This window comes from Polypterus senegalus, chromosome 7 (genome assembly GCF_016835505.1).
Source record: "Polypterus senegalus isolate Bchr_013 chromosome 7, ASM1683550v1, whole genome shotgun sequence".
Taxonomy (NCBI): domain Eukaryota; kingdom Metazoa; phylum Chordata; class Cladistia; order Polypteriformes; family Polypteridae; genus Polypterus; species Polypterus senegalus.
Window position 1 is genome coordinate 6,117,702 of NC_053160.1, and position 133,968 is coordinate 6,251,669.

Genomic DNA, 133,968 nt, shown 5'->3' on the forward strand with positions numbered 1-133,968 from the left:
GTCCATTGCGACTTGACAGGTCCTCCCAGCTGAGCCGAGCATATCGAGTGATCGCTTTGGAGGTCTGAAGGTCAGCATCTCCTGATGAGCTCTTCGGCAGAAAGCGGACTTCGATCAGACGGCCAATGCAGTTAGCAAATGGAGCTGATTGAATTATTAAAAAGGAGCTGAGCGAGCGCCTCCGGACCACCGCTCGTTTATCCTTAATGAGCTTTTATCTTTTCATCTTCCCCCTCCTTGATAGGCAGCTTTTTGGTTTTATTGATTTTCAAATTGCTTTATCCACTGTGACTCCCCTTATTGTATGTATTTATTTATTTATTTATTCCAAATTCCATTAAGAATTCCTGGAAATGTTGTGACTGGATGCAGGGAAACTGAGACCACTAAGATACACAATCCACTATTCATGTCACTACTGTGTCAGTCGGGGCTTCAAAGTCAGTCAGGTAGGCAAGACCTTATATAGCGCCTGATGGGGCAAAAGGACATCCCGATGTGCAGACCACCATGCGAGGGGGGCTTATAGAGGACTCTGAGTCTCTCGTGTTACTTCTTTAATGGGCACATCCCCCATGAGGCCTCAAACAAAGAGCATGTGCCATAGGAGCCGGCATTAATATTGGAGAAGAAGACCGCCCTGGCATGAGTGTTGTCTCAGTGCCCTTCCTATCTATCTATCTATCTATCTATCTATCTATCTATCTATCTATCTATCTATCTATCTATCTATCTATCTATCTATCTATTATATAGTGCCTTTCACTCTATCTATCTAATATTTAGTAGTCTTCACTCCTATCTATCTATCTATTAGGAAGTGAAGTATAGAATAGACAGATAGGAAATAATATAATATACCCGGTATCATATATTAGATTTATATGAATGGCAATATAGAATAGCTAAATAGTAAAGGCATAATAGAATAAATAGGAATGAATGATATAGATTGTAAATTGGAAAGGCACTATATAATACACAGATGTTAGGGAAAACACTATATAATAGAAAGAAAGGGAAGACACTATGATACAGTAAGTGGATAGAAAAGGCGCTATAATAGGCCTATGTTAAGAAGGGCATTATAGAATAGGTAAGAAAGACTATAAAATAGATACAGTATCTATCTATCTATTATGTAGTGTCTTTCAGATCCATTGATATAACTATCACACAGTGACTTTTACACCAATTATTTATGTGGTGCTTTTTATATCCTCCTCTCTGTTATAGTGCCTTTCATAACTATCTATCATATATTGCCTTTCCTACCCATTTGTCATATAATGCCTTTTACATCCACTTGTCTATTATATCTTTCATATCTATCTCTCTGTTCTACAGTGTCTTTAATATATTACTCTTCCTTGCCTAACAGTCTCTAAGTTTTATATTGCCTATCTATCTGTCAATCTTTCACCTTTCACACTTTTTTGTGCATCTCTATTCTATAGTGGCTTCATGTCTATTCGACTATACAGACACGCAGAATGTAATTTTTTAGCTTTTCTATTCGTTATTTACAATGTGTATGCCGTTCTTTCTTTCTTTTTCATTTTGAGTCGCGGAGATTCCATCTGCACTGACGGGCTGCGGCACTCGGGCGCTCGCTCACACGGCAGACGCCTTCCCGCACTGCACGTGGGAGGTGACATGGCCGTCTGTTATCCTCGACCAATGAGCGCGTCTCGCCTGTCGACCCTTCTGGACGGCGAATGTGTTCGTCATTTGCCGGATGTGAATCCTTTGAAGTCCTGAAAGTACAAGGGGGTCACTCGGGGTGAGCCATTTAGTGAACGCAGGCAGTCTATCGGAGCGGTGTGGCCCCCTAATGGCCATCCTGTGCAATTGTAAAACATCTGCATGCGTGTTTAGTCTGTAATCAAATCCAGCAGTTTCTCAGTTTCTTTGCGCTTCTGAACCAGTCGCTTCACGTATGTGTTTACAAACAAAAGGTCCCCGCAGTGAAAGGAGCTATAAGCAGTTTGCTGTGTCTTGTACTAGTCAAAGTTTAGAAAAGTATTTCTCTTTTTCTTTTGTTAGAAAGGATAAAGATATGAAAGATACATGATGGAAAGGTAGGAAAGGCACTTATAAATATAGTAGCGGATATAAAAGTCATTGTAGAACCAATTTGTATGAAAGGCACTACATGATAGTTTGATCGACATATACGAGAGGTACTGTATGATAGACTGACATGAAATATAAAGAGAAAGTTTGATATAAAAGGCGTTATATGACTAATAGAAATGTAAGGAACTATATGATAGTTAGAATTATAAATATATAAGGCACTGTATGATAGCAGGATATGAAACACTAGCCATGGTACATGTCAAAGACTCGAAATACAGTAGAATAATTGAAACATATTTGCTATCTCATGTCCCTTCAGCACCTTTTCTCAGTATTCGCATGTATATGAACGTCTTCTTCACTGGAGCCCCGTCTATCAAGTGCGTCCACACAAGGCGTGCTTCTCAGCCTGTGCCATTATTTTTGAGGTGCCCTGCTTGCCTCCTGTCCGCTTTTATACTTCCTGTCCATGAAGGCGACTCTGTCAGCGCACCCTGTTGCTGCTCCTCCCATAGACATACAGTATATAGGTAGACGCCGCATTCACTGTGTTGCCCAGTCGACACGATATGTCAGCGCGTCCACCCTTTTGCGAGTGGCAAAAGTGCCATTTAAACCAATACAAGTAGACGTGGAAACCGGGTTTTCTGATGAAAAACCAATAACGTTTAAAACAGTATCGCTTATATACAACAGATTTTGGTGAATCGTTTAAATGCAATTATTTATATCCTTTAATGCACTAAATAATGGCAATTATTAAATAATAATAATTATTATTAAATAATGTATCCATCCATCCATTATCCATCCATCCATCCATTTTCTAACCCGCTGAATCCGAATACAGGGTCACGGGGGTCTGCTGGAGCCAATCCCAGCCAACACAGGACACACAAGGCAGCAAACAAACCCCAGGCAGGGCGCCAGCCCACTGCAGTTATTAAATAATTCCTCCTGTATAAGTAACATTTCTCGAACTGCCATCTTCCATCTCTGAAACATTTCTAGACTTCGTCCTGTTCTTACGCAACACAGTACTGAAGTATCGGTTAATGCCCGAGTCACCTCACGTATAGATTACTGTAATGCTATTCTATCTGGCATCCCACAGAAACGTATCCATCGCTTACAACTTCTTCAAAATTCTACTGCCAGGGTAATAACCTGGGGCCTCATGTATAACGCCGTGCGTAGAACTCGCACTATAACATGGCGTAAGCACAAAAGCCGAAATGTGCTTACGCACAGAAAAATCAGATGCGGAATCTGTGCGTACTCCAACTTCCACGTTCTTCCGCTACATAAATCCCGATCAGCGTGAAAACTAACGCTCGTGCACGCGCTTAATGTAACGCCCCCAACTCCTCCAAAGAATTACGCCTATTTGAATATGCAAATGAATATAAATCGCCCAATGGGAAAAGCACGGGGGAAAATGTAAGAATTTCAGCGAATACCAAGTGGAGGCAAAGGAAAAACATACAATTTGTTCAAATAAACCGCGGTATAATCAACAAAAGGAAGTTGATCGAGTGACATAGCGTGTTGGAGAAACTTGAAAGCTCAAGTTCACAAAATCACACAGTGCCGGTGTTCTGACGATTTATCCTACTTTGTCGACGTATCCTACCGTAGTTTATTTAATTCCCGAAAGAGAGCCTGATGCAAAGATTTCACAAGACGGCCATTACTCGTGCATGGATAAAATGGCCTGTACAAGATTAAAAGTCACACATTCAAAATATACAAGTTATAAAATGTTGACAGTAAATACCTATGCAGTAAACTGTAATAAATGCATTAATGTAGTAAGGCTAAGAAAATCATACGTATTACTGAAATACAGTAACACAAGCTTCGAGGAAAGTTGCGTAATTTTGGTCTGCGCATGCGTAGTATCAGTAAGTGGATCATTTCGATGGGTAGGATGTTTCGTTAGAACACCGGAAATAAAAAAGAAGTCGCATATCAAAGTCGCCGTGAAAAGGCAATTTGTAGCCCACTGTCTGAGTGTCAAATGAGAGCTTATTAGGGTACAGAGAAAAAAAGGCACAAAGTGGGGAAAAAGCATGAAATGTCAACTTCAATCTCGACATTTCCACTTTAATCACGTAGTTTATTTTGTCATTAAAGTACAACATTATAAACTTCATCTTAAAATCGTTTAATTAACCAGTTTCTCAAATCACATCGTAATTAAAGTAGCACGTTAAATGCTTTGTTTTGTATTTGATCTTCTATGTGCTCTGTGTGTGTGAATCACTACGTGCTTCTTAAACCGGCTCTCTTCCTCCAACTGGACACAGAGTCCATGACATTTGTGATATTACAGCTCTCTGAATAACTAAAATACTGAGATGTATACGTGATATCATTTTCATGATGATAGGAGTTAAAGCACGTTATTAAACATGAATTTCATGAAGTCAGTAGATGGATTTTCTTTTTTTTTTTCTTTTTGATTTTTTTTTCTCCAGCCGTCTGGAGTTTTTTTGTTTTTTCTGTCCCCCCTGGCCATTGAACCTTACTCTTATTCGATGTTAATGTTGATTTATTTTTTATAATTATGTCTTTCATTTTTCTATTCTTTAATATGTAAAGCACTTTGAGCTACTGTTTGTATGAAAATGTGCTATATAAATAAATGTTGTTGTTGTTGTTGGATTGTGAAAGCATGGGGGGTCATGAGGTGATAAAGGGGTGTGTGGCGCTCCTGATATCTGCAAAAGGACGAAGGTCCAAGTCTTTACAGTCCTGGTGGTCCCTGTTTGTGAGTCATGGACGCTGCCCAGTGACCTGAGATGAAGACTGAACTCCTTCATGTGTGTCTCTTCAGAGGGTCCTTGGTGTCGCTGGTTTGACTTTGTGGTGCTCATGGAGTCCTGAATGAGGCATTTGACCTGCATGGTGAGGAAGCGTCAGTTACGGCACTACAGCCATGTGGCCTGATTACCCAAGGGTGATCCAGCTTATTGTTTGGAACCTGATTGGCTGGACCAGGCCAAGGGGATGCCAATATAACACCTGGCTGTGGTAGATAGGTGGTCATTTCCAGGATGTGGGACTGGACCGTGTGTCTGCCTAGGGGTTGGCCAACCAGTATCCTGAGCTATTTCATCGTGTGGTGGGTGCAGTGACATGCTGTACTGGTGCCTGCTCCTCGACCTGACCTGACCTGACCTTATTAGCAGTACAATGTATGGGGGGTCATGAGGTCCCTGGAAATGGGTGTGTGGAGCTCCTGATATCTGCAAAAGGACGAAGGTCCAAGTCTTTACAGTCCTGGGGCCTCATGTATAAACGGTGCGTATGCACAGAAATGTTGCGTAAGAACTTTTCCACGTTCAAATCGCGATGTATAAAATCTACACTTGGTGTAAAGCCACGCACTTTTCCACGGTACCTCATGCCTTGTCATACGCAAGTTCTCCGCTCGGTTTTGCAAACTGGCGGCACCCAGCGTCAAAGCAATGGTACTGTTCCTGTGTGATTACTCATTATTTTCATGACGGCTTTATAAATACACGAAACTAACCGCATATTGTTTATTAGTGTAATGCATCTGATTGTAATTAACTTGTAACAATATAATGGTCCAGGGAACAGCCATAGTATTCCAAATACCATAACTGCTTTAGCGTTGTTACTCTCACTTCTTCTTCTTCTTCTTCTTCTTTCAGCTCCTCCCGTTAGGAGTTGCCACAGCGGATCATCTTTTTCCATATTACTCTCACTGCACCACGCGGAGTATTTATATCACTGTATCTGAGTGTGAATCACAGCAGCAGCTGATCGGAAAGAGAATTATTGGTATACAGCATCAGGCGCACGCTGTCTCAGCCACAGCAAAACGTTTAAAGCCTTTCCTGTACGGACCTCGCGGTTCACAAACAGTTTCATCCCAAGAACTTTAAATGTAGCCAATCAATTGCACCTTGTGGAACTGTTAGGACTTATAAGTACAATCACCTCACTGTAAACTTACACTACAGTTATAATATCGCACAACCTGAGCCACTTTATAAAGCGCGTATTTACATATGATGACGATATCATTTTTAAGGTGAAATGCAGCAAAATATGTTTGTTAAATTATACACATAAAACTTTAACTTCATTTAAATAATCTATATTCTTCACTGGGAGTGTCATTAAGGATAGAATAATTAAACATGTACTACGAAGATATTTCAATGTTCCTTAAACGTTTTGGAGAATCGGCGCTAAGCTTACAGATGGCTTAACGTCTATTACAGAGCTGATTGTGTGGCGATCGGTTACTTGGGGAAAGAAAAGCACTGACTGCAGTGACGGCTACGCGAATATATATTTAATATAAAACAGAAAGAGAAAATAACAACACAGCTAAAAACGCAGCGACAAATTTCGACAATAAATTATTTCATCGAAGTGAAACCCATGTTTAATAACGTGCTTTAACTCCTATCATCATGAAAATGACATCACGTATACATCTCAGTATTTTAGTTATTCAGAGAGCTGTAATATCACGAATGTAATGGACTCTGTGTCCAGTTGGAGGAAGAGAGCCGGTTTAAGAAGCAAGTAGTGATTCACACACACAGAGCACATAGAAGATCACATACAAAACAAAGCATTTAACGTGCTACTTTAATTACGATGTGATTTGAGAAACTGGTGAATTAAATGATTTTAAGATGAAGTTTATGATGTTCTACTTTAATGACAAAATAAACTACGTGACTAAAGTGGAAATGTCGAGATTGAAGTTGACATTTCGTGCTTTTCCCCCACTGTGTGCCTTTTTTCTCTGTACCCTAATAAACTTTCATATGACACTCAGACGGTGGGCTACAACTCGGCTTTTCATGGCGACTTTGATATGTGACTTCTTTTTTATTTCCGGCACTGTGCGATTTTGTGAATGTGAGCTTTCAAGTTTCTCCAACACGCTATGTCACTCGATCAACTTCCTTTTGTTGATTATACCACGGTTTATTTGAACAAATAGTATGTTTTTCCTTTGCCTCCACTTGGTATTCGCTGAAATTCTTATGTTTTCCCCCGTGCTTTTCCTATTGTCTGTTCACAGAAGGCTGCGCTTAAGCGCGATTTATATTATTTTGCATATTCAAATAGGCGTAAATCTGGGAGGATTTGGGGCGTTACATAATGCGCGTGCACGAGCGTTAGTTTTCACGCTGATCGGGATTTATGTAGCAGAAGAACGTGGAATTTGGAGTACGCACAGATTCCTGCATCTGGATTTTTCTGTGCGTAAGCACATTTCGGCTTTTGTGCTTACGCCATGTTATAGTGCGAGTTCTACGCACGCCGTTATACATGAGGCCCCTGGTGCTCCCTGTTTCTGAGACATGGACGCTGCCCAGTGACCAGAGATGAAGACTGAACTCCTTCATGTGTGTCTCTTCAGAGGGTCCTTGGGTGCTGCTGGTTTCACTTTGTGCTGCTCATGGAGCCCTAAATGAGGCACATGACCTGCATGGTGAGGGAGCATCAGTTACGCCACTACTGCCCTGAAGGGGTGATGCGGCTCACAGGACCCTCATTGTTGAGGACCCGAGTGGCTGGACCAGGCCAAGGGGTCGCACACGTAACTCCTGGCTGCGGCAGATAGAAGGTCATTTCCGGAGGGTGGGACTGGACCGCGTGTCTACCTGGGGGGTTGCCAACAGGGATCCCGAGTTGTTTCGCCGCGTGGTGGGTGTGGCAACTCACTGTCCCAGTGCATGCCCCCCAACCTGACTTGACTTGACTTATAATAGGCAGGTGGATATAAAAGATATTAAATGACTAACAGGCTTTGATGGCACTACTGTATATGATAGTTAGAAGAACAAATATGAAGGGCACTGTATGACAGACAGATGCATACAAAAGACACGTGTGAAGTTCACTAAATGTCAGATAGACAAATATGAAAGACAGTATGTGATCGGTTAGCTAGATAGATGGGAGAGGCGCATTAACAGACACCAGCATGGCTACATTTTGGAGATTCTCTAGTGAACTTTAAAGAAGGATTTGAGACACAGCACTAGATGTCTATATGACAACTTCACATCTGCCCATCTAATTGCGTTATACTGTGCACATACTATCCATCCATTTTCTAAATCCACTTTATCCTGGGCAGGGTCACAGAGAAGCTGGCACCCATGTCCCCTTCTAATTGTATGACAGTATATAGCGCCTGTCATTTCTGTCATTCAGGTGGAGTGCTGGCACCCTGTTAGTTCACTGAGTAAATCTGCAGAATGTCAGTCAGTCCGTCCGTCTGTTAGGCTGTCCACCGATTGATTAATCAGCAGTCAGTCTGCCGCCGTGCTTCTTCATTTGCATATCAAATGAACTGAGCAGTTCGTCAACCAATCAATTAAGGAGGTTTGTTAATTAATGAGAGCACAGGTGGTTTACCAGACCTTCTTACTGTATATGGCAGCAGATGAAGGTGTGCTTGAAATTTACTCTTCCTTGCACATATTGTTATGTTTTTTAAACTGGTTTTAGGCCTGGCAGTGTGCTGGTGGCAGGTTTTGCCCCAGTTGCTGCTGCTGCTCCTTCACAGTTTTTTTTATTTAATCCTGGGTTGGTCACATTCTCTGTTGAGTCTGCGTGTTCTCCTCATGTCCTTGTGGTGTTCTCCCTTTGCACGTGTGAGACTGCTTAGCCCGGTGTCTGTATTAGTTTATGTGACATGACCTCCTGTCCACCTCTGGTGACCTTACATTGGCCGAGTAAATGGTAGGATGGATGGGTTTCACGCTTTTTGTGTCCCAGGACAGTCACGGACGCCACTGTGATCCAGACAGCTTTTTAACGTGAGGTCACAGCTCATATTAGAACTTTCTTGGAACAGCGAAAGTTCCTCTCCATGTCATCCAGTCATTTCTACCTCCTTCAGTTCTGGAGTGGCCATTCAAACAGAGTGACTGCTTTTAACTCACAACAGGGACACTTTGCCATGCTAATTGGTGACAATGACAGCATACAATGGGGACTCCCACACCGTGTAAACAGACCTGCTGGCTCTCAGATGTCACAACTGCAGCATCAGGCAAGCAGTCCTGGAGAAGCCTCACTCACTCCACGTGCCCATTGATTTATGGTGTTGTTTTCGAGGAGGTGGTTTGAAACTTGAAAGAAGGTTAATTCAGACGCACAGAGTTGATCGCTTCCCAGCCGCCATTAAAGATGGGGAGGCAGAGAGCTGCCTGCCAAGCGATACGATCCAATGATGGCGCAATGGAGGGCAGAGTCTGTGAGTCACTGACAGAAACAAGAGAGGACTTGCAGGCTGCGAGTGTGGAGGGTCAGGACCTTGAAAGTCCAGGGTCACCTGTTCAAGCCCCGCTGTCACCTCAGGGTAAGACATAAAGCAGGTCAGGTCACCCACCTGGAGCTCAGGGTCAATCTGGCAGCACATCGGTGAGCTGTCAAGGAGCCCGGGGTCCCATGGGTGCCCAGACATGCACAGGCCATCACCACAAGTTTTCTGGTGCCTATCTATCTATCTATCTATCTATCTATCTATCTATCTATCTATCTATCTATCTATCTATCTATCTATCTATCTATCTATCTATCTAAATATAGTGCCTTTCAATCTATCTATCTATCTATCTATCTATCTATCTATCTATCTATCTATCTATCTAAATATAGTGCCTTTCAATCTATCTATCTATCTATCTATCTATATATCTATCTATCTATCTATCTATCTATATTGTGCCTTTCACATCTATCTATCTATCTATCTATCTATCTATCTATCTATCTATCTATCTATCTAAATATAGTGCCTTTCAATCTATCTATCTATCTATCTATCTATATATCTATCTATCTATCTATCTAAATATAGTGCCTTTCTATCTATCTATCTATCTATCTATCTATCTATCTATCTATCTATCTATCTATCTATCTAAATATAGTGCCTTTCAATCTATCTATCTATCTATCTATCTATATATCTATCTATCTATCTATCTAAATATAGTGCCTTTCTATCTATCTATCTATCTATCTATCTATCTATCTATCTATCTATCTATCTATCTATCTATCTATCTAAATATAGTGCCTTTCTATCTATCTATCTATCTATCTATCTATCTATCTATCTATCTATCTATCTATCTATCTATCTATCTATCTATCATATAGCACCTTTCATATCTATCTATCTATCTATCTATCTATCTATCTATCTATCTATCTATCTATCTATCTACCTTGTTTGTTTTGTGGTAGTTGAATGTGTCTGAGTTTGAGTGGCGTCTACTTCAAGAGTGAGCTCCATGGAGGGATCAACTTCCTCTCCAGTTCTCGCCCTTTATCAACAAGTCACATAATGTGACATTGGCTTTGGAGACCGCCTTCCTCCCTTTACTCCTCCTGCCTTGGTGGTCTGATTTCATCACGTAAAACTTCATTCCCCAATTCAGAATTACCTACAAATTCAATTCCTCATTTGCTCATGGGCAAACGTCCGCCTGGGTCAGATTACCAGGTTTCCCTGATGGTCCGGTGACGGTGCCAATTGGCGTCTTATGTTTCTGCTTCAGATTCATTGCCGCCATGTGCCGTCTGTGACCAGGTGACAATGTTCTGCATCGCTGGGCAATGGAGCCTGTGAGGCGGCATATGGCATACGGGTGACGACGGGCGTCCTCAATTGCTCAGACCGTCCCACTGCAGTGATGTGGGCATCAAGCTTAGATTGTGAGTGTTGTCAGGTTAACACGCCGTGAATGCTGAGGACGTTTCCGTTATTTCCATAGTGAAAGGTTTCTGGCACTCATGGAAGGTGAAAAAATGAGATAAATAATAGAAACAGACCCCCCCCAAACCCCCCACCCCACCAGAATTCCTTGTACAGTATTAGTATATAGCGCCATTCCACTGTCAGCACAATTCTCAGGTCTTTCACTTGTCGTTTTGATGTTTGTGTGCCAGGAGCCCTGGAAGGGTTTGTTTTACATAAAGAATCAGTGGTGGAAATTAAAACTGGCATCTGTGGAATTTTATATAGTGCCTTTCCATGGTGACCATTAATTTAATAATAACATTTCCATTGTGTCCATGTTTCTTTAATTGAGTCACGGAGAAAGAGAGTATCAGTGGTAGGGATTGAGCACACGTCCTTGTGTTTTTATATAGCGCCTTTCCAAAGCCAGCACCAGTCAAATGTCTCTAACAAATATTTTTTTTATATATTTCTGTCATAGCTTTAGTGTCCCAATAACAATCATGCATGATAATCCATATTAGGTTTTGAACTCATTTGATATCATGTTTTATATAGCGCCTTTCTATAAGGAGAGCAGGTGTAAGGCCATTGACTGGTAGGTGTCACTTGTGTCCGTGTCTCTATAAGTGGAGCCCAAGCAGGTTCATGGACTTAATTACGAGTCTCTAAATAAAGAGTCAATGGTAGGGTCTGAACCCAAGGGGTTGTATTATTATATAGCGCCTTTGGATAACGAACACAATTCCAAAGACTGTTATGCCAGTGGAGTCCTGGCAGGTTTAGTGACTCACTGAGGATAATGTAAAGACGCACAAAGACACAGTGACAGACTGTAGTGTGGACTTAAAACACTGAGCTTGTGGGTTCTGATCCCACTACTGACACCACTGTGTGACCCTGAGCGAGTCACTTCACCTGCCTGAGCTCCATTTGGAAAAACAGAAGACATGGAACCAGTTGTGTCAAAAAACTAAATGTAGTGAAGACCATTACAAAGATACTGACTGGCACACGTCACTTGTTTCCATATCTCTCTAATGTATATGTGGTGCCCTGGCACATTTAGTGTCTCAGTAAGGATCATGCAAAGACGCCATGGTAGGATATGGCAGTGCGGTGTAGCAGTTAAGGCCCTGGACTTCAAACTCTGACACTGTGGGTTCTGATCCCACTACTGGCACCACTGTGTGACCCTGAGAGAGACACTTCACCTGCCTGTGTGCCAATTGAAAAAACAAAAGACATGGAACCAACTATATCTCAAATGGTGTAAGTCATCTTTACTAAAGACGTCAGCTGAACAAATAAATGTAATGAGCTCAATTCCAAAGTTATCGACTGTGATGCCAGCTGTGTCCATATCTCTCTATAAGTGGAGTCCTGGCATGTGTAGTGTCAAAAAAGGATCACGCAAAATGCCATGGTAGAGTTTGCCAGTGTGGTGAACTTTTTAAAGCATTGAACCTCAAACACTGAGGTTGTGGGTTCTGATCACATAAGTAAATGTAATGAGCACAACTGCAAAGTCATTGACTGGCACATGTCACTTGTTTCCATATCTCTATATGTGGTACCCTGGCACATTTAGTCTCTCAATAAGGATCTAAAAAAGACTGAAAGATTTTTCAGTGTGGTTTAGTGGTTGAGGTTTTGGACTCCTGGTCTCACTACTGGCACCACTGCGTGACCCTGAGCAAGTCACCTCACCTGCCTGAGCTCCAATTGGAAAAACAAAAGACATGGAGCCAGCTGTATCTCAAATGATGTTAATTTAAGACGTCAAACAAATAGGTAAATGTAATGAGCCCAGTTCCAAAGTCACTGACTGGCACATGTCACTTGTTTCCATATCTCTCTATGCGGTGCCCTGGCATGTTTAGTGTCTCAGTAAGGGCCATGCAAATATGCAATTGTAAGATATGGCAGTGCAGTGTAGTGGGTAAGGCTCTGGACTTCAAACTTTGACACTGTGGGTTCTGATCCCACTTCTGACACCACTTTGTGACCCCGAGCGAGACACTTCACTTGCCTGAGCTTCAATTGGAAAAACAGAAGACATTGAACCAACTGTGTCTCAGATGGTATAAGTCGCCTTGAATAAAGAAGTCGGCCAAATAAGTAAATGTTTAGGAACACAATTCCAAAGTTACTGACTGGCACATGTTAGCTGTGTCCATTTCTCTGTCAAAAAGTGGAGTCCTGGCATGTTTAGTGTGTCAATAAAGGATCATGAAAGTCGCAATGGTAGAGTTTGGCCGTGTGGTTTAGTGGTAAAGCCTTTGGACTTCAAACTCTGAGGTTGTGAGTTCTGATCCCACTTCTGACACCACTCTGTGACCACAAAAGTAAATGTCATTGACTGGCACATGTCACTTGTTTCCACATCACTATATGTGGGGCCCTGGCATGTTTAGCGTCGCAATAAGGACAATGGACAGACTCAATGGTAAAAGTTGAACCCATGTGCTTGTATTTTTATATTGCGCCTTTTTTATCCATCCATCCGCCCATTATGCAACCCTCTATATCCTAACTACAGAGTCATGGGGGTCTGCTGGAGCCAATCCCAGCCAATACAGGGCGCAAGGCAGGAAACAAACTCTGGGCAGCCCACCGCAGGCCTTTTTGTATCATGAGCACAATTTCTAGGTCACTTACTGGTATATTCTGATAGTTTCCATATTTCTGTATCTGGGGCCCCTTTATTGTCTCTATAAGAATCACACAAGGACTGAATGGTAGGATTTAAACCTGCTCTCTTCTATTTAATATAGCACTTTTATACATTAATTAATATAATTTTTTCCATTTTACTTCAGTATAAGTGCTGGCAGGTGCAGTGAGACCACACATACTAGGGGACCACACCACCAGCAGCCAGGCCAGTCACCATGTGGTCACTTTTGCTAAGTGCATTTTGTGTGGTTTGCTCCACGACTGTAAGTGAATTCAGGTGACCACCCCAGATGTGCTGGCTGACCTTACTATCAATAAATTGGACAAGAGGGGATTTTGTGAAGGACATTGAAATAAAGACGTGGAGGTGTCATGATAAACTCATCATTAACTTTTGAATGTTTGATTTTGTTTTCAGTAAAATTTACGTTTCACATATTTTTTTTTATTTTTATTTGGTGTTTAAGGTGCTGATCTGGATTTTTGATTAACCCTTTTCAGTTCTTCAAACCCTTTCATTTTGAGAATGGAAAGGCGCTATATAAATACAGATTCTTCTTCTTCTTATTGTTATTATAAATAAAATGATTGAATTTCTTCCACCAGCCAGGTTTATTCAAAATGCTCTTTAATTCTGAGCATCTGGCTGGTATTTACATTTGAACTGTACGGATAATAAAAGAACAAACAGCAGTTGTGTGCTCAGGACAGCTGTCTGCACGGCCCATTGTTTCATTACAAGTCATGTCGGGGTCACGCAGAAGCCGTCCGGCTAGCCGGGGTGGATTTACTTTACACTGCTAATCCTGAAGCTGGCCTGATGTGTGCCTGCATTCCAAGTTCAGGTCCATGCCATGATGTGGAAGCCCATGTGGCTTCATGAGGCTCGGGCGCACTCAACGTAAGGTCAACTTTTCAAAGACGCTTGGTCCCCGTTGGGTCATGGAGTGCGGAGCCTATCATGGAAGCATTGGGTGCCACGCAGGAAACAACACACACACACACACACACACACACACACACAAAGGGGCCAGTTTAGAGTGCTTAGACTAACTTGAACATCTTTGAGGACCTGGAATAAAAACCCACCAAGAAACAGCAAGAACATGCAGATTCTACACAGGCATTGATCAAAAGTTGGATTTCAAATCCATGAGGGAGCAGCACTAAAAGAACCAACTACTGCGTCACCAAGCCACCCATCAATTAATCAATAATCAGTTTATATAGCACCTTCATTATATAAAGTGGAATCAGAAGGTTCTCACAGCCCATAGCATGTTGCACATTTCATTGGGATACATTTAATACATTTGCCATTTTTGCCCATCCGTCGACACTTGATAGCCCATAACGATAAAGTGACATCAACAAGTCTTCAGAAAAGTAATAAAAATCCCAACACTGCAATCTTTCCTTCCTAGAAGCACGCAGACCCTTTGCTGCAGCCCACATTGTGTTCAGGTGCCTCCTGTCTGCTTTAATTCCCTTTGAGATGTTTCTAGAACTTAATTAGGGTCCACCTGAATTGATCGGACCTCATTTAGAAAGTAACCAGTCCCTTAATTTCGAAGTCTCTTTGGCAGCAATTCCTGCCTTGGTAGGTCTCTACAAGTTTGGCACACCTGGATTTGGGATTCCACCTGGCAGATCCTTTCAGCTCCATCAGACTGGCTGAAAAAAAGGCATCTGGTGATCTGCCAGGTCTTTCCACGCATGTAAGTCAACTCTGGGCTTTTGTTGGACCACCCCAGGACACTCGTAGACTTGTCCAGAAGCCCCTCCCGCGTCGTCATGTCTGTAGGCCTCAGGCCATTGAACTCGTCACCCCAGTCTGAGGTCACATGTCCTCCAGAGCAAGTTTTCTTCAGGGTCCTCTCTGTATTTGGCAGCATTCGTCCTTTACTCATTTCTGACTTGTCTCTATCTCCACCTACACTTCCATAGCACGATTGGTTCCACCGCCAGGCTTTACCGTAGGGCTGGATGAGCGAGTGGCTGCTCTGTTCCAGACATGATCTATCTATCTATCTATCTATCTATCTATCTATCTATCTATCTATCTATCTATCTATCTATCTATCTATCTATCTATTATGCATGAAATTCTGTCCAAAGACTTCAACTTTGCTTCATCAGGTCACAGTTTCCTAGATGGAGCTCAGGAAGATGACTTGCTCATGGTCATCCAGTGGTGTCAGCAGTGGGATTTGAACGCACATTCTCAGTTCATTTGCCCTTTCATTCATTACTGCACATTCCATAGAGAAGCATCAGGTTTGCATATGGAGCTTATTGATTTGGAAAAGGCTTATGATAGAGTGACACGTCAAGAGAGAGAGAGAAGTTTGTGAGGATTGTTCACCATATGAGGGAGTGAGGACCCTGGGTGTTCAGGGTAACAGACAAGAGGTGGTCTGTACCTGGGGATCTTCACGACTTGTCATGACTATCCGTTGCTCCAGCGATGACACTGCCCCTCCTTTGTGTACCCTGGTGGCAGAGCGGCCCGATTTCGTAAAAGCAGACCCAGGGGCACGAAAGGCGGGGGGAATTGCTCTCCACCAGTGCAGTAGGTTGGCATGAATTGAGAAGTCTTGACGCTTTCCTCTCTCCTTCTCTCTTGTTGATGGGTTTGTTGTCGTTCCTTCTCCAAAGCGCACCACAGTCACCAACAAGGGTCTCAAGCTGTACATATGGAGTGCAGTAGGACTCGACAGAATGCTTCAAGTGGTCCTTTCAGTGTTTCCTCGGGCCACCCTGAGCTTGAGATCCTTCGGCGAGTTCACTGTAGAGGACTATCTGGGTGGGGAGGGGGGAACCTAGACTCATCCTTGCGGATAATGTGCAAGACACAGCTGAGCAACAGGGACTCAATGGTGGTCCAGAATTTGAGTGTGGGAGTGGGATCCTGTCCTCCTAAGTGATGCCCAGGGTCTTCTGGAGGCAGAGGATGTGGAATGCTTCTAGGATGAAGACTCGCTTACATCTTTGATCTGGTTACAGGTGTGTGTGTGTGTGTTGACTTGTGGGATGAAAGACCAAACCCCCTAAGTTCATGCATTTTGCTGATGACATTGCGTTGGGCAGCACCAGAAAGGTGGGAAGTCAGAAGAATGGAGAACACTTTAGGGGCGGTGGTACGGAAGCGTATTAGGGCCACGGTAAAGGAAAAAAAAACTATATGTCAAGAATAAAGTGGACATGTTGACTTTATTCTCGACATTTCCATTTTAATCTTCACTCAAATTTATTCTCAACATTTCCACTTTAATCTCGACTTGACTCTACTCTCAACATTTCTACTTCAATCTCGACTCAACTTTATTCTCGACATTTCCACTTTAATCTCGACTCAACTTTATTCTCAACATTTCCATTTTAATCTCGACTCAACTTTATTCTCGACATTTCCACTTTAATCTCAAGGTTTATGACGAGATTATTATTCTTAACATTTCCACTTTAATTTTGACATTTCCACTTTAATCTCGACTCAACTTTATTCTCGACATTTCCACTTTAATCTCAACGTTTATGATGAGATTATTATTCTCAACATTTCCACTTTAATCTTGACTCGACCTTATTCTAGACATTTCCACTTTAATCTCAACATATATGACGATATTATTATTCTCGACATTTCCACTTTATTTTCGATTTGACTTTATTCTCGACATTTCTACTTTAATTTCAACGTTTATGACGAGATTATTATTCTCGATATTTCCACTTTATTCTCGACATTTATGACGAGACTATTATTATCGATATTTCCACTTTATTCTCAACATTTCCACTTTAAACTCGACTCAACTTTATTCTCGACATTTCTACTTTAATCTCAACATATATGACGATATTATTATTCTCGACATTTCCACTTTATTTTCGACTCAACTTTATTCTTGACATTTCCACTTTAATCTCGACGTTTATGACGAGATTATTATTCTCGACATTTCCACTTTAATTTCGATACATATGACAAGATTATTATTCTCAACATTTCCACTTTAATCTTGACTCGACTTTAATTTCAACACATATGACAAGATTATTATTCTCAACATTTCCACTTTAATCTTGACTCGACTTTATTCTCGACATTTCTACTTTAATCTCGACTCGACTTTATTCTCGACATTTCCACTTTAATCTCGACTTGACTTTATTCTCGACATTTCCACTTTAATCTCAACATATATGACGAGATTATTAGTCTCAACATTTCCACTTTAATTTCGAAGTTGATGTCGAGATTGAGGACCTGAGCAGCTGGACCAGTCCAAGGGGACCCCCATGTAACAACTGACAGGACCAGATAGAGGATCATTTCTAGAGGGTGAGACTGGACTGCATTTCTGCCTGGATGGGGGGCTGCCAACCGGGACCACGAGGTGTTTTGTTGTGTGTTGGGTGTGACAATGCCCTGTACTAGTGTGTGCTCCCCAACCTGACCTGACCTGAATGATTCATGAAGTTGAGATGAGGGCAGTAAATGGAGTGCAGGATGTGGCAGGTGGAGACGGACGTGTGGAGTTATAGAGAAGGCCAGGACAAGACATGAGACCATCAGAGGAGGTACCACAACAGTTGGAAAGACAGGAAAGTGGGCTGAAGTGGAATGGACATGTGGTGAGGAGAGACCATGAAGATGTGGGCAGAAGAGTGACGGACGTGAGGAGGAGAAAGCGAGGAAGGCCAAAGCAGAGGCGGATGGATAAAGTCAAAGAAGATCTGAAGTTAAAGTGGATAAGGTGCCGGACCGGGCTGTCGGGAACACACATAGAAGTGGGAAAAGATGAAGAGGAAGAAGAAGAGTATATTGCACTTTTCATAGTTTTGTGGTTGTGATTTTGACAAAGAAGATAGAGGGATTTGCTCCTGCACAGTATGTGAGTGTAAGCCCCCCATAGATGTTTTTGACGATTGTCTACTGTGAGCACCATCAGGTGAACGAATCGATTCCCTCAGGGACTAATTTATCTAACAAATCTCACCACTGAGGGGACACACAATGAAAAGTCACAAGCCAAGAAATGTGAAAACACACTGCCAGCCCCCTTTTGTTTTTTTGTTTTTTTGATGCCCAGATCTATACCAGCATTTCCCCCGTTGCCCTCAGGCTCTGTACGTTTTGGAATGCGGCCATGTCCTAAGTTAACGACTCCTTCCGGGATGTCTGTGAACGCGGATGCTTTATGCAAAGTTCATCTTATCTGCCGGGACATAAAATGTAAAAGCCATCTTGGAGCACCCAGCTGATATCTGGTAAGAAGCACCTGCAGCTCTGAACGGAGAGGGATTTGAAATCTTCAGAAAGGCTGAAAAGACGCACAGTGACATAAAAGCCAAGGCGGGAGCAGCCCAAGTGATCCTAATAGTCCTCATGAGCCCCAGGGACAGTTGTGGCCCTCTTTAGATTTGCTACTCGTCAGTGCCAATGGGTAACCTTGTGCCAGCTGTCCACTCGGAGGAGAAGACTGAAGCTCTGGATCAGGTAAATAAGCCAATCTGCGTTGATTTGAATGGCCTTATGGGCTACTTGAGCATTAATTAGAGAGTTTAGGAAGAGCTGGGTGACTGAAGGGATGGGAGCTCCAGGATCACCAACTAAGAACTTCACATGGATGTGCCAGGCTCAGTGCTCATCATTGGCGTGCGCCAATGTCACATTACGTGACTTTTAGTTTGAGGGTATGTTGGATTTGCCAGCTGAGGTCGCTGAACTCACAGCTGGACTGCTGAAAATCACTGGGTGTGTCCCAGTTGTGCCCGCCTCTTATTTTAACAGCCAGTGGCATGCTGTCTGACGAAGCTGCTCCTGTACAAAGGGTTGTCGGGTTAACAGGAAAGGCGAGTGCAGCTGCAATCTCGGCCCCATTCTGTCCAGGCACGTAAAACAGGAGACATCAGACAGACGAGTTCCTCTTCTGCAAAGATATACAGAAGTTTCATATTCCTCATTGCTGCATTGTAGGCACCGTCCTTCTGGATGAGCATTCATTGGCTGTCATCTCTCATACAAACAGAGCCCACCGGTACGGCCTTAAACAAAATCAGACCTGCTTGACTTTAGAGGACTTGCTAGTCTCAACCGCTGGGTGTGTCACATTAGGTGACCATATTCACGAGATGGGGCAACCAACTGTCTAAAACTTGCTAAAATCATTGGAAAAGACACACAATGTGTCCCGCAACGTCATTATTCTTAAATGTTTAATCCGTGGGTGTGTGTCCATCCATCCATATTCTTATACCCACTTGCCTAGAATGAGGGCTATCAGAGCTTATCCTGGCACAACTCGGGAGGCCCCTCTGCACACAATCGGGTACAGTGAGGTGTAGAGAGGAAAGATGAGATGACGGAGCTGCTGTTACGACGGGCTTTCTGTAATCCTGTGATATGTGAATAGAAACAATGAAAAGGAACGATACACTGAAAGGGCCTCCTGTGGTACTAAAACTACAACAAATAGGGCAAAGTGTCCCTGCGTAGAAACCTCTGAAGAAGTGCAGAAGCTTAATGGAAATAAAGCAGCATTACTAGTGCTGCTCCACTAGGGGGCGCTAAACCAATGAATCTGAAGTAAATCCATCCATCCATTTACAAACCTGCTGATAGGGATGAGGGTCGTGGGAGGACTGGAGACCATCGCAGCAGACAGTTGGTGCTGCTTTTTTGGGTGGAGGGGGATATGGGGTGGGGGCTTTGATTCCTTAGCACCATCCATTGTGTGCCCACTGACAGCCTTAGAGATATTGATACTGGTCAACGAATCAGCTGTAGATAGATAGATAGATAGATAAGAGTGAAAGGCATTATATAACAGATAGATGGAGTGAAAGGCACTATATAACAGTGAGATAGATAGATAAATAGAGTGAAAGACACTATATAATAGATAGATAATGTGAAAGACAGTATATAATAGACAGGCAGGCACCAGAATGACTAAAAAGAAAGAAAATCAAAAAGACTGACTTGTCAGTCCCAGTGAGGTGCTATATTGGTGTAGTGCTGTTGGTATAAAGGACCCCCAGGCACTTTTCCTGACACATGTCCTCATGACTCTGTCACTGTTCTGTAGTCTTTAGGTGAAGGGGCGCCTGCCTTCTTTGGTGTAGGTGTGTGTCGGATGCTCTCCACAGTAAGCTCACTGCCCTCACGTGCGTCACACTCTTGTTTATATTCATTTTCTGAGCCCTCAGGGTTGTGATTGTTTGGTGGTGCAGTGGTTAGCGCTGCGGTCTCATGGATTATGCTGTGACAGGTTCCAATATGCACTATGGAGCTGTTCTGGTGCCTCATGGTGTCCCTGTGCTCTTTTTCAAAACACACTGAAGTGTTTTCTTGATGTTATTACTTCTGAGGCTCCATCTGGTGAGGAGCACAGCTGTTTACAAACAGCGACATTAATGGATTCCTGTGGGTGACACATTTCTCTTGGTGTCTGATGACAGCTTTTGATAAAGTACGACGCTCTTTACTTGGCTGATGCTACTTTAGGCTAAAACTGAAGTATCTGGAAATTCTTGTTCTTTGCTTTTTATTCTTGTGTCAGTCAGAGGCCACCTACTCTCATAAACTGAAATGAATCCCCGATGGTTAGGATTACACTTTACATCGTAATTTGAGTAACATCTGATAGGCGATTACCGTGACTGCAAAAATGGATTTCATCCTCACTTCCTCTAAGCAGAATAGGCTGCCATTTACATTGTACAGTGAAACTCTGATTATCCAAGGTAAGCTGGAACGATGCTACCTCGAATAACTTGAATCAAACAGATGACGGAGGTCAATTCAGATTAAAAATTACTGATGTAAAACATGTGGCCAATTTATGTGGTGCAGTAACACTTTTCAGCCTCTTCTCATACCCCACCTTACTTCTTTGCTGAAATGTTCTACAGTCATCTCCACATCAAAACGTCGATGGCATTCAGAGAGTCTGCATGAGAAATGATGTGGGGACGTCCTGTGCAGACCTCATTGTCATATAAACACGAAAATCATAAGTAAGCAGAACTATTATATAGTGCTTTTCACTCTATCTATCTATCTATCTATCTATCTATCTATCTATCTATCTATCTATCTATCTATCTATCTGCTATATAGTATCTTTCACATCAATCTATCTATCTGTCTATCTATTTATTATTAGAAAGGCGCTATATTGCGCCCAACCCGACACAGATTCACACGGAGGCATATGTAAAATAAATAAACTATTTATTTTTCTTCTTCCGTGAACCCACAGGCAATACACAGTCCTAAACAACACAAAAGGTAACACAAAACATTTCTGTTTCTGGCACCACCACTCCTCCTAGGCGACCTTGTCATCGTCCACTCGACTCTGACCCCTGAGTGGTGGTCGCTGGCTCCTTTTATTGGGTACCGGGTGTGGCGAAACCAGTGCCCAAAAGGGCCCAGCAGCTCCTGCTGCAGCATCCCCTGGCAGCGCCTGCAGAACCCAACAGGGCTGCACAGAACTCCAACCCCCATGAAGCCCTGGGGGAGTTTGAGGCACCACTGCAACCCAGGGAGGCTGCCATCTAGTGTCCTGGGGGAGATAGTGGGCCCCAGCCATCTGTCACACTATATCTATCTAATAGTGCCTTTCACTCTATCTGTCTTTCTATTATAAAGTGCCTTTTCTATCTAGCTATCTATCATAATATATAGTGCCTTTCACTCTATCTATCTATCTATCTATCTATCTATCTATCTATCTATCTATCTATCTATCTATCTATCTATCTATCACTATTACTTGTCTGTGACAGGTAGTGTGGCTAGTGTTATACAGCATAATACCGTTGTCTATCTATTGTTGGTGACTGGTAGGAAGGACAGGAATTCAGACAAAATGGTGGGGTGCCAACCAGGCCACTTTCTAGCTTCTGGACCAGAAGGGGTGGAGTCAGTTGCTCTCATTTTGATTTTGATTTTTAGTGTTTGTATCTAGCAGGGGGCACATGGGAAGAGGCTCATAAGAGATTGCAGCCGTTACTAAACCCATATATATATATATATATATATATATATATATATATATATATATATATATATATATATATATATATATATATATATATATATACAGTATATCATTAAACATATCATATATATATATGGGGATAGGGGATACATATCATCCCCTAGTTGTATCGCGGTGATCGAAAGAATCAATGGCACTAATGGAAGGTTATATTTGCTTCTATTTAATATTGTTTTAACAGACACAATAATATAATAATAGTCAAAGGAGAGCTGTACTTGATGCAGTCGGGGTTTCCTGTCACTGGCACTTGCCCAGTCTTTGATAGAGTGTTGTGTCCTCGGCACAGGCAGGAGTGATGTCTTCCACATTGGATAGCAGACAGGCTTGGGCAGATTTGTGGACAATAAAATTTAATGTCAGTAAATGTAAAGTATTATATGTAGGAAGTAAAATTTTGAGGTTAGAATACAAAATGGGAGGTCTGAACATTGATAGTCCACTTATGAGAATAGTTAGGAGTCGTAGTGGACTCAGTGCTCTCAACTTCCCATCAGTGTTCAGAAGCCATTAAGAAGGCTAATAGAATGTCAGGTTATATAGCGCCTTGACGTGTGGAGTATAAGTCACAGGAGGTTCTGCTCATCTTTATAACACACTGGTGAGGCCTCATCTGGAGTCCTTGGTGCAGTTTTGGTCTCCAGGCTATGAAAAGGACATAACAGCACAAGAAAAGGTCCAGAGAAGAGCGACGAGGCTGATTCAGGGCCTACAAGGGTTGAGTTATGAGGAAAGATTAAAAGAGCTGAGTCTTTACAGTTTAAGCAAAAGAAGAATAAGAGGTGACATGACTGAAGTGTTTAAAATGATGAAGTGAATTAGTCCAGTGGGTAGAGACGCTGACTTTAAAATGAGTTCATCAAGAACACGGGGACACAGTTGGAAACTTGTTAAAGGTAAGTTTCACACAAACATTAGGAAGTGTTTCTTTACACAAAGAACGATAGACACTTGGAATAAGCGACCAAGTAGTGTGGTAGACAGTAGGACTTTAGGGACTTTCAGAACTCGACTTGATGTTAGAGGAATGAAGTGGACAGGACTGGCTGGCTTTGTTGGGCTGAATGGCCTGATCTCGTCCAGGTTGTTCTAATATTCCATCGGTTCGTAGTTAAGCTCTGGAGTTTTTTACCTTCTCTTTAAACATGTAACCTCCAAACCACAGGTACAAATGGTTGGCTGACTGCAGAGGCTGCTTGCTTGGGCTGTCGGCCCTGACGCCCCTGGCCTAGTAGGGCACATCAGCACTGTGTCACACTCGCCTCCTTTTATCTCCCTGTCAGGTTCACCCCGTCATTTTGATTCTCATGGTAAATAACATTACATGTATGAATAACCCTCACAGACCACAGCGGCACACTAAGGGCTGTGGGCGGATAAGGAGACAAGGCAGTTAGAGATTGTGCCCCAAAGTGTCCCGGGGTGGCAGTGTTTACCTTTGACGAGCCCAGAATTGACCTGTGAACCCTCCGATGTGTGACATTATCCATCTCTAATGAATCAGGAACATCACAGGAGACCGTTTACTTGTTCTTTCTCAACAGCAGGTGCTGTCTCCTTCAGAACAAAGCCAGTATTTGTCATGGATTTATGACGTCTGGTAAAAGATGGCACAGTACCGGCTCGACGCCGTAAGTGAAGGCTGCATAATGAATGTCAGCCCTGATGAAAGGAGGCGCAGGGCGCACCACAACCTTAAAAGCAAACAGTCAGTCAGCGAAAAGGGCGGCTACAGACTTACCTGGCATGTCCTCACGTCAGCGATAAGAGACCAGTGTGTCAGCATGGACAGGCCGAAGCAGAGGATTCCCATTTTACATTACTGTTTATTGGCTTAGCAGATGCTTTTAACCAAAGCGATTTATGAAAGATGTCAACGTCATCAAGTAGAATGTTTGGGAGAAAGTGTGACAGGACTGGACCCTTTGATGCAAAGCTTACATGGCTGCCCCACAGGACTACAACTCCCAGTATGCCCTGCAAGTTGCAGATCTGGGTACACTGGCCCAGGAAAATGCTGCCACCCAGTGTACCAGAGGTGTATGCAGTCCTGGTATTGCTATTGTGCATCCCCAAGATCCATCCACGACTCTGGGATCTTCGGTTGAATCCCACCGGGATGCCATTGTGTCTATGAAAGGCATTATATAAATAAAATGTTTCATTATTGTTATATTGGCATGGCTTGTCCAGCTCCACGTCCTGCCCCTAAATATTCACAGAGTCCATGCAAGCCTATCCTTTATGCTCTATTTATATTTTTTGTTTCCGATGCCATGCGCTTCCTCTCTAATGCAGACTGGCAGAGTCCAATGTGCCACCATGCGCACTTTGAAGCTCCGCTTTGTTTACTCTGGATAATCATTAAAGCACTACTGGTATAATTCCCAGAAATCATTACCAGGGGGCTCATAAGCTTTCCATCCTGATAATCCCTGGCAACTGGAATTCTGCAGGATTTCAATAATGGCAGTCAGAGACATGTTCATAGAGAAACAAAAAGAGCCTCTCGTTAATAATAATCAACCAGCTAGCCATTGAAAGTACTTCAGAGGCACAGAGGGTCTGTACTGGCAGTGCCCGTCCCGTGGGAATGGTATCCCTGGACAGGTGGTGGAGGTGGGTAAGATCCAGCCCTGGATGGCACATTAGTTTTAGGTCTGGTAGAGCAAAGGCCTGCACAGACCATCACTCCTGGGTTGGCAGGTAGGCACTGGAAGCCTGAACAGTAGAAATGTGACAAACGAGAGGAGACCACTCAGGGCATTGGGCTCGTTTCTTCAGTTAATAAACTAAGATGTCCCCATATCTCCTCCAGAGCCTGCCTAAAGTTTTTCAAATGTTTTTTCTTCAACGCCATGTCTTGGCATTTTGCTCCCAATTCCCACAATTCTATGAGTAAAGATGAGCTTCCTGGTTTCAGTCCTAAACGCCTTTCCTCTTAAGTTCCACTGGTGTCCTCCAGAATGGGATTCACCATTACGATGGAGGTGATCTGCCCATCATGGCAGGATGGAAGAGAGACATTACTTTAAGCTTTGGGTGGTTGGTGTGCTTAGGATGTTGCCCTCACACTTGGGCAACACCTTGACAGGACATCAGTACAGGGCGGTGGTAAGCGAATCCCGCTGAATTAGCTTCACCTCAAATTCGGTGAACTCCGTGGTCTTCATTGACATCAATAGGGATGGAAGAGCTGAACAAGTTTTGAGGGGCTTATGCAGTACTGGTGCAGCGGTCTGTTAGGTGTCTCTGAGGGCTAGGAAAATGTTTGACGACTATACTGGACCAATCCCTGTGGCCATATATGTGATTTGAGGTGTGCATCAGCAGTGCTAACCACTGCGCCACCATACCTCAAACATCAAAAGGAACGAATACCACAAATAAAATTCAAGAAACCGCCCCAAACTAGCAGTGAGTAGATAAAATAAAGATCCAATCTCGGGGCACAAATTAGCCATGCCATGAAGTGGCAGCAGGGGATTGGCTCATTCCATTGTAACTTGAGCATGGGAAAGGCGCTATATAAATAAAAATGTAAATACAAATAATATCCATCCATTATCCAACCCTCTGTATCCCAACTACAGGATCACAGGGGTCTGCTGGAGCCAATCCCAGCCAACACAGGGCGCAAGGCAGGGAACAAATCCCGGGCAGGGTGCCAGCCTATTGCAGGACACACACACTAATCACACACTAGGGACAATTTAGAACCGTCAATGCACCTAACCTGCATGTCTTTAGACTGTGGGAGGAAACCCACGCAGACATGGGGAGAACATGCAAACTCCACACAGTGAGGACCGGGGAAGCGAACTCAGGTCTACTTACTGCGAGGCAGCAGCGCTACCCACTGCGCCACCGTGCCGCCCTACAAATAACATGTAAATATAATAAATATGCAAATATGTATATTTAAATAAATGTAAATATAAATAAATTCAGGTATAAATAAATGTAAATATAATAAATAAAATGTATTATTATTATTATTATTATTATTATTATTATTTGTAGTTGGCTCATCTTATCATTTCCACAGCAATTAGCTTAAAGTAGGCATGAATGAAAGTTCTACACATGGCAGCTACGGCTCTGAAATGTCACTTTGCCCTGACAAAGCATCATGGGACGCTTGGTAATAAATGTTTACCTAATCCAGCTGCACTCAGGTCCCGGTCCGGGTGGTTCGACGTGTGGTGGGTGCAGCAGCGTGCTTTAATAAGCCCATGTTTCCAACCTTCTCCTGTTCCTAATCTGGCTGCACAGCAAATTTCCAGGAAAATATTTAGCAAACAATTTCATTGGCGAATACTGCATATTCGATGCGAGAAACGCTTGGGCGAACATACACTGGCGCAGGGTTATTGTTGGAATTGAAGACTTGGGAGCCACCATCAGTCCAGGGTGAGGAGGTGGTGGTTGGGAGCCCACCCTGGAATGGATGAGCAGTCCATTGTAGGGCCCGTGCCTCCCGACTCAAACAGACCAGTTTAGACACGAAAGTTAAAAGTGAGAAGAATATGGAAACTTCACAAAGAAGGCACCCAGGAAACAAAGTGGGAATCAAGTGCCACCCATTGCTCTACCATTCCACTAACTATGAAAGATACTTTTTAAAATAAAAATTGTATGATGCACAGTACCAACGAGTTAATGTCTGATGGGAGTGAAAAGAAAGTTAAAACTACCTGTTGGAGGTAAATGCAGTTATGGCACCTGTGCCAGTCATCAGTGCCCACTGTTTGGCTGCTTGCTTTGGGCAGGGCACTTCAGTCTCGGACATTGAGGGGGGCTGCACAGTCTCTACTTTAGAAGGCACTGCCTGCTGTTAATGAGAGCGGAGCTCAACAATTAATCAATGGATGGACAGTGCTGTGGGTGGCACAGTGATGGCGATGCTGCCTCACAGTAAAGAGACCAGGGTTCATGTTCCATGTTCTTCTTTGCATGGAGCTTGTATGTTCTCCCAGTGTCCACAGTCCAAAGACATGCAGGTGAGGTGGATTGGTGATGCTAAATTGCCCCCTGATAAATGAGTGTGTGTGTGTGTGTGTGTGTTCCCCCTGCGATGGAGAGGGCTGCTCTCCAGGGCTTGGTCTTGCTGTGTGCCCTATGCTTGCTGGGATGGGTAGAGAAGGTTAGAGAATGAATGGATGGACAGGTAGCACTGGGCTTCATTTGAGTTAATCAGTTGCAGATTGCTTTGTTTTCCTGTCTATTTAAAGTACTTTTAAGTACCGGGATTTGTACTGAGTTGCCTCGAAAGCTTGCATATTGTAATCTTTTTAGTTAGCCAATAAAAGGTGTCATTTTGCTTGGCTTTTCTCTACTGTCTATTTAAACAAATATGTGTCTTCATGTGTGCTCATGATGTAATAAAATGAAAAGTGAAGCAGAAGGGCACCTTGTATTGGCTAACTGAGTAGATTATAATATGCAAACTTTCGAGGAAACTCAGGCCCCTTCGTCAGATAAGGTGCAATCAAAAAAAAAGGTGTCATTGTGCTTCATTTCTTACCAACCTTAATAAAAGGACAATTGTCTGTGTGTCTGTCTGTGTGTGCATCTGGTTGCCATGTCTATGTCATTTCAACAGATGGCACATCTCAAACGTTTTTAGTGATAAAATGCATTGAATTTGTCATTCCAGCAGATGGCACATCACAACCATATGTAGTAAGGCATTTTAATACTACAAAAATGTGTGATGTGCCATCCGTTAGAATGACAAATGAAATGTATCCACTTTAATTAAAGAATAAGTGTCTGTGTGTCTGTTTAGTTGCTGTGTCTCACATTTCAACAGAGCACAACATTTTCAGAAATAAAATATATTGCATTTGTTATTCCAGGAGATGGCACAGCACAGACATTAACACTGCTTTTACAAGTCCCATACCAAATGGATAATAACAGCAGTATATGCATTGCATTTGCCATTCCAACAGATGGCACATCACAAAGATTGGTAGTAATGCATTTTATAAGTATAGATGTTTGCAATTTGCCATCTATTGGAATGACAAATGCAAAGGAGCACTCTTAATAAAATGGTAAGTGTGTGTGAGATATGCATTGAATTTTTCATTCCAACAGATGGTAGATCACAAACATTTTAGAAATAAAATATATTGCATTTGCCATTCCAACAGATGGTGCATCACAAACATTTTTAGTAATAAAGTATATAGCATTTTCCATTCCAACAGATGGCAATGCGCAAACATTTACACTGCTTTCATAAGTCTCATACCAAATGGACAATAACAGCAGTATATGCATTGCATTTGCCATTTCAACAGATGGCACATCACAAAGATTGGTAGTAATGCATTTTATAAGTTGTCAAAGTTGGGGGCGCTAATGCTCCCTTGAACCCTCAGGTACCACGCCAAACACCAGGTAAAAGTCCAATAATCATTATTTATTATAATAATTAAATGCACAAAGCACCACCACTCCACTATTCTCAATAAACAATAACCAATCCAATAAATCACACTCCTCCACTCCCAGACGCGTTGCCGTCCTACCACCCAGCTCAGCTCGCCATCTGAGAGCTCCCTCAGTCCTTTTATATTCCCCGACCCGGAAGTGTTCCCAATCCAACAGTCCACAAGTCCTTATTCCTTCCGGGTCAGGGTAAACAATGCTTTTCCTCACCCCGGAAGCCCGTCGCTCTTCCTGTGACGAACTTCCGGGTCATAGTGCGCAAAAGAGTCCACTGGCCTCCCGACAGCGACTCCCAGTGGCCCCCAAGGTATCCAGCAGGGCTGTGCATAAAAACTACTTAGTCCATGAGGCCCTGCTAGAATTCGGGGCCTGTATATGCTCTCGGGAGAGCTCCTCCTGGCTGCCTGGGGGTGAGGGCCGGAATATGACACCGGCCATCCATTACAAAGTATAGATGTTTGCAATTTGCCATCTATTGGAATGACAAATGCAAAGGAGCACTCTTAATAAAAGGGTAAGTGTGTGTGAGGTATGCATTGAATTTGTCATTCCAACAGATGGTGCATCAGAAACATTTGAAGTTGCATTTTATTATACAAATGTTTGTGATGTGTCACCTGTTGGAATGACAAATGCAATGTATCCACTTTAATAAAAGGATAAGTGTGTGTGTGCGTCTGTCCAGGTGCTATATCTCTCTGTTTCCAACAGATGACACATCACAGACATTAACACTGCTTTTACCAATCCCATACCAAATGGCATATGAGTTGCATTTTTCATTCCAACAGATGGCACATCACAAACATTAACACTGCTTTTACAAATCCCATACCAAAAGGCATATAACAGAGACATATGCATTGCATTTGTCACTCCAACAGATGGTGCACACCAAACATGAATACTGCTTTTACGAATCTTGTGCCAAATGGTGTATAACAGAAACAAATACATTGCATTTATCATTCTAACAGGCGATGCATCACAAATATTAACTATGCTTTTACCATTCCCATACCAAATGATTTGCATTTGTCATTCCAACAGACGGCACATCACAAGCATTAACACTTTCTTTATGAATCCCATAGCAAATGGCATATAACAGAAACATTTATCATTCCAACAGATGGTGCATTATAAGCATTCACAACGCTTTTACAAATCTGGTACCAAATGGTATATAACAGAGACAAATGCATTGTATATATCAATCCAACAGATGGCGCACATCTTTTATGAATCCCATATAACAAAGACCTATGCCTTGCATGGTGCACTGCAAACATTAACACTGAGGGCTACATTGATTATTTAGATTTCAACCCATCTGAGACAGGTAGCACAGCTAGTTAAATGCATAAATGGCTAACACGGCACATCCCTCTACTAATACATTATGTAATTTGTAAAGTTTTTATTAGTATCTGTCTGAGAACTCGTCACAGTGTTTTGCGTCTTCACCCAGTGAAGGTCACTGTACAAAAATACACTGAGTTGAATCAAATGAAATTAGTTTGTTACATCATCTTCGTGTCTTCTACTTGTGGGTATTCAATTGTGGGAGAGTGGGGGTATTGGTGCACCCAGAACACCATGATGGCAGATCAAGCCCCAGCTATGGCAGTGCCACACAGAATGTGCGGTTTGTGACGTCCCTGGAGTGACCGTGTAAAGTTCTGACCCGTGCATTTCCAGCTCCTCCGAGGTTAGGGATGACTTTTTGTGTTGGTGTGTGTGTAGTGAGTGTGAAAATTCCAGATTTAGCTTTTTGTTTTTTGGGAACTTTGCTTTTTGGTGATGTAGAGAAAGTCACATGAGACAAGTATCCTGGCTCGCTAATTTGTACCAAAGGTGACTCGTTGCCCCACATGCATGTGAGAATGAGTGCCGCGTCGATTAAGTGGCACCAGGTTCGAACACTTTCTCGATTTCCCTGTAACTTTTTCATATTTTTGTTGAGTTATCCTCTAATTAATGCCCTGCTTATTCCAAATGCCTTTTTATTGTTGACCCTTTAAGCGGTGAATGATTACTACAGTGATGGTCAGCAGTACTTGGGTTCGAGTCCACCGTCTGGTCTTTGAATGTAGATGAAGTATAAGGGAACACAAGAGTCCTGGGAGAGGCAGCCCTTGTGTTAAGGGGTCTGTGGGGAAGGGGCTTTTGGGGGGGGGTATGTAAGACCTCCAGCTTCCAGCTTTATTCTTGCTTCTCATGAGAATGAGACTTTTATTTATTTGGCTGGCGCGTTTATCCAAGGCGGCGTATGACATTTGGGGTCCAATTAGTTCCATTTCTTTTGTTATTCCAATTGGAGCACAGACTTGCTTGTGGTCACACAATTGTTAGGACCAAAACCAGGATTTGAGCCCATAATCTCGGGAGCCTCCTGGTGACGTCAGTTGATCCCTCTCTGCCCAGCGTCACCGTTATGTATGGTTAGAGGAGGTCATTTTGGAGGTCCCCTCCTAAGCTCCACTGACATCTCCACAGGTTGGAGGGTGTGTGTAGCCATGTTTTAGCCAGCTGCACGACCTCCCATCTGTATGCAGACTCGTCACCGTTCCTGATGAGTACCTCGATGGTTGTCTCTACTGCATACTTTTGTGAAGCTGTCCTGATTTGTTACTCATTCACACTTTAACTCAACCTAACCAGGCCACGTCATTTTATTCAGAATGCAATCCCAAGCGCCGGGTGCGGCCTGAGGGACTGAGTGAGTGAGTGAGATTTAAGATAAGCGTCAGAGACAGGTATCCTGTGAGTAAGTCAGAAGTCATCCAGCTGCAGGTGACCTGCCGGGTCAGGGGAGAGGATTGGAGAGTTAAGCTCAGAGATTTTCTGAGCTGCATGGCAGGAAAACATCTAAAGCCTCTGTGTAAACAAGCCTGGAGGGGGCGGGGTGGGGAGGGGAGGGGAGTGGCCAGGGCTGAATAAGAAGCCTCTGATTACCTGCCTGATAATGCGCCTGCTGGATTGGCCCCGCCCACTCAACATCTGCCCGGGCGTAAGCACACACACACGCACACACACATTCAGTCAGTCAGTGCCTCAGGAGTGCACAGCCCTCCTTCCTGCACCATGCTCTGCGGTCCAAGCCGGCGGACGGGAACACTCACGCTCTGGAATACGAATCAAACGAGGGTGGGCTGGTGAAGGAAACCCTGCTGTGGAGCAACCCTCGCCGCCTGCTGCACCAGGTTTTGCTGCACCTCCATTCCTGGCGTTTCTTTCTCACTGTGGGAAGGGTAAGTGTTGTCATTCTTGTGGGCCCGTCTTTGTTTGGGGAAAAAAGGCACGTAGCATCATGTACTGTACTGGCAAACATCTGAGATGACTTCAGAGCCAAAAGAGCAACAATTGGGCTCTTTTCAGATACAGAAAAGATTCACGTGGTTAGCTTTTCAAAGTCCACGGCTATCCAACTCTATTTCATATATACAAGCATATATATAGACAGTAAACTGTATATTACAAATTACATGTATAATCATACATTCATGATTATACATATAAAATGTAATATACTGTATCATCCATTCACACACATACTGTAGATCTGTATATATACAGGTATATACATAAATATCTACTATCCACTATATATCTCTGTAGTATATATCTATATCTATATATATATATATGTATATCTATATACAGTATATATATATATATATATATAAATATATACATATATATACCATCTATTAGAATGTACTCTGTAATACATGTTAGAATAAAGTGTGTAGGATTTGTCATTCCAACAGATGGTACATCTGAAATATTTGTAGTAATAAAATGCATTACTACACATTGTTTGTGATGCGCCATCCGTTGGAATGACAAATGCAATGCATATGTCTCTGTTACATGCTATTTGGTATGGGCTTCATAGAATCAAAGTTAGTGTTTGTGATGTATCATCTGTTGGATTTGCTACCCATCGCAGACTGTTTGAAATCCATATATATGTGCCAGGCAGAATTATCTGGCTTCCCATCTGGTATGGGTATGAGATCCTTACCTGGACAGGAGGACAAAACAAAAGAGCAGTGGCGGAGGGCTCCTCTTTTGGAACATGTTTATCCCCCATCCACTAGATGGCAGCATCCCAGGACCTCGGTAACCATATGGACCTCAGCAGGGCATGTTAGGAGTTGTAGTGCCACAAATCAGCCCTGCTAGGCGCTGCAGGGATGTACAATCTCTGGTTTTTGGGACTTCCGCTTGAACTGAAAGTGCATCCATCAGGCTATGATCAGAAGTTTGATTGAAAAACCTGAAGATATGTGTAGCCGTGGTTAAGGAGGAAAAGGGCTCGGTAAGGGTGGCGCAAAGCGTCATCGTAAAGTGCTGCGAGGCACCGGAAGTACTTCTGGGTCTGACATAAAAATGGAGTCAGAGTCGGGAGGAAGGAAGGCAGACGACATTCACTGGAGGGAGGTGGAGAAAGAAAGAAAGAAAAAAAGAAAGAAAGAAAGAAAGAGAAAGAAAGAAAATTTTTTGTATTCATGGTTGTGCCACCTTGGAGAAACCTTTGTGAGGCACTTTAATATACAAAAAACTCTTTTTCTAAAACAGTATTTGTGTTGGTTGTGTCCAGCATTTGGGGCTCGGTGGCACCCCATCTGTCACTATATTTATATACACACATATATATATATATATATACAGTATATAAATATAATACATTTATATATATATATAAAAACTAACACATAATATGACATGCAAGCAAATGGTTCTATCTTTCTGTATATCTCTCTACTGATCTATTGTGTCCTGTAGAGGGCGTAGCAGAGTCCCAGACTTAAGTAAACCACAAAGTCACAAGTTCAAATGCAGATTATTTTCAGTTTTCAAAATACCTGTTACAGGTTCTTCTGTTCACCGGACCGACCAGAGACCCAGTCACAATTCCTTTTTCTTTTCTCGTGTCTTCTCCTCCTTCACTCTCCACTAGCGAGCGTCACCTGCCACCTCTTGTCTCAGATTCTACCCTAGAAATAGAGAGTTATGATAAATGCAGCGTCTTTCATACTCAATGAAATCCTCTAAGCTCTTTAGCACACCTAAAGGATGGAAAAGAGTTGCCCACAGCCTGTGCATTGGTGTCAGTAGTGGGATTTGAGCTGAGTGTCCAGTAACTTTCAATTCTTTGTCAGTCCATGTTTTAGTCATCTACTTAAAGATGATAAAAAAGATTCTTTTTGAGCTGAAATGTCTGGACTAGGTGGCTGTTAAAAGTTTTTATACTGGCCTTGTTTCCACAAGCGCCCCCATGATAGTCTCCGACTACTTGGACTGAGTGGTCACACTGATTCACTTTTTAATTATGAGATTGAACTGCTTGTTATTTTCTCATGCTGTTTAAAATTTTGGAGTAGTTACCATAAGCAAGTGGCGAGGTTACTTGGAGTCGTTTACTAGATTCTTGACCTGAAGCCCCTTACCTTCCAGAGACATGCATAGCAGCATATGTGCTGTACAGAAATAAAGGATGATGGTTAATATTGTAATAATTAAAATTCATTTATATATATGTGCCATCTGTTGGAATGACAAATACAATGCACTTTATTCTAACATACATTACAAAGTATACAAAGATGGTGCACCGCAAACATTAACACTGAGGTCTCTGTTGATTCCTAAGATTTCAACCAGTCTGTGATGGGTAGCGAATCCAACAGATTATATGCAATGGATGCATCACAAACACTAACACTGATTCTATGAAGTCTATACCAAATATCATGTAACAGATACATATGCACTGCATTTGTCATTCCAACAGATGCCGCATCACTCATAATGTATAGTAATGCATTTTATTACTGCAAATATTTCAGATGTGCCATCTGTTGGAATGACAAATCCAACACACTTTATTCTAACATGCATTACAGAGTACATTCCAATAGATGGTGCACTGCAAACGTGAACACCAAGGTCTCTGTTGATTACTTGGATTTCAACCAGTCTGTGATGGGTAGCGAATCCAACAGATGACGCATCGCAAACACTAACACTGATCCTATGAAGCCCATACCAAATGGCATGTAACAGAGACATATGCATTGCATTTGACATTCCAGCTGATGGAAGTCCTGGATGGATCATTCCATACTGATTTTTTGCTTTTTTGTTTTTTTGCATATGCACTGCCCAAGAGGGCACAGCCATCAGCAGTGTGTCTGTCTGCAGAGAGAGTATCAACCTCGTCGGGAGGTTTATTTACCTCGGCAGTGATATTCGGGTCTCTGGTGACTCTTCCTATGAAGTCAGTAGACGGATTGGGAGAGCATGGGGGTCATGAGGTCATAAAAGGGTGTGTGGCGCTTCTGATATCTCTGCAAAAAGATGAAGGTCTTAGTCTTTAGAGTCCTGGTGCTCCTATATGATTGTGAGACCTGAGGTGACGACTGGACTCCTTCACTACTGTGTCTCTCCAGAGAATCATTGGGTACCGCTGATTTGACTTTGTGTTGCTCATGGAGTCTCGAATGAGTTAGTTACGGCACTATGGCCATATGGCGTGATTACCTGAGGGTGGTCCGGCTTGCAGGACCCAAGTGGGTGGTCCAGGCCAAGGGGATGCCCACGTAACACCTGGCTGTGGCAGATAGATGGGTGGGACTGGACCACATGTCTGCCTGTGAGGTTGCCAACCGGGATCCCGAGCTGTTTCATCATGAGGTGGATGTGGCAACATACTGTATATGAACCGGCCCCCCGACCTGACCTGACCTGACCTGATGCACTGCATTTGTGCTCAATTTTGTGTTTTTTTTTTTTTCCTGTTAATTTCCTCCCTGATTTTTTCATCATAGTCTCTTGTCAGCGTTTCTGTATTTTTGTCTCTAAAAGCTCATTGGAGTATCTCAAAGCCAGCCGGCAGTGAATGTAAGGTGATCCAGGAGATGTCTTTACGCAAATCACAGGATTTTTCTTCTTGTGGCTTTGAGAGGTCACAGTGCCAGAAGGTGGCAAAGTGGCGCGCCGTCCTCTGCTTGTACGGTCTGTGACTCAGCCCCGAGTTGGCATCTCTCTCTCTGTTCTCGTTCTCGACCAGCAGGTGCGAGGCTGGTCAGCTGGCTTTCTCCTCCCTTTGAGGTAAAGTCACTGTTGCCGTTCACACAGTTGTACCACTGCCAGCGTCCCCTGCTGACTTCTAGTCTTCGTAGATCTTGGCACACCTTCAGTGGGGCGAGGCTCGTGCTCTCCCGTTCAATGAGGGCACTTTGTGTTTCTGGAATTCAGTGAGAGTTAGGCGAGGTTCAGGAGGCCTCTGAATGGTGACGTATGGAGCCACACCCTCGGAATTTTAGGTAGATTTGGATCCAGGTTTCTCTGTGTTCCTTAAAATAAAAACAGTGACATGGGATAAGGTAGTTTCTTCCTTTGCTGTCCATCAGAGGCCTAGTTTAGTTTTTTTTTTTATTCTAATCTTTTTTTATTTCATCCATCTTAATAAAAAGATAAATATCTGTCTATCTGTCTGTGTGTCTGCCTGGTTGCTATGTCTGTCATTCTAAAGATGGCACGGCACATACGTTTTTAGTAATAAAATGAATTACATTTGTTATTTCAACAGATGGCAAATCACAAACATTAACACTGGTTCTAAAAATCCTATACCAAATAGTATATAACAGAGACATATGCACTGCATTTATCATTCCAACAGATGACGCATCACAAACATTAACTCTGCTTTTATAAATCCCATACCAATTGGCATATAACAGAGACATATGCGCTGCATTTATCATTCCAACAGATGACACATCACAAACATTAACTCTGCTTTTATAAATCTCATACCAATTGGCATATAACAGAGACATATGTGCTGCATTTATCATTCTAACAGATGGTGCATCACAAACATTTGCAACAATGCATTTTATTACTGCAAGCCATCTGTTGGAATGACAAATGCAATGCATCCACCTTAATAAAAGAATAAGTGTTTTTGTGTATGTCTATGTGTCCTCCCGGTTGCTGTGTCTCTGTCATTCCAAATTATGGCGCAAACATTGTTAGTAATAAAATGCATTACTACAAATGTGTGTGATGCACCATCTGTTGAAATGACAAATACAATGCATCCACTTTAATTAAAGGATACGTGTCTGTGTGTTGTTCTGGTTGCTATGTGTTTCTCATTCCAACATATGGTGCATCACAAACATTTTTAGTAATAAAGTGCATTGAATTGATCAGTCCATTAGATGGATACATTGCATTTGTCATTCCAACAGATAGCACATCACAAACATTAACACTACTTTTATTAATCCCATATCAAATGGCATATAACAGAGACAAGTGCACTGCATTTGTCATTCCAACAGTTGGCACATCGTGAACATTAACTCTGCTTTTACTAATCTCCTAGCAAATGGCAAATAACAGAGACATACTGTATTAATGCATTTCATCATCTTAAAAGTTTGTGTTGCGCCACATGTTGGAACGACAAATGTGATGCATGTTATTACTACATGCATTAAAAAATACATTTCAATACATGCTGCACATGTTGAAATTTACGCTATGGTCTATATTGATTGCTTTAATTTCAATCCATCTTAGATGGGCAGCACAGCTAGTCTATATAATAGTTATGGTCTGGGTCACACAGTTTATTCACTTACAAGCTATACTTTATCTAAAATAAATCACATGACTTAAATATTCAGATTCTGACTTAATAAACTAAAAACCTCCAATTTCTGTTCCCCATTACAGGGGGGACTGTACATCTGTATGTGAGTGAATACGGGACGGTCACTTTGATAAATCTGACCCTGGCTTTTAAATGAAAAGGCGAAGCAACTTGAATAAACAGCAGGCCCAGTAAAACAGGATTAAAGGAAACACAATCCCCTTTATGGGAAAATCTCAGACAAAGTTAATGGGATTTACACAATGGAACCATAACATATTTCAGTCGGGACAACGCCCATCAGATAATCTTCAAAGGTGCCTCCCTTTTGTCGTTCAAGGTACACAGAAGCACAGCCCACGTAAGTGATACCCAGGCACTTGTCCTGCAGATTTGTCGATGGCTATGATTTAATGACAATACTGTGCTGAATGTCCAAGAGGGCCTTCTTGGATATTAAAATTTGTAATGAAGATGGAATTTATCGCAAAACTTTTGTGACCTGTAAACTGGAATTTTTGCACCTGTATGCAGCATTCAAACCCGTACAAAACACAATTTAAATGCATACTGGTAAGCAACGGAACATGTGCCATGGAGTGCAACTCTTTTAATAAAATGCATTACTGGAAATGCACCATCTGTTGAAATGATAAATGCAATGCATCCACTTTAATAAAAGGATAAGTGGCTGTGTGCCTGTCTAGTTGCTGTGTGTCTGTCATTCTAACATATAACACATCACAAACATTTTTATTGATAAAATGCATTGCATTGATCAATCCAAAAGATTGCATATCTCAAACATTAGCACTGCTTTTATGCATCCACTACCAAACGGCAAATAAATGAGACATATGCATTGCCTTTGTCGTTCCTACATATGGTGCATGACATACATTTGTAGTAATAAAATGCACTTCTACAAATGTGTGATGCACCAGCTTTTGCAATGCATCCACTTTAATGCAAGGATAAATGTCTGTGTGTGATGTGTGTCTATCATTCCAACATATGGTGCATCATAAACATTTTTAGCAATAAAATGCATTGCATTGATCAATCCAAAACACTGCTTAACAGTACTTTTATAAATACCATACCAAATGGCATATAACAGAGACATATAGATCGCATTTGTCATTCCAACAGATGGCGCGTCACAAAAACAAGAACTGCTTATATGAATCCCATACCAAATGGCATATAACAGAGACAAAGGCTTTACATGGTGCACTGAGAACATTAATATAGGGGTCTACTTTGATTTCTTAGATTTCTGACCATCTGACAAGTAGACATTGGCTCAGATTAGCTCATTAAAGTTGCCTAGTGACCAGTCACCATGGCAACTGAATTTAGTTTAGCAATTGGATAGACAGGTTCAGTAATTTCACTTAGAATGACTTTTATTCTCTTATTTCTTTGACAATGGGTGACTTTTATTGCATAGTGGAATGAGGGCAGAGGCAAAAGAGCTGACATCATAAAGATGCCCGACTGCTTGAGCTTTGCCAGTCAGTGTTAGGGACTCGCGTGTGCCAGTTATGGGATCTCTGTTCAAAGGCAAACCAGTTGTTGCTGCTGTGCGAGTTGACCACGTGGAGGCCGTGCTGCGTTGTTATCGTCTCTGGAATTTCCCTTTGATGGTTTTTTAATATTTTTTGTTTAAAAAGAGGAACCGACAAATTCCTGCATTCCAAGCCACCGTTTGTACTTAAGTTAAGTTGTGATTTTAAATTGGAGCTCCATTGTGTTTGTTCCACTGGCTCTATGGAAAAAAAAGTGCCAATGGAAAAGAAGAGTGAAAGGAGAACAGACTCGTCAAAGAACTTTAGGGACTGGGCATATGAACAGGCACGATTATTGCAGGCCCAAATCTACAATCTGAGACTCCTTGTTAATAGATGGATTCACCCCATCAGGCATCCCAAGGAAAGCATGCTGGAGATGGTGGTGCTCGGTCGGGTTGCCCGCATGCTCCCATTGGTGGGCCCAGATAGGCTACTGAAAATTTCCCAGAGGAGTTCTGCAAAATGCCACCAGGTAAAGACTTCGCCGTCTGTATTGGAAGTGCTCAGAGATGGGTTCATGGTGACTGCAACACACATGGGACAGGGGGCTGCTTGAAAGGACGGGAACGCAGAGAGAGCCTGAGGGCAGATGGGGAACATTGCTTAGAGGCATTTCAAGAATAGATTAGAGTCACTTTGTCACTTTGGTGGCTTGGGAGGTACTGAAGGTGCAGAATTTGGTCATTTACTACATGCAGATAAGGAGTTGGGACCAAACCTGGGCAAAAGTGAACCCCTAGTAGTAAACGGCTGCCGACAATGAAATAAAGGAGCAGCTGAGAATGAACAGGTACAGCGGATTGAGAAAGACCCCGTCACTTTCTCATTTTAAGAAGATACATTAACCATTTATGCCAAAATTCCCATAGGGGACAAATAAACTTCTAGCTACAGTACATCTAGCCACACTCAATAATCCCTAATGGCATCATGCTTCAAAGTTTGTAAGTTTTTTGAAAATCTCTCATTCCTATTAGTACTGCAAACCTTTGCCGTGGTCAGGTCACGGAGTCCCGTTTGCTTGAATTCTCCTTGAGATGTTTCTAGAACCCGAGCAGTGTCCACATGTGACACACCGAAATGATGGGACGTCGTTTAGAAAGTCACACGCTGGACCTGTGGATAGAAGGTGACACAATTCACTCTCCATGTGGGGACAAAAAAACAAACCAAGGAGCTCCCTGTAGACCACAAAGAGCTCAGGGTAAGGTTGAATCAAACCATTCCCAAATCTTTGAGCGTTCCCTCAGGAATTGTGAAATAGCAGATGTTTGGAAGCACCAGGGGGAAAGACTTCCTAGTGTGGGATGAGTAACAGGACAAGAAGTGACTTTTGATCAGGGAGGTGACCAAAAACCCAGTGGTCACTCAAAATGCACAGCTGAGATGGGAGAACCTGCTGGAAGGACCACCATCTCAGCAGCACTCCATCAATCAGATATGCACGGTGGACTGGGTAGACATACAGTGTGACAGTTTACAGGACTGTGAGTGCACGAGGGGAAAGGTCCTCTGGTCTGATGAGAGAAAACTTAAAACTCCAAGCATTATGTCCAGAGCAGGCCTGGCACTGCTCATCAGCTGCCTATGGTGAAGCGTGGTGGTGGCAGTGTCAGCACTGAGGGGGGTGTGCAGGGACAAGGAGGTGACCAAGAACCCAGTGGTCATTCTTTCTAAGTGCCAATGCATGGCAGGGGAGATACCTTGATCTCATAGGTGGTCCTGCCAGGTTCGAGGCTCATCCATTCTAACAGAGCTCCACAATGCACTGTTGAGATGGGAGGACCTCTTGGAAGCAGCTGAGCAGCACTCCATCAATCAGCCATTTAGGGGTTGACTGGGTAAGTCAGGAGGGAGACGTGAGACATATGACAGTTTACGGGACTCTGAGAGCACAAGGGGAAAGGTCTGATGAGAGAGAAATTAAAAGTCTTTGGGTAGAACTTCAAGCACTATGTCCAGAGAAGACCTGGCACTGCTCCTCAGCTGCCTAATATCATCTCTATGGTGACACATGGTGGTAGCAGAGTCACACTGAGGTGGGGTGCATGGACAGGAAGATGACCAAGAACCCAATGGTCACTCTAACAGAGCTTCTGAATGCAGAATGGAGAACCTGTTGGAAGGACCACCATCTCACCAGAACTCCATCAATCAGATATGCACGGTGGACTGGGTAGACATACAGTGTGACAGTTTACAGGACTCTGAGCGCACGATCTGATGAGAGAAAACTTAAAACTCTTTGGGCAGAACTCCGAGCCCCATGTCCAGAGAAGACCTGGCACTGCTCATCAGGTGCCTGATTTCATCCCTATGGGTGAAGCGTGGTGGTCACACTGAGGGGGTGTAGGGACAGGCAGACTGATCAGAACTGAGGGAAGGATGAATACAGAGAGAGATCTGTGAAGAACACCTGCTCCAGTGTCCACGCCATCTCAGACTGGGCCAATGGTTCACCTTCTAGCACGACAATGACCCGAAACATACAAGCAAATCAACACTGGACTGGCATTGGACTACAACAGTACTCCAGCCAAAGCAAGAATAAATTCCACAGAACACGTGTGGTGAGACCTGAAGATGAATTTATCCAAAAGCTTCCCATCCAATCTAATAACGCTTGAGGGGACATTTCATTCCTAGATGTATTCAGACACTCAATTTAGAAGCCCCCTTTGGAGGCAAATCCAACTTTGAGTCTCTACAGGCAGTGTGGTGAGTGGTGAGGGTTAGAGGAGGTGGTTTAAGTTGATGGACTTCAAACTCTGCTATGAACACTTTGTGACCATGAGCAAGTCACTTCACCTGCCTGTGCTCCAACCAAAGGGATCAGTCAAGTAGTAAGAAATAATCATACAAGCTTCACATACCTGGATTTGGGCAGTTGATTCCATTCTTCCTGGCAGATCCTGTCAAGCTCCATTAGATTGGATGGGAATGCTCAGTGAACTACCATCTTCGGGTTACTTGCCACAGATGTTCTGTGGAGTTTAAGTCTGGTGGCTTTGTCTGGGCCACTCAATCACACACAGAGACGTGTCACAATGTTACCCCAGTGTTGTCTTGGCTGTATGCTTCAGGTCATTTTTTCAGTCTGAGGTGGTGTGCACTCCAGAGCAGGTCTTCTTCAGGGTCCTCTCAGGTTTTTGGCTGTGTTCATCTTTCCCTTAATTCTGTCCAGTCTCCCTGTCCCCATAACATGACACTGCCAGCACTGTGCTTCACTGCAGTGGTCACATTAGGCAGACATTGTGTTTACAATCCCAAACGTTTTGAGAATGACACAAGTGTTGGTTTTCACAAAGTTTGCTGCTTCAGTGTTTTTAGATCTTTTTGTCAGATGTTTCTATGGTGTACTGAAGTAGAATTACAAGCAGTTCAGAAGTTTCAAAGGCTGTTATTGACAATGACATGAAGTTTATGCAAAGAGTCAAGATTTGCAGTGCTGGCCCTTCTTTCTTTTTCAAGACCCCTGTAATTCACCCTGGCAGGCTGTCTGTCCACCTCTGGATCAAATCCTGACTGATGGCCGCTGCCCATTCTTGCATCATCAATGCTTGTAGTCTGTCAGAATTTGGGTTTTTTTTTTTGTTTGTCCACCCGCCTTCTCAATGGGATTAAAGGTCTGGAGAGTTTCCTGGCCTGTCAAGAGTCTTCTAAACTGTTGGCGTCTGTCTGGCCACTCTGCCATTGACACCTGATTGATGAAGCACTGCTGAGATGGTTGTACTTCCTACAGCACCTCAGATGTGGACTTCAGAAGCTCTGTTCGAGTGACCATTTGGTACTTGGTCACCTCCATAACCGAGGTCCTTCTTGCCTGGTTACTCAGTTTGGTCAGACAGCCAACTCTAGGAGGTGTCCTAGTGGTTGCAAACGTCTTCCATTTCACAATGATTGAGGCCGCTGTGGCCCCTGGGAACACTCAGCACTTTAGAATTGGCCTGTTCTGACCTCTGCTTCATTTGAGTTCTTAATATAGTATACTATAGTACAGTATAGTACAGTACAGTATAGTATAGTACAGTATAGTACAGTATAGTACAGTATAGTACAGTACAGTATAGTATAGTATAGTACAGTATAGTATCAAGTATAGGGTGGTGTACAAAAAAAATGGATTGCAATATTGACCTTAATTGAAATATTTAGTTGTTTTTAAAAGGTTTTAATTCTGATGCTTTAATCAATTTTAATACAGACTGTTCAACAAAAGGACAACAAGAAAAACAAACGAATATCTTATTTAAGTTCAGAATTTAGTTTTTAAATATTGATAGTTTTTTAGTCTGATCCCATTTTTTATAAAATCGTAAACCATTTATGGTCTTACCTTTATTTGTAAACTAGCAAAATACCCGCACTTCACAGTGGAGAAGTAGTGTGTTAAAGAACATATGAAAAAGAAAAGGAAACATTTTAAAAATAACGTCACATGATTGTCAGTGTAATTGTTTTGTGACTGTTATGCGTGTTGCTGTCATCAAGGATTTGATTCTCATTATTTCTTTCAATCAGGTTCGTATTTGGAGGATGTGTTGTGTTCAAGTTACATTCCGTGTTTGTCTAGTCTATCCCTGACCATCTCATCTTCGTTGTCAACCGTTGTACAGATAACAGGTTTCATTCATCGAAGTGTTCACTACCCAAATCGGTACTCGTGAATCTAAGATGTTTAACTGGCATTCGCAGTATTAAGTTGTGGATTTGCCTGTGAATATTTAGCGGCAGCGTGTCTATGAACTTAATTTAAACTTAAGCTTTACACCTTGCTTTCCTATTGATGTGTCTACAAAGGCTTGTTCAGATTCAGAGGGTTCTTCCTTTCTTACTGCATCAATAAGCAGCTCGTCTTCCTCTTTATCTGAGACATCACACACCGCATGCATGAGTTTACCTTTCCCAGTCCTGCAAACTTTAGCAAAGTGCTTCAATTTACCACATTTTTTACACTGTCTTCCTTTAGCTGGACATTGACTTTTTCCACCGTGTGCTTTGTTTCCGCAGTAGGTGAACTTATGAATATGCTTGTATGCGTCACTCGCTTCATATTCTTTTGCTGCCTTCTCAATTGTGTAATGTGTTTCTTGTTCAGCGCTCTCTTTCTTGTTGTCTGCGTACTGCGTTCACAGTCCGTTCACGTGAGCCGCTCGGAGTACATACATCGAAGGTTCTCAGCTGTGCTTGTGTTATCTCGTGCGATCTTGCGATGTCCACGGCTTTATTTAATGTTAGCTCAGACCCGGCACCTAAAAGTTTCTCTCGCACTTTCGCTGAGTTTGTGCCAAACACTAGTCTATCCCTGACCGTCTCATCTTCATTTGCATAAGTACAGTCCTTCACCAGCAATTTGAACTCCGTTACAAAGTGATCGAAAGTCTCGTTTATATCCTGCGTCTTCTCATTAAACTTGTATCTCGCGAATATCGTATTCGTCGTAGGCATGACAAACGCCTCGTAGCGGCAGCGTGTCTATTGGTTTGCTGCTGACGAACAGCCTTATATGGGCAGGCACTCAATTACGTGGGAGGCGTGGTGATGGGGGACGCAATATAGGCAGGCAGCCAACTACGTTGGAGGTGTGGGGATGGGGGACGCAACTCCGCCTCACACGGCGACCCAGCTGCAGGCTATGGCCGTATATATGTACGTAAGTAGTATTCAGTTATGACCGTTACGCGTAGAATTTTGAATGAAACCTGCTTAACTTTTGTAAGTAAGCTGTAAAGAATGAGCCTGCTAAATTTCAGCCTTCTACCTACACGGGAAGTTGGAGAATTAGTGGTGAGTGAGTGAGTGAGTCAGTCAGTGAGGGCTTTGCCTTTTATTAGCATAGATGAAGTCCACGCGCCTATCCTACTCCACGAAAATCTCCGTCACTTCTTGTAAAAGTTCCTCCTTATTTTCCTTTAGTTTTAAAAAACTTAATCTTCCATTTTGGACAAGAAATAAAAATAAACGGACTGCCGCAATGCACTTGACTTTCTGATGTCGCTAACTTATTGTCACCTCTGCCTAGAAGAACAGCAGCCACGAGCACCTGTTGGGCTCACAGGCGCCCCCTTCAGGGCGCCATGGTACAGTCTGCCTCACTTTGTGCCTTTTCACTGCGGTTTTGTGTCCGATCAGCGAGACTAAATATGTCACACACATTCATTAAAGATATTAGCCGGACTGTGGAAAGTCAGGTTGTGTAATAAACGTGTCTGCAAACATTATATTGGCGACAAGGCAGCAACAGGCACGAACCAATTGCAAGCATCAACCAGGGACGTGCGGTCAGGGGTGGCATCATGAAAAGTTAAAAAAAAAACAAAAAGCTAACGATAATATAAAATAAATTTGTCCATTGGTCTGTGCTATAAATCTATTTTCTGTTTTTCTGTTCAAACACAGGGGAGAAACGTGAGGCGCAGCAGTGACGAGCCTCACCTCTCCTCAGACTGCGCTCTCCCTCACCTCACACACTGACGGGGTTGATGCCTGCGATTGGCGTGTGCCTGCTGCTGTCTCTCTGTATGTCGCCAATATAAGGTTTGCAGACACGTTTGTTATACACCCTGACTTTCCACAGTCTGGCTAATATCTTTAATGAATGTGTGTGACATATTTAGTCTTGCTGACCTGACACAAAACCACAGCGGAAAGGCACAAAGTGAGGCAGGCAGTACCGTGGTGCCCTGAAGGGGGCACATGTGAGCTCAACAGGTGCTCATTGCTGCTGTTCTTCTACGCAGAGGCACCAATAAGTTAGCGACATCAGAAAGTCAAGTGCACTGCAGTGGTCCGTTTATTTTTATTTCTTGTTCAAAATGGAAAAAAAAAAAGATTAATGGATCTGACTTTGCTAACGATTCTGTGATCTTCGCGGAGTCAATGGAGGCTCTGATCGGGGCACTCGAGAGACTGAGTAAGGAGTCTGAGTGTCTGGGCTTGCGAGTGTCCTGGATAAAAATCAACATCCAGGCCTTTAATGACCCCTTGGGCACGGCCATCAACAGTGTGACTGTTTGCGGAGGGAGTGTTGACCTTGTTGAGAGGTTTACTTACCTTGGCAGTAGACACCTTTTATTGGCTAACTAACAGGAATACAATATGCTAGCTTTCGAGGCAACTCAGACCCCTTCTTCAGGCAAAGATGTAATACCTTGGCAGTGACATTCATGTCTCTGGTGACTCTGCCTGTGAAGTCAGTAGATGGATTGGGAGAGAATGGAGGGTGATGAGGTCGCACGAAAGGGGTGTGTGGTGCTCCTGATATCATCAAAAGGACGACGGTTCAAGTCTTTAGAGTCCTGGTGCTCCCTGCTTGTGAGACATGGACGTTGTCCAGTGACCTGAGACGAAGACTGGACTCCTTTGGTACTGCATCTCTCTGGAAAATCCTTGGGTACCGCTGGTTTGACTTTGTGTTGCTCATGGAGTCCCGAATGAGGCACATTACTTGCATTGTCAGAGGGAGCGTCAGTTACGGCACTACGGCCATGTGGCGCGTTTCCCCAGGGGGTGATCCGGCTCGAAAGATCCTCATTGTTGAGGACCTGAGTGGCTGGACCAGGCCAAGGGGTCGCCCACGTAACACCTGGCTACGGCAGATAGAGGGTCATTTCCGGAGGGTGGGACTGGACCGCGTGTCTGCCTGGGGGGTTGCCAACTGGGATCCCGAGTTGTTTCGTCGTGTGGTGGGTGCGGCAACTCTCTGTACCAGTGCATGCTCCCCAACTTGGATTGTTCAAAATGGAAGATTAAGATTTTTAAAAGTAAAGGAACATAAAGAGGGACTTTTACAAGAAAGTGACAGAGATATTCATCGAGAAGGATAGGCGCTTGGACTTCAGTTACAAATTAAGGTAAGACTGCAAACGGTTTTCAATTTTAAAAAAAATGGGATCAGACAAAAAAAAAACAAAAGGAGCAAATGCGCTCTCTCTGCCGCTATAAATGTAACGTTCTTTCTTAGCCAAATATGCGCTTTACCTGTGTGTGTGTCAAGAATGCTGATGAGATATGAAACATAACCAGTAGCCAGTGTGCGGGCTGCCAATTGAATAGTCAATAAGCGACTCTTTGGGGTTCATATATTTGTAAATCGGACTCTGAAGGAGTCACCAGCCATGAACCTCACCGCATGTCACTGCATCAACCTCATATGTGAGGTGAGGGAGAGCGCAGTCCGAGGAGAGGAGAGGTGAGGCTCGTCGCTGCCGCGCCTCACATTTCTCCCCTGTATTTGAAGAGGAAATGCGCAGATTCAGCGATTTTCACTATAAAAATGATCACAATTATTGGAACCATACGGACAACACATTTATAGCACAGACCAGTGGACAGCTGTATTTGATGTTATCATTATTAGAGCCTCACCTGCCTCCTCTTTGGTGAGTTCCTTGCGCTTCGTGGTTTGGTTTTTGGTCCTGACATGCAGTGTGAATCGTAGGACCTTCTATACACACAGGGACACGGGTGACTTTCTAAATGACGTCCAGTCGATTCAGTTTGCCACCCGAGGACTTCAATCAAGTTCATTACACGCTTTTGCTTTGTCATGATGGATGTTGACTGTAGATTGAGGGGCTAAAATGGCAAATTTATTCTTTTAAAATTAAATTTACAACAGTACTTGTAAGCAAAGTGAATACTTTGTGAATCCACTGTAACTGATATCAATGTACATGGAAAATAAGACATCAGTAAGAGAAAGACACTGGCAGAGGCGCGCTTGTTCCAAACTTCTCTACCATTTAAGAATGATGGGGTCCCACTGTGCTCTTGGGATCCTGCACGGACATGTTTTTTTGTTGTTAGCCTTCCCCAGATCTCGAAAGCGATCCGCGTCTCTAGGACTTTGCACGCCATGCCTTTGATCTCATGGCTTAGTTTCTTCCTCACTTTTGGACCTTCTCTAGCCAGGAGTGTGGCTTTCCTAATCGGGTCCTGTCAATTGAACTGATCACAGGTGGACACCAAAGAAGGTGTAGAAACATCTCGATGTGGTGATCAATAGCCTTGGAAACATCGAATCCAAAGCAAGTCTTACTCATTTAAGTGATATTTCAGTTTATTTTTTAACACATTTTTTAAAATTCCTAAAAAAAAAAATCCAGTTGAGGGAAAGAATTGATAGAAATTATTTTAGCACAAGGTGGCAACAGAACAAAATGTGTAAACAGCGAAGGAGTCTGAATATGCGGTATAAAAGAAAGATAAGTGAACAATAAAGAGCTGGAGGCCCAGCATGGCCACCCTGTATAACTGAACTCTGCAAAAAAAAAAAAAATAATGCGGAGTGATCCTGGTACGACCATAGACATACAGTATATAGGTAGACGGCGCATTCACTGTGTTGCCCAGTCGACACGATACGTCAGCGCGTCCACCATATTGCGAGTGGCAAAAGTGCCATTTAAACCAATACAAGTAGACGTGGAAACCGGATTTTCTGATGAAAAATCAATAACGTTTAAAATAGCATCGTTTACAAACCACAGATTTTGGCGAATCATTTACATGCAATTATTTATATTCCTTTTTAAACTAATAATGGCAATTATTAAATAATAATAATTATTATTTATTATTAAAGAATTCCTCTCATATAAGTAACATTTCTCGGACTGCCTTCTTCCATCTCCGAAACATTTCTAGACGTCGTCTAGTACTGAAGTATCGGTTAATGCAGAGTCATGTGACGTATAGATTACTGTAACGCTATTCTATCTGGCATCCCACAAAAACGTATCCATCGCTTACAACTTCTTCAAAATTCTGATGCCAGGATAATAACCTGCTGCTCTAAATCCACTGAACACATCACACCGATTCTCTCTCGACTTCACTGGCTCGCTGTTCACTACTGAATACGATACACAATCCCGCTCTGAACATTTAAAGCTCTCCACACCTCACTGATCTCCTCCAGACTGGCACTCCTCTCGCTCACTCAGATCCTCATCTGCAGCTCGACTTTCTGTACCGCACGTCAGACTCAGTGCTATGGCAGCTCGAGCGTCTCTCCTGGTGCTCCTCAACTCGGGAATTCTCTTCCCTCTCATATCCGTCAGCTCGATTCAATAACACATTTTAAAACTGCCCTCAAAACGTATCTTTTCAAACTGGCATACCAATTATGAATTTTGCACTGTCATCTTTGTTTGTTTGCTAATTATTGCTTTTTGGTTTATCATTCTCTTGTTTTAATTTTACTAATGTTGTTTAATTTTATTGTAAGGTGACCTTGAGTGCTAAGATTATAAAATGGGATTTTCTAATGGCCAAATATAACCAAAACAATTGTTCAGCTTTACCTATGAAATGTGATCCCCTGGGATCTGCTTTGGAGCGTGCAGCGGTTTGTCTAATCCCAAGCAGCACATTATCCATTACTTCACTCCATAGCAGTGCCACTCGCAGTATGGCAGCAACGTTGACATACGATGCTGCTGGTCATGCGGCGTCTAGTAATTCTATGTCTGTGGGTGCCCCAAGATGGTGGAGCCTCCTGACAGGAAGAGGCGGGTCCAGGCGGCCGAACACCGGCAGTGATGTCAGAGGTATTCTAGCTGTCAATCAACCGGCCTGTAGAGGGTGGAAGGAGAGAAAGGCATTAGGACACAGCGCCTATCCCTGGAGCGGCGGTAGAATTGCAGTCACTAGGGTCCTTCAGTTGTCCCCTATGTGCATGCGGGTGACAACGCTTAAGGCACAGTAGCTTTATGAGCTCCAGCTATGTAATCTACAACAGTCAAGAGGAAAATCTGTGTAGACATTCAGGAAAAAAAACAAAACTGCATTTTGCTTTCGGTTCAACTGAAAGTCTCGAGTTCTATTGTGTAATCCATTTCTAAAAGTCCTGTCGGTGTTCGGCGGTCTGCTTATTTTTCAAATCCTGCTGGGCTTGTAGCTGGAATTGCCAGAGTTTTGTTCAGATTTTTTTTTTTTTCAGCTCCTAGGTTAACTTTCATTTTTAGTACTAGAGTCAGATTTCTGTTATTCCCCAATTTCTCCCGAACAATAAGTTGTACTGTTTAAGGTGTGGTGTCTGCAAACCCTCCCAGGTGTGTGTGTATGTGTGTGTGTGTGCAGGTGTGTAAATGTGGCCATTGTCTAATGATGAAATCAAAGGTCACAACATGGCTGGGCTGACAAAGGATTTTTTTTTTCTCCAACCATATCCGATTTCCATGAGCAAAGCTGTCCATGTGCATCTATGAAGTGATGCAGCTGTAACCCGACTCCGCAGACAGCCAACTAAATGGCCACAGTGCTCTTTAAAAGGTGAACTGCTCGTACAGCTGAGACCACCTCCACTTTCTGCTCACTAATTTGAAATGGATACATTCGCGATCTTCCCTCATTCATTTTTCACTCAATAACCCATAAAGAAAAAGTGAAACATGTTTTCATAAAGGTATGGAAATTTATTAAAAACCAAAATTGAAATCTCTCTTAGAAGTATTCAGACCCCTTAATTCAATACTTTGTAGAAGCAGCTGAAAGTCTTCTTGGGAAGTCTCTACAAGCTTCGCACACCTGGATTTGAGCAGTGCTTCTCATTCTTCTTGGCAGATTCTGTCAAGCTCCATTAGATTGGTTGAGAAGTTTCTGGAAAGTAACTGGTATCTTCAGGTCTCTCCACACACATTATATGGGATTTCAGTCTGGGCTTTGGCTGGGCCACTCAAGGACACTCAGACTTATCTTGGCTGTATGCCTCAGGTCATCGAAAGCAATTACCAGTAGGCTGTCATGCTGTATGTGCTTGACACTGAATGGATGCCGGAGCCGTCAATCCTCTTCTTCCTATCACCTATTTTGCTTCAGCAATTTGCTTCAAGCTCAGCAGAGGTCGCTGCTTTTTTTTTTCCCCCTATTCCATTTTCATCTTCTCAGTCTGCCATAAGAAACACATGAACCAAACTCAATTTGCAGTGGTTGGTGCTACCTCATATTTTTTAAATCACCAGAACCCTTCTGATAAAGTCAGAGATTGAGGCTCTAGCCCCTGTAATTTAACAGAAATTGTGTGAAAGATGAACAGACCTTAGCATTCTATATCTATTTACTAGATATGCCTCTCATCTAAGATGGGCTGAAATCTGAGTAATAAATTCAGACTTCAGCATTATGCAATGCATGCATCTCTGTTATTTGCTATTTGGAATGGGACTTGTAAAAGCAATATTGATGTTCATTATGTACCATCTGTTGGAATGACAAATGCAATGCATATGCCTCTGTTATATACCATTCGGTATGGAATTCATAAAAGAAATGGTAGTGTTTGTGGTGTACCATCTGTTGGAATGACAAATACAACACACATGTCTCTGTTATAAACCATTCTGTATGGATTTTGTGAAAGAAATGGTAGTGTTTGTGGTGTACCATCTGTTGGAATGACAAATGCAACGCATATGTCTCTGTTATATACCATTCTGTATGGATTTTGTGAAAGAAATGGTAGTGTTTGTGGAGTACCATCTGTTGGAATGACAAATGCAACACACATGTCTCTATTATACAGTGATCCCTTGCTATATCGCGCTTCGACTTTTGCGGCTTCACTCCATCGCGGATTTTAAATGTAAGCATATCTAAATATATATCACGGATTTTTCGCTGGTTCGCGGATTTCTCCGGACACTGTGTCTTTTAATTTAAAGTACATGCTTCCTCAGTTTGTTTGCCCAGTTGATTTCATACAAGGGACGCTATTGGCGGATGGCTTAGAAGCTACCCAATCAGAGCATGTATTACATATTAACTAAAACTCCTCAATGATATGCGATGTGCTTCCCCGAGCGGATTGTTTGCTTTTCTCGGTCTTTCTCTGACATTCTCTGCGCCTGACGGAGGGGGTGTGAGCAGAGGGGCTGTTTGCCTAGAAGATATGGACGCTCCTCTAAGAAATGCCGCTTTATCGCGGTGGGCCAAAAGCACGTATTGATTTTTTGATTGTTTGCTTTAATCTCGTGCGCTCTCTCTCTGACGTTCTCTGCTCCTGACGGAGGGTGTGAGCAGAGGGGCTGTTTGCACAGAGGCTGTTTGTTTAGAAGATACGGAGGCTACTCTAAAAAATGCTGAAAGACTACCTTCACATTGCTCCCTTCTTTGCGGCTGCTTTATCGCGGTGCTCATACTTAAAAGCCCAACAGCACGTATTGATTTTTTGATTGTTTGTTTTTCTGTCACGCTCTCTCTCTCTCTGACATTATCTGCTCCTGACGGCGCTCGTTTGAAGAGAAGATACGTTTGCAGTCTTTTAATTGTGAGAAAGAACTGTCATCTCTGTCTTGTAATGTAGCACAGTTTAAACTTTTGACTAAAGGGTGTTAAATATAAAATAAAATATAAATATATAAAAATAACCATACAAACATATGGTTTCTACTTCGCGGATTTTCATCTATCGTGGGGGGTTCTGGAACGCAACCCCCGCAATCGAGGAGGGATTACTGTATACCATTTGGTATAGAATTCTTGAAAGAAATGGTAGTGTTTGTGGTGTACCATCTGTTGGAATGACAAATGCAACACACGTCTCTGTAATATACCATTTGGTATGGAATTCGTAAATGCTGTGCTACCATAGGGTCTCTCTGACCCCCTACTCCTCTTTGAATCATTTTTTTTTTTAACTGTCATGATTAGAGACCTCGCCTTTCACGTATTTTTTTTTTCTGAAAGCCTTCCTTACAATGTGACACACATTCGCTAGTTTTCATGTCTTTCTCTTTATTTTATACTTATGTTTATTTGCATTTGGGGTCAAATGGACCCCATAGTACCTTCCATGTAATATAGAGATTTTTCTGTTATTTCAAGGTTCTGTGACAAGCACAGTGCAACACAATGCCAGCAGTAAATGTTAGGCCTACGCTGATGTAAAATAATCAGAAACTCACACATAAAGTGTCATGCAATATTATTTGGATGTTGTAATACATTTTCTGTATCTGCCTCTACATAGGCTATTTGAAAGTTCCTAAGACAAATACGCCTCTGTTTGTCGATACTTGAGTACAAACGTTTGTTGTATAATATTATTTTGAGAAAAACAAAATATTGTAATAAACAGTGTTTTTATTCTGGTAATATAATACATTTGTAACTTTTTTCATGGTACCAGAGCCGGGTTAAAGTTTGTAGTGTGCCATCTGTTGGAATGACAAATGCAACATATTTTCTTACCGAAAATGTTTGTGATGCGCCATCTTTTGGAATGGCAGAGACATTGCAACTGGACGGACACAAAGACAGACACACACACTCATCCTTTTATTAAGGTGGACTTCAGTTTTCATGCGGATGGGTCACTAGGCAACTTTAATGTGCTAACGTGAGCCAAGGTCTGCTTGTACATATGAGTTTATTCTGTAAGCTTAAATTATCATTAGCCACGCAGCGCTACCCATCTAAGATGAGCTCAAACCTAAGTAATCAACGCAGATTATGTTTGCAGCGTGCCATGTGATTAAAATGCCTTTTGGAATGGTATTTGTAAATGCAATGTTAATATTTGTGATGCACCATCTGTTGGAATGAGTGCAAGACATTTTATTACAACAAATGTCTCCACCTTAATATGTGCCTGTCTGTGAATCTGTCTTGTTGCAATGTCTCTGTCATTCCAAAAGATGGCGCATCAAAGACAGCTGTAGTAATATATCCATCCATCCATAATACAATGTATTGCATTTGTCATTCCAACAGAGGGTGCACCACAAACATTAATACCGCTTTTATGAGTCCAATAGGAAATGGCATATAACAGAGACATAGGCATTGCCTTTGTTATTCCAACCGATGGCGCATCACAAACATATTTAGTAATGTATTTTAATGAATTGAAGTTACACTTGATCCGTTGCTATCAACTTGGGCTTCACACTCCTAAGTATAAATTATGTCAATGATAAATAGATGCATACATTATATATAAATGATTAAAATATAAATGGCATCAATGAATTCTTCTGCAGGCACAAGTTGAGAATCAGAAGGGGGGAGTTTGCTGGGCTGGCAGTGGTGGGAGTGTTGAACGGGCACTCATTTTCATGTTGGGTAAATCATGCCATGCAAAACACGATGACAGATAGCATCAGTGCCAGTGGTGTCATGGCAGTCAAATGAGGTGCACTTCCCTTTTTTTATTAGGAAACATTAAGAAATGAAACACATTGAGAGCATTGTCTGGACTACAGGTACTTACAGAGGGTCCAGAAAGCACTAAGACCCCATCACGTTCTGCACACTTCACTGTGTTGTCATCCCGAATGGATCATTTTATCATTTCTGCCCATCAATCTACACTTAATACCCCATAATGTCAAAGTAAAAACCATGTCTTTGGAAAGGTTTGCAAATGTATTAGAAATCCTTCATTCGTAGAAGTAATCAGACCCTCTGTTGTGGCCCCTCCAGATTGTTCTCCGGTCTAACTGGCTTGCTTTCATTCTCCTCAAGATGTTTCTAGAACCTTAATTCAGCACTTTGTAGAAGTCCCTTGGGCAACAAATCCAACATCAGGTCTTGTTGGTAATTCTGTACAAGCAGTGTGGCGTAGTTGTTAGGGTTATGGTTGGGTGGACTGATGCTTTAATCAATTTTAATAAAGTCTGTTCAACAAAAAGATAACAAGAAAAACAAAAAAATATTTTATTAAAGGTCAAAATTTAGTTTTTAAATATTACATTTTTTTAGTCTGATCCCATTTTTTATAAAATTGAAAAGCGTTTATCGTCTTACCTTTATTTTCCTTTAGTTTTAAAAATGTTAATCTTCCATTTTGATCAAAAATAAAAATAAACGGATCGCTGCAGTGCACTTGACTTTCTGATATCGCTAACTTCTCGGCGCCTCTGAGGAGAACAGCAGCAACGAGCACCTGTTGGGCTCACATGCGCCCCCTTGAGGGCAGCCCGGTACTGTCTGCCTCGTCTTGTGCCCTTTCACTGCGGTTTTGTGTCCGATCAGCAAGACTAAATATGTCACACATTCATTCATTAAAGATTTTAGCCAGACTGTGGAAAATCAGAGTGTATATTGGCGACATACAGAGAGACAGCAGCAGGCACGTGCCAATCGCAGGCATCAACCCCGTGCGTGAGGTGAGGGAGAGCCCAGTCCGAGGTGATGTGAGGCTCGTCACCTCCGCACCTCGCGTTTCTCCTCCGTATTTGAACAGGGAATGCGCCAATTCAGCGATTTTGACTATAAAAAATGATGAAAATTATTGAAATCATTCTGAAAACAAATGTATAGCACAGACCAGTGCACCAATTTATTTTACGTTGTTATTATTAGTTTTACTTTTCACGATGCCTAGGCTGCCTCCCCTGACTGCACGTCCCTGTCCCCGTCTGAGGTGGTGTGCACTCCGCAAAGTATCATTCATTCATTCTCTCAATTCTGCCCGTCTGCCTGTCCCTTCCTGAACCTCACAGTTCACATTTCACAAGCAGGTTTCCTTCCTCCTCTCTTATCGGAGAGTAAAATGTTTTTGTTTTTGCAAAGTTTGTGGTTTACAACTTGCTCTGTTCTATAAATTCCTCTCTTCATACTCTAGGAAGGTGGGCAAACAGTGAGTCAAGTGACGGTGTCTTTATTTTATGAGCTAGCTGGAGCTTTTACACGGGTCACGTCATGTGCCCGCTCAAGTTCCGATCTTCGATGTGACAGCAGCTTTGACGACGATCTGCTCTTAAACCCCCCTCCTCTTTTTTCCTCTTCTCTTTCAGATGTCATGGCACCCTCAGTATCGCAGTTCCAAGTTTCGCCACGTCTATGGCAAACCTGCCAACAAGGAGAACTGCTACGACGGGGTGCCCATCACCAAGAGCGTCCACGACAATCACTTCTGTGCCGTAAACCCCTGCTTCATCGCCGTCATTACCGAGTGCGCGGGAGGCGGGGCCTTCCTCGTCATTTCCCGTTAGCCAGGTAAGAGAGAAGACGCTTTTACTTTTGTACTGGCTGTGTCTGTGATTCTCTGTGTGAAGAAAAAAACATCCTAATGTTTGTGCAAATTTTACTCCTTAACAAGTTTCCAACTGTGTCCCTGTGTTTTTGAGGAACTCATTTTAAAGTCAGTGTCTGGATACACTGGACTAATCCATCCATCCATTTCCTAACCCGCTGAATCCGAATACAGGATCACGGGGGTCCGCTGGAGCCAATCCCAGCCAACACAGGGCACAAGGCAGGAACCAATCCTGGGCAGGGTTCCAACCCACCGCAGGACACACACAAACACACCCACACACCAAGCACACACTAGGGCCAATTTAGAATCGCCAATCCATGTCTTTGGATTGCGGGAGGAAACCCACGCAGACACGGGGAAAACATGCAAACTCCACGCAGGGAGAACCCGGGAAGCGAACCCGGGTCTCCTAACTGCGAGGCATCAGCGCTACCACTGCGCCTCCGTGCCGCCCCACTGGACTAATTCCCTTCATAATTTTAAACACTTCACTCGTGTCTCTGGGGTGGCACGGTGGCGCAGTGGGTAGCGCTGCTGCCTCGCAGTTAGGAGACCCGGGTTCGCTTCCCGGGTCCTCCCTGCGTGGAGTTTGCATGTTCTCCCGTGTTCGCGTGGGTTTCCTCCCATATTCCAAAGACATGCAGGTTAGGTGGATTGGCGATTCTAAATTGGCCCAAGTGTGTGTCCTGTGGTGGGTTGGCACCCTGCCCAGGATTGGTTCCTGCCCTGTGTTGCCTGGGATTGGCTCCAGCAGACCCCCGTGACCCTATATTCGGATTCAGCGGGTTAGACAATGGATGGATGGAAAATGTACTAAGCAGTATGTATTTTTTTTTTTTAACAGTATTTTCATCTTGATTGTCATTCTACTTTTCTAGGCGTTCTAATTGTTTAATCAATTTGTTATTTACTACTTTGTGGGGCTGACACTATAGTAGTTGCAGCCTTTCACGACTGAGTGTTGTTTGCTTGGGTTTCTGCTCTGCTTGTTTTTAATTGTCATTATTAAGATTCAATGAAGGGAGCAAACTGCACAGAGAAAGGGTAAAATATAATAAAAAGAGAGTTAAGCATTTAAATTCATAGCAAAAATAGAAATATTTATAAGAAATGTCTCTTATAAATGTAAAAGTCATGCTGTTGTGCTTTTCTGAATGTAGAATAAAAGATAAATAAAACCAGCTAATTAAATGAGATCAGTGCTATCAGGTGTTGTCACTGATTAGAATCTGTTGAACAAAACCTGCAGCAGTGGGCCCCCAGGACTGAGTTTGAGAACCCCTGCTATAGGCTAACTGGGCTTCAGCCTAGGGCAGTGGTTCCCAAACTCAGTCCTGGGGACCCACTGTGGCTGCAGGTTTTGTTCCAACCAACATCCGCTTTTCATTGGACTCTTAGCCTATTTAAGTGAGTCGTTATTTCCCAGTTTCTGTGTTTTGGAATCAATGTAGAAATTACAAAACTAAAGCTTGGTAGATTTTTTTTATTAAAATGGACTAAGCAGTTATATGGGGAATATGTAATTTTTTAAAGTTGTTAGTATTTTCAACCTAATTTTCATTCCGCTTTTCCATGTGCTCTGGTTATTTAATTGATTATTTACTAATTAGTAGGTCATTGCAGCTTTCATCATCCCAGGTGTCTGCTATGCTGGTTGTTAAAAGAAGGGAACAAACTACACAGGAAAAGGGGAAAAAATAGGAAAACAACAATAGAGAGTTAAGCATTTATAGCTTTAGAAAAAAATAGGAATATTTCTAAGTGTCTTATAAATGTAAAAACCATACTGTTGTGTTTTTCTGAATTCAGAATAAGAGAAGAATAAAAAAGACCAGCTAATTAAATGAGATCAGTTGTAATCGATAATTATCACTGATTATGAATCTGGTGGGAACAAAACCTGCAGCCACAGGGGGTCCCCAGGACCGAGTTTAGGAACCACTGATCTAGATCAGTGTTTCTCAAACTCGGTCCTGAGGACCCCCTGTGGCTGCAGGTTTTTGTGACAACATCTGATAACACTGAGCTTATTTAATTAGCTGGTATTTTTTTTCTTTTATTTGACATTCAGAAAAGCATAGCAGCATGATTTTTACATTTATAAGACATTTATAAATATTTCTGCTTTTGCTAGAGATTTCTTTTGGTGATTTCATTATACTTTGCCCTTTCTCTGTACAGTTTTTCCCCCTTCGTTGTATCTTAATAACGACAACTTAAAACGAGCAGAGCAGACACGCAGGCAAACATCACTAAATAATCAAAAGCTGCAACTACTTTAGCGTCAGACCCAGTGATTAGTAAATAATGGATTAATTAAACAATTAGAACACCTTGAAAAGTAGAATGAAAATGAAGATGAAAATACTGTTAAAAAGGAAAAAAATACATTATTCCTATATAACTGCTTGTTACATTTTAATATATATTTTTCTTTTTAGCAAACTTGGTTTTCTAATTTCTATATTGTTCCCTAAACAAACTTGGCAAATATCAGCTCGCTTAATTAGCCCAGGAGTTCAATTAAAAACAGAAGCTGGTTGAAACAAAAACCTGCAGTGATGGGGGTCCCCAGGACCGACGTTGAGAACCCCTGGCCTAGGGCCTCAAGATCAAGAGGGGCCTACATTCTAATTGTTAGCAATTTGAACAAAACTTAAAAATGGGAGGTGAAAGGGCCTCCTAAGTGGAATAGCCTCGGGCCTCTTTTCATCTAAATCCGGCCCTGCCCATGACCCTGTCGCCTGTTCACTGGTTCTCCTTCCTTAGACCATTTGGGTAGCTATACTAACCCCCTGCACAAGCAGTGGCATAGCCTTGGCAACATCTGTCCCCGGACGCAGCATCCAGGGGGTGCCAAATTAATGTTCCGAAATTTTAGAATGAAATGTTTTCCATTCTTAAATGCACTAAAAAGTAAATAAAAAACATTTGCATACTCAGTCCGTCACTCCATCAGTATGAGGAGATCTTTTTCTTATGTTTTTTGTCTCTTTCTGATTTCGAAGCACGTGTTAGTTCTATATACCCAACAGACAGTAATTCATCCCCTCCACTACTCTAACATGCTTGACTCCCACCCAGAAACATTTTTGACGTTATTAAACAGGTCGCGCGACTGACATGAGGCATTAGGGTATCCTTGTCTGTCTAAGTTGTTGCAAACGCCATTTCTGTGTGCCAAGTGATTTGTGTTTATGTGTTTGATTTGAAAATTGATTGGGCTGTGGTGAGGTATTCTAGTAGATGGCTGCAAAAGTCTAGACATTTCCCCATCATATTTTTGTACGAATAAATTGTAAGTAATGCAGTTTTTATAAATATATAATTATTTTGCTATATAATTTGCTATGTACTTTCTTTAAAATCATTTTTAAACGCGGAAAACAAATTTTTTCTTACAAAAACTAATGACGGATTTAGATTTTAAAGAACACGAGACGGCGTTATCATTTTCGGAGACTTATATGAAATTTTTTTCTTAAAATACTATTATTTTAAATACATTTTAAAAATTTTCTTTCCCTTCCCCATTGCATTTTGGCAAACAGGAGGGGGCGCGAAATCTTCAGTTGTCCCCGGGCACTGAAAACCCTGGCTACACCTCTGTGCACAAGACCTGCCATTTTGGAGATGCTCTGACCCAGATCACCCAGCCATCACAGTCTGGCCCTCGTCATCGTCACTCAAATCCTTACGCTTGCCCATTTTCCTGCCTCCTAACACCTCACCTTCAAAGGACTGGTCCCGTGCTGCCCAATATAACCCACCCCTTTGTCAGGAGCCATTGGCATGAGATAATCAGAGTCATTCACTTTACCTCTCAGTGCTTTCTAACGTCGTGGCTGACGCGTGTATTTATTGTTGGGGTGGGACGGGTGTCAGCAATGCAAGCCCAAGCTTTTGCTGGACTCGCCTCTCCCTGCTTGGCTTACTGCGCACTGATTATGCAACGGACAAGGAATTCGCTTTATTTCAACATCAGCTGTGATTGCAGTTAGTGAACGCCCAAGGAGCAGAAGATAAACTGAGTGTGCCGGCCAAGTTGTGTCACGGCTGTGGCAGCGATTTCATTTACCTGAACCCAGAGAAGGAGTTCATAGCGCCGCGGTGCTAGTTTAAATTGTATACCTTAGTTCATTTGACTCTAAACTGAGCAGTACAAAACTCCAAATGGGCCACGTTAGGTCAGGTCAAGATGGGGGGCCTGCACTGGTTCAATGCTTTTCTGCACCCAGCACACCACAAAACATTTTGGGATCCTGGTTGGGGGTCCCACCTCCAGAAATGACCCACTATCTGCCGTACTCAGGTGTTATGTGGGTGACCCCTTTGCCTGGTCCAGCTGCTCGGGTCCTCAACAATGAGGGTCTTGTGAACTGGATCACCCTCGGGTAATCGCGCCACATGGCCATAGTGCCGTAACTGACACTCCCTCACAGTGCAGGTCATGTGCCTCATTTGGGTCTCCATGAGCAACACAAAGTCAAACCAGCGGGACCCAAGGACCCTCTGAAGAGACACACATGAAGGAGTCCAGTCTTCGCCTCAGGTCACTGATAGTGTCCATGTCTCACACACAGGAAGCATCAGGACTCTAAAGACTTGGACCTTCGTCCTTTTGCATAGATATCAGGAGCGCCTCACACCCCTTTATTGACCTCATGAACACCCCCCCCCCCAATGCTCTCCCAATCCGTCTACTGACTTCATAGGAGGAGTCACCAGAGTCACATGAATGTCACTGCCGAGGTAAGTAAACCTCTCGATGAGGTCGACTCTCTCTCCGCAGACGGACACGCTGCTGATGGCCTTGCCCAAGAGGTCATTAACAGCCTGGATGTTGCTTTTTTATCAGAACCCTCGCTAGCCCAGACACTCGGACCCCTCACTCAGTCTCTCAAGACCCCCGATCAGAGCCTCCATTGACTCTACAAAGATCATAGCATCATCAAGAAAGTGAAGATCAGTGAGTCAAAGCCACCCAACACTCAGTCTATGCAAGCATTGGACAGAGTGGGAGCAGAACACACCGCTGACGGATCCCAGAATCAACTGGGAACAATGCAGAAGTTCTGCCTCCATTCATAGTACCAGTTTACAGGCCGGCCATGTCGTCCAGCAACTTCGGGGGGATCCCGCAAATAATAATAATTTGTACATTTATATAGCACTTTTTTCACTACTCAAAGTGCTCCCCACACAGAGAGGAAGCGAATCCACACTACTGCAAAGCAGCAGTGCTACCACTGTGCCACCCGCGTGGAGTCTCAGGATGTCCCACAGGCCCGACTCGATCAACCCGAGTCGAACGCTTTACGAAAATCGACAAAGGCTGCAGGGAAGCTCACATTTGCACTCCATGAGAACCCTCAGTGCCAGGATGTAGTCAACGGTAGACCGCCTCTTACCTTAATTTCATTGTCAACCATCATGTCTCGCCAGGGTTAAGAGTCAAGTTTTATGTCTTTTTTGTTCGTTTTTGATTCTTTGAGTTATGTTCATTATGTGCATGTTTATTTGTTTTTAATTTTGCTTATGTATGTAAGCTGCCTATGTTATGTTCCATGTGTTTTGTGGGTGGTCCCCCAAGAGTTGGGCCTACCCCCCAGTCCCCCTCAGAACTGTCCTCCCCCCTTCCTGGTGGTTCATTTCTAATGATCTGTGGTGAGGTATTGTAGTTTTTTGGTGTGCTTATGTGACACTAGGAGGTGCCGTCACTCCTCTAACCAGATAGACAAACGTCCAGGACACCAGCTAAAAGCACAAAAAGGTGTTTTACTTTGTTCCTTTTCTGTAATGCCTCTAAGAACCACAATCGCCATATGCAGGCAAGTATTAATAATTACAATAACAAGCCCAATCACCAAACACAATTCTCTCCTCCACACCTCCCAGCAAGCTCTATCATCTACCTCCCGACTCCGACTCGCTTGCTGGGCAGTCCTTGACCCAGAAATGCTTCTGTACTTCCTCCCACGTGACTTGCAAGCACTACCAGGTCATATGGAGGGCTTGAGTTTTCTTCAGCCCTTCCGTCCCTGTGACTTGCGAGTATTTCCCCCTGTTGCCCTGCAGTGTCTCCTGGCGGCACCCACGGTACCCAGCAGGGCACTGAAGCCAAACTCCATATCCCATGGTGCCCTATGGGAATCCGGGCCACCAATATGCTGCAGGGAAGTTGCCATCTAGCGTCCTGGGGGAGGCAGTGGCCCAAAGTAGTTGCCTTTCCCCATCCTTCTACTCTTTGGGCATCCCAGCCACCCATTACAGTGTCTACTGGATTTTTGAACCCGTGCTCTATTTTTTTGACTTTGTTTTGGATAATTATATTGAGACATTGTTTGTCTTGGATCGCCTTGCCTTTAATGCTCTTTGGCGCTTCATTTTTTTGTGAAAATAAACTCTTTGTTTGATAAAGATTTGGTACTTTCCCTTATAACTAGCAAGAGTCTGATGGTGCACCCCCCCCTCTAGTGGGCATTTTTGTAAGTGTTTTTGGAGGTTATCGAGAATTACGTGCTTTGGGATTTCTACTTCATGACAGTCAAATAAAGCAAGCAGCTGAAACCTTCAAGGAGGAACTCACCCACTGGAACGACTTATTGCTTGCCCACCCTGTTTCCAGGCCCACACACATTGCAATTTCTGGCTTCACCACTGGTTATCAGAGGCAGATTTAATGTTACGTGGCCATGTAAACCCTTAACTGGGTTACATTTAAGGAGTTTGCAGTCTGCGCATGTCTGTTGCATTCTTTTATTCTTCACACACAAATATAGCAGCCATGGGTGAAAAATAGTGGAGGTGTTCATGAAGATAAATTTCCTGAGGTAAATGCTTGGGCGATCACTTGATTCGTTCTTTTGGCTGCTCCCGTTAGGGGCTGCCACAGCGGATCATCTTTTTCCATCTCTTCCTGTCCTCGTCATCTTGCTCTGTCACCCCTATCACCTGCGTGTCCTCTTTCACCACCTTCTCTTAGGCCTTCCTCTTCTCGTCTTCCCTGGCATCTCTACCCTTAGCATCCTTCTCCCAATATACTCCTCATCTCTCCTCTTCACATGTCCAAACCAACGCCATCTCGCCTCTCTGACTTTGTCTCCCAACCATCCCACCTGAGCTGACCCTCTAATGTCCTCATTTCTAATCCTGTCCATCCTCGTCACACCCAATGCATATCTTAGCATCTTTCACTCTGCCACCTCCAGCTCTGTCTCCTGCTTTTTGGTCAGTGCCAACCCAAGTAACATAGCTGGTCTCACCACCGTCCTGTAGACCTTCCCTTTCACTCTTGCTGGTACCCGTCTGTCACAAATCACTCCTGACACTCTTCTCTACCCACTCCACCGTGCCTGCACTCTCTTCTTCACTTCTCTTCCACAGTCCCCATTACTCTGTACTGTTGATCCCAAGTATTTAAACTCATCCACCTTCACCAACTCTACTCCTTGCATCCTCATTCTTCCACTGACCCACATGTATTCTGTCTTGGTGGTCTTACTGACCTTCATTCCTCTCCTCTCCAGAGCATATCTCCCCCTCTTTCTCTGTATTTTTAGAAATTGATCAAATTCATGTTGATGAGCTGAATGTGCAGTGCTAAACTTGGCGACACAATCCAGAGAGGCACAAGCGTGTTTTTGGTGTCTCCTGAGATGTTCAGAAAAGGCAGTCATGATGCAGCTAAATGAGCACCTGAAGAAACCTGCTGTTCTTGGCAAGTTTCAGTTTGGTTTCAGAACAAATCACAGTACAGAAACTGCGCTAGTTAAAGTAGTCAATGACTTGCAGGTCAATGCAGACAGAGGCCGCCTGTCTTGTTCTCATCCTCTTAGATCTGACTGCCGCATTTGCTACCTTTGATCACAATATTCTTAGAAATCAGGTGGGTGGGCCTCTCTGGCAGGGTCTTAAATTGGTTTGAGTCTTGCTTAACAGGTAGAAAATTCTTTGTTAGTTGTGGTGAGAAGTCAAGCTAAATGATGCCTTTTATTGGCTAACTAAAAAAGATTATAATATGCCAGCTTTTGAGGGAACTCAGGCCCCTTCTTCAGGCAAAGATGTAATACAGAAACTGGAATTCCCTGTGTTTATATACACACTAGGACAAATAACCACATTGGGAAACTTTTAAGTGAGACATCTTAAATGTAAAAAATTAATAGACCTCTTCAGGCTAAGATTCGTTTAGCAAGAGAGGAGAACAATGTATGGGCAAGATCTTCTAATAAGATAACTGCCCAATGAAGTCTTTGGTTTCTGATGGTGAAGTTTCTGCTGGGGCGGCGCGGTGGCGCTGCTGCCTCGCAGTTAGGAGACCCGGGTTCGCTTCCCGGGTCCTCCCTGCGTGGTTTGCATGTTCTCCCCGTGTCTGCGTGGGTTTCTTCCGGGCGCTCTGGTTTCCTCGCACAGTCCAAAGACATGCTGGTTAGGTGGATTGGCGATTCTAAAATTGGCCGTAGTGTGTGTCCTGCGGTGGGTTGGCACCCTGCCCAGGATTGGTTCCTGCCTTGTGCCCTGTGTTGGCTGGGATTGGCCCCAGCAGACCCCTGTGACCCTGTGTTCGGATTCAGCAGGTTGGAAAATGGATGGATGAAGTTTCTGATGAGTTTTTCAATACAATGTGGGTTTGTGTCAGTCCGCCAGAGATGGAAACAATCCTCATATCTGGCTGTAAGACCCATGTCTCTATTTAAACCATCTTGTAATGTGTTCAGTTTTATCATGAGTTTAACTTCCAATCTTTTTTCTCTTGCTGTGTTGCCCATAAGCACCGTGACTTTAAAGTCCATCTCACAGTGTCCATGGCTGCTGAAGTGGGCTGCTACAGGAACATCTGTATTGCCAGGCTTGATGTGAAACCTGTGGAAATTCATTCTTTGGTGGAGTGTTTGTCCAATTTCTTCCTCATAGAGTGCAGCGTCAGGACATTTCAGGCAAAGAATTAGGTAGACCACATTTGATGATTTGCAGGAAAATGATCCCTTTACCTGATGTTCTACTCGGCAGTGTGGTATAATTACACGGCCTGTATTATAAATGTCAGCACACGCTTTACATCTTTTCTGTAGGCGGGGAGTTGTGCCATTTTCTGTTGGTTCATTTTAGGGAGTTGCTGCAGGTTTGGCAGGTTGTCTGTATGCCAGGAGGCGAGGTTCTGTAAATCCATTTTTCAGCGTTTTCATCAATTGTATAGCATTGGCTATACTTTTATAATTACTTTTAGAATTTTTCAAAGTGTTTCAAGATGTTGGTTATGCTAATTCTATTTTAGAGACCCCTGATATTCTATATGGTGGCCCTTAAGGGTCTCTCCTGAGTCCACTGCTCTTTTCGATCTCCATGCTCCTCCATGAGGTCAGATTATCTCAAGGCATAACGTGAGCCACCACAGCTATGCTGACGACACACAACTGTATTCATCAATAGCGCCTGATGACCCCGATTCTCTTGTCTCACTGACCCTCCAATGTCTTACATGTGTTTCTGAATGGATGGAGTAGTCATTTTCTCAAACTAAATAAGGAGAAAACAGAAATGTTTTATCCAAAATGGATATAATGAGGTTATTAGAAATAAACTTAATCCATTAGGCTTAAAAGTCAAGAAGGAGGTAAGGAATTTAGAGGTAATTATTGACTCTGACCTGAATTTTAAATCCCATATTAATCAGATTAAATTTTTTCACTTAAGAAATATAGCAAAAGTGAGATATATTATCATTTTGCAAGATGCTGAGAAATGAGTTTACACTTTTATTTTGAGTCGACTAGATTACTGTAATGCACTCCTCTCAGGACCACCCAAAAAAGACATCAATCGATTGCAATGAGTGCCAGAATCTTAACTAGGAAAAGAAAATCCGAGCACATCACGCCAGTCCTAGCGTCACTACACTGGTTACCGGTGTCATTGAGAATTGACTTTAAAATACTGCTTATGGTTTAAAAAGCCTTCAATAATCTGCTCCATCCTATATCTCAGAATGTCTAACACCTTAGACTCCAAATCGTAACCTCAGATCTTCAAATGAGGGTCTGCTTAGAATTCCAAGAGCGAAACTTAAAAGAGGTTGCGAGGCGTCCTTCTGCTGTTAGGCACCTAAAATCTGGAATAGCTGACTGATAGAAATTCACCAGACTGATACGGTGGAGCTCTTTAAAAAATGGCTAAAACTCATTACTTGTTACATGGCTTTCTCAGAGCTTCATTTTAGTGTAACCCTGATATTCTGTATACGCAATCCATACTAACCCCTACTTTCTCTGCTGTTCTTTTTCCGGTTTTTCTGTGGTGGGCAATCTGCGCCACCACCGCCCGATCAAAGCACTGTGATGTCCCTACATTGATGGATTGAAGGCCAGAGGTTCACATGATCGTCATCGTCTAATTCTTCCATGTGAAGCCTAAAAACCATGAGATCATTTATTTTAGGGGGGCAGGTTGGTCTCGTGGCCTTGAAACCCCCTGCAGATTTTGTTTTTTTTCTCCAGCCCCTGTAGTTTTTTTTTTTTTTGCTTTTTTCTGTCCTCCTTGGCTATCAGACCCTTACTTTTATTCTATTTTAATTACTAGATAGTGTAGCAAAGGCGTTATATAGGCGCCTGACCCGACACAGAAAGACACGGAGGCACGTATAAAAACACAAAGACTTTAGTCATTCTTCACCCGTGGGCGCATGTCTTCCTCGTGATCCACAGGCAATACACAGTCCCAAAGCACAAACACTAAAGCACAACACACTAGTCTTCCTCTACCACCACTCCTCCACAAGCGTAGTCGTCCTCCTCCCGACCCCGGCTCCTCGAGTGGTGGTGGCTGGCCCTTTTTATAACCCACCCGGAAGTGTTCCAGGTGCTTGACCACCTGGTCCTAATTGCACCTGCGGGTGGGGCTGAAGATTCATCCAGCCAGGCTGCTGAGTCCATGCAGCTCCCCCTAGCGGCCATCCAAGCCCCCAACCAGGCTGAGGAGGACTCCATTTCCCATGGAGCCCTGCGGGTGGTTGGGGAATCACCGTCAGCCATGGAGGCTGCCACCAAGCGTCCCGGGGGAGGTACTGGACTGCCCATGGTGGCTCCCCCGGAACATAAGCAGCAGGGGCGTCCCTGCCGGGCATGGGACCTGGCTGTCCTTCACAATAGATAGACAGATAGATACTTTATTAATCCCAAGGGGAAATTCACATTGCCTAATTGTATTTTTATATTTTTTCTTTCTTCCTCCTGTAAAGCACTTTGAGCTCCATCATTTCTATTTAAATATGCTATAGAGATAAATGCTGTTGTTGTTGTTCAGTTGGGTTCAAGTCCGGGCTCTGGCCGGGCCACACAATGACATTCCCAGGTTTGTCCCTTAGCCACTCCTGTGTTGTCTTAGCTTTGTTCTCTCAGACGTATTCCAACCCACGAATGCTTTCTTCTGAGTCCTAAAACTGCAGGAAGGAGAAACGATGAGAATAAGCTGTGTGTCAGTCTGTGGATCAGGCGGCGTGAATCGGGGGACACACCATGTGAACGCTCGCACACTTTACTCAATATCACTTCTCTTGATTCTCTTTCAGACTGGAAAAATTGATCCTCACCATCCTCGAATCTGTGGCCATAAAGGGTACGTGCTGGACATTAAATGGAATCCATTTGATGATTACTCGATAGCATCCTGTTCTGAAGATGCAACTGTAAGTATTTGCTTCCAGGGTGGGGTGTGTCGTTTCAGTTCACATTTGGATTTCAAACGCTGTAGCAGCCAAAGCTTTTAATTGAATTTTATTGAATTTATTAAAAACAAGTAACATTCCATACAAGCAAATCAAACTTGACAAAACAGAATTCAAATCAAATCAACCCCCGCCCAACCAAAGCTTTAAGACTTGTGTTGACATTTACATTTATTTGCTCGGCAGATGTTTTTATCCAAAGGGACTTACAAATGAGGTAGACATAATCAAGGATCATTAGGCCTGGGCCTCTTTGTTCAGCCAGTGTAATAAGTCAGGGAACACAAGTTGGTGGCCACAAGTGAAGAGATGTAATCTACTCCACCTTCTTATATTACACGCTATCGTGAATGTCCATTTGTCTGTCCAAGATTTTAAATCACCTGTAGCTCGCAAACCGTTTGAACTATTGGCCTGATATTTGGTACAAAAATACTACGTGACCTCTACCGTCCGCCTTCGGGGTGATGATTGACCTCCAAGGTTATCCATCCATCCATTTTCCAACCCGCTATATCCTAACTACAGGGTTACGGGGGTCTGCTGGAGCCAATCCCAGCCAACACATGGCGAAAGGCAGGAAACAAACCCCGGGCAGGGCGCCAGCCTACCACAGACATATGATAGCTTTAATTTTAATTTCCAGTATTGCCAGGAGTTATGGCTATGAAGCCTATTGTTGTGTTGGCACTTACAATTGTGGGCATAAAAACGACTGATCAGAAATAGCTTGCTCTCTTTCTCTCCTCCCCCAGACCCCGCCGCCCCTCCCATTTTGCCTCCCCAAGTGAGACTAGACCACACTTCACGAAGTCCCAGTCCTCTGACGGAGCATGTCCAGAACAAAACAAGCCCCCAAGCAGCGGTGTAGAAGGAACAGAGTAGAAATATCTATTGGCAAACACAACAGAGTGTCAAACGGGCTCTGGAAGCAACAATCAGCACAAGAACTGTGCATCTGGAGCATCGTGACATGAGTTTCCATGGCCAAACTGCCGCATACTAGTCTAATATCACTATGGAAAATGTCACAGGTTGGCTGGAATGTTGTGAAGACTTGCCAGTATTGGAGTGGACATGTATTTTCTGGAGTGATGAATCATGCTTCATTATCTGGCACTCCGATGGACCAATCTGGGTTTAGTGGATGCTAGAAGAACGCTATCTTCTGGACTGTATAATGCCTATTGTAAAGTTTGGTGGAGGAGAGATAATGGCAGGGCTTTGGCGAGGCCCTTTGGTTCCAGGGAAGGGTCCTGTTAATGCTACAGTATGCGTACAGTACATACATTTTAGACATCTGTATGCATCCAGTTTGAGGAATTTCCCTTTTGCGTTCCAGCATGACTGGGCCCCTGTGCACAAAACCAGGTCTACAAAAACATGGAGGAACTCACAGAGCCAATAACACCAACTCTAGTGAACACCTTTGGGATGAACTGGAACATCAGGGGCCTCAAGTATAACGCCGTGCGTAGAACTCACACTATAACATGGCGTAAGCACAAAAGTGGGAATGTGCGTATGCACAGAAAAATCCAGATGCATAAATCTGTGCGTTCGCCAACTTCCACGTTCTTCCGCTACATAAATCCCGATCGGCGTAAAAAGTAACACACGTGCACGCGCCTGCTGTCCCGCCCCAACTCCTCCCAGAATTATGCTTCTTTGAATATGCAAATCAATATAAATCGCCCTAAAGCTCAGCCTTTTGTGAAAAGACGATGGCAAAAGCACGGGGAAAATAGAACAATTTCAGCGAATACCAAGTGGAGGCAAAGAAATACGTACTATTTGTTGGTTTAAACAGTGATATAAAGAACAAAAGGAAGTTGATCGAGTGACAGAGTGTCGGAGAAACGTGAAAGCTCACGTTCATAAAGTCGCACAGTGCCGAAATAAAAAAAAGAAGTAGTCAGATGTCAAAGTCGCCGTGAAAAGGCAAGTTGTAGCCCACCGTCTGAGTGTCATATGAAAGCTTATTAGGGTACAGAGGAAAAAAAATAAGGCACACAGTGGGAAAATAGCACAAAATGTCAACTTTAATCTCGAAATTTCCACTTTAATCCCGTAGTTTATTTTATCATTAAAGTAGAACATCATAAACTTAATCTTAAAATCATTTAATTAACCAGTTTCTCAAATCCCATCGTAATTAAAGTAGCACGTTAAATGCTTTGCTTTGTATGTGATCTTCTATGTGCTCTGTGTGTGTGAATCACTACGTGCTTCTTAAACCGGCTTTCTCTTCATTACATCCATTACATTCGTGATATTACAGCTCTCTGAATAATTAAAATACTGAGATGTATACGTGATATCATTTTCATGATGATAGGAGTTAAAGCACATTATTAAACATGGGAACACGGTGGCACAGTGATAGTTCATGTCTCACGCAAGATGCTTTTTGCGCCATGTGCTGCCTTCAATGAAATGCTTTATTGTAGCAGTCCTGTCTCTTTCAAACATACAAACCTCCAATTCCTGTCCTTACTTTTCTTTCTCCAAATACCCAATCGCCACACAATCAGCTCTGTAATAGACGTTAAGCCGTCTGTAAGCTTAGAATGCCGATTCTTCAAAACTTTTAAAGAACATTGAAATATCTTTGTAATACGTGTTTAATTATTCTATCCATTTATCCTTCCAGTGTTGCGCCAGCACCAGCAAGAATAGGCAGGAACAATCCGTGGAGGGAGCGCCAGCGGCTCGCTAGAACTGCGGCACCGTGTAGTTAAAGTTTTATCTGTGTAATATAATCACCATATTTTGGTGCATTTCATCTTAAAAATGATATCGTCATCATATGTAAATACGCACTTTATTAAGTGGCTCAGGTTGTGCAATATTATAACTGTATCGCAAGTTTACAGTGAGGTGATTGTACTAATAAGTACAGACTGGTCTACAAGGAGCACTTGATGGACTGATTAAGTGCGTTTATAGCTCTTGGGATGAAACTGTTTGTGAACCGTGAGGTCCGTACAGGAGAGACACTGAAGTGTTTGTCGTATGGAAGAAGTTCAAATAGACAGCATGGCTGAGACAGCGTGTGCTTGATGCTGTATACCGATACTTCTCTTTCTGATCAGCTGCTGTAGATCTGTGATTCACACTCAGATACAGTGATATAAATACTCTGAGTGGTGCAGTGAGAGTAATATGGAAAAAGATGATCCGCTGCGGCAACTCCTAACGGGAGGAGCTGATAGAAGAAGAAGAAGAAGAAGGTGCAGTGAGAGTAACAACGCTTAAGCAGTTATGGTATTTGGAATAAGTGGACCATTCTGTGGACCATTATATTGTTACTGGTTAATTACAATCAGATGCATTAAACTAATAAACAATATGCGGTTAATTTCAGTGTATTTATAAAGCCGCGTCAGGGATGTGGATCTAAAAAACAGGAACAGTAGCGCTGCTTTGATGCTGGGTGCCGCCAGTCTGCAACACACGACAGGGTATGATGTACCGTAGAAATTTGCGTAGCTTTACGCCAAGTCTAGGTTTTATACATCGCAATTTGAAAGTGGAAACGTTTTCGCACAACATTTTTGTGCGTACGCACCGTTTATACATGAGGCCCCAGGTCTTCTTGTTCATCATCAGGCCCCAGCCTCTCAAATGGCACACATTCTCACAGAAATCTTGTGGAAAGAAGATTAGAAGTTTTTATAGTAGGGAAGCCAACTCTATATTAACACCCATAGTTTTGCGATGGGATGTTCAACAAGCACATATCAGTGTGAAGGTCAGGTGTCCATAAACTTATGGCCATGCTTTAATAATGGATAGCTGAACTGAAGTGTGACCACCATTTCATTAAATCGTCAACAGAAATGGCTTGAGGTTATTTGTAGTCCTTGGGAACTTCATACCTGAACTCAAGAGTACAGAAATTCAAGAGACGAAAGCTTTAGATTGTAGCAAACCCGATCTCGGCATACCTCTGAATGATTGTTCATTTTTTTCTGTCTATTTCTGAATTGTTTTTTCAATGCAGCAAGTATACCCTTCTTCTTCTTTTTCTTCTTCTTTTGGCTCTTCCCATTAGGGGTTGCCACAGCGGATCATCTTCTTCCATCTCTTCCTGCCCTCGTCATCTCGCTCTGTCACACCCATCACCTGCATGTCCCTCTCACCAGCTTCTGTTAGGCCTTCCTCTTCTCCTCTTGCCTGGCAGCTCTATCCTTAGAACCCTTCTCTCAATATACCCAGCATCTCTCCTGCCACCTGTCCACATGTCCAAACCAACGCAATCTTGCCTCTGTAACCTACTAAAATTCCATCCATTCATCCATTATCCAACCCGCTATATCCTAACTACAGGGTCAGGGGTGTCTGCTGGAGCCAATCCCAGCCAACACAGGGCACAAGGCAGGAAAAAAAACCCCAGGCAGGGCGCCAGCCCACCATAGCCTACTAAAATTCTTAAAAGTTAATTGTAGATTCTCTGTTTCAGGTTAAAGTTTGGGAGATCCCGAAACATGGATTGTTGAAGAACATCACGGTTCCACAGAAGGAGCTTCAGGGCCATTCTAGGAGGGTTGGACTCATTGAGTGGCATCCCACTGCTGGCAATGTTCTCTTCAGTGCCAGTTACGACTACAAGGTAAGCTGTTTTAAGAAGTCAAAGAGAGCTTTTCTTTTTAAGATGGGAGCGAAAGGTCTCCTCTGCAGAACTGAGGGCAGACTGTGATCTCCATATTTAGGTGGAAATTGGGCTCATGAAGCAGGATGCCGCCTTCTCACTATTTCTCCTGTGGTGGATGGCTGGCAGCTCATCCCTGCCAGGACATCCCTGAGATGGAAGGATGAGGGAAGGCAGCTTTTCCAGAGCACTGCCTCCCCCAAAATGTTAGATGGCAGCTATCCTGGAGTGTAACGGTGCCCCAGATTCCTGCAGGGCATCCTTGGGACTTGGAGTGCGATTTCTCAGCTCTGTTGGGTACCGTGAGGACCGGAGGAGCCATGCCTCAAGCATACCCCAGAAGTACCCCTAAGTCACAAGGACTGAAGTACTTCCAGGCTGAAGGGAAAAGCCAATTCTCCATCTGACCCGGAAGTGTGAACAAGTCACGTGGGTGGAAGGACAGAAGCACTTCCGGGTCAAGGACTATAAAAAGGATTGTTGGAGACCCAGCAAGCAAATCGGAGTTGAGAGGTAGTAGGATAGAGCTTGCTGAGAGCTGCAGAGGAGAGAATTAGGAGTTAATATTACTTTACTGTTGTGTTTATTGTGGCTGTGGTGCTTTGGAGTCACCATTACAGAAGAAGAAAAAAGATTACAAGTCTTCTTAATGCTGTTAGCCTGTGTCCAGAGCGTCTGTCTGTTGGGGAAAAGGTGGGCAATAGTGCCAGCAAGCATCCATTCTGTTACACTCCTTTTCTATCTGAATTGAACAACAAGGTTCTCCCTCTAGCTGGCAGATTTCCCATAAGCTGCACTGTTCTCTAATGGGCCAAAACTGTGTGCCCACATGTAGAGTCTAAATTGGGAAGGACGTAGATGGGCACAAGTGGAAGGACTAGCTGAATCCTCAAGACCTGTTAGAATGGTGAGCAAGAATGACAAATCTTTGCTTCAGTCCCACCCAAAGCTCCATCTGTTAATAAAGGTACAGTAGCTCTGAACTTACACTCACTGAGCAAATTCTTAGGACCACCATACTAATACTGGGCAGGGCCTCCTTTTGCTCTCCTCGGTCCTCTGTGGCATGGACTCCATGAGCTGTTGGAAACATCCCTTTGAGTTTGTGGTCCGTGTTCACATGATAACATCAAGCAGTTTCTGCAGATTTGTCGGCTGCACATTCATCTCCCGTACTACCACATCCCAAATGTGTGCTGCATTGGATTTGGATGACTGGGAAGCATGTCATGTCCATTAAAGTAGTTTGCTTTATGACATGGTGCGTTATCATCCTGGAAGTTTCCACTTGAAGATTTGTAAATTGTGACCATGAATAGCACCAGCTCAGCAACAATACTCAAATATTGGTGTTAATGGGCCCAAAGTGTGGCAAGAAAACATTCCCCACACCATTACACCACCATCACCAGCATCCTGGACCATTGAAAGAAGCTATGGATTCATGCTGTAGGCTCATACCATCTGCATGCCTCAGTAGAACATGAGATTCATCAGGCCAGGCTTCGTTTTTCCAGTCTTCAAATGTCCAGTTTTGATGAGTCTGTGCCCACTGTGGTCTCATCTTTCTGTTCTTTGGCTGAAGAAGTAGAATCTGATGTGGCTATTGTAGCCCCTCCGCCTTGTGTTGTGCATTCTGAGAAGCTCGTCTGCTCACCGCAGTTGCTCAGACACCATTTTGGTGTTTAATGTTAACCTGAACTGAAGCTCCTGACTTGCATTATGTTGCTGCCACATGATTGACTGATTAGATAATCACACAGATAAGGCAGATACATTTAATAATTTATATATATATATATATATATATATACATATACTAGGGAACTCTGCCCCTGCTTGCTTCGTTCACGAACCCCCGAGCAGGAGAAGCGGATGTACAATTTAAACAGACCAGATCGTTATTTTCATGGAAATTGTTACATATGCATAATAGAACTAACGATTTTACATTACAGCGAGTAATTAACCAGAGTAAAAAATAGTAAAACATAATAAATTGAAAGTAAATTAAGTTTCATGTTGCGTTAGAGGCATTCGTTACGTTATACGTTTTCATTCTGTTTGGCTTTGAAATGAACACACAAATACTTTTTGAACTTACACTTTTACCGTAAAATTTCAGTAAAAACAATATGTGGAATTAACTTTTCGTCAATATCATATTGAATTTTGATTCCGTGTTTAGACGTACGTTGTGACAACTCAACGTATAACTGCCCGTGAGTGAATAAACCGACTTTTTCAAATGTCTGTCCCTGTGATTTGTTAATTGTCATGGCAAAAGCTGTTCTAACTGGGAAACTGTAAATGTTTTAATATGAATGGCATATCAAGATCTCCTTTGGTGTCTAATGTTATCCCGTGAAGATGTAGTACATTACCTTTCTTGTCTCCTGTTAAAATTTGACAGAATTGTTCGACTAATTTTGAATGCAACTAATCTTGTCCTATTGCATAGCCCATCTCTCAGACATAAATTATGTAATAACATTATGATACGTCCTTCTTATTACAGTAATTTGTGTGGTGGAAGACCATACAGTTGTAGATATTCTTCGTGATATTGTAAGTTGATATTTTCATCTTCCACACCATCACCACCAACTGTTTCAGCAGAGTCTGTTGATACGCATTTAACCAATTTGCCATGTAACCGATCGACAATTTTCACGTTAATACATTTGACTTCATCGTTTCTCAGTGCTGGGATTGCCAACAACCCCAAACCGCCAGATGGAATCATCCCTGCAACAAGGAAGGGCCCTGAATTCCAGCAGGGCATCATGGAACTTGGAGTTTTTCACCACAGCCTTGCAGGATACCATGGGGGCCACCGGAGGACACTGCAGGGAGGCCCAGGGACTTATACTTTCCTTATAGCCCGGAAGTAATTCACGATTGCGGAAACGGAAGAAATGATATACTTCCGGGCTGAAGAAAGAGAAAATTGCCCGTCCCGGAAGTGTTGGATAATCACATGGACTGAGGGCTCAGAAACACCTCCGGGTCAAGGAATATAAAGGACTGTGGGAGATCCCAGACAGATGAGCTGAGTTGGAAGGCAGGGTGGCTAAGCATCTGGGAGTTTGGAGGATTGCTATTGTTATTGTGATTGGTTATTGTTTATTTGATTATTAGAGAATTGTGGAGAGGAGCGTGCTTTGTGCACATTATTATTAGAATAAATAATAATTGGACTTTTAATCTGGTGTCTGACGAGTGGTCTGAGGGTACAAGGGTGTGAGCAAGCCCTAATCTGTCACAATATACACTCACCTAAAGGATTATTAGGGACACCTGTTCAATTTCTCATGAATGCAATTATCTAATCAACCAATCACATGGCAGTTGCTTCAATGCATTTAGGGGTGTGGTCCTGGTCAAGACAATCTCCTGAACTCCAAACTGAATGTCAGAATGGCAAAGAAAGGTGATTTAAGCAATTTGGAGCGTGGCATGGTTGTTGGTGCCAGACGGGCCGGTCTGAGTATTTCACAATCTGCTCAGTTACTGGGATTTTCACGCACAACCATTTCTAGGGTTTACAAAGAATGGTGTGAAAAGGGAAAAACATCCAGTATGAGGCAGTCCTGTGGGCGAAAATGCCTTGTTGATGCTAGAGGTCAGAGGAGAATGAATGGGCCGACTGATTCAAGCTGATAGAAGAGCAACTTTGACTGAAATAACCACTCGTTACAACCGAGGTATGCAGCAAAGCATTTGTGAAGCCACAACACGCACAACCTTGAGGCGGATGGGCTACAACAGCAGAAGACCCCACCGGGTACCACTCATCTCCACTACAAATAGGAAAAAGAGGCTACAATTTGCACGAGCTCATCAAAATTGGACAGTTGAAGACTGGAAAAATGTTGCCTGGTCTGATGAGTCTCGATTTCTGTTGAGACATTCAAATGGTAGAGTAAACAGAATGAGAACATGGATCCATCATGCCTTGTTACCACTGTGCAGGCTGGTGGTGGTGGTGTAATGGTGTGGGGGATGTTTTCTTGGCACACTTTAGGCCCCTTAGTGCCAATTGGGCATCGTGTAAATCGTTTAAATGCCACGGGCTACCTGAGCATTGTTTCTGACCATGTCCATCCCTTCATGATCCTCTGATGGCTACTTCCAGCAGGATAATGCACCATGTCACAAAGCTCGAATCATTTCAAATTGGTTTCTTGAACATGACAATGAGTTCACTGTACTAAAATGGCCCCCACAGTCACCAGATCTCAACCCAATAGAGCATCTTTGGGATGTGGTGGAACGGAGCTTCGTGCCCTGGATGTGCATCCCACAAATCTCCATCAACTGCAAGATGCTATCCTATCAATATGGGCCAACATTTCTAAAGAATGCTTTCAGCACCTTGTTGAATCAATGCCACGTAGAATTAAGGCAGTTCTGAAGGCGAAAGGGGGTCAAACACCGTATTAGTATGGTGGTCCTAATAATCCTTTAGGTGAGTGTGTATATATATATATATATATATTTATAGCATTTGTAGTCTGAAACCCGATCTGATTGTATGGGTGGTTACCTACCAGGTAACGCATGTGGTTGGTCTGCAAGTCAGCAAATATCAAATAAACGAACCACACGCTGTGGCGCAACGTAAAGGGGCTTCACCTCTGACATTGAGAGGTTCGATCCCCGTGAGGGGATGCAGTGGAGTGTGTATGCCTGATGAGCCCAAATAAGGGCGTACTCTTTGCATTATTTGACAGTAAACTATGTAACACATATATATATATATATATATATATATATATATATATATATATATATAAAAATTATAATGTGATTCCTTCCTGCCTTGCCCTGTATTGGCTGGGATTGGCTCCAGCAGACCCCCGTGACCCTGTAATTAGGATATAGCGGGTTGGATAATGGATGGATAATGTGATTTATATATATATATGTATATATATAGTAAAAGACTGAGCAGGAGACAGCAAAAAGGTTTGGGGTTTTCCGGCCCCGTATAATGTAGACGATCCACAATAATAAATGAAAAAAACTGAACCAGCATTCGGCCATGATCAGTTATATGTTGCATTATCAAGAGTTACAAGTTTTCCAGATGTTGTTGTCAACGTTGTAGATGGTCCTGAACAAGGCAAACTGTTGCCAAACTCAAAGTATTTACAAAAAATGTTGTTTATAATGAAATTTTATTGAAAGATTTCATGAGGTAAAAAAAATTTAAACTTTTTCCTAAATATCTTCTTCAGATATTGTGGTGTATTACAGATTGTTACTAAGTTTTACACTAAGGCAATATCTCTCTATATAATCTTCATTTGGATCTTGATCTTTGTTTGTCCGCGAGTGACTTAGAAGAACAAGCACTAGATGGCAGTAGAGAGACAGCTGAAACATAGGCGTAGCATTAAGAATCTCCTCCAGGCTTATACTACTGAAGACTGCAGTACGCCAGTCACACCTTAAAACACAGACATTCAAACTAAACAAATTGTTGTGCTTTAAATTAACTAAAGAGATCTTCATTTAGATCTTGATCTTTGTTTGTCCACGAATTCCACGCATGCGTAGCCCACCTTCCAGTTTAGTACGTTGTTGTTACTCGCGGATGTCAATGTGCCGGAATAACGAAAGGGGTGGTGGACAGTGTTACGCTGGTTAGCTCCTGAGGCCTGGTTAGAGAATGAGATTGCCGAAGATAAAAGGTACGTGCCTACGTAACATATGAATGAAAGAAAGACAGTGGATAAAATGAATGACAACGTAATGGCATGTTCTAGAAATTATGATTGTTACGTTGTAGCCGGCGAGTGCTGCGTGTCTCACAGTTGTACCGTGGCTTGCTCACATGTCAGTGAAGTGATCCCTATTGATGCTTTAAAGAGCCTGGATACCTGTGTGTCCCCCTTTTATAACCATTGCTCCGTGTATATTGCCTTACTCTTTGGATTGCCACAAAGCAACCTGCGAGATTAGAGAAAGGTTGAGAAGACATCGTGAGAGGAAACGACAGCGTCGTGAAAACGAGACGGAGTGTGAACGGACAGAAGCAGAAATGCTGCTACACCACCAAATAATTATGATTCGGACAGTGATTCTGAGTGGGCCGTTCCTATCGAATCAATGTCCAAGGGGTTTCTTTTGTAATTTTGTTTCCCTTATAAAAATCATAATGCTGCGACGAAGGGCCCAGTTCACGACTGGCAGCCGCGTTTAAACAGACAACTTTAACACGCGCAACGTAGTTGGGCGCACATGGCTAGTTAATTATACTTACTGTATTGTCATATACGTTTCTATTGTATTTTTAATATTATTTTACTTTAGGCTTCTTGCAAAAATATTTTTAACAAAAACAATTAAGACAACAAACAGAATGAGGTCAAGGTCCCTTGCCATTTAATACAGGCTGTTCCTACTGTGTGCAGAGGGTGCAGACCTATAAATACCTGGGAGTGCAGCTGGATGACAAATTGGACTGGACTGCCAATACTGATGCTCTGTGTAAGAAAGGTCAGAGCCGACTATACTTTCTGAGAAGGTTGGCATCCTTCAACATCTGCAGTAAGATGCTGCAGATGTTCTACCAGACGGTTGTGGCGAGCTCCCTCTTCTACGCGGTGGTGTGCTGGGGTGGCAGCATAAAGAAGAGGGACACCTCATGCCTGGACAAACTTGTTAAGAAGGCCGGCTCCATTGTAGGATTAAAGTTGGACAGTTTAACATCTGTGGCAGAGCGACGGGCATTAAGCAAACTCCTGTCAATCATGAAGAACCCACTGAACAGGATCATCTCCAGGCAGAGGAGTAGCTTCAGTGACAGACTGCTGTCACCATCCTGCTCCACTGACAGACTGAGGAGATCGTTCCTCCCCCACACTATTCGACTTTTCAATTCCACCCAGGGGAGTAAATGCTAACATTAATTTTATTTAAATTTTTTTTATTTTTATTACTATTTAATTTAATATTGTTTCTTTGTATCAGTTTGCTGCTGCTGGATTATGTGGATTTCCCCTTGGGATTAATAAAGTATCTATCTATCTATCTATCTATCTATCTATCTATCTATTATATAGTGCCTTTCCTATCTATCTATCTATCTATCTATCTATCTATCTATTATATAGTGCCTTTCATATCTATCTATCTATCTATCTATCTATCTATCTATCTATCTATCTATCTATCTATCTATCTATTATATAGTGCCTTTCATATCTATCTATCTATCTATCTATCTATCTATCTATCTATCTATCTATCTATCTATCTATCTATCTACCTATCTATCTATCTATCTATCTATTTATCTATCTATCTATCTAATGTTTATGCACTACTGTTATTGTAACAGGCTTAATGTCTAGTATATATATAAGAGATTGTGACCGAGAGCAGAAGTGACAGGTAATAAAAATAAAAGTTGGGGCACCAACGGGTCCTCCCATTTAATATAACAGTTTGCTGCTGCTGGATTATGTGGATTTCCCCTTGGGATTAATAAAGTATCTATCTATCTATCTATCTATCTATCTATCTATCTATCTATCTATCTATCTATCTATCTATCTATTATATAGTGCCTTTCATATCTATCTATCTATCTATCTATTATATAGTGCCTTTCATATCTATCTATCTATCTATCTATCTATCTATCTATCTATCTATCTATTATATAGTGCCTTTCATATCTATCTATCTATCTATCTATCTATCTATTTATCTAATGTTTATGCACTACTGTTATTGTAACAGGCTTAATGTCTAGTATATATATAAGAGATTGTGACCGAGAGCAGAAGTGACAGGTAATAAAAATAAAAGTTGGGGCACCAACGGGTCCTCCCATTTAATATAACAGAAAGTTCAACCCGAAAAAGAAATGCTTCTTAATGTTTAGGCGTTTTGGCCTCGGGCTTTCAAATAAACAGAAAGGTTTGGCTTTAGCCACAGGTCCAGGGTTTGCTTGTTGGGAGATTCATCTGGCGGGTTGCTCTTGCCAAAAAGAAGCCTCCTTCCATGCAGCCTGGGGTCCGTATAACTGGGGAACCAAAAGGGGTGGAGCTAAGTGCCCTCACTGGGCGGTGTCTCAGTGAGAAGAAAGAGAATGTTAGTGACAGCGCCCCCTCATGTTCCTGTGGGTTATTACATACCTCGATTGAGCCTGTGGGGAGATCCTCCAATACAAATGTGTGACATGTGGAACTTATCAACAAAGTGAAACACATAGCAAAACAAAAGTTAAAATGAACAAAGCAAAGTTCTTTAAACTATCTTGGGTTTCTTCCCCTATATACCGCTAATGATTGCTTTATTTAGGACTTTGACCCAATGCTCACATAAAATAACTCAGCATTAGGGGAAGGAGCCAAGTCACGTGACCGGTGACACAAATAGTGACCATAAACAATATGGCCGTGGTCACAAAAAAATCACAAAATGGCGACAGCAGCCACAAACCCACAAACAGGGAATACATTGAGGTTACAGCTTCAGTAATCGTTTATTGATGATGGATTGCCACCAGCAAGATGATATAATTAACAAGGTTAAAAAAATATCCAAAAAAAACGAAATGCAGGGGGTTCCTTAGGTACTGCAACAAGGATTCACAACAGGTCGTCACTCATTCCCCACTTCCTTAGTCCGTTCTTCTGATTCCTGTTTTTTCTTTCCTTCTCTTTTCTTGACGTTTCAAAATCCTGCTTTCTGTTTTTCTCTAATGTCTAAAGTGTAATTGGCCTTTTTTTCACTTTAGATAATGATCTGGAACCTGGACTGTCCAGAGAGTGTCATCAAGAACCCCGTGAAAACGATTGGCCTGCATGACGACGTGATCCTCTCCATGTCCTTCAACACCGATGGCAGCCTCTTGGCTACTTCCTGCAAAGATAAGAAGATACGAGTCATTGACCCTCGCTTAGGGGTCACTTTGCAGGTAGGTGGCTGCCAATCTGTCCTCTGTCTCTGACCAAATGTCATCCCTCCAATTACCAAATTAATCCACCTTAATAAAAGGATACATGTCTGTGTCTGAAAGTACTAGATTGCTGTGCCTCTTCATTCCAAAAGATGGCAAAAAACAAATATTTTTAGCAATGAATTGCATTGCATTTGTCATTCCAACACATGGCGCATCACAAACATTAACACTGCTTTCATTAATCAAGACCAGATGGGTCATAACAGATGCATATACATTACGTGGTGCACTGCAATAAAAGAATGAATGACTACAAATATGTGTGATGCGCCATCTGTTGAAATGATAAATAAAATGCATCAACCCTAATAAAAGAATAAGTTCCTGTGTGCCTGCCTGTGTGTTGTTCTAGTGGCTATGTGTCTGTCATTCCAACATATGGCGCATCACAAACATTTTCAGTAATTGAGTGCACTGAATTGGTCAGTCCATTACATGGTTCAGCACAAACATTTTTGTCATAAAATAAATAAGCACCCAGCTGCAGAGCCGCCCCGCAACTTCAACACCAGCAGTTTTATGGCAGATGTGATGTGACTGTACATTTATACTACACACTAACGACTCTTAACCCCTAACTTTGAGGTACCAATATAATACTACATAATAATCACAGCAACCCTTAATAATAACTTCCACTGTGAAACTGCTGGTGTAGACTTCTGACGATGTATGGTGCTGTGGGTCTTGGGACTCTGCAGATTATTGGATTGTGGGTCCATCCGGTTGCTATGTCTTTGTCATTCCAATGGGTGGCAAATCACAAACTTTAACAATACTTTTACGTATCCTATACCAAATGGCAAATAACACAGACAAATGGATTACATTTGTCATTCCATCTTATGGCGCCTCACAAACATTTGTAGTAATAAAACACATTACCACAAATGTATGTGATACGCCATGTGTTGAAATGACAAATGCAATGCATCCACTTTAATAAAAGGATAAATGTCTGTGTCTCTCTGTGTGTCCATCCAGTTGCTATGTGTCTGTCATTCCAACATATGGCACATCTCTAACAATTTTAGTAATAAAATGCATTGCATTTGTCATTCCAACAGATGGTGCATCACAAACATGAACACTGCTTTTATAAATCCCATACCTAATGGCATATAACAGGGTTATATGCATTACATTTCCAAATATTTTAATGTTTCACAAACATTTTTAGTGATAAAATGCATTGCTTTCATTAAAATAGATTGGAAATCACAAACATTTACACTGCTTTTACGAATCCCATACCAAATGGTGTAAAACAGAGTCATTCCAACAGATGGCACGTCGCAAACATTTGTGGTAAAAACATACATCGCAAACATTAACACTTCTTTTACAAATCCCATATCAAAATGGCACATAGCTGAGACCTATGCATTGCATTTGTTATTCCAGCAGATGATGCATCACAAACATTAACACAACTTTTACAAATCCTGTACCAAATGGCATATAACAGAGACATATGCACATCATTTGTCATTCCAACAGAAGGCGCATCACAAATATTTTTAGTAAAAAAATGTATTTCTCATTCCAACAGATGGCACATCACAAGCGTTAACAACTGCTCTTAAGAATCCCATATCAAATGGCGTATAACAGACATGCTGTATGTTTTGCATGGTGCAGTACAAATGTCAATGCTGAGGTCTACATTGGTTATTTAGATTTTAACCTGTCATAGATGGATAGCACGTCTAGCATTTTAAATTAGACCAGCGTTTCTCAACCTTTAAGTTTTTAGTAGAAAAATGCATTTCTCATTCCAACAGATGGCACAACTTATCCAATCCGCTATATTCTAACTACAGGGTCATGGGGGTCTGCTGGAGCCCAATCCCAGCCATCACAAGGCGCAGGCAGGAAATAAACCACGGGCAGGGCACCAGCCCACCATAGGGGACACACACCAAGCACAGACTAAGGACAATTTAGGACCACCAATGCACCTAACCTGCATGTCTTTGGACTGTGGGAGGAAACCCACGCAGACACGGGGAGAACATGCAAACTCCACGCAGGGAGGACCCGGGAAGCGAACTAACTGCAGTGCTACCCACTGCGCCACCGTGCTGCCTATGTGATATAATCTACTGTTAAATTCTGCTAAAAAAAAATATTTTTATACTGTATTGAGGATTTGTTCTGTTCTGTGTATTGTGTTGTATTGTATCGATGCCCCCTTCTTTTTTTGACACCCACTTCATGCCCAACCTACCTGGAAAGGGGTCTCTCTTTGAACTGCCTTTCCAGAAGTTTCTTCCATTTTTTCCCTACAAGGGTTTTTTTTTGGGAGTTTTTTCTTGTCTTGGCTGGGGACCATCAAGAGGCAGGGTCTGTTAAAGCCCATTGCGGCACTTCTTGTGTAATTTTGGGCTACACAAAAAATAAATTGTATTGTATTGTATTTTGCCACTTCGACAAAATTTAATTTCAAACCAGCTTCATATTTTCTTCTGATCGAACGCTCCATCATAGATAAGCGATGCTCTTACGATAAAGGTGTATGAGGGTGTGAGATACAAAAAATACAAAACACTGCAAACGTCGCTTCGGAATAGTGTGGGTATTATGGTATGGTCACGTAGGCACAATACATAGAAACAAAGGCCGTGTGCCCCATGGTTGTTCTCTCAGGTGAGCGGGCGTTAGTGATGGGAAATTCGGATCATTTTGCTGATTCGGACCTTTGAGTCTCGTTCAGCAAAATGAACGAATCTTTTTCGAGTCATTTCGTTCAATTCTTTTTCGGCTCAGACTGCATAGGTTAAGCTTATGGGGCTGTCACGTGATAAACGAACGACTCGAAAAACCCGAAGACTCGAAACAGGTGAGTCAATTCCAATACAGAAACTATAGGAAGTTGCGCAAATGCGCATGCGCGACTGAACAAATCTCTCCCACGAGACGACTCGTTCTTCCCGAGTCACATTAAAGATTCGTTCAAAATGAACGAATCGTTCAAGAATGACCCATCACTAGCGGGCGTTAGCATTTCATAATCTCCTGGACCAATAGTGGGCGTTTTCCACATTCAACTTATATGACCGACATTATAAAATACCGGAAATTATACGATTAAATCAAGCCCCGACTTGTACGCAGGAGAACTTAAACGCGAGTATACAGTAATCCCTCGCTATATCGCGCTTCGACTTTCGTGGCTTCACTCTATCGCGGATTTTAAATGTAAGCACATCTAAATATATATCACGGATTTTTCGCTGGTTCGCCGCTTTCTGCGGACAATGGGTCTTTTAATTTAGGTTACATGCTTCCTCAGTTTGATTGCCCAGTTGATTTCATACAAGGGACGCTATTGGCGGATGGCTTAGAAGCTACCCAATCAGAGCATGTATTACATATTAACTAAAACTCCTCAATGCTATAAGATATGCTTCCCGCGTGGCGCTTGTTTGCTTCTCTCTATCTTTCTCACTCTCTGCCTGACGGAGGGGTGTGAGCAGAGGGGCTGTTTGCACAGAAGACACGGACGCTCCTCTACAAAATGCCGCCTGTATACTTAAAAGCACGTATTGATTTTTTGATTGTTTGCTTTTCTTAGCGAGCGCTCTCTCTGACATTATCTGCTCTTCACGGCGCTCCTTTGAAGATAAGATATGTTTGCATTCTTTTAATTGTGAGAAAGAACTGCCATCTCTGTCTTGTAATGGAGCACAGTTTAAACGTTTGACTAAAGGGTGTTATTTCAAGTCTAGAGGGCTCTAATAATGTTAACAGGGTGGGAGAGTTTATAAGGGCTTAAAATATATTAAAATAACCATACAAACATATGGTTTCTACTTCGCGGATTTTCACCTATCACGGGGGGTCTGGAACGCAACCCCCGCGATCGAGGAGGGATTACTGTATACGGTATGCAGCCAGAGAGGTCCCTGAACAAGACCTGTCCCAGAGTGCACGTCACGGTTAACCTTTCAGCATGACAATGACCCAAAGTATCCAGACAAGACAACGCTGGAGTGACTTTAAGATACGTCTCTGAGTATCCTTGAATGGCCCAGCCAAATAGAGCGTTTTTTTTTTTTTTACTTTGCCATTATGGATCACAGAGTGTAGATTGATGGCCAAAAACGGCCGTGAGAGGCACCACAGAGGAACTGGCATATTGGATGGAACCGAACTTGGTTTCGTACCCGGCAGGGATGCCCATAACACGGAAGGATCGAGGAAGATATTCTGTGCGGAGCAGTTTCTCCCCCAAAACATTAGAGGGCAATTTCCCACTTGGACACCCGCCGGGCATGCTGGAGGATATTGTAGTCCCATGGAGCAGGCCTGTCAGGTCCCAGGGGAGCCTCCAGGGGGAGCTGAGTGCACACACAAGCACTACTCTTCAGGACTTCCGGCTGACCTGGAAGTGCTTCCTTCAGGATGTGCCCTGGTACAGAATATCTTCCATTTTATGGGCATCCCTGCCAGGTAAGGAACCAAGTTCTGTTCTGTCCGGGATGCCGATTCCCACATGGTATCTCTCACATGGCAAATGTATCCATTTAAAATCCATCCATGCATTATCCAACCCGCTATATCCTAACTACAGGATCACGGGGGTCTGCTGGAGCCAATCCCAGTCAACACAGGGCGCAAGGCAGGAAACAAACCCCGGGCAGGACGCCAGCCAACTGCAGGGCACACACACACTAAGCACTAAGCACTAAGCACACACTAGGGACAATTTAGGATCGCCAGTGCACCTAACCTGCATGTCTTTGGACATTGGGAGAACATACTAACTCCACGCAGGGAAGCAAACCCAAGTCTCCTAACTGCAAGGCAGCAGCGCTACCCACTGTGCCACCATGCCACCCTTGTCTTTGAGTGGTCCAGCCAAAGTCCAGACTTCAACCCCATAGAACATACAGTATGTGGAGAGGCCTGAAGATGGCAGTTTACTGACTCTTCCCATGCAGTCTAATGGAGCTTGTGAGGACCTGCCAGGAAGAATGGGATGAACCACCCAAATTCAGATGGGCAATCTTGTAGAGACTTACTGAGAAGACTCAAAGCTGGAATTTCTGCTGAAGGGGCATCTACAAAGTATTGAATGAAGAGTCTGAATACTTGTAGGAAGGAGAGATTTCAGTTTTTAAAATTAAGATTTGCTTGTCTAATCTGGGTGGTTTGGTTTGGTGATATTGTGTCTGAGGATTGGGGCTCAGTGGCACCCCCTTGTGGCCGCACAGTTCAATGATCCTCTTACGGGCATCTTTTAATCAGCAAGCTATATTTTAGGAGTGTAACTACTTGACTTTGAAACTTCTGTCTTGGTTATCTTGAAAATTCTCTGATTATAGACGGACTCCAAGAAGAAGTAAATACGTAAAATGTGTTGTTTTGCACTTTGCATTGTTTATGTGCGCAATACAGGCCCATATAGTGCCTTTCATTGTCATTATGGGTTATTGAGTGTAGATTGATAGGCAAAAAAATGTCAAGTTTGTGCATTTCAAATGGCGCAACTCAAACGAAGGGGGCCCGTGACACTCTGACACTCTGATTTGCCTTCTTCTTTTGCAGGAGACGTACTGCAAAACGCATAAAGCCACTAAAGTGCTATTTCTGGGGAATATGAAAATGCTCATCACTACTGGGACCTCCAGATATAACAACAGACAAGTGACCTTGTGGGACCAGGTGAGTTGACCTGGCAAAGTCTAATGTTACGATATGTTGATACGAACATGGATCCTGTAGTGGAAAATGCTTTGTATATCATTTTTTGTCTGTTAAGCTTTTCAGTTACATTGCCTTTTGTTTGACTGCTCTAAGGCTTTGTCTATTTAACAACAGAGTTTTGAAATGAAAATGATCTCCATCCTCACTGGCGGACCCCTGTCTATATCCTTTCTCCTACACTGGGTACACATCCAGGGGAGGTAAAAAAAAATTTTTCTGGGGTCAGTGTAGTGATTAATTCAGAGCCCTGTGAAATTCCAATTCCTGTTTGCTTTATGTACCTTTAAAACCAGTAGAGGGCGCTAATTCTATACCATTCTGGTACCATTCTGGTGTCACTGCAGCCCGGAGCCTCTACCCTGGAGCTCCAAGTTGGTGGAGCTAACCTGCTTGATACTATTTGGCCTTATTTGAGTCAGATGACCCTCCCACAATGCTCACCTTCACCATAGTGTTAAAGAGGCGGAGCTCTTGAGGTCTACAGCTAGACTCTATTGGTGCTTATTGGAGTCAACCCCCCGCCTACTGAGACTGCCCATTGGAGTCAACTCCACCTCCTTGGACTGCCCATTGGAGTCAACTCCACCTACTTGAACTGCCCATTGGAGTCAACTCCACCTACTTGGACTGCCATTTGAAGTCAACTCCACCTCCTTGGACTGCCATTTGAAGTCAACTCCACCTACTTAGACTGCCATTTGAAGTCAACTCCACCTACTTGGCCTGCCCATTAGAGTCAACTCCACCTACTTGGACTGTATTTTGGGGGCCCTGAAGCTTGATTTGTTATGAGGGGGGTCACTTTGCAACCAGAAACAAGGTTTGGGTAACCACTGTCACATTCATCAGTGGGGTTGTTCCACAACAGATCACCACAAATTTTTAAAAAAATGTAACCGTGACATCTCAGACATTTATTAAAACTGCTGTTCTAGATTGTCTCACGTGTCCAAGGCACAGGTGTGAGTAAAAACACCCTATGCCTTATAGTTTGTGATTTGAGAAGATGAAAATTCAAGTTGCTTCTGGGCCTCCCCACCCCCCACCCCCTCCAGGATAAGGGGTCCCTGAAGCTTAAGCTTCATTAGTTTCATAGGAGATCCATCCCTAGAAGGGTTGTAGGGGTGCATCAACCCAGCAGCAGGGCCGCTATCTGCTCCTTTGTGCGAGGAGGAACAAGAGGAGCACAGCCAGGGCCCTACAGAAGGACCTCCAGCTGGCTACTGGTGTGCGTGTGCCTGAACAAACTGTCACAAACAGACTCCATGAGGATGGCACGAGTGCCCGACGTCCTCTAGTGGGATCTGTGGTGGTGTGAAGCACCTTTCCTGTTGGCTCTTCTGATTAAACCGGCCTTACCTGATCAGCTGTCAAATGCAGACAAGGAAGGTGGGCCGATTATTGCTTTTCCTCCATAAGGTGCAGGATGTGGCACGGTGGGTCTGAAACCTCCATTTCGGGTGTTGTGACATTGGCGAGTTTTTCATTTGTGGTGCTCTCCCATCTCTCAACAGGAGGATCTCTCCGTGCCCTTGATGCAGGAGGATTTGGACTGCTCCTCAGGGGTCCTCTTTCCATTTTATGATCCTGACACCCACATGCTCTATGTTGCTGGCAAGGTAAGTACCTTTAAAGCATGGTAAGCTGTTTTTTTTTTATTATTTTTGATTTTGAAGCTGGTCCTGAATTTTATTACATTTGTTGATTCTCAGTTAATTCATACCGGTAAGTGCTCGGCCTCTAAATGTCCACATCATGAGAAATTCCAAACTTCATGTCCTGTGAGGCGCTTGTTTCCACAGATTTGGCGGGCCATCAATGTGCATGTGTGACGTGGCGGCCCCTTCTGGCTGCTCAGTGCACTACACTCAGATTCAGTCATCAAAGCACCTGAGCCGTCACCACCTCAGGTGTGAAGTTTAGCAGAGTCTTTTTTTGGGAGTACAGCGCCCCCTTCTGTCCATTTCAGCTATTTCATCCATCCATTATCCAACCCGCTATATTCAGACTACAGGGTCATGAGGGTCTGCTGGAGCCAATACCAGCCAACACCGTGTGCAAGGCAGGAAACAAACCCCGGGCAGGGTGCCAGCCCACCGCAGGGCACACACACACACACCAGGCACACACTAGGGACAATTTAGGATCACCAATGCACCGAACCTGCATGTCTTTGGACTGTGGGAGGAAACCCACGCAGACACAGGGAGAACATGCAAACTCCACACAGGGAGGACCCGGGAAGTGAACCGAGGTCTCCTAACTGCTAGGCAGCCATTTATATATGATAAATGAGTCAATGAGTGTGTGTTTTAATTACCTGGTTAATCACAGAGACCCCCTTTTATTAACACGCCACATCAACCCTTTTTCTGCTTTTTCTGAAACCATTAATACTGCTCTCCGAGAAACAAGGTTAACGCACACAGCTTTCTTTACGAGTAACCTGGTTATTTGGCCACGCAAACCCTTAACCGGGTTACAGCCGAGGATTTCGTGGCCCGCGCACAAATTGCGTATGTCTTAGCTTCGCACTCAACATCCCGCAGCCCCGGGTACAAAATGGCAGAAGCGTCCATAAATATTCATTTCCTTGATGCAAATGCTTAGGCGATCGCATGATCCTCGAAATATAATCTGTGTCATTATTTGAGAAATCGCTTAATTTGTGTTGATGAGCCGGGCATACGGGGCTAAACGCCGCAGCACGATCTTGAAAGACACGGGATCCGTGATTCACGACAGCCATTGATCGGATTCCTACTGCATATAGTGGGTTAAGGTATAGTGCGTATACTGTAGCCGGTATAGTAAAGAATCCCCCCCCTTTGAAATATTCCCATTTTTTTTGCTTTACAGCCTTAAATGTAAACACACAAACTAATATTTCTTCCCAGCTTTACTTACTCAATGCAACCTCTAACATCCAAGTGAAAGATATCACAGCTACAGTTCAGAAGAATTAAAAAAAATCAAAAACAAGAAATCCTGAGATTAATAAAGGATCACCGCCCCCCAATGTCAATGCCATTTTGTTGACCCCCCTTTTCCTTTAATGCCAGCCTTGAGTCTGTTGAGATTCTTCTCTCTCAGCTTTGCACACCTCGATTGACTGATATTTGCCCCCCACTCTTCTTCACAGTTGAGCTGTTCAAGTTCGGTCACATTGGCTGGTGAGTGTTGGTGGTCTGCTATCTTCAGATCTTTCCACAGATTTTCAGTGTGTTTTAGCTCTTTGCTCTGACTGGCCACACCAGGACATTCACTTTTTTTCTCCTTCAGCCACCGCGTGGTCCATTTTCCTGTCTGCTTCGGGTTGTTGTCGTGTTGAAAGCTGAACATTCTGCCCATCTTCAACTTTCTGGCAGAGGGTAGCAGGTTTGCCTCAAGAATTTCATTGTATTTTGCCCCCTCCATTTTTTCCTTCTACCCTAACGAGAGCCCCAGGTCCCCCTCCATGCTGTACTGTCGGTATGGCGTGTTGTGGATGGTGAGCTGCATTGGTGGACCGTCTGGTATTGAGGCCAAATTGTTTGATTGTGGGCTCATCTGACCAGAAGACCTTTTTCCACTTGGCATCAGAATCTTCAAGGTGCATTCTGGGAAAGCTCAAACGAGCCTTCATGTGGCCTTTCTTGAGAAGTAGTTTTTTCCTTCTGACCCTCCCAACTCGGGTTCGCTTCCCGGGTCCTCCCTGCGTGCAGTTTGCATCTTCTCCCCGTGGAGCGCTTGTGAAATTGTTGTCACATGTACATCATTAATCACCTCTCTTTGCCAGAAAATCCTGTAACTCCTTCAAAGTGGCCATTGGCCTCTCGGTTGACTCTCATTTTTATGAAGTCTGCCGGTATTTTGGGGTGCTTCTAGGGTGATGTGCAGTGCCATTTCTCCTCTAAATATGGGGTGTAAAATGACATCCAGAGTGTTCAATTTTGCTCTCCTCTGACCAGACTCCATTCTCCCAGTTATTTCATTGGTTTGTCCAAATGTTAGGCAGCAAACGTGCTTCAACGTGTTTTTTCTTCAGCAGTGGAGTCTTACAAGGTGAGCGTCCATAGAGGCCATGGCGGTGGAGTGCATTACTTCCTGTTTTCTTTGAAACAACTGGACCTGCTAATTCCAGGGTCTTTCTGATGCTCTCGGCGAGTGGTCCTTGGCTCTTGGTCAACTCTTCTGATTCTTCTGACTGAACCAAGCAGAGAAGGAAGTGGTCTGTTATTTAAACCATTGTCCCCTGTGTCCCTGCATGCCTTTGAGATGTCATCGAGTAAAGCAAAGCAAGTGTGGCTTATTCCACAAAGATCTTCTAAAATGGCCTGCACACCTTTGTTGGGGACCCCTAGAGGAGATCCTCAATAATTGGATTCAGGATTTCAAACTTGCTGTTTTCGCACTGTCAGAGAAATGACCAACAGACATCATGAAGGGTTGGGGCAGCCACCCATTTAATATCCCTGGCTGCAAAAGGTTGAAGTTTCCTACAGAGATGTTCACGATACTGAGTCCAAAACAGAACTGACTAGGTGGAGGTAAGATGGCGGTTTTAAAGGTCGGTGGAGGAAGTGACGTCATTGATGCCGGAACCGGAAGGGACGTCTTCAAGACCGGAAGTGTCATCGTCAAAAAAGCACCGGGACCAGATGTGACATCTTTGAGACTGGAAGTGACGTCATCGCAGGCAACGGAAACCGGAAGTAACATGATCACAGGTGCCATGACCCGGTGGGATTTCTCAAGAATAGTCTGCAAGGAACTGAGAGAGACGATCAGCGCACTCCGCCGCCCTCTGGTCTGGTGTAGAATTACAATTACTCAAGCCCTTTAGCTGCCTCCCACTCACACGTGTGTGACAGCACTTCTCCAATCGTGCAATCAGTCATCGAGACGATTTACGTGGAGAAAGGTCGTCACGCTGCTGTTTGGTGTCATCGTGTGTCCCCTTGGAGCAGAGAAAGCAAAGGAGAGAGTCGTCTGAGGAGATCAGGAAGGACATGGTAGACCAACAAGTGAAAGGCAAAGGCGAGAAGACCACCATCTCCAAGCAGCTTGATGTTCCTGTGACAACAGTTGCAGATATTGTGAAGAAGCTGATGGTCCATGGGACTGTAGCCCACCTACCTACACATGGTCACAAGAGGAAAATTGACCCCATAATGGGCAGAAGGATAGTGAGAATGGCAGATAAGAAGCCAAGGACGATGTCCAAAGAGATACAAGCTGAACTCCGAGGTTGAGGTCCATCAGTGTCTGATTGCACCATTCACTGCTTTGTGAGTGATGGTGGGCTCCATGGAAGACGAGCCACATAAAAAAGCCCAACTGGAATTTATTAAAGTTCAAAGTCACACTGCTTCTGGAAGATTGTCCTTTGGACAGATGAGACAAAACTGGAGCTTTTTTGGTCAAGTCACATCAGCACGATGTCCACAGATGAAAAAATGAAGCTTTCAAAGAAGAGACCACCAGATCTACTGTAACATGTGGAGGAGCCTCGCTTATGTCTGGGCCTGCTCCCCTGCATCTATCATGGGGTGTCTTGAGTCTGTCCAGGGAACAATGAAATCTCAAGACTATCGAGACATTCTGGAGCAAAACGTGGACCCTCCAACAGGATGATGAACTAAAATACACAGCGAAAAGCAACCAAGAATGGCTAAGAACACAACATGGGACTATTCTGAAGTTTTCTCTTTTCCGAGCCATGAATTGAATCCCATCAAACATCTATGGAAAGAACTGAAACGTGCAGTCTGGAGAAGACCCCCTTCAAAACTGAGTGGGCCGGAATGACCAGTGGACAGGCACAGACGTCTCATGCAGACCTCCGGGAATCGCTTGTGTGTGCAGGGATTGCAAACTCTAAAGGTCGTGCAACCGAATATGAGGTGAAGGGTCCCATCATTTTTGTCCATTTGTATTAATATTTGAAATATTCTGTTGAATCCAAACTCTAAAGCAAAGTCCGACTTTTGTTAAACACGGAATCAGCAATGATGGGCGCCAATGGCTTTGCTCAGTTTCAGGTTATTTCAGAGACAATTGGAGTTTCTTCTTTTTTTCATGGGGGGGTACCAACATGTGTCCACATCTGTAGAGCCGCTCTGTACAGAACAGTAACCTAAGGTACACTACCTGGCCAAACGTATGTGGACCACCGTCCAAATGATCAAGTTCATGTGTTTCACAGCATTGTGGTGTGAGGGACTGTTTGGGGACAAGTGTGATAGGACAAGGGTACAAAATTGATCTACAGAACAAAATACAAGTGAGTGACACTTCCTAGGTTCGAAATCCTAACCGGCAGACAGATACTCACCAATAAGGGGGTCTTCAAACACTTTTTAAACACGTTGAGGGTGTCAGAAGTTCAGATGGAGGTGAGCAGTTTGTTCCACCCACTTTGGAGCTACGCATGATAAGAGTGTGGATTGACATTTGACAACACACAGGGGCATCAGCAGACCCGAGTGGTTGAGAAGGAGCAGAGGACCTCACAGGCGTCTCCATGTTATAGTTTCTGCCCCATTGACTACTCTGTAGGCTGGCATCAAGGATTTTAACTTCATATGCATCACTACAAGGAGTTGGTGTAGTGATCTGAAGAGAGGAGTGACACGGGTCCATCTTGGCTGGTTGAACACCAGACGTGATGCTGCATTTTTGAATCATCTGCGGTGGCTTGGTGACACATGCCAGTGCTCCTGTGGTCCAGACGTGACCAGACCAAAGCCTGCTTACTCTTGTCTGGTATGGTCTGATCATGTGGATGTTGTAGAGCTTAGTGTTTCTCAGCCACCCCACTTTTGGGCCTCTGGTTGTGAGAAATGGATGCTATCCGGTGACCTGAGATGAAGACTGGACTCCTTTGGTGACTCTTCGGAGAGTCCTTGGGTTCCACTGGTTTGACTTTGTGCTGGCCACGGAGTCCCAAATGAGGCACATGACCTGCATTGTGAGGGAGCATCAGATTTGGCACTACGGCCATGTGGCACGATTCCCCGAGGGTGGTCCGACTCATAGGACCCTCATTGTTGAGGACCCGAGTGGCTGGATCAAGCCAAGGGGATGCCCACGTAAAACACTTTGTTGCAGCAGATAGATGGGTGGGACTGGATCGCGTGTCTGCCTGGGGGGGTTGCCAGCGAGGACCCTGAGCTGTTTTGTCATGTGGTGGGTGCGGCCACATGCTGTACCAATGTTGGCTCCCCGACCTGTTGCCGCTGTTGAGCCACAATTTCCTATTGTTCATAATTGTAGCGGGTCGTGCACTGGACTGTGGCGGGTTGCATTCCCGTGCGATATATTTACACTTCGAGCTCTGATGTGCTGAATTCAACAAGAGGGACCCACTGTGGCGATCATCTCTGATTCAACAAGGGGGACCTGGTGGGCCGTGACGTCATGGATGAGAAACATTAGTACAAGACCAAGGGACCATAACAATACGGGGAGTGAAGGACAGCTGACCATCAATCACCACCCTGGTACTGGTGATGATGAGCTGAGCTGAACAGGGGTGGGGAACCAAAGAGACGGATGAGCTGTCATAACAAGAAGGTCCATCTTTGCCAGGCTGAGCTGGAACCGATATTCCTTTATCGAAGTTGCAGTGTCCTTGAGATGTGCTGAAATTCGAGCTGCGGTCATGTGGTCCTCTGAAAGGAGTGACTGGTACAGCTGAATGTTATCGACATTCCGTTGGATGGGATGATGGGGACTACTGAGGAGATGTATAGAGAGGAGAGGAGAGAAGAGGACCCAACACCGAAACCTTTGGGGTAACCCTTGTGCATGACATCACTGGACACCAAGACAAGCAGTAGGCTCTGCCCAAGAGGTTGGACTCAAGACCACCTGAGGACAGTCCCAGTGATGCCAAGGTGGTTGACCACATCAAAGAAAGAGGAGATATCTAGAAAGACGAGGACAGATGGCATGTTAGCAGCTCTTTCCAGGAGAATCGTGTCGACAGCAGTGAGTAGAGTAGGGCATTACGGGTGGAATGGACCTTCTTGAAGCCTGATTACAGCGATTAAGGAGAAGGGGGGACGCCCCCTGAAAGGGATACCAGCCCATCATGGCACAAAAAACAGGAAGCCACCGCAGGTAGGTCATGACTGAAACCACCTTTGGGAAACATCATTCGCGGCATCTGCTGCAAAGTGTCCGCAGAAAAAGTAAATTCATTTTGAAATCACTTTTGCCCTCGGGCGTTTTGCCTATTGGATTTGTTCCACTTAAAAAGTCCCGACAAACAAACCCTAATCTTATTTCTCTTTCATCTTTCCATAGGGAGACGGCTACATCAGGTACTACGAAATCAGCTCCGAGAAGCCTTACCTGCACTTTTTGACGGAGCATCGCTCCTATTTACCTCAGAAAGGACTGGGTAGGTGCCACCAGGGGGCGCTGTCTGTCTGTTCCCTGTTTTCTGATCCTTCATATTCCACACAAGTAGTTTCTTCTGTACCAGCTTGCCAGTGCCATGCAGTTCAAGGTACAGTGGCAGTGGGTGACATCCGACAGACAGAGGGGACCCAGTTATGTCAGTGAATTCAGAAAGGTGGACGGGACCTTCATGGCTGAATAAGGGGAAAAAAAAGTAAACGTTTTCGTCAGAAGAATTTAGGATGAAAAGATTTTCATCTCCAGACACGGGGAACCAGCTCAAAAAAAAAAAAAAGAAATCCTCTCAGAGGAAGGGTCTCGATAAAGATTGTGCTCCTGGTGGGCTTCAGCCACCAGAAAGTGGTTGGGTCTGTCACCCCCCCCAAGTGTTGCCTTACCAGTCAGTTCTGAGCCCCCTTTGTTCACAACAGGGTTATGGAGAGCCAGTGCCAGTCCCAACACCGGAGGGCACAAGATAGGGTGGCATATTAGCACATTTATAGAACATGAGAGAGAGATAGAGAGGGGGGAACCAAAACCTGGGGTGGGATATCCAAAAAGCAGGGACCAACTCTGAGCAGGACACACTGACATCTTTTTTTTTTTTTGCACCTTCACAGCATCAGAATGTACGGCGGCGTATTTGAACCACAGAGAGAAAAAAAAAATGAAGGACGCGGTGAAAAGGTGTATTTTGTGATTGAAGTGGAAATGTCAGCTTTAATCTCAAAATGTCCACTTTAACCTCGTAGTTTACTGTATCATTAAAGCAGACCGTCGTAAACGTCATCTTAAAACTGACCCAGTTGTTAATCGCTACGTGTGCTTCTGGGACGGACAGCAGCGATCACCACACAGAACACATTACATGTCTTATATTGCAGCTCTCTGCACATTTAGAATCCTTAGATTTATTCTTGATGTCACTTTCATGATGAAATGCATTAAAGGATGTATATTACATTTTACAGCTAAACCGTTAGGGCAGCACGGTGGCGCAGTGGGTAGCGCTGCTGCCTCGCAGTAAGGAGACCCAGGTTTGCTTCCCTGTGTGGAGTTTGCATGTTCTCCTCTCCAAAGACATGAAGGTTATGTGCATTGGCGATCGTAAATTGTCCCTGGTGTGTGCCCTGCAGTGGGCTGGCACCCTGCCCGGGGTTTGTTTCATTTCATACCGGTAGTGCTCGGCCTCTAAATGTCCACATCATGAGAAATTCCAAACTTCATGTCCTGTGAGGCGCTTGTTTCCACAGATTTGGCGGGCCGTCAATGTGCATGTGTGACATGGCGCCCCCTTCTGGCTGCTCAGTGCACTACACTCAGATTCAGTCATCAAAGCACCTGAGCCGTCACCACCTCAGGTGTGAAGTTTAGCAGAGTCTTTTTTTTGGAGTACAGCGCCCCCTTCTGTCCATTTCAGCTATTTCATCCATCCATTATCCAACCCGCTATATTCAGACTCCAGGGTCACGGGGGTCTGCTGGAGGCAATCCCAGCCAACACAGGGTGCAAGCCCAGCGATCACCACACAGAACACATTACATGTCTTATATTGCAGCTCTCTGCACATTTAGAATCCTTAGATTTATACTTGATGTCACTTTCATGATGAAATGCATTAAAGGATGTATATTACATTTTACAGCTAAACCGTTAGGGCAGCACGGTGGCGCAGTGGGTAGCGCTGCTGCCTCGCAGTAAGGAGACCCAGGTTTGCTTCCCTGCGTGGAGTTTGCATGTTCTCCTCTCCAAAGACATGCAGGTTAGGTGCATTGGCGATCGTAAATTGTCCCTGGTGTGCGCCCTGCAGTGGGCTGGCACCCTGCCCGGGGTTTGTTTCCTGCCTTGCGCCATGTGTTGGCTCAGGCAGACCCCTGTGGTTGGGATATAGCAGGTTGGATAATGGATGGATGGATAAATCGTTAACTTTGTTTAAATAATGAATACTGTTAATAATTACACACATGGGGGTGACACGGTGTCTCTCAGGGAGTCACGTCCCTGGTGTCCCCTGCCCGGAGAGAGGAGAGGAGGAGGTTAGGAGCACACGCTGATACAGTGCATTGCTGCACCCACCACATCCCAGGGTCCCAGATTAGGACCCGAGTGCAGCCATGCAGCGGGCGACACCTCAGCACCACACCAGTTCAGATGGAATGGAACAGTGGGAGGTTTTTTTTTATGGTGGCTGGAGTGCCAATTTTCCCTGCAGGTTGGAGGGCCTACTTACAGGGCTGGATGCAGATGAACGTCATACTCATACCCCTGCCTGGAGTTTGCATGTTTTTCCTGTTGGGTTTCCTTCCAAAGAGATGAAGGTTTGGGGATTTGGTGACACTAAAATGACGCCAGTGTGTATGTGGAGTGCTTGTATTCGCCTTGTGATGCCCCGTCCAGGGATTTCGTTTCTGCCTCGTGCCCAGTGCCAGCTGGAATGGACACATCCGTGGATTGATGGATTTAATCATTAAATATTCTTTTCAGAGATATTGTGGCAAGGTGTCCTCGGATTTTAATGGATGTTTCAGGCAATTCACAACACAGCGAAGCCGAACTTCTTCTCACCGTGATGATAACTCGCACTGCCACCTGGTGGACTCTTCCCGATTTACGTCAAGTTCACGCACACATATAAACAGTAAAACGCTTGCGTAGAAGTAGCGTCCCCTGGAGCTATAAACCGACTCGTCTAATCCCTTCCCGAATCTCACAGACTGAGAAGAAGTCTACCAGCGGGTGCAGACAACCTTTTGCTCCGACTCGTGTCCCTGTCGTTCCATGGGCAACACCCCGAACCCTTCTCCGCTCACACCACTGCCCATCTGTCAGCTCCTCCCAGCAAGAGCACATATCTGAGCCCAGTGGTCACCCCTGCTGCCCCCTCCTCAGCGCTGGCCACACAGGCTCCTTCCTTGGGGCTCCATACAATACCATATTTTTTTTTTTCACCCAAGGAATGCCACAATAGGCTTTAACAGGCTCTGCCTCTTGCCAGCCCCCCAGCCTTGACTCTCTAAGCGGACAAGGAAAAACTCCCAAAAAAAGACCCTTGTAGGGAAAAAAAATGGAAGAAACCTCGGGAAAGGCAGTTCAAAGAGAGACCCCCTTCCAGGTAGGTTGGGCATGCAGTGGGTGTCAAAAAAAAAAAAAGGAGGTCAATACAATACAATAAAATACACAGAACAGAACACAAGTAATCATCAATACAATAAAATGGTAAAATAAAAATATTACAAGTACAGAGCAGAATACAGCAGTAGATCTTCTTTTGGCTGCGCCCGTTAGGGGTCACCACAGCGGATCACCTTCTTCCATCTCTTTCTGTCCTCGTCATCTTGCTCTGTCACCTGAACACCTGCATGTCCCGTCTCACCACCATCTCTTAGACCTTCCTCTTCTCCTCTTACATATCAGCTCTACCCTTAGCATCCTTCTCCCAGTATACCCCTCATGTCTCCTCCTCACATGTCCAAACCAACGCCATCTCGTCTCTGAGACTTTGTCTCCAAGCTGTCCCACCTGAGCTGACCCTCTAATGTCCTCATTTCTAATCCTGTCCATCCTCGTCACACCCAATGCAAATCTTAGCATCTTTCACTCTGCCACCTCCAGCTCTGTCTCCTGTCTCTGGTCAGTGCCACCATGATATCCCATAATAGGATTTGGATTTGTTCAGAGTCCAGGAGACCTCGGCCATCAAGCTGCCTTCCCCTATTGGCCATTTTACAGCTGAGTCAGTGCAGGGCCAGCCAATCCGATGAAAGGACCCCTCTACTGCACGATTCCTGCGATCATCTATCAGGGATGACTTTACCTTAGGCAGGCAAAACAACTTGGCAGGTGGGCCGTGGCACCAAGTGCCACATTTGAGTACTGAGAAGAGAAACAGAATAGCTGAGGGTCAGTAACAAATTCTAACTCTCATGTTACTGATGTTTTAGTGTGAATGACTAACAACAGAGATGCAGTCTGTACAGTTAATCAGCAGCTCTAGGCAGGGTGTGCTAAACTGAAGTGGTGAGATTTGAGAGCTGAGACCAAAGGGGCATCTCTTATAGTAGCAGGCAGACCAGTCCACAATTCCACAATACCCGTCTGTCTGCTTCCTTCCCTCGCACCGCCTCTCTCACACACTCCTGCCTCTCTTCTTCTCACTTTAATCTATCCATCCATCCATTATCTAACTACAGGGTCACGGGGGGTCTGCTGGAGCCAATCCCAGCCAACACAGGGTGCAAGGCAGGAAACAAACCCCGGGCGGGACACCAGCCCACCACAGGGCACACACACACACCAAGCACACACTAGGATCGCCAATGCTCCTCACCTGCATGTCTTTGGACTGTGGGAGGAAACTCCCTTTAATCTTCATCCTTTGTTCTTCTTTTTATCTTTTTTTTTTCCATTCTCTCACACTCGTGCTTCTCTTTTTAAACACGGGGACGTGGCACAGCAACGTCAATTAGGGGTGTGGGCACACCTGTGCACTAATCGCTGGGCTGTCCGCTCCTGCATTGCACATGGGAACAGCTTCTCGCCATGCGCCCCCTTCCTGTAGATGCAAGTCTGCCGATTATTTAGTTAAAAGGTGCCAATCAGCCGCGGACCTCACTTTACCCCACACACACACACACGTTTGTGAATGTTCGTGAGAGCCCCAGACTTGAATCTCTTCAAACATCTCTGGAGAAACTTGATCATCCACTGATGATCTCCGTCCAACCTGACAGAGCCTGAGAAGACCTGAAGAACGGCAGAGAAATCCCACCAAATCCAGGCGTGCCAAGCTTGTTACGTCAAACTCACGAATAATCTGGGATGGCATTCCCAGACCAACTACCGAGTAAAGGGTCAGCAATGTGAGATTTCAGTTTTATTTTTAAGACATCTGAGAAACGTTCTCAACTCCTGGGGTCTTTCTGAGGTATGGAGTGTCGGCTGATGTGGGGAAGAACCGTCAGTCAGTCAGTCAGTCATCATCCAACCCGCTATATCCCAACACAGGGTCATGGGGGTCTGCTGAAGCCAATCCCAGCCAACACAGGGCGCAAGGCAGGAAACAAACCACGGGCAGGGTGCCAACCCACCGCAGGTAGGGGGGGGGACAAATGACTTTAAACCATTTAAGCACAAGCAGCCTACAATGTAACAAAATGTGAAAAAAAAAGAGAAGGGATCTAAAGGCCAACTGGCATCTTGTCATTTAGGGACCACCATGCCAGATTTGCTTCATGCCCATGTCCCAGTGCGGTCAGGACGGCTGCTGTGGCTCCTGTATCTTGTTATAAAGCCAGGTGAAGACAATGGATGTGTGACGAGACAATCCTGATGGAGTTTCTGCTGGACCTTTTCAGCTGGCAGGGGTGACAGTGGATCAAATTTGTGCCACTGTCACCAAAGGGGCACACATTTCTATATTTGTGTGGTGCTGGAATTCCCAGTAATGTGTGATTTGGATGGGAACATCTGAAGTGACCAGAAGGTCAAAACTCATTTTTGTACCCTGCTTTTGTGACCTCGCGTCTTTGATGCCACCCACAGGGCTTCTCTTTTATTCATCAAGTGGGTTTTCTTTGACCTTCTTTTGGAATTTCTAAGCAGCAGGGAGCCAACAAAATGTTTTCTTTGGCATTCCCGTGCCACCTTTTTATCCTCCAGAGCCCATTGAGTATTTGAGATACAGTTGGCATCATTCCTTTTCTTTTTACAATTAGAACACAGGCAGGTGAGGTGATTTGTTCAGGGTTGCATGGTGCCAGCGGTGGGATTTCAACTCGCAACCTCAGAGTTTTGAGGTTTTAACCGCGATACCAAGCTGCCCGCCACTGACACATTAAAGTGCTTGATTGAGTCCATGGACAGCACTTAAAACTCACCGCCATGTTTTTGTCTTCCTTACAGGAATTATGCCAAAGAGAGGCCTGGAGGTCTCATCTTGTGAAGTCTTCAGGTTTTATAAGTTAGTGACAATCAAAAGCCTTATCGAGCCTCTGTCCATGATCGTCCCTCGACGGGTAAGAGCCCTTTGACTTGCACTACCTGATGATGATGATGATGATGATGATGATACTTAGTCGGTGCCTCTTGAATGGCCGGCCGACTCAAATCTGCATGATGTTGTTGTCGTCACTCCCACTGCCCTAAAATGAAAATTTGCATTACTGACACAAAGCTGAAATCGTGGACCCCTGTGCTGTTGGCGACCATGTTAGTCGTCACCATGCATGAGCAGCTTTAACAAAGATATAAAGTTTTACTTTACTATACTAAACACCACCATGGCACTCCTAACACGTATAGCGCAGGGGACGGGAGTCGCATTGGTGACACACAGTGAGGTAGAGGTGGGACAACGAAGAGCAAGACAGATGTGAACAGGAACCATCAAGGTGACAGAGAGATCTGAAAAGCCACTTGAGGTGTAAATAACTAAGAAAGGCGCTATATAAGAGAATGAGAGAAACAGACAGGAACATGAAGGAGTCTGACACACAAGAGAAGACCCCTCACTCCACTGAGCCCACTAAATAGCTTAGCTGTCCCAATATCTTCTTCTTGAAGCTTGTCGAGGTTCCTGCTTCATCTCCGTGTCTCCCTGGTTGGCTCCACATTTCCACCCCGCGTACCTGCTGGTTCTGCTGCATCAGACAGATTGATAGGCAGGCAACATACACTTTAGAGGCTGGTAGGGAAGGCGCTATATACATGATGGACAGTCAGATGTCAAAGACATTGTGAGACAGACAAGAAGGGAAGGCTGTATATCGTCAGTAGACAGAGAGTAAAGGCACTATACAATACATGGGTGCTCTATAAAAGATATGTAAGGGCGCACAACCTACTGGCATGTGCTGTGGCAAAGGCGCTATATAACTCTGTCTATACGATAGGTAAGGAAAGGAGCAAAGGCCCTAAAAAATAAATAGGTAGAGTGAATTTAATAAAAGGAGTTAGACAGATAGAAAAGGGAGGAAGGGAGCAGGCAGACCGACAGTAAAGGCGCTATAAAAAGAGAATAAAAGAAAGGTGGCTTATTAAAGGCACGTCGGCGGAGCTGCGTCTTGTCCAGGTTCCCAAAGTTGAGCAGCTACTGAGCTGACGAGGCAGAACCGGCGCGAGTCAAACACGTAACAAAAGAAATTTCTCAAGTCTGATAAAGTTTGTTTTCAAAAGGTTTAGTGAAAAATTTAAAAAGGGACAAATGAAAAAAATTTGGAAAAAAGTCAAAAGGCAAAAAGGGTTTCTTCTCTGTTTCATGACAGCTGTAGCTTTCTCCAGTGAAACTTCAGTTACGTTCTGCACTCAAGTTGTTACTTTTTAATGGCAAACCTTACAGCAGGTCAGCGCGTTCAGAACGCCGAACGCCGAGCGCCGTTTGAAGCTGTTTGTGCCGTCCACGCCTTACCAGCCACGAGGCAGACCATAAACGCAACTCGGCTGTAGTCAGAGGGGCAAGAAATAGAATTCCAATATTCAATGTACAATTCAGCTGGTGGGGGTTACAATAAGACCTCCCATTGACTACGCAATAATATACAGTACAGTATAGGCAAACATTTTAACATAACTGAGAAAACACTTCTGTCAACTTACATGAGCGAAAACGAGTAACACATTGTTATAGTCAAGCATATGAGTGCATCCTTACAGGCGCTGCGGTTAAGGAACCATATAACATCGTTACTTAGAGATAGACAGACAGATAAGGCACTATATAGCAGGTAGGCAGAAAGTATATAAGATAGACGGGTAGATCTGAAAAGCTATATATGATAGAGATAAGGGAGAAAGGCAAATAAAAAGAATTAAAAAGAGAGATAAGCAAGAAAGGGATGATACAACAGATAGGTAGAGAGTATATCAAAATGGTAGATAGAAAAATAGAGTGTAAGGCACTATATGATAGATAGATAGATAGATAGATAGATAGATAGATAGATAGATAGATAGATAGATAGATAGATAGATATGAAAGACACTACATAATAGATAGACAGACAGATAAGTGAAAGGCACTATATAATAGATAGATAGTAAAGGCACTATATATACAAAAGAACAGTGTTTTATAATGGATATGTAGGCTTAAAGGATCATTATTGTGAAATGTCCGAGCACATTGAAATTCTTGCATGTGGGAAAGGAACTATATAACATTGTAAAGGATCAATATACTAATAGATAAGGGAATATATAATAAAGATAGATAGATAGATCTGAAAAAGCCATATAAGATAAAAAGCCATATAAAATATAGATAAATAAGAAAGGCAAAAAGTTGGAAAATTAGACAGATAAGAAGAAAAGGAAATATATAATAGATTGGTAGAGACTATATAATAACAGTAGATAGAGCAATATATAGAGAGATATGAAAAGCCATATAAGATATAGATAAATAAAAAGGCAATAAATAAGAGACAGACAGACAGACAGACAGACAGACAGACAGACAGATAGATAGATAGATAAGGCACTATATGATAGATAGATAGATAGATAGATAGAGCACTATATAATATATGCAAAAGAAAGGTACCTTCTAGTAGTCGTGCAGGTTTACTGTTGTCAAGTACCTGAGCACAGTGAACTTCATTCCTGTGTCTGCAATGGGAAAGGCACCACAGAACATTTATGTAGATAGAGAGAATGACAGATAAGGAGGAAAGGCACCATGCAATACAGCAATACAAGTAGACTGTTTATAATAAAGTAGGATAAATATAAAAGGCCATACAAGATATAGATAAATGAGAAAGGCAAGAATAAGAGAATGGGATTGTTAAATAGATAAGGAAGTAAGGCACTATATAATAGGTTGAAAGCATATAATAAAGATAGGTAGCTAGATATGAAAAGCCATGTATGATATAGCACTTTGAGCATAGGAAAGGTGCTATTTATATAAAATGTCTTATTATTATTAATAATAATAATAGAAAATTAACAATATAAAAGTTAGATTAGAAATACACAATGTAACGGAGAGAGATGAACGGCACTATATAACACGCACATTTACAGATAATGTATAACAGAGGTGTGACCTGCCCTTGCAGACACTTTAGTCAGCAGTGCACTGCTGGGGTGGTTTCACATAACATGCTGTTTGGTGGGTGGAAGCGGAGCTGGGGGGTCACATATTGAGGTGGATGCTCCACATTGAGTGGTGGCTACGCCAGGCGCTTGGTGAATGTTAGATAAGCGCTGGGTAAACGTAATTAATGAATTACTTAATAAACACACGTCTGCGTTGTGGGCCGGCTTTGAGTGACTTATTGATTTGCCGTCTCCTTTGCCAAGGTTCATGCGGTCAGCAGACTTGAGCCGTTTGAGGGAATCTCTCTCTCTCTCACACACTCATTTAAGATTACACCCCATGCCATCTTGTACAGAAACCTTTTCCTGTGTGCCCAAGGCGCTCGCCCTACTGCCAGGTGGACGTGGATGGCAGATGTCGGCCGGTACTCACTGATGCTGCAGCTCTTTCTATGTCGGCTGCCATGTCCAATTGTTTCTAAAGTTGTCTGCTGGCAGAAGTGCCATTCACAGGATCTGGGCGCGCTGACGGCGTGGGGCGATTTGATGCCTAATACAGAGCTAAGCCCCTCGAGTGGACCCGCTGACGCCCAGCCGCCTCTGCTCCGATGACAATGAAGTGGCATTGACGGCGTGTGCTGTGCTTGATTTCTGCAGTCCGAGTCGTACCAGGAGGACATTTACCCGATGACCGCTGGATGTGAGCCCGCATTGTCCGCTGACGAGTGGCTCCAGGGAGCCAACAAAGGTCAGTGCTGAGGATTTCTTAATTTTTATGTTAAATGAACAATTGCATTACATTTATATTGAATTTCATATGGCAAAGCTTTTCTGTGGGTTTTCCTCTTTGTTTAGCATTCTGTTAGTTGATAAACTATGGAAGGTATTTTCTGCAAAAAAAGAAATTAAAATTTACAAAATGAAAATGCAATATCCTGTTTTAAATTTTATTTTCAAAGTCTACGCACAAGAATGCTGCAAAAATTAAACATAAAATACCCCCATTTTCCATTTCACTTTCAGTCTGAAACACAATGAAGCTGCAAAACTGAAAAGTAAAACGCATTTCTACTGCCAAGTTCTCAAAATGCAAATAGCGCGAGTCAGTGGGCGGGGCTTTGCGCCTCATTTCCCACAATTCTTTGTGCTTCGTAGCTGTAGAGCCACTTCGATCGCTCCGGTATTCTTCACTTCGACTGTGTTTAATTCATGGGATTTTGATCTTTTTTCACTCAACACTGTTGCACGGACTTTTCCAACTAGTGTGGCAAAAGGGAAGCAGTCCTTTTAAGGATAGCGAGCCACTCAAAGAGCCATGTAAAGAACAGCGAATCCAGCTCGGTGCCGACTCGACAATATAATACTACAAAAATATAAATCGTCCCGTTTCCACTTCAGTGTAAATAAATATAAATTAAGACGTAGTAAAGGCTCATTTCTGTAATGTAAAATATTGTAATAGCACATTCATTATTTCAGAACAATAATTATGTGAGGTTTTAGGATTTTATAAGACGGTGTTGCTGGGATGAATTAAGCGCTCTACAGCTACGACGGACAAAGAATTGTAGGAAATCGAGGCTCAAAGCCCCGCCCACTGACCCTCGCTATTTTAGATTTTTGCAGCATTCCTGCGCGTTGACAAGTTGACAAAAGAGAGATTGCATTTTCATTTTGTATTTTTTCATTTTCTTTTTTTTTTTTTTTTACAGAAAATACCTCCCATAGATTGGCGGCCAGCAATCTTTTTTTTTTACAAGGTGCGGCATTTTAAAGGTGTCGCGTCCATTTTAACGGCCACAGTTTGGTACACGCACTTCAGATTTATACTTTTGGTTGCATGCACAGCCAAGACGATGAATCTGCCGCCTGATGTTGGTTTTAATGTTCAAGTTGAAGTTAACGAAGTGGCGGGGACAGACAATTTCTAGCTGTTGACCCCGGGTTCAAAGCCACCCTCCTGTTTGTCCCCTGCCTGTTACATTAACCATTGAAATGCCTCCACCGTTGGCGTCTTTTATAAGCCCCTTATATATATGGGTGGCTAAACGGGAGGTGGCTTTGAACCCGGGTTACCTGCTAGAAATTGTCCCTGCTATTTGGTTAACCTCAGCTTGGACGGTAAAAGCAACATCAGGCGGCACGTGTAACCTCTTGGCCTAATCCACTGTGTATGTGGCGTTGAACATTCAGAGTCCTTGACCGGTTTGGCACCCTGTGCCACCCTCTCTACGTCAATAAGGCTCCGTTTCTCTCGTAGATCCCGTGCTGATGTCCCTGAAACCTGGCAGCAAGATCTCCAAAACGTGTCCTCTCATAACCGAAAAAGAGCCAATAATTCCTCAGCAACCAAAGAGTTCTCAGAGCCACACTGGGCGCACGGAGGTCCCGTCGGTCCTACCGAACAAGGAGAGCAAAGACTCGAGGGAGCGAAGGCGGCTGGACGAGAAACCCCCGGAGAGGAGCCGCTTGGTTTACTCCAACGGCATCGACCTCACAGAGTGTGCGCCGCCAAAAACGGAAAACGAGGTGAGCCTGAGAGACCCCGACGCGAGGTGGCCGAGCTGTCTTGGATTGTGTGTCATTTGTGACAGCTTCAGATACCCGACAAAGCGGATTACCAACATTGCAGATGCCCTACACTGCCGCGGTTTAAAGGGAAAGCCGATCAGGCCGATCAGGGAGTGTTGGAAGCACAGCAGCACTTTTCGTTAAATGTTTTGTACATTTTAATAATATATTTCCGTGTCTATAATTATACGTAAAACGTGAAATTTTAGGGATACAATTTATATAGAAATAAAGAAAAGTCATGTTTCATGCAATTATAGTCTGGGTGAAACCGTTTTCTTGTAAAAGAACAGAATGTCTGCATTTCAGAATTGTAATAAAATATTTAACTGAGAGACATTAGAAGTACTATAAATATAGTGAAAGGCACTATAAAAAAGGCGACTGTGAAGAGCACTAATGTCAGATACTCAAAGGGAGACAGAAGGATAGAAAGGCGCTATATAATAGATAGACAGATTTGAAAGGCACTATAATTGGAAAAAGTGAAAGGTACTATATATAATACATAGATATAAAAACTGAAAGGCACTATATAATATATAAAAAGTGAAAAGTACTATAAGGCACATAGACAGAAAAAGTGAAAGGCACTATAATAATAATAATACATTTTATTTATATAGCGCCTTTCCCATGCTCAAGGCACTTCACAGAGTTTAAGAAAGAACGGCAGGGTATACAGTATATAGCATTGTACTAAACCAGATAAATAAATAAAGAAGATTAAGATAGCAAATTCAGAGAAGAGCCTAACGGACAACATAATTGATGGTCTCGCACACACACAGACACACACACAGGTTACATGAACATCTTGACATGGAGGTAAACTGAGAGAAGGGTAGTAAAGTCAGGTGGAGCTAACAGCCTTCCTGAACAGATGAGTTTGGAGTTGTTTTTTAAAAGAATTCATGGAGTCAGCTGATCCGATTCATTTCGGTAGGTCATTCTATAGTCTGGGCGCTCGCTATACAGCTGAATAATACGACTATATAAGATAGATATACAAAGTGAAATGCGCTATATAATAGATATACAAAGCGAAAGGCACTATATAATATATATAAAAATATAATAAGTGAAAGGTACTATATAATATATATATATATATATATATATATATATATATATATATATATATATAGAAAGTGAAAAGCACTATAAGGCACACAGATAGAAAAAATGAAAGGCACTATATAATAAATATAAAAAGTGAAAAGCACTATAAGGCACATAGATTGATATACTGTATACCATAAATAAATACAAAAGACACTATGTGATAGAGAAACATTACTATGCAATATACAGATAGGAAAATAAATAACCATATTAAACAGACAAAAATAAATGTAAGACACTATATACAGTAGACAAGTACACTGTACATAGTAACTTATTTTTGTATAGCTCTCCTCGTTGAACAATTCTCATGTGAAATGCAAGTATAAATGATCATAATTACTAAATACGAGCCTGGTACACATATAAATACAGTAGACATAGGTGTAAGACGCGATATGCAATAGACAGGATTGACACTGCGTACAATAGAAAGGGCACCATATATGATGTATGGAGAGATAGTGGCAGGTATTACATAATACATAGATAACCAAATGACAAACTAATACAAGACACCTCACACAGTAAACAGACAGGAAAGGCGCCGTATGATAGGCTACATGAACAGGTGCTCTCTTTACAGATACATTGTAACTAGCACTGGCGTGAGGTAACGCACAGATAACCAAAAGACATGTAAAACAACAAGACAGATAGACAGACGGGTAGGAAAGGACAAAAAGGTAGACAGAGGCAAAAGGCACTATATCATAGATAGATAGATAGACATGAAAGGCACTATATCATAGACAGACAGACAGATAGATAGATAGACATGAAAGGCACTATATCATAGACAGACAGACAGACAGATAGATAGATAATCGATGACGTGTTCTATTCAGTATCCGAGTGCTACAATCATCTCCAGATCGCAGACTTCAACCTCCCCAACTTTCAAGGCAAGACAGAATGTCTGGACATCTGTGTGTAAACTGCCCTTTAGCCTACTTTTCTATAGCGCCTTTGACAGTGATCCCCGCGGCAGTATATTAAAGTCGTGTTCGTAAGTACTTTATGTTTGTTTTGCTCTCACCTTTACTGCGGTTGTATTTTTTACAGAGTGACACCCCAGGGACGTGACGTGTCCCCCTCAGGGTCACATCGCGAGTTTCTGATGGCGGTGAACGGCGCGGTGTTTTAGTTAGTAACTGCCAAGTGGTCAGTGGTTGCCAACCTCTGATTCCTTCTTTTCTGTTTTCCCTCTCCCAGCTCTTACAGATGTTCTACCGACAACAGGAGGAAATCCGCCGACTGCGGGAATTATTGGGTCAGAGAGAGATCTGGATCAAACAGCTGGAGCTGGAAATTAAAAATGTTCGCAACTCGCCATACTGAAGCCATGGACTCAAAAGAAAGCTCAGAAATATTAAAAAAAAAAAAAAAAGAGGCTTTACAAAATTAATGTTTGTATAATTCTATATTTTTATTGAAAAAGAATAATGTTGACTTTTAAGCAGTACCGCTCAGGTACATGGTGCACATTTTTTTAAATTTGTTTCTGTACATATTTTATAAGTCATAATTGCTCTATTGATTTTCTACACTTATTTAGGCTTGTTTTTGCTCAATTCATATTTTTCACTTGTGTAATCTTTCTGTTTTGTTTTTTTATGTTTTCTATTTGCTGGCCCTGTCTCATGTCCCCTATTGTCGCACTTTTCTGCCTCATTTTAGGTATCTGATTGGCCCACTAGGTGGCAGCAGATTTCCACCACCGCAGTCGAGGAGAAAGTTTGGAAAGAGATTTCCTTATAAACCTAAAAATCTTAACTGTTGTCATGAAAGTGTGTTAACTTCCATTGGGGCAAAAAAAAAATCTTCAAATAACGGAAATGTTATTGCAATGCATTTGTGGCTGTTTTGATAACGTTTTAACACCCGCATACGTCTTTAAGACTACATCCACTGATCGGTTCAAGCTTAAGTTTGTTTTTTTTTTTTTTTTAATGATCAAGCTGTCGCTATTTTGGGTGTGGGCACTAAAGCCGATCACACTGACCAATTTCTTCAAAGAGCCATCTTTGAATCACCCTGTCTGGTCACCGCGCTCTGGCCGTGACCATCTGGTGCTTTGTGTTCACACAATCTCGTGCTGTTGTCCTGCCAAACTCCATCCACGCTCCTACGTTTTCAGTCAAAGACGCAGTCTTCACTTTTAGCTTTCATCCAAACTGCCCCGGCGTTTTTAAACCCCGGAATCCTTTGAAAACGAGCCCTTGGGCCGCATATTTACAAAAACGACGGCTCGGCGTTGTAATCTGGAGGGATGGGCGGTAGGATTTCAAAAACAAGACACCAGTCGCACTCTAATTGGTTCGTGCTTATCACGCGGTACTTTCCTGATTGGATCCCGCTGATTACAACGTCTCATTCTCTGATTGGTCGTTTTTCACGGAAGAAAACCCTATTCCAACATGGTGGGTATATAAGAGCAGCTTACCTGCATGCATCCAAATTGCGTGTTGTACAGTTTGAATGGTTCGTCAATGCGTAGCAGGCAAAATAACTTTCAGATCGCAACAGTAAATACTGTAGCCGGTGCCGCTACAACCCCTTCCAAGGGATTTCACCCATGGCCAATGTCAGCGACAGTCTCCGCCTTATGTTTTCAGTTATGTTAATGGGGACGTGAAAACGCCAGAGTGGGCGGAGATCTTTTAACTTAAAAACGAAATTATTAAATGAGAAATGAAGTAATATGGATGTGGCCTCAAAGTCCCTGTCTTTCGAAGAGGATGCGTGACCGGTGGGAATAATTCTGGTAGTGTTGACTCGGGGGTCGTGTTTCTTTATCCATTAATCCTACTTTTTTATCCATTAAGTTTAAAGGGTGTGCCTCTCTAGAAATGCGCCTCCGAAAGTGGACACAAATACCAGCGACGCACTGTTGAGTCAAAACTGTCGCCTGCTTCTTCAGCCCACCGCACTTCATTTCCATGTCCGCGGTGCCTAACAAGCGCCTCTAAAGCCTGTTATCCCTTAGAGGTTTCAGCTATTGTTCAAGTAATTAAAAAAGTTCAATATGTAGAATTATAATGAGACATTCATCAAGATGCAACTCTTTATAACACAGATGGAAAGCAGTAAATACTAAATTACAATGTTCTCCCCGTGTCTCTGTGCGTTTACTGCCACAGCTCAGACACGCAGGTTAAGTGTGTGTGTGTGTGTGTAACTGCCTTGTGTCCTTTGCCTGCTGGGATTGGCTCCAGCCCCCCCACAAGCCTGCTGAGCATGAAGTGGGTGGGAAAATGGAGAGACTGATAACTAAAAATACGGACAGAGACTACGCCACTCAGGTAAGGGAATTAAAAGGAAATCGGATTCTAATCAGTAGAAACCAACCACCAGCAAAGAGAGAACTAGACAGCAAACTCACGTATATCATAATAATTAATAATGAAGTACAGTTATATAGCGCTCTACATCAACTCAACAAAGTGTGGCACCCCACCTGGATGATACAGTGCCAGCCATTATTGTGCCAGTACACTCACCACACATTAGCTGTACAGTGGTGAAGGAGTGATAGAGAGAGACATTTAGTTACAAAATGGATGAGGGTGTGGTGGGCAGTTTAGCCAGGACATCGGCATACACCCTACTGTTGTCAAAAAGATGCCCAGGGATCTTTAATGACCACAGAGAGTCAGGACCTCTGGGTTTACACCTCATAGACAGAACTTGATTTGTCTTTTTAGAGAAGCTCTTTAGATAGATAGACAGATAAGAAAGGCACTATATAATAGATAGATAGAAATGAAAGGCACTATATAATAGATATTAATGGCATTATATAATAGACAGAAATGAAAGGCACTATATAATAGATATGAATGGCATTATATAATAGATAAGAAAGGCACAATAAGATAGATGAAGGGCAGAATAGACAGATGAAGAGTACAGACAGACAGATAGATAGATGTGAAATGCAATATGTGATAGAAAAATTTGAAAGGCACTATATAATAGATATGAATGGCATTATATAATAGATAGAAATGAAAGGCACTATATAATAGAAAGATAGAAATGAAAGGCACTATATGATAGATATTAATGGCATTATATAATAGACAGAAATGAAAGGCACTATATAATAGATAGACAGATAAATGGCACTATATAATAGATAAGAAAGGCACTATAAGATAGATGAAGGGCAGAATAGACAGATGAAGAGTACAGACAGACAGACAGATGTGAAATGCACTATGTGATAGAAAAATTTGAAAGGCACTATATAATAGATAGATACTAATAAGAAAGAAAACCTATAACTTGGCTGTCCCAGTCCTACTAAGGCACTATACAGACCTAGTGCTGTTGGTATAAAGGACCCCCAGTTGCATTTCTTGACCCACTCCTGCTGAATAATTCATTGTGTGAAAGTCCTCAGTGTTGGGGTGTCACAGAGGGGATGTGTGGCGTTGTTCCTAATGGTAATCGCTCATCCAGAGGACAGTGCCATATTTACAGCACAGTGTCCCTATGACTTCACTGGGGCATTGGGATCCACACTCACACCACACGGTAGGCGCCCCCTGCTGGCCTCACCAACACCACCTTAACAGCATCCCAAGCTTTTCCCAGCTGGTCTCCCACCCACACACTGGCCAGGCCTGAACAGGCTTAGCTTCAGGTGGATGGTCTCTTCTGGAGTGAAGCACAGGTGGGATGGCTGCCGACGTTGTAATATAGAACACTATTCTGTATAGAAAAGAGTAATGCATTAACAATGAGAACAATAAATATCTTTACAACTATAAATGAAAACTCCATACAGTGATAATGAGGGTCTTACACATGAGTACACGGTGATGACAGACACCACAGGGTGGCTGGTATCAGATATTCCCCTACTGGCCTGGTACGTCCTGTCCGGGGTTTGTTCCTGCCTTGTGCCTCGTGCCAGCTTGGATTGGCTCCAGCCTGCCATCTGTGACCCTGGTCTGGACTGAGTGGGTTACAAAGTGACATGACCCGACTATACTAGTTGACGGTAAGACAATGTGAAATCATCATTTACAAACCTGCCAATGTTTTGTTTTCACTGTAATTGCATTTGTATTTTTCGTGTATAGTTATTTATATATTTCTAGTTATTTTTCATAAGTGATAATCATCACTGTTTGCTATTCATAGTGTTCTATAGTAGATAGGAGTTTACTTTATATGGTAATTGGTTTCTATTTGTCTGTATTTGTATTTTTAGTAATAATAGATCAGGTCAGTTTTTAACCTGCTTAATACCGAATAGGGTCCTGGATTTGGGGGCTGGAGCCCATCCCCACTTGTATTGGGTGCAGGGCAGAAATAAACCGTGGGTAGGATGTGCCAGTCGATCACAGGGCACACACACTCGCACCAGTTTAGTTGGAGGCAGCCAATGTGGACACGGAGAGAACCTACAAATTGCACACAGGACCCGAACCCTTGTCCCTTTACTGCCAGGCAGCAGCACAAGCACTGTGCCACCTTGTGCCACCCTTAGTAATAATCTCTACACCTTAATAGGATTTACTGATCTCCAGCACGCGCTGCTCTCAGTTTTGCCTTCATAAACGAGCCACACAGCATCACATCGCAAAGGGACCAACGTGATTTCCACCAAGCTTCACATAAAGGGGGCACATTCTGTGTGGTGGGTTTGATCCCCTACAGGTGCTGCGTGGTCTTGCAGACCCCCATGTTCAAGTACATTTTTTTTCTTCTCACATCCTTAAAAGGTTGGAAATTCTAAAGTGGCCCGTAAAGGTGGGTGCACACATATGCAGACCCTGTCATGCCAATTAGTTTGGGCACACCCATGTGCAGGCACCGTCATGCCAGTGAGTGTGGGTACATGTGTGTGGGACCCCATGAATTTGGTTGCACGCATCTGTAGGACCCTAATGTACTGTGAATATGGGTGAATGCATATGTTGATCGTGTTGTGCCCCCTGAGCATGCGTGGCCTTATGTGCGGACTCTGTTGTGCCCATGAGGTTGGGTGCACACACACGAGACCCTGTATTAGCCATTAGTGTGGGTATGTGCATGTGCGGGACCCTATTGTACCCATGAATTTGGGTGCACACATATGTGGACTCTGTTGTGCCCCAGAGTGAAGGTGGCCCTATCGTGCCCATGAGGTTGGGTGTACTCATCTGCAGACCCCACTGTGCCCATAAATTTGGGTGCATGCATCTGCAGGATCCTACTGTACTGTGAGTATGGGTATGGGTGAATGCATTTGTTGATCCTGTTGTGTCCCCTAAGCGTGGGTGGCCTTATGTGCTGACCCTGTTGTGCCCATGAGGTTGGGTGGTGCGCGCACACCACACAAGAGCCTGTGTTACCCATTAGTGTGGGTATGTGCATGTGCAGGACCCTATTGTACCCATGAATTTGGGTGCACACACATGCGGACCCCGTTGTGCCCATTCAATTTTTGTGTGCACGCATCTGCAGGACCCTGCCATGCACATGAGTTTAGTTGCACCGGTGTGCGGATCCCGTCAACTAGTTCACATTTGGTTTAACCTTTTAAAACCTTGCCACCCTAAATTGAATAATACGCCATGAAGAGTGTTGGCGTTCGTCGAGTGTGAAAACCGCTCCCTCAAAACTGGTCGGCCAGGCGGTGTGCCTTAGGCACGCAATCCGCGCTCTGCAGGCACCCGGGTGAGCAACGCCCTCGGCTGGACAGAGAGGAGAACTGCATGCCATTCTGGGTGAAGGCGATAACCGAAACAGATGGCAGGTCAAACCATCAGACGTAAGGGAACGCGGGCAGCGCGTTGTTTTCGTGGCTCGATACTTGAATTCGTAGTTTAGCGGAGTTTGACATGGGCATTCATCAGATGTACCGTTTTAAGTACCATTGATTGATTCGTCTGCCATTTGTTCATCAAAATTGTGAATAAAAAAAAAACGCTTCCATTCAGCTTATTTCTGTATAGCGCCCTTCACGAGGCAGAGAACGCTGTAGCGAGTTCTCAGATGAACACCGATGACGCAACGAGAACACATAATGATGCCGATTTGATCAAACACACAGGAATACAAAGCAGTTCGAAGAGGACTAACATAAATGGAGCCTAGCGATCTCCTGTCCATTAATGAATTGTTGAGCTTTGGCGAGTCGACAACGAAGGAGATGAAAAGAAGAACTTCAGTTAGCAGCGTCAAAGGGGGTATCTGACCGCTGGAAGGTCGCAATAAATGAAAATCCACATACTATATAGCGCCTTTCTACACTAACCTCCATCCCAGGGTGCTTTCAAATTACAGCGGCCCACTACAAATGAAGGAGAAGCTCTGGCGGGTTAAGTGGTGACTTCAGAACTTTACTAGGCAGTCAATGGAGAAGACTGGTTCTTGTTATTTTATACCCCACTAGCTGTGCTGCCATCCAGCGGGTTGAAGGGTAAGGAGTACCCAGGGTCCACTGCCTCAGAGCCTGGAATGAAAGGTTTGTTTTTGAGAGGAAGGGCCCCCACAGAGACAGCTTCTTTATAGGGCCCCTGTGCCCACCCAAGATGGGTTGAAATTTACGTAATCGACGTAGACGTCAGGGTTAACACTTGCAGTGCACCATGCAATGTATGTCGGTCTGTTATAAGCCATTTGGTCTGGGATTCTTAAAAGCAGTGTTAATGTTTGTAATGCACCATCAGTTGGAATGAAAAAAGCAATGCATTTTATGAAAATGTTTGTGATGTGTGCTACCTTCTAGAATGAAAAAGACATAGCAACTAGACAGACAGACACACACACACACACACACTCACTCATCTTTTTATTATGCATTACGTTTGTCATTCCAACAGATGGCACACTACATACATTTCTAGTACTAAAATGCATTAATACAGATGTTCAGGATGAACCATCTGTTGCAATGCATATGTCTCTGTTATATGTCATTTGGTATGGGATGTGCAAAAGCAGGGTTAATGTTTGCGATGCACCATCTGTTGGAACAACAAAAGCAATACATTTCATTATTACAAATGTTTATGATGCAGCATCTCTCATAATGACAAAAACATAGCATCTGGATGGACACATAGTCGGTTATCCTTTTATTAAAGTGGATGCATTGCATTTTTTTTTTTATTTCCAATAGATGGTGCATCCCATATATTTAAGTACTGCATTACTACAAATGTTTGTGATGCACCACCTGTTGGAATGACTAATGCAATGCCTATATTCCGCTTATATGCCATTTGGTATGGGAGTTGCAAAACCAGTGTTATGTTTGTGGTGTCATCAATTGGAATGACAAATGCAATGCATTTTATTGCTATAAATGTTTTTGATGCTCCATCTTTTGGAATGACAGAGTGTTAACAACCAAATGGACACACAGACACTTATCCTTTATTTAAAATGGATGTATTGCATTGGTCATTCCAACAGATTGCACACAACATACATTTGCAGTAATAAAATGCATTGCATTTGTCATTTCAACAGATGGCACAGCAGTACAATAAAATGCATTTCTACAAATGTTTGTGATGCACCATTGCTTGGCATGACCAACGCAATGCACACATCTCTGTTATATGCCATTTGGCAGTGGATTTGTAAAAGCAGTGTTAATGTTTGTGATGTCATCAATTGGAATGACAAATGCAATGCATTTTATTGCTATAAATGTTTTTGATGCTCCATCTAATATATTTTATGTATACGTCACCCTTCCAATGACAAATGCAATGCATTTTATTGCAACAAATGCACCACCTGTTAGAATGACAGAGACACAGCAACCGGCTGGACACAGACAGTCACACCGATGCTTATCCTTTTATCAAGGTAGATGCATTGCATTTGTCATTTCAATAGATGTGTTTGTAGTAATAAAATGCATTGCCACAAATGTTTGTGATGTGCCATCTGTTGGAAAGACAAACGCAAGGCATAGGTTCCTGTAATATGCCATTTGGCATTGGATTTGTAAAAGCAGTGTTAATGTTTTTTGATGTGCAATCTATTGGAATGACAAATGCAATGCATTTTATTGCTATAAATGTTTGTGATGCTTCATCTTTTGGAAGGACAGAGTCGTGACAACCAAATGGACACACAGACAGACACTTATCCATTTATTAAAGTGGAAGCATTGTGTTTATCTTTCCAAAAGATGGTGCAACACGTATGTTCTTAGCAATAAAATGCATTGCTACACATGTTTGTGATGCACCATCTATTGGAATAATAATAATAATAATACATTTTATGTATATGCCACCCTTCCAATGACAAATGCAATGCATCTTATTACAACAAATGTTTGTAATACGCCATGTTTTAGAATAACAGAGACACAGCAACCAGGTGGGCACACAGACACTTATCCTTTTATCAAGGTGGATGCATTACATTTGTCATTTCAACAGATATATTTGTAGTAATAAAATGCGTTGCCACAAATGTTTGTGATGCGCCATGTGTTGGAAAGACAAATGTAAGGCATAAGTTCCTGTTATATACCATTTAATATGAGATATCAATATTGGATTCATAAAAGCAGTCCATTCTTACCTTGCACCCTATTCTAGCCGGGATGGGCTCCAGCACAACCACCAACCACTGACTCTGGGCGGGAGGTCACCTGCCTGGGGTTTCAACCAATTGCATCTGGAAGGTCAAACCTGTGACGAGTCAATATGGTGGCCTAACCTTCACAAGAACCTTCCAAACAAGTCAGTGAAAAGGTGATTGAAAACCACAAGTCAGTGGATGGAGACAAGAAAATGGCCAAGCCACTGAATATCCAGTTACATCAATCAGCAAGACATGGAAAGAATTTGATTCTGCTGTAAATCTGCCAGAGCAGCCCCTCCACAAAACTGAAGAAGACAAGTGAGTGAGGCCAACCAGAGACCACTGAAGGAGTGATGAGCTACAGTGGCTTACACTGAGAGACTGGGCAGATGACAAGTCAGTTTTATGAGAGGGCTGCAAAGACAAAGACACACACACACACACACTCTGGACGTGTCACTAGAAGGCACAAGGGAGACTCTGAAGTCAGCTGCATGAAAGCTCTGTGGACTGGCCAGATCAAAATGGAGCTCGTTGGCTAACAAACTCAACGTCTTGTTGTTATTAAGCACATTATCAAAAACACAACATCCCCACAGTGAAGTATGGCAGTAGCAGCATCGGGGTGTGTGGGTGCTTCTCTGGAAGGCTTGTGGGTATGAGAAATAAATACAGAAAAATATAAAAAGATGTCCTGGAGGAAAACCTGATGCAGTGTGCAAGAAAACAATGTGCTTTGAGAGAAGAGCAGTAGGACGACATGCCAGACAACAAGATGAGTGTCTGGGGGTGGCCAAGTCAGAGTCCAGAACTGAAATCCATTTGAGAATTTGTGGAGAAAAAGAGAAAAGCTGACAAAAGATGCAATCATCTCTCTTTGCTCCACAAGGCTTCTTCTCACTTGGATAAAGCTGGCAGCACTGCGAGGATGAAGTATTTTGATTTCTCCATTGCCTTCAACACCACCCAGCCATCCCTGTTACGGGGTCATCTCAGAGATATGCAGATGTATGAGTCTGTGGTGTCCTGAATGATGGACTATCTGTCTAGTGGTCCACCAGTCTGTAAGTCTAAAGGACTGTGTGGGGACACCGGAACACCAAAAGGAACAGTCTGGTCACCTTTACTCTTCATTCTGTACACCTCCAGCTACAAATATAAGAGCAGGTCAGGTCACTTGGAGGAATTCTCAGATGATTCTGCACTTATGGGGTCCATTGAGATAGAGGAGAGGAGTCAGGGGGAGCACCTGACTGCCATTGAGACTGACAAGTCAGACATTTTAACTTTTCTTCCATTTTAGTCATTCTGGTGTGTGTTCTGACAATAGTGTGTGTGCATATAGATTTATTTATCTACAGTTCTATTTATTTATTTAAAGGGCATCTGTGTAAAGCTGATTTTCCCTCTGGGGACACAAAGTTCTAACTATCTTTGTATTATATTGTGCCTTTCCTATCTATCTATAAATTATCTAATGCCTTTCATAACTATTTGTCTATTATATAGTGCCTTTAATATCTATCCATCCATCCATTATATAATGCAGTTCATATTTATCTATTATATAGTGCCTTTCTCATCTATTTATTATATAGTGCCTTTCCCATCTATCGATCCATCTGTTATATAGTGCCTTTCCTATCTATCCATCCATTATATAGTTCCTTTCCTATCCATCCATCTATTATATAGTTCCTTTCCTATCTACCTATCATATAGTTAATTTCCTATCTATCCATCCATCCATTATATAAAGCCTTTCCTGCCCATCTATTATATAGTGCCTTTCCCACCCATCTATTATACAGTTCCTTTCCTATCTCTCTATTATATAGTTCCTTTCCTATCTATCCATCCATCCATTATATAGTGCCTTTCCTATCTATCTGTACATCTTTCTTTCCTTCCAGTCACCTATCTATAGCTGAGTGGCCAGACGACACATGAAAGCCTGCCTGGATTTTGCAAAAAGTAACCTAAAGGACAATCTGGCTGTGAGAAACGAACCCCTCTGGTCTGATGAAGCCCAGATCAGTGTCATATCTGGAGGAAGCCAGGCACCGCTCGTCTCCCATGCATTAACATAGTGGTGGCAGCAGCGTCACTCTGAGGGGTTATTTATCAGTAACAGGGGCTGGGAGACTAGTCAGGTTTGAGGGGAAGCTGAATGGAGGGAAGTAGAAAATAACTTTGAATGTGAAGCTACCAGTGAGGGGTCTTGATGTCAGATTGAGGCTCACCTTCCAACAAGACAATGGCTCGAAGGCAGCAAAGGATTGCTTGGGGACAACTCTGGAGTGTCCTGGAATGCGGCAGCCAAATCCCCGACTATTTTGGAGAGACCTGTAAAGTGCTGTCCGCAGACGTTCTCCATCCAACCTGACAGAACTGAAGAGGCTCTGTAGAGACAGAATAGCAGAAAATCCCCAAATCCAGGGGTGTGAAGCTTGTCACGCCAAACCCAAGATGACTGCAGGCTGGAATCACCACCTTCAAGGAAACAAAGAGTGAAAGCTCTGAATACTCGTGTCAGTGTGAGATTTCACTTCTTTATTTTGAATAAATTTGCAAAACAAAAAAAAAATCTAAAACACTGCCTGATTTTAGCAGAAGGTTACAATATAACAAAATGTGCCTAATGCTTTCTGAATTCATTTGATTCTTTTTTCTCTGGATTACATTTTATTGCCTACGGTTGTCAAAAAAAAAAAAAAAAAAGAATTTTAGTGTTAATAATCGCGAGTGGTCTCCCTGGGACCTTCTCGTATACTCGGATATGGGGATGGATATTTGAGGAGTAAACTGCAAGATAAGGATTATATTTTTATATTATGTACAGTAAAGAACCATCAACAACAAATCAAATTAATAATATATTAAAGGATTGTTACAAAAGTAAAGTTGAACAAATTGGATTCTGCATCTGCATGAATAAAACATTTGCCAAAAGAACTTTATTTTGGCAAACATTTCTAGTAACTTACCACACAGAAGTGGGTCAGAAGTTGCAAGAGATTTTAGTAATGTGTATAATGTAACACTTGTAAACAAATTTTCGTTAACAAAAAGCGAAAACGTTCACAAATATGTATGTATTACCATTTAAACCGGTGGTTTTTCTCAAAAAAAAAAAAAAGAGACCAATAGTTTGATAGAAATCTACGTTTTGTACTGAACAGGAAAAGTAAAAAAAAAAAAAAACATAATGATTACATAAAGTAAATCTTTCCACTGGTCTGTGCTACAAATTTGTTTTTTTTTGTATGATTCCAATAATTGTGATCATTTTTACAGTCAAAATAGCTAAATTGGCGCATTTCCTGTTCAGATACAGGGGAGAAATGCGATGTGCGGCAGCGACAAGCCTTACCTCACACATGGGGTTGATGCCTGCAATTGGCACGTGTCTGTTGCTGTCTCTCTGTATATCGCCAACATAATGTTTAGAGACACGTTTTTTTATACACCCTGACTTTCCACGGTCTGGTTAATATCTTTAATGAATGTGTGTGACATACAGTGCATCCGGAAAGTATTCACAGCACTTCACTTTTTCCACATTTTGTTATGTTACAGCCTTGTTCCAAAATTGATTAAATTCATTTTTTTTTCAGAATTCTACACACAACACCCCATAATGACAACGTGAAAAAAGTTTACTTGAGGTTTTTGCAAATTTATTAAAAATAAAAATATTGAGAAAGCACATGTCCATAAGTATTCACAGCCTTTGCCCTGACCCTCAAAATTGAGCTCAGGTGCATCCTGTGTCCCCTGATCATCCTTGAGATGTTTAATTGGAGTCCACCTGTGCTCAATTCAGTTGATGTGACCTGATTTGGAAAGGCACACACCTGTCTATAGAAGGTCCCACAGTTGACAGTTCATGTCAGAGCACAAACCAAGCATGAAGTCAAAGGAATTGTCTGTAGACCTCCGAGACAAGATTGTCTGGAGGCACAAATCTGGGGAAGGTTACAGAAACATTGCTGCTGCTTTGAAGGTCCCAATGAGCACAGTGGCCTCCATCATCCGTAAGTGGAAGAAGTTCGAAACCACCAGGAATCTTCCTAGAGCTGGCCGGCCATCTAAACTGAGCGATCGGGGGAGAAGGGCCTTAGTCAGGGAGGTAACCAAGAACCTGATGGTCACTCTGTCAGAGCTCCAGAGGTCCTCTGTGGAGAGAGGAGAACCTTCCAGAAGGACAACCATCTCTGCAGCAATCCACCAATCAGGCCTGTATGGTAGAGTGGCCAGACGGAAGCCACTCCTTAGTAAAAGGCACATGGCAGCCCGCCTGGAGTTTGCCAAAAGGCACCTGAAGGACTCTCAGACCATGAGAAACAAAATGCTCTGGTCTGATGAGACAAAGATTGAACTCTTTGGTGTGAATGCCAGGCGTCAAGTTTGGAGGAAACCAGGCACCGCTCATCACCAGGCCAATACCATCTCTACAGTGAAGCATGGTGGTGGCAGCATCATGCTGTGGGAATGGAACTGGGAGACTAGTCAGGATAAAGGGAACGATGACTGCAGCAACGTACAGAGACATCCTGTGGTAATGCGCGGGTCGCGTCTTACCAAATTTAAGTATGTAGCAGCATTTATATTCGCTATATGAAAGTGCACTTACCATTGGTGTGTTCAAGGCGCTGTCGCGGGAACGCGGGGCCGTCTAGCAGGTGAGCGCTGTGAGGCGCGGGGTGTTGGACACATGTGGGGCCGGTATAATGGCCAGTACGGGCTCCGCCGCATGTGTTCATTTTTACGCTCCGGTGTCCTCGCAGCCTGCCTAGTGCAGGCGGTTTAAAGTGCGGCGCGCCTAAAAGAGAAAGCCGGCATTTGATTGATTGAGTCAGAGATGGGGATCCCATAATGTAAGAGAAATGATTTTACTTACTGGTGAGTCAACCACGGTCGTGCTTGAGCTCAGCATAGCCGTTGGCTGTACCGGAGGGCTTATACGCGCGCGCGACCCGCAGGAGTTTGGTTTTAAATACATAGTTGCTCGGGGCGTCGCGGCGTGTGGCGTGATTGCGCTACCGTCTACCGGGATAGGTGTATGAGGTAGACATGTTGGCAGATTGGCTGGACAATCTTGCCGGTTATATTTAAAGAGTTACCGGCCAACAGGGGTAGTCAGTGGTAGTGATGGGCGGAGTGAAGCCTCATGAAGCATCAAAACGTTTGAAGCAATTGTGTCGGAAATCGTATCGAAGCTTCGAAGCATTTGACACTCACCTCTTTAGTGACCCCTCCTGGCCATTTTCATTAACATTACACAAACTCATGATCCACTTCAATGACGTCTGTTATAACTCTTATTGCTTTTATTTTTCGCTGCTACAGACTGACAACGAAAAGAAGGGTTCGTCAGCAACTTCTAGTGTCTGATGTCTAAAAATATAAATATATATATATAACTAACGCCGACAAGCAGAATGCACTATACGATAGCAAGAGTTAAAATAAGACGCCTCACGCATGGATTCCCGGCTCTTTCAATTAGTATTTACCTTTGCACTGTATCATTATAATCGCTCCTGTTATTAGTATTAGAATTAACCCTCATCTTTTCTTGAGATCACATTTAATAGCCTTAAATGTTTTCCTTGGTTTGACTTAATTAAAATGGAGTAGACGGAAAATAATGGTTTATCCCTGTACTTTGCCATGATATAGGTAAGCACATTTGAGAAAGAAAAGGTGAAATCCTTAAATCAGTTGTTATTATTCGATCAAGTATTGAAATATTTCATTTATTAGTACTTTACAATATTTTGTGGAGCACGAAAGTAACGAATTAGCTACAACGAAATGACGCCGTCAATGGCACAATTAACTAAGGTGGTTGCTTTTCAAATTCTGAACGTAGTGCTAGCCCGAGTTCGATCCCACTTAAAGACTCATCAAAATTAACAATAATAAAAAAAATGATCAGAATTGAAATCTTTATAACCAATTTGAACTAAATAATTTTGAGAGATACTGTGGAAGGATCGCATAAGAGATCTGTTCGGGAATCACCAAAATCACCATCAAAATGCGATGTCTAATTGCGGATGGCAGCTCACATATTTACATTAATGCATTTCTATTCATTGCCATTTGACATCCATGAACCCTCCATTGAATAAGGCAGTGGTTCTCAACCTGTGGGCGCGAAGTAACAAAAGGGGCGCGAAGATGTGAAAAAGAAAACATCTGTTGGAACCAAAACAAATTAACTTAAACTACATTCTGATAATAGAACAATAAATACTGTATAGAGTTAGATAAATGTCGATAAAAGTTAAGTAGGTATAATCAAATATGCATCTACATTTCAAAAAATGTTGGGGGCGCGATTAAAACTGTTATGAAAACTCTGGTTGCAAATACTTAAAGGTTGAGAAACGCTGGAATAAGGTGATAACAAAGCCACTGTGGTAGATCAGGTTGAATTTGCTCTGCTGCACCAAACATTCAAAGGTGTCAATCCAGAGCACATCAGAGAGGCTGAGAGACACGACGCAGATCAGTCACCGGCACAGACACACACGGGCACTCCAAGGTGAGCAGTGCACATATCAAGGTCGGCATTAAAGATTGAGTGCTGAGGCAACAAAAGCAGCGGATAAACACATCTGGACCTGCTGTTGAAAAAGCATTTGCTTTTAACAGCAGCATCCCTCCCTCGTGAACACATCTTCAAGGTCCGGACAGGTGATCAGTAAAAGTTTTTAGTCACAGCACAGTGCAATAATAAAACATTTCCTAAAACACATAGTTGTCCAGTCTGTATCATTCCTAAGCAATCTTCCAGTAATAGAGGCGCAATCCCAGTTACTAACACATTAACACTCAAAGCAAGAACACATTCCACCTTATCAATTTAATATTTAAAAATTTAAACCGCTAAACCCGCCATCAACAACTACAAAAACAGTTGAAATCGTTACTCAAATATTTTTTTTGTTATAGACATAAAACAAGATGCACGTTTCCATTTGATATATCTTTACTAGTGTTCTCGCCTTGTTCGCTCCCGGTCCACGCTGGAATTTGCTGTTTAATAAAAAAAAAAAAAGAAAATCAGACTCTTTTGGGTCATAATTTACAGGGGGTGGACGTGGGACCCGAACCCACGTATGCTTTAGTATGAAGCGGTAACGCTACCGCTGCACCACTACTATTTTCAGGAGGATGGTATATAATGTATGTTTTTTAATGTATACATGTATGTATGTAGTGAAGACGAAAACAATTATATATAGATGTATACTATATGACATACCTTCAGTGTTGCATGAAAACGTTGAGGCGAAGAATGGATATTTAGGAGAGTATTATAGTGAGAGATGTGTCGTCACCCGTATTGCTAAAGCTCTTCTTTGCAGCATTATGCATTCAACAAGTCGGCGTTTGTATGATGTATAATTTATAATTTTATTTTTTGCCACAACGTATAATCGGGCACGATCATTTAACATGTATTGATCATCTACAAACTTTCATTTCAATGGGAATTCTGTTGAGTTTTTTAACTCTGTTGATGCCATATGTAGCCTACTTCAAACGGGAGCTCGTTGAACAAATAATGAGTGGAAGCTTTGCGCAGAGTACTGAGATTGCGTCATGACGAGCTTTGAACGGGTCTCCGAAGCCTCAGACATGCGTACTAGTTAGATGATGACGGAGCTACGAAGCCTCAGACATGCGTACTACTGAGATGATGACGAGGCAACTGAAGCCTCAGACATGCATACAAATGAGATTGCGTCATGACAGGCTTTGAACGGGCACGAAGCCTCAGACATGCGTACTACTGAGATGATGACGAGACAACTGAAGCCTCAGACATGCGTACAAATGAGATTGCGTCATGACAGGCTTTGAACGGGGCACGAAGCCTCAGACATGCGTACTACTGAGATGATGACGAGGCAACTGAAGCCTCAGACATGCGTACAAATGAGATTGCGTCATGACAGGCTTTGAACGGGCACCGAAGCCTCAGACATGCGTACTACTGAGATTGGATCATGATAGGGCTTCGAGCAGACATGGTCACTGGTTACTGAATCTTTGTAAAGCCTCAGCACACTGAAAGGCATTGACCTCTTAATTTTGAGAGTCTATCTGACACTTAACTCTCTAGTTATATTTTGTAATTCGTATTGACATTACACATTTCAGTTGATATGGTTAAGCTACAATTCAGGTAGTTGCTGAGAATTAATTATTGTTCTTGTGGATTGCTGTGATTTCCTTTGTCTGATACATAGTGTCAAAGATATATTGTCATATATTAACTTTATATATATATGAAAAGATTAGGTAAATCGTTCAACCTTTTATGGAACACTTAATTTTGTTCAAAACCGTACGTCATATAGTATACATCTATACATATAATTTTTTCGTCTTCATTAGGAGAATACAACAATGATACTCTCGTATCAATTAAACCATTTTAACGTGCATATGTCAAACAACATATTTCATCCGCCGCAGTAAGAACAGTAGTAGTAGTTCAGTTGTGCAGAGCTCGTTAATTATCCGGATTAGGTGGCTCAGTGGTGTTGTCGCTCAGGTTCGTGTCGCTGATCCTCCTCTTGTGAAAGTTTTTTTTCTATTCCTCCATTTAACAAGCTTGGACGGATAGTGAGCGAATCGAGCTATCGAGGGAAGGTTGGGCCACCGTAGTCGGGCAGGTGGCACACGCCCCTAATTATATTGTGTATGTAAAGAGTTTCACTGTAAAATGTAATAAGCTTCATATTTGTGTGTTTGGAGACCCAGGTGTCGTACTGAATTTGTATTGTAGAAAAATATACTACTGTCCATTATGCCTAAATGTGTCTTTTCGTGTCTGATCGCTATATGGCACTTCCAACTTGGGACAATTCGCTATAAACAGTTTCAGCCAACCTTCTAAACATGCAGAACGACAGTGTGAACCTTAATTGTTGCGGCGCAGCATCTTCGTTTCAGTCAGTCATTGTCCTGTTAGACTATTTACTGTTAAGTGCTGCTTGAGCTACCGTTTATAGTACAACAGGTGGCCTACGTAGTTCTTAAATCGATATTGAAATGCACACACAAGTCTCCTAAATTATTTATTGAAATGCCTACATTTACAGTGTCCGTTTTAGGAAGTCGTAGTTTTACTTGTTCCCGTTATTAGGAATTATAATTTCTCAGTGTCACATATTATTCGTTACTACTCGCGAGTCCCGTATCATTGAGATTCTGTTTTATATTCTGTATAAGGAAACTTTTTAAAAGTAGCGTTGATTAAACTGACTATAGCAGACTTGTCATCTTCTTAAAATGATTTTATCGATTTGATATTGACAATTAATCATTAGGTCAAACATCAAGGAGGATTTGAGTTAGCATGGACTGCACTGTTTCTTTTTTCGTGACATCGTGTCAGTAGAGAGTGCGTCACGTTAACAATGCATTCTGTCCTAAGTGACAGCGCACACACTTTTTTATATTTCCTAAAGGCCAATGTGTCTCAATTTTCTCATTAATATATTTTGACAGTGTCTTTTAGTGAGAATGATTATAAACATATTACCTGTGTTCATTTCCCATGTAGATCTGTAACGTTTGGTGAGTATAAATAAAAAGTAACAACACATATAATAGTTATGTTGCATTGTTTATGATTAACAAAATTCATCGTTTATCTGAAATGTTCTACGTATACAGTCGATTTATTCCACTTCTGAAGGTGTACATTGTCGGTATTACTTTATTACATGTTATTACTTTAACATGGCCTTTTATAACTTCACTTTAACTTAATACTGATACTCTGTATGTTCAATTCTTCATAATAACTATTCACAGTGGCTCCAAAATCCATACTGACCCCAACTCTCTCTTCTGTTTCTTTTCCGGTGGCCTGCGCCACCACCACCTACTCAAGCATCCTGATGCACCAACATTGATGGACTGAAAGCCAGAAGTCTACGTGACCATCATCATCAGGTCCTTCCATGAAAACCCTAAATACAAAGAGGACTGTTTCATTTATGTTCGGTAGATTGCCCAGAGGGGACTGGGCAGTCTCGTGGTCTGGAACCCCTACAGATTTTATTTTTTTTTCTCCAGCCTTTGGAGTTTTTTTTTTTTCTGTCCACCCTGGCCATCGGACCTTACTTATTCTATGTTAATTAATGTTGACTTATGTTTATTTTTTATTGTGTCTTCTATTTTTCTATTCATTTTGTAAAGCACTTTGAGCTACATTTTTTTGTATGAACATGTGCTATATAAATAAATGTTGATTGATAGATTGAATGATATTCTCCATTGCATTTGCTCCCGAGTGTAACGTGTGCCAGTGTAACCGAGGGATGGCAGACGAGCTCACGTACGGGTGACAAGGCACATTCTCATCCTGATGTCCAGGCTCTTGTCATAAATATTCCCATCTTGTGCTTTTCTCGTTCCTGCAAGTTTACTATTATTATTGGACATGTAGAGGAAATGTGTTTTATTTTATGTCTATGAAAGGAAGGACGGTAAAGCCTTGAATGAAACTGAGTGTTGATGCTTTGGGTAACAAGACAGGTTAAGGAGCAGAGAACATTGAATGTGATATTGACTGCGGGGGATTGTGTAACTGGAAGATGGTTTAAGAATACAGAAACGGCAAAAACTTAGTCTTTCAGTAATTCTATTTACATCAATTATTTACTCTGTTGTGCTGCACTTCGGAAGATTACTTATTTACCCCCCCAGCGCAGCCTTTGATAAGATGAATTCACAACTAAAGGAATGTTCATGACAAAGTCAGGTGCTTTTTTGAAAGTTTGGCTCCAGATGTGCTTATCCAGCTTCTCCTTCTTCTCAGTACTTGAGTGATCTTTACGTTCACCTTTGGATGAATTTGCAAAGTTTCTTTACAACTTTTTTGTCTCATTAACGCAGAAATCCCAAGGCTTTCCTAAAATTGCAGAAGACACTGTTGATGGCGCTGATTCTGTTTTAAAGACAATTGTGATTAGTTATGCAGAACACGCTTTTACTCACATTGCTTTTTGGAAATCAATAATACAAATCGGCAACAGATCTGGGAATCACTGAATAGTAAAAACGTTTAATGAGGAATGTCTTGCGCATATACTGGTGTAATGACCACGTCGGCTTTAGTGAAGCATTTCTTAGCCTCTGTGATATGATCGACATGGGGTAGAATAGATTCTGGATTGTTACAATACGTGCTACCTTACGCAAAATATGCTCATCGATTTGTTACAGATTCTTGGTGGACACAATTCCACACCGAGGAAAAAGGTGCCCCATGTAAATCGTTCATAATGTCTCCAAAATATATTTGTTAACTTTCAAACAAGTACTACTTAACTGTTTTATACAAAATCCTTATTTCAACATATGCGAGCCCCAACTAGGATTTGAACTCGGGTTAGCGTATTTTATCAATATAACACAGACAACCGCTATTTACGCTTTGAGCCAAAGCACTTCAGCAGACTAGTTACTGACCAAATCGACTGCTGACTGCGCGGATATCAATGACGTCATTACGCTAGCGTGCTCAAAATCACGTGACGGGCGCATTTGAAGCAAGCCTCGAAGCGGTGCTTCGATCTCCAGTGCTTCGATAGCTCGACACAGTGTCGAAACCTGAGTATCGAGCGGCCCATCACTACCTAAGAGCGAGGTAGGAATAAGCACTGCTGAGCTATTTGTAGGAGCAGTTGTAATTTTGGCGGCTTTTGCATATATTCTTTTTGTATATAGAGTTATATATCTCCTAGTAATTATTTTTGGTGGAGGTATATATACTTATTTGGTGCTGGGATAGTTTTTGATTTTGGGTTTGGTGCAATTGTTTTATTTTTGTATATACACACACTTGTTTTTGTGCATATTTCTTTCCTGCTGGAGGAACGTCTTGAACCAGGGATTAAAGAAGACAACCTTCATTATTGGAGCGTGTGTGTGTAGTTTTTGTAGGAGTGCACTGTTTTTGTAAATACACCATATTTTTCCTTTTTGTTTGTTTTTATTTATTTTTGAAGAGTCAGGGTTGAAGGACTGTGTCTTAAAGCCCACCTGACACTACTATATTTCTTTGTGTACAGCACTCTTGTAAATAAATTTGCACCATTCACCCTTCAATTTTTGTCTGTGTCTCATCTCTCCATTTGATCCCGTTCGGTTCATGAACTATCAGATGTCCAGAGTGTAGGCTGGGGCCACTTCTCACTACACGGGATATCACACATCCTGGATGAAAACCTCAGACTGGGGCGACGGTTCATCTTTCAGCAGGACAACGACCCTAAGCACACAGCCAAGATATCAAAGGAGTGGCTTCAGGACAACTCTGTGAATGTCCTTGAGTAGCCCAGCCAGAGCAGAGCCAGACTTGAATCCGATTAAACATCTCTGGAGAGATCTTAAAATGGCTGTGCACCGACGCTTCCCATCCAACCTGATGGAGCTTGAGAGGCGCTGCAAAGAGGAATGGGCGAAACTGGCCAAGGATAGGTGTGCCAAGCTTGTGGCATCATATTCAAAAAGACTTGAGGCTGGAATTGCTGCCAAAGGTGCATCAACAAAGTATTGAGCAAAGGCTGTGAATACTTATGTACATGTGATTTCTCAGTTTTTTTATTTTTAATAAATTTGCAAAAACCTCAAGTAAACTTTTTTCAAGTTGTCATTATGGGGTGTTGTGTGTAGAATTCTGAGGAAAAAATGAATTTAATCCATTTTGGAATAAGGCTGTAACATAACAAAATGTGGAAAAAGTGATGTGCTGTGAACACTTTCCAGATGCACTGTATTTAGTGTTGCTGATTGGACACAAAACCGCAGTGAAAAGGCACAAGGTGAGACACTAAACAGTAATTGAAAAGTACATACTGTGCTTCATTCCCAATTTCCATTTATAATCACACATATCAATTTAAATGAACACTAATGGTTTGATTAAAATAATGTTAAAAGATGATCTGTAAAACAGAAGATCTGTCTTGTTGCCAGGAATTCATCCTCTTTCTCGGACAAGGACAAAACACCCTGGTGTTTTGTTTGATTCATCGCTTAACTTTGAGCTACACATTAGGTCTCTGTCCAAAATTTCATTCTATCTTCTCCAGAACTAGGGTGTTGTACCGTGTGAGCCATTATGGATGTGGTGAGAAGTTAAGCACAATGACACCCTTTACTGGCTAACTAGAAAGATTACAATATGCAAGCTTTTGAGGCAACTCAGGCAGCTTCTTCAGGCGAGATGTAATACAGAGACTGGAATTCTGTGTTTATATAGACACCAGGACAGATACAGCATTGGGAAACGTTTAAGTGCCAGATCTTAGTTGTAAAAAATTAATAGACCTCTCCAGGCTAAGGTTCATTTAGCAAGACAGGAGAACAATGTATGGGGAAGATCTTTTGATAACTATCATTCTATCATCTCCGTAACATTGGTCGCCTCCATCCATTTCTGTCCTTTAATGCTCAGACTCTGGTTCATTGTTTCATAATGTCTCATATTGATTACTGTAATTTCCTCTTCATCGGCCTCTGTGCAAAATCTATTCAGAGGCTACAGTACATATAGAACTCCGCAGCCACACAAAGCGTTCTGCTCACGTCTCCCCTGTTCTCTCCCAACTTCACTGCTTACCGGTTCCATCAAGGATTAAATTCAAGATTCTGCTTCTCCCCATTCAAAGCCCTACATAACCTTTGACGCTCTGTGCCTCTCTCCGCTCCCAGCTCCTTGCATTCCTTGTCACTCTCTCAGGTCCTTACTGTCCCACACACCGGACTCTCCACCCTTGGAGGGCCGCTCCTTCAGTGTTACGGCTCCTTTTCCTCAGTCTCCCTGAGATTGCTCCTCTTTCTCCAACTTTAAAGCTCAACTCAAAACTTTCCTCTTCAACAAACTTTTGTCTTCTGTGTGATCTTCTTTTTATTTTTCCCTCCCTATCTACAGTTGCCTTGCAGTGAGGAGACCTGGGTTCGCTTCCCGGGTCCTCCCTGCGTGGAGTTTGCATGTTCTCCCTGTGTCTGTGTCTGTTTCCTCCGGGCGCTCCGGTTTCCTCCCACAGTCCAAAGACATGCAGGTTAGGTGGATTGGCGATTCTAAATTGGCCCTAGTGTGTGCTTGGTGTGTGGGTGTGTTTGTGTGTGTCCTGCGGTGGGTTGGCACCCTGCCCAGGATTGGTTCCTGCCTTGTGCCCTGTGTTGGCTGGGATTGGCTCCGGCAGACCCCCGTGACCCAGTGGTTGGATTTGGCGGGTTGGAAAATGGATGGATGGATGGATGGATCTACAGTTGTGGCCAAAAATTTTGAGAATGACCCAAGTGTTGGTTTTAACAAAGTTTGCTGCTTCAATGTTTTTAGATGTTTTTGTCAGATGTTTCTATGGTGTATTGAAGTAGAATTACAAGCAATTCAGAAGTTTCAAAGGCTTTTATTGACAATTAAGTTTATGCAAAGAGTCAAGATTTGCAGTGTTGGCCCTTCTATCTCTTTTAAGACCTCTGCAATTCACCCTGGCAGGCTGTCAATCAACGTCTGGGCCAAATCCTGACTGATGGCAACCCATCCTTGCAGAATCAATGTTTGGAGTTTGTCAGATTTTGCACACCACAACATGATTGGTAAAATAGGGTTACTGGCCGCTGAGAAACCAGATAAACAGAGGTACATTTCTCCACGAACAATCCAATTACATGGCCATGTAAACCATTGACTGGATTACTGTGCTTGCCCCTTGCACATGTATCCACAAAATAAATTCCATGAGGTAATTGTGTGGGTGATAGCCTTATTCTTTTTCCTGGCTGAAATAGTATGTCTCAATATTTCAGAAATAGTTACACTGATGTTCATGTGCTGAACATGCAGTGCTAAATTCAGCAATACAATCTCAAGAGCGGCAGGGCAATGTGTTAAATGTAACGCACATTACACAGTCCAATTACTTTGAAAAGTAATGATTTACTTAACACGTATCTTATTAAAGTAAAAATACCTGCGTTGTTATTATTCCAGCAGCACTGGGTGTAAGGCAAGTAGCACACATATTGGTGGGCCGGTCCTTTGCAGGGCTCAGTCACGCAGCCAAGCGTAAAAAGATTGTGCTGCATGCAATCTGTTAAAAGAAACCAATAAATAAAACATCAGTTTGGCAAAGCACTTTTATAAAACACAAGAAAATTATCACAGGCTTATTTTTTTGACTCTCAGTGGCCAATGCTGACGTTTAACTCTTCTTTGTACAATTTAATGAAGTCGGAGCGTTTTGCCAAAGGAGAACTCCAGAAGATTACTTGTGCATGTAAACACGGACTATTAAGTAACCAGGTTTCTACTTTCTGGGTTATTCATCCTAGGCCGATTGTGTGTGGAAAAGCCATTTTATATCTGCCTCAGAAGTAAAAAGCAACCAAATGTTGTAAAGCCTTTTCTGTTTCAATAATAGAGCAGTTTTGCCAGATGACCACCTGATTGCTCTCCTTTACATTTAGCTGATCAGTTTATCACTTTGTAGGATCATCATCTTCAGATGCACAGAATACAGTGAAATTCGCAAATAATCAACATCCACAACATCACCACTAATTAAATTATTAAGGCTTTAGTTTTTTGTATTTCTTTTCAATTCTTAAAGCATGAATACAATAGATAGACAGATACAGAGACAGATCAATAGATATATAGTGCCTTTCATCTCCTATCTATGATAGATAGATGTGAAAAGCACGATATATTGATAGATAGATATAGACAGATACAGAGATAGATCAATAGATATATAGTGCCATTCATCTCCTTTTTATGATAGATAGATAGAGATAGATAGATCAAAAGATATATAGTGCCTTTCATCTCCTATTTATGATAGATAGATAGATAGATAGTGCCTTTCATC

General features: G+C 42.9%; 1 protein-coding gene across 1 annotated transcript; it reads left to right on the top strand.

Moving 5' to 3' along the window:
• The first annotated feature begins 19,008 nt into the window (after nt 1-19,008).
• On the top strand, nt 19,009-110,272 carry coro2aa (coronin 2Aa). The gene is made up of 13 exons (XM_039758181.1): nt 19,009-19,028; nt 56,058-56,250; nt 67,152-67,159; nt 67,869-67,985; nt 72,490-72,639; nt 81,437-81,616; nt 87,215-87,331; nt 88,888-88,992; nt 95,666-95,762; nt 101,663-101,775; nt 105,458-105,548; nt 107,061-107,329; nt 109,712-110,272. Exons 2-13 carry the CDS (start codon nt 56,058-56,060, stop codon nt 109,835-109,837), a joined length of 1,566 nt encoding a protein of 521 aa, XP_039614115.1. The 5' UTR covers nt 19,009-19,028; the 3' UTR covers nt 109,838-110,272.
• Nucleotides 110,273-133,968: the final 23,696 nt, after the last annotated feature.

What these genes read in the sequence shown, in the direction of transcription:
- coro2aa (XM_039758181.1), top strand. Translation starts at nt 56,058, where the DNA reads ATGTCATGGCACCCTCAGTATCGCAGTTCCAAGTTTCGCCACGTCTAT. An exon ending in GTGCCAGTTACGACTACAAG is followed by an intron (nt 72,640 to 81,436) that starts GTAAGCTGTTTT and finishes TTTTCACTTTAG; the next exon opens with ATAATGATCTGGAACCTGGA. An exon ending in TGCTCTATGTTGCTGGCAAG is followed by an intron (nt 88,993 to 95,665) that starts GTAAGTACCTTT and finishes ATCTTTCCATAG; the next exon opens with GGAGACGGCTACATCAGGTA.